Source organism: Globicephala melas, chromosome 15 (assembly GCF_963455315.2).
Source record: "Globicephala melas chromosome 15, mGloMel1.2, whole genome shotgun sequence".
NCBI classification, from domain to species: Eukaryota; Metazoa; Chordata; class Mammalia; order Artiodactyla; family Delphinidae; genus Globicephala; species Globicephala melas.
This window is the reverse complement of record NC_083328.1, coordinates 64,461,431-64,595,754: the sequence shown is the minus strand read 5'-3', so window position 1 is coordinate 64,595,754 and position 134,324 is coordinate 64,461,431. Positions and strand designations below refer to the sequence as shown.

Below are 134,324 nucleotides of genomic sequence, written 5' to 3'. Positions count from 1 at the left end.
GCATAATACCTGTAAATCATTCATCATCATTAATGGACAGCAAACACTTATTGACCACCGATGGTATACACAGTTTGAGCTGGGCCTGGAAAGCCAAGAGGGATAATTTCCCAACCCAAAACACCCAGCAGATGACAGATGTGATTGATGTCAACATGGTAGAGATGGCGAACACCAGCTGTATACAGTTCTGTATCTCTGGAAACCTCCTCTCCCCTCCTTCCCCCGACCTGGGTCAAAGCCACAACTGAGGGCAGGATGGAGCATGGGAGGCGAGGCCTGGCCCGCCACAACTGGCAGCAAACCTGTGGCGAGAGCTTTCTCGTGCCACGGGATCAGGGGCACCGCCTGCGCCTCACCCAGGGCCCTGGTGGCTCTGGCTCCCACCCACCCTGAGCCCAGCTCATCCTTGGAAAGCAGCTGGAAAGCTGACCCTTCACAGGCAGTCAGTGGGAAATTCCAGACCAGCCCTGTCATTCCCCAGATGGTTTGCTGTGAGTTGTCTATTCGAAGAACTGGGCTCAGGGTTACAGGATAAGGTGAAAAAGTGGGCAGGCTCTGGCTTGAGGCTGTGGAGTGGGCTTGGCACCTCTCATGGCACCGCACTTTACAGTTTACACAGAGATGCCCAGTGCCTCAGCCTGATCTGGCCCTTGCCAACCGCTCAGGCTTCGCTTGCGAGCCCTGGTCCCCTTCCCTCCTAGTCAAGCCTGCTTCCCTGCTGTCACTCCATCACAGAAGCTTATTCCGCCCTGAGGCCCTCTGCACTGGTCCCCCTGTCTGGAATGCTCTCCACCCACCAGCCCCTGGCTAAGCCTTACTCTTCCTTCCTCTGGTCAGTCAATATTTACTGAGCATCTACCACGTGCTAGGGTCTGTGCTATATGCTAGGGATACAGCAGTGAACAAACCAGATCTGGTGTCTGCCTTGGAGTTGCTCACAGCCTGGAGGGGCAGGGAAGACTGACAGTGTGCTAGGCACAGGCATCGGGGGCTGGTGGGGCCCGGAGGAAGGGGTTCTAACTCAGCACGTGTGTTGGCGAAGGGGGGCTGCTGAAAGAAGGAGTCATCTATGGCGAGTATAGAAGCCGGAGGAAGCAATTGCAGGTGAAAATGGAACAAAAGAGAAGGTGTTCTGGGCGGGGGGACAGCATAAGCAAAGACACAGAGGCCAAAAACACGCTGTGTTTGGAACCACGTGATGGGCGGGCTGGGGTGAGGGAAGGGAGGCTGGGGGGAGCTCTGAAGATCCTTGAATGCCAGGCTTGGCTTCTGTCCTGGAGGCAGTGGGGAGCCATGGAGGGTTGTAAACAGAGAAGGGCCTGGGGAGAGGTGCTGTCACTGAGTGGGGGGCAGATTGAGGGGCAGTGAGGAGCAGTCTGGAAGCCTCTGGGCTGATGGCAACCACAGCTGAGGACCAGCAGAGGTCGAGCCCCCGGCTTACATCGGTGTGTGTGCATGAGCACCTACCTGCGACCCAAGGAGCGAGGCCAAACTGGCCCAAAGGCCTAAGACACAGGACGCTAGGGAAGCGTCCCCAGCCCCACGAGAGTCGAAAGGAGCTGGGAGCAAATGAGCATGTGCTTCCTCAGAGGCCGGCCTCCGGCAGGGGTGGTCAGCCACCAGCAGGTTCCTCCAGCATCCTTCCACCTCCAGGGAAAGGATGGAGACAGTGGGCACCTAAGCAGGTGGAACCCAAGTGATGACAAACAAATGACGGTGTTGACCTCTGAGTGCCGCCACACACACTCACCTTCTGGGGCTGTACGGCCAATTCACAGACGGGAAATGTGCTGTTCAAACGTATTTCTCAGCTTGGAGTCTGGAGACAAAACAGGGGGGTGTCACAGGAGGAAAAGCCCTGTCCACGTGAAAATGGGGAAGACACCTGGCTACCCCCCCAAGAAACTCAGCCCTTCATCACATCACTCCCCTCAGGCCACAGTAGAGGCCCAGAGAGGGACAGACACTCTCCCAAGGTCACACAGAGAGTCACCGGCAAGCAGAGCCAGCCCCCCTCCAGCCCAGGCCTCCTTCCGCCATATCTCAGAATGTTTGTGAGAAAGGATAAAAGGAGCCAGGGCCCTTGATCTGCCAGGCCTGGCAGGAGGGCAGAGGGCAGGGCGGAAATCTGCAGCCAGAGCTGTGACCCTACAGATCAGAGGGGGTTAGAAACCTGCTGAGCAGAGAGGAGACAAGTCTGCAACAGGAGGTCTTCGAAGAATGCTTGTAAAAATAATCATCGTCACAACAGCCCACAGTCACCGTGTGCAGAGCTTCCTGGGCAGGGCCCCGTTCTGGGGTCCATGTGCAGCAAGGAGTTTGTTCTTCACAGCACTACAATGTAGGAGCTATTGCTATCCCCATTGTACAGATGGAGAAAACCCAGGCTCAGCAAGACTATGTGCCACGGCAAGGGAGGGCAGGACCTCAGTTTCAAGCCTTCCTGAGTCTGGAGCTCAGGCTCTGCGGTCCTGTCCTGCCCAGACCTTGGATGTCTTTCACATTCAACAGGGAGAGGCAAGACCCACAGAGCCTGACCCAACCTCTGATCCCTCCCACCCTGAGCCTCTGCTTCCACCTCATGGAATGTCTCCATCTCCCACATTTCCCAGGCCTGTTGGGGAGATGGAATGTAGCAATGTTTTGTGGGAGTACTTGAAAAGTAGATACTAAAGAAGAAAAAAATGCTCATACTATACTCGCTGTCACGGAGGGGTGCATAACTCCCGGCTCCTTAGGTGTGGGCTGCTCACAGCGACTTTCTTCCTTCCCAAGAGGACAGCATGGGTGGGTGGAGGGGTAACTTTACCTTGGAGAGACCTGACAAACACTGCCTCCACCAGGTGGTCAAGGTCGACATCAACAGGGATAAGTCACTGTGATAATATGTACCCTTGATATGATGTGGTGAGCGTAGCACTTCACCTCTGTTGTCTTCCTCCCCAGAACCCATAATCACAGTGTAATCACGAGAAAAACATCAGACACATTCCAGGAGAAAGATACTCTACAGAATAGCTGAACAGTTCTCCTCAAAACTGTCAAGGTCATCGAAAACAAGGAAAGTCTGAGAAATTATCATAACCAAGAGGAGCCTAAGGATACACGATGGTTAAATGTAACGTGGCATCCTGGGTGGGATCCTGGAACACAAGAAGGACATTAGGGGAAAACTAAGGAACTCTGAATAAAGTATGGACATTAGTTAATAATAATACATCGATATTGGTTCATTAGTTGTAACAAATGAACCATATTGATGTAAGAAGTTAGTTATAGGGGAAATTGGTTGGGGGGTATACGCCGTATCATGTTCTAGAGCAAAGGACAGAATTTTAAGACAGACAGGAAGCCAAGAGAGCTGTTGCTAAACATTTCCTTTTTTTTCAATTAATTAATTTTTTTTTTTTTTTTTTTTTTTTGGCTGCGTCGGGTCTTAGTTGCAGCACGCGGGATCTTTCGTTGTGGTGTGCGGGCTTCTGTCTAGTTGTGATGTTCAGGATTCTCTCTACTTGTGGCATGTGAGTATTTTCTTCTCCAGTTGTGACACGAGCTCTCCAGAGTGCATGGGCTGTATAGTTTGCAGCACACGGGCTCTCTATTTGAGGTGCGAGGGCTCAGTAGTTGTGGCGCGTGGGCTTAGTTGCCCCACGGCATGTGGGATCTTAGTTCCCCGGCCAGGGATTGAACCCGCGTCCCCTGCATTGGAAAGCTGATTCTTAACCACTGGCCCACCAGGAAAGTCCCTAAACATTTCTTTTTAAAGCTTGGGAAACTGAGGACTGGGGAATGAAGAGATTCGCCTAAGGTCATATGCAAGTTTATGACAGCCTCAACTAGGATCAAGGGTTCTCAATGTCACAAGTATTTGTCAAATGCCTGCTGTATACAAGACACCAGTCTAGGTCCTCATCATGGTGAAGGCAGGTTGAGAGGTTCAAAGATTTGTCCATGGGTCAGTACCTCCCCCTGAGCCCAGTGTCCAGGGACACAGACCCTGCCCACTGGGGGCTCTCAAACCAGAAGGGGAAACAGGTGCTGAAACACCCTGAGCAGGAGAGCCAGAGAGCTATGAGCTTCCATGTCCAGAAGATGCAGCCCCACCATCTGCAACCCCTGTGATCTCGCTAAGCCTCACGCTGCTGCTGGATGAAAAGGAGCTGGTGACGGAACCTTCTCTCGGCGATGCTGAGAGAATCCAATAAGGCGTCAGGGCTGTGAGGCATCCAGCACAGTGCCTTGGTCACTGTAAGCACTCAATAAACAATGATTCTTTTTTTTAGTTTTAAGGGCAGTCTGAGTGCTGGAGAGCTCAGAGAGGGAGCAATTTGTCAATCCGCTTTGGTGGGGATTTCTTGGGGGGCTTCCTAGATGAAGGACATTTGGGTTGGGTCTTGAAGGATGGAAAGGCGTTTGTTTGCCAGGCTGAGAGGATGTGGAAGCTGCAGCCTCGGCCTCCAGAGTTCACCAGCTGGTCTGGCAGAGAAGGAGATGCATCGGGTCGCTCTCCCTGGGCATTCCCACGCCAGGGGACATCCCCATTTTCTTAGCCTTGATGCCTCCTTCCCAGCCTCCCTGGGCTTTGGGGTTCACCATTGCCTGAGTCAAGGACAGAGGCAGCAGGGGATGGGCAAGGGCGGGGGTGGGCACCGGAGCCGAACAACTCCAGGACTGTCTGGAAATGAAACCCAGCCCTGCCTCCCACTCACCAGCTGAGTGTCGCTTATACAACTTCCTCCTTCTGTTCCTGTTCAGGAATTACCCGGGCAGGGCTCCGTGCTGGTTGGGGGACTGCCCCAGATGCTGGGCCTGGAGCCTCCTGGGGTCTGCTCTGGTCTCTCAAAGACTCATAGACACTTGGTCTCGTGTCCCATTCCTGCCCTCCAACGTACACTTTCTCCTTCCCCGCTCCGTACATCTGCCCTTGCAGTATCGCCCACCATCTCCCCTCAGCTTGTGCAAACCCCGCTTGCCCTCCTCGGCCCATCCGCCACTCCTCCCGGAAGCCTTCCGCAGAGACCCCTCTTGGTCCTTGTATCCTCTCTACTCATTCATGCCTCCTGCATGACAGGCCCTGTGCCAGGGTCGGGGACGGATGTAGCAGCGAGCAAGACCGAAACGGACCCTGTCCTTTGGAGCTGGGGCCTCTACCCTCTATGTCCTGTGCATCCTGCCTGCTTTGTCCGCCCCCTGGGTGGGGAATCGGAAGTCTGGTGCAGCCTCTACACGGTGTGGTCTTGGGCAAGTCCCTTCCCCTCCCTGGCCAGCGTTGTTTCCATAGCTGCTGAGGGAAGAGGTTCAATGTCATGTCCAGGGAGCCTTAAGGGACAAGCAGGAGGGATGGAAAGGATCGCCCCCACCCACCCTGCCGACTCCAATACAAAGCTTCCCTCTAAGTGGAACAGGCGAAAGCATACACAGGACTTCAATTCATCAGAATATCTGGGTGGAAACGAACATGGGGGCCCAGGAAAGGGGGCTTACCAGGTGGCCAAACATCATGGTTAAGAGCAACAATGGAGACAGGGCTTTGAATCCTGCCTGGATAGCTCTGTGGCCTTTGGCAAGGCACTTGACCCCTCTTACCCTCACTGGTCTATCTGTAAACTGGGGATAACTGTACACATCTCCTTTGGTTGCTCAGTGATCAGCGTGACACACACATGCTAGACACTCAGTAAATGGATATTGTTGTTGTTATTATTATTATTATTATTTCTGGTGTAGCCAACCTAAGGTTCCATTAGAAAAGCGGAAAACTGTGACAGTCTTAAAATTAACAATGTACATCTATATGTTTTGCCCTGGAAAGAGTTCATGCTATACTAGTAAATTTAAATGTTATAGTATTAACAGTGTAATCCCATTTCTGTTTTTAAAAAAATGTGGGAGTAGGAAAAACAAAAGGAATAAACACTACCATGTTTCTAGCAGTTTCTAGCATCCCCCGGGGATGGGGGGAGGGGGAGACTCACAGATGAGCTTAATAGTTTTTTCTTTTGTGCTTGTCTTTATTTTTTAAGTTTTTGAAAATGAGGTCATGATACAGGAGCAATAGAAAGGGATAGAGATTATTTGTGACTCTGATCTGCTCCCTAACTGCTCTGGAGGCCCAATGCAAGGCCTGGTCATAGACTCCACAGCTCAGGGCTCCCGGGGAGCCAAAGTCCACGAGGGTGAGCTGGCCATGCACTTGGCCGCCAACCGTCACCCCACCCCCTGCCCCAGGTGCCTCTGCCTGGGATCCTGGCCCTGCCTGATGAGAAAGAGAGAGACTCCCAGGGGAAGTGCCCACTTCTCTTCCATGACATCCTGGGGCTCTGCTCTTCCCCTTTCCCTCAACCTTGGCTCACCCTGTTTACATCCGCACACCCTTCCAGGATGGGGCAGAGGCAGGTAATGAGGAGGGGGGCTCCTCTGCCCAGGGCCTGGCTTTGGGGCCGAAGACACAGCCAGTAGTAGCCCAGGAGGAGCCCACAGTCTGGTGGCTCCCGCTCGACTTTATCTTTGTTGGGTTCTCCCAAAGACAGACCTGAGACCTGAAACCAGTACTCATTAGGGAAGTGAGCCCAGAAGCTGCAGTGAGGGGACAGGAAGAGACAGGGAAGGAGAGAGGCCAATAAAGGAGGCTTATCCAGGTCACTGCCAGAGGCAACGGGAGCTCCATTCCTCCGGAACCTCAAATGAGTTTCAACATGCTTCCCACAGGTGCCCATCCTATGGGGCCTTTGTCCCCAACTCCTGACCCTCTTTGGCTTCGGGATGCCCGCAGGGCTGTTGACTCCCTCACATTCCATAACCAAGCCTGCTCCCTGCCCCCACAGAGCCAGAGGGAGATGATCTGAGAAGGGACCACCCACCCAGCCTCACCCCAGTCCCCCTCCCAGGGCCCGGCCTCTCTCTAGAGCTCGGGGTCCATCTGTCTGTCATCCTCCAGACCTTTCCCCAGGACACTCTCCCAACCCCCATTCTGACATCCTGGGTACTCTACTTACCCTAAGCAGAGCACGCCCTCTGTTCCCTGAGGCCGGCCCCCATCCTGGGTCCCCAGCTTAGGAATAGCTCTTCCACCTTCTCAGAAACGCAGCACCCTCAGCCTCCCCAGACACCCACACACCCAAGACCGATGGCCTCTACCACGCCCTCCTTAACCGCCCCCTCCGTGGGCCCCTCCGCCATGCTCAGGTGGGGCCTGGTGCATCCAGACACCAGCCTGGCCTCCTCCTGATCTCCCGGCGTCTGGTCTCCCCACCCCTGACTCATCCGCTAACAGCCTTCATGTTCCTCTTTCCAGGACACAGCTCTGGTCCTTCAGGGGCTCCCCTGTGGCCTCAGGCCAAAGCCCATAAAGAAGGCCACAGAGGGCGGGACAGCCTCTCCACTGCTGTCTGCATCTTCCCCCAGGGCTGAATTCCTGGTCACTGCCCACCAGCAGCACTGTCTCACCTTTGCTCTTTGCTCCACCTGGGATGTACCTCTCCCCACCTCTCCTCCCTGGTTAATCCTGTACATTCTTTGGCCCCTCCCCTGACCCCCCCACCCCTCAGTCTGGGTCAAAGCTTCATGGACGCCCTCTGCACTTCTCACAAGGAACGTCGATTTTACCCATCTATTTCCCCCACTGCAGGCCAAGAACTCCAAGGGGGTGTAGTTTGGACCTGGGTCATCCTTGTGCCACAGCACTGCCCCCACCAGGGCTTGACGCTGAATAAGCTCCATGCTTGTTGGGACAGGAATCTCAGGCCTGGATTCCACAGGTCCACTGGAACAGTGCAAGGCCAGTCCCAGCCCCTGCCTGAGGCGAGCACATTCAATCAGTCTTCCAGAACAAGAACTGAGCCAGCCACCCTGCCCCAGGACACAGCCTGCGTCTGGCCTCACCATCTCCCCACACCCCTGCCGGCTCAGGGAGGGACTCAGGGGGTTTGAGATCCTAGCAGGAGCCAGGAAGGAAGCCAGCCCCTGTGCTGGCCCAGGCCTCAGCGCCCCCTGGGACCATGGTCCCTGGCTGAGACCTCTCTCATCCAGATGGTTGGATCTGGGGAAGTCACCTCCCCCCAACCCCAATTTGAACCAGGCCTCTTGCGATTTGTGGTCTATCCTCGACTTCCACCACAGCTACCTCCTAAAAATTAAACATATTTAATCATCCAATAGGTAAACGAGCTCCCTGGCCCTTGAGCTAGCTCCCCTGCCATCTTCCCATTCCTGGAGGTTCTGGCATCTGTGTTTCCAGGACCTTGGTGCAGGGCCATTTGACTCAGTTCAACTCAGCAAACACTGTGGAGCACTGTCTGCAGCAGGTGATAGGGCCAGCCTCCCTCCCACCTGCACCTTGGGCCGGGGTGAGGGGGAGGAGTCCATCACCAGCCAGGCCCCTCTACCTGCCAGGCACAGGAAACTCAAGGCCCAGGGAGGGTGAGAAACTTCCCCAAGGTCACAGAGCCCAGGGGTGGAGACCTGGTTAAGGTCTTGGGAGTTGATGAAATATTTACCATCTTGTGGGTACACACTGGCTGATAAAATACACACAGCTCCCACCTTCGTGAAGTTCACAGGTTGGTGTGAGGGGTGGTGGATAAACCAGAGAACAAACCTGTTGATTCAGAAAGGCAGACTGTGCTACCTGCTAGGATGGGAGGAAGCCCGGGATGTGATGGGGAAGAGTGGGGACCACTGAGGACAGGAGGTCAGGGAGGGCTTCTCGGAGGAGATGAATTTTAGCTGAAGTTTGAAGGATAAAAAGAGAGGCCATACAAGGATCTGGGGGGAAGAGCTTTCAGGCAAAAGCCCTGTGGTGAGAACGGGCTTGTCTAGGTGGAACCGTGGTACAGTGGGGGCAGTGGCGGGAGAGAATAGTGGGAGGTGAAGCTGGAGCCTGGAGCAGGGCCTGGAGCCTCCTGGGCTGTTGTGAGAGCCTTGAACTTTACTTAAACGCACTGGGAAGCCTGTAGATGTTAAGCAAGAGGGGTGACAAGATTTGATGTATGTTTTTGAAATATCCCTCTGGCAGCTGCCTGGAGGGGGATTAAAGGGGGGCAGGTGGAAGCAGGGAGGTCAGCAAGGAGGCTAGGACACCTCCAGGAGGGGGTGAAGGAGGCTTAGCCCCGGCAGGGAAGGTGGCGGAGAGAGCATGATTCAAGTGCATTTGAAGGAAGCACCCACCGTCCTTGCTTGGATCGGGAGCGTGGGAGCACACAGAGGGCGGAATCGAGATTAATTCCCAGGCTTTTGGTTTGAGTGGAGGGAGTTGCCATTTGCTGAGATGGGTAGGAGCCCGCTGAGGGCAAAAAGTCATGAGTTCAGTTTTGGCTGAATTATATTGGAGAAACCTTTTAGGTATCCATGGTAATGTTGAAAAAATTAATACTTCAGCCAATACTTATTTAACACAGTCTGCATCAGACACATTTAATCCCTCCATCAACCCCTCAGAATAGGTGCCATTATTATGCCCATTTCACTGATGAGGAAACTGAGGCTTGGAGTAGGATGTTGTATATAGGATGAGAAGAAAGCCAGGGAGAGCCCCAAGCAGTGCTCACATCTAAAAGACTGCAGGAGGAGGCCCAGAAAAGGAGTTCTGGGCTTCCTGGAAGGGGGTTCTCCTGGGTCAGCCTGATGTCACCAGGGGTCACATAAGAGAAGGCAGGGACAACAGAGTCTCCAGGGTATTGAGCCACAGAGCGGCTAGAGCTGCCCCTGGGCAGCACGGTGGCCGAGGAGTCGGGTGGGGGATGGTGGGATCACGAGGTCAGGAAGGAATGGGAGGGGAGGAGGTGGACAGAGCAAGTGTCCCCACACTTTCCAGCACCTAAGCCTGGCTGGGAAGGGCAGAGAGAGACGGGAGCAGCTAACAGGGATCTGAGGGTCCTGGGATGCTGCCCTGGTCATCTGGGTTCAGGGACTCCAGCCATTTGCCAGAGAGATGGAGACCTCAGAATACCTTCCTTTTTGATATCATCCGGCCAGCAGTGTGCCTCAGTCCTGTGTTAGCACGGAGAGCTCTCTCCCGCCTGCAGCAATTCTCCAGTGGACTGAGGACAGGGCATGGGGTCAGGAGAGGCAAGAGTGACTCACTTTCACCTCTCTCAACCCCGGCCGTTCTCACACAAACCAGGACTTGGTCGGAGCCGAGAGGTCTGTAGGGCGTGGCGCCCTGATGCTCCCTGGGGGCTGTGGGCCTGTAGGAGACCAGGAGGGCCAAGGCCCCAAATGCCAGAACAAGAAGTCTCTCCTGGCTGCTGGACTAGGTGCCCTCCATGCTCAGAAACTAACATCAACACTTTCCCCACCTCAGAAGTCCAGAGTGGGGTGACCACGACCCTCAGCTGAGTTAGCCATCCCCCGCGAGTGTGCTCTGGGGAGACTTAGGCCCACAGTGGGGAAGGGGCTTGCCTAATGCCTCATTCCGTTCGTCATCTCCTCCTTCATCAGTGCCACCAGATGTTAATCCTCTGGCATTGTCACCTCCCCCTGGAAGCCTTCCTTGACTCTCCTCCATCCCCAAAGCCCCTCAGGCATAACATCACCAGGTTTGCCACAGTCTATCGGATTGTCTGTGTGTCATCTGGCCCCACAGATTGAAGACAGAGGCCACATCTGATCCATCTTGGTGTCCCCAGTGCCCAGCTCAGGGTCTGGACAGAGCGAAGGTGTGGGTGTGTTTGTTGAATGGATCTCATCTGAACTGAACTGAACTGACTGTTGGACAGGCCTTGATCCTTCTCTGGCTCCCGGGTAGAGAACTACATTTCAGGTTAAGCATCTCTACCAAGCGGCTGTGTAGATGCACGGTGCCCCTGAATGATAGGAAACCAAAAGGGACATCAGGCTTCCCATCCTCATTTTCCAGAGGAGGAAGCTGAAGTTCAGAGCAATGGAGGCACAGACCACGGGCTGGTGATCAGAGCGGATGAATCACACTCAGATGGCCTTGGCCCTGTTCCACGGCTCCCCTCCCGGAAATGTTAAAGCTTAGGTTTCCTCGTCTGCAAAACCAGGCTGGACACAGCAGTCTCTGAAAGTTCAGCCACGGTCCAGTTCTATGAACTCACAGGCCCCAGGCGCCACAGTGGGGGGAGGAGGGATCACTTAAGAGGCTGTTTATCGTCTTGTTGTACCCCCTTGAGCTCTTGGAGCAAAACATTCCCAAGAAGCAGGGTGATTCATTCACGGCACCATTTGCCAGGTCCAGAGAAAAGGCAGACCATGAAATACATTCTGCAACTTTTAAAGAGGAGACAAAGAAATTTCAAGATGAAGTTTCTCTTTAGTGGACAGAAAACAAGCTGGGACATATATATTTTTCCTCCCAGAGATTCAAGTTTTGGGGGGAGCAAACTATCATGGGTTGAGCCAAATTCTCCCAAAATGCAAGGTGGTATCCTTAACGAACACCAGGGACAACATTGCTTCATAAACAGCGCGATGGACTGAACCTGACAACAGCCGATTGGCTGTTTTTGTTGTTCTTGGTGCTAATCCTTTCCAGAACTCTGACTGTCAAGGGGAAGATGAGAAACTCATGCTTGCTCCTCTTAAATTAAGCAGAGGATGCTGCATGTGTTGGAGAGGTTGGACATCGTGCAACCCAAGAAGACATGGAGGGAGGTAACAGGTGAGTCTGGTAAGGGGACCTAGGGGGGAGCAGGGTTTAACTGCAGGGAGAGTGAATAGTGAGCTTCCACCACTCACAGAAAACCACGGGAACTACTCCAGCAGTGCAAAGACAGATGGAGAACTCAATCTCTCACTTTGAAGTCACAGGATCTCTATGCCCTGAGTGTGGGTCTCTCACAATATGAATGTTATACTCAACTCTTTAAAAATTGTACTTTTCGCTCCCAAGCCCTCGCTGGGCAGAAGTGGGAATGAACTTGACCACTTTGCCCAAGTGAGGATGCGTGACGCACTAAGAAAGTTCCAGAAATTTGGGTTCTCATTTGATTCTGATGCCAAAGAGCTAAGTCTCCTCTCTGGGACTCAGTTTCCCCATCTGTAAAATCATGGGGCAGAGAATGGGTAGAGGGAGAAGAGGAGACCCCAGAGGCATGGGCTTTGGGGTCATACTACCTGGGTTCTAATCTCATTTTTCTAGCTGTGTGTTCTGAGGCAGTTACTTAAACTTCCTGAGCCTCAATTTTCTCATCTGTAAAGCAGAGACAATAACATCTACCTATGGGAATTGCTGACACGTTAAATAACATGTGTACAAAGCACATAGCTTAGTGCTAGGCCCACAGGAAAATTTTTTATTAAGGTGTGATTTACACATAGTGAAATGCTCAGATCTTAAGCATTCAATTTTGATGATTGCATATCAAGATACAGGACACTTCAATCACCCCAGAAAGTTTTCTCATACCCCTTCCTAGGCAATCTCTCTCCCAGAAACATCCACTGATCTGATCTCTATCACCACAGGTTAGTTTTGTCTGTTTTAGAATTCCATATGAATAGAACCAGACAGTAGATATTGTATTTGTGTGTTTGTGGGTATGTCTGGCTTCTTTCCCTCAACACAACAGTTTTGAGATTCATTCATATTATCGTGTGTATGAGTAGGATGCGGCCTTTATGGTGTGCGGTATTTCATCGTATAAACGCACTACAGCTTATCCACTCTACTGTTGATGAGCATCTGGGCTATGTCCAGTTTTTGCCTATTGTGAGGAAAACTGCTATGAACCTTCTAGCTAGAATTTAGTCAAGACTTTCAAGGACAAATACTTTCTTTTCTCTTGGGTAAATACCTAGGAGTGGAATGCTGGGTCATAGGGTAGATACATATTGTACTTTTTAAAGAAACTCCCAAATGGTCTTCTAAAGTGGTGGTACCATTTTACACTTCCACCAGCAATGTATGAGCATTCCAGTCACTCCATACCCTGCGCAACATTTGGTGTGGTCAGTCTTTTCAATTTTAGTCATTCTAGTATCACACTGTGGTATTAATTTGCATTGCCCATGACTAATGAACTCCTGTCATGTGCTTACTTAGAAGTTTTTAAAGGTCCTCTCCCCTTCATTGCCATGGAGCTTTCAACCTCCATGATTTGAAGGACTGTTGAACATATAAGGAAGGGAAAAACTGATGACAAAATCTACTAGAAATGTAAAGAGCTCTACAAATACAAAACCAAACGTGAGCTCAGCCCTGGAACCCTCCCGTTGACTTGGGTTTCCCAGGACTGGGGAGCTAAGGACTCGTTTTGTCTTCCAACGAACGAGTTGGGGGGCCAGATCATGGCTGACTTGAGGTCAGAATGTTTTAATGATAAACTTGACCCTGATTGAATAATCATTTTCACTGCTGCCATTTACATAAACTGCCTGCTATGCTCCAGGTACCTTATATACACACAGTATATATATTTTTACAATAGCCCTGCAAGGTTGTTGTATGATCTCTATTTGGTGGACTCTGAACATCAAAGATGTGAATTCTTTTGCCTAACACCACACAGCTACATCTCCTTGAGATCCAGATTCAAAATGAGACTGTCTGGATCCAAAATTTCCTTCAAGTTGCCTTTGATTCAGCTATGAAAAGGAACGAAGTGCTGATACACGCTACAACATGGAGGCACCTCAGAAGCATCATGCTAAGTGAAAGAAGTCAGACGTAAAGGGTCATGTACTGTGTGATGCGTTATACCAAATATCCGGAGCAGGTAAACCTCCCTAGAGACAGGTAGTGAATTGGTGGTTGCCTGGGGCTGTGGGGAGAGGGGAACGAGGAGAAACTGCTTAACGGGCATGGGGTTTTATCTTGGGGTGACAAAAATGGTTTGGAACTAGATGGAGATGGTGGTTGCACAACACTAATAAATGTTTTAAATGCCACTGAATTGTATACTTTAACATGGTTAATTTTATTCATGTGAATTTCACCTCAATAAGATTAGAAAGCAAACACTTCACCCTGCAGTCTCTTCCTCATTAATGAGCATAATTTTACCATGAATGATTTAGTCCTCTGGTTAGTAAAGCCCCCAGCACGGGGGCCCAATTTCTTCTTTCCCAGAGAACTCCCTCCCCGCTTGAGAATTCCAGGGAGGAAAGAGCAGCATGAGCTAGAGTGGGCCCTGGAGTCAGCCTGCCTGAGTTCAATTCCAGGCACCCCATGTCCTCATCCTCAAATGTGGGTGCTAATGCTACAACCTCGTGGAGTTGTGAGGATGTACCGATATCAGACGTGTAAAGTGTCTGGGCACACGTAATGTTTATTCTCTAAGCTGTATTGTCAGGGCAGGCCGGCTTCTCCTACTATCACCTGTGCTGCAAATAGTTACTGAGCACTGCTATGTGCCAGGCAATTTTCTAGACTCGGGGATTCATCTATAAGCAAGAACAGCAATAAAATTCCTTTCTTCTTGGAGCTAACATTCCAATTGGGGTAGAAGACAATAAATAAAGTAAGTAAAATACATGTGTTAAATGGTGGTAAATACTAAGGAGAAAAAATAAAGGGTGAGGGATGAGAAGTTTGGGGGAAAGTTTAGAATTTTATTTAGTTATTTTTTTAAAGATTTATTTATTTGGCCGTGCCGGGTCTTAGTTGCGGCATGCGGGATTTTTTTAGTTGTCGCATGCGAACTCTTAGTTGCCGCGTGTGGGATCTAGTCGCCTGACCAGGGATCAAACCCGGGCCCCCTGCACTGGGAGCGGACCACCAGACCACCAGGGAAGTCCCGAAAGGTTAGAATGTCAAATTAGGTGGCCAGAGAAGGTTTCCCTGAGTGATGTTTTCATTTCCTCTTGCTGCTGTAGCGAATTACCGCAAACTTGGAGGCTTAAAACAACACAAATGTAGTATTTCACGTTTCTTGAGGTCAGGAGTCCAAAATGGGTCTCACTGGGCTGAAATCAAGGTGTTGGCGGAGCCGCGTCCTTCTGGAGGCTCCAGGGGAGAGCTCATGCCTTGCCTTTGCCGCTTCTAGACGCTGCCCACATTCCTCGGCTCATGGACCCACATCATTCCAACCTCTGCCTCCCTTATCACATCTCCTTCTCTTTGACTTTCCTCCCTCGCTCTTTTCCTTATAAAGACCCTTGAGATTATGCTGGGCCCACCTGGATAATCCAAAATACTCTCCCCATCTCAAAATCCATAATCACACCTGCAAAGTCCCTTTTGCCATGTAAGGTGACACAGTCACAGGTCCTGCGGATTAGGATGCGGACATCTTTGAGGAAGCCATTGTTCTGTCCACCACATAAGGCACAGTATCTAAAGGACAGCAAGCTCAAAGGCCCTAAGGCAGGGCTTGCCAGACTTGCTTGAGGAAGATGGAGATCAATGAGGATGCAATAGAGCGGGCAAGGGGGGAAGTGGTCTCTCACGAAATCAGACAGGTAAAGAAGGTAAAATGGCTCTTACAGGTCCTTATGGGTCCCAGTGAAGACTGACCTTTACCTGAGTGAGATGGGATCAGGTGAGGGATGTGAGCTTATGGGTTTTAAGGATGCCCCTGGCTGCTGTGTCTAGAACAGACTAACCATGAGCAGGCTGCTGCAATATCCCTGAGACGATGGTGGCTGGACCATGGTAGTAGAGAGAAGTGGTAAGATGGGTCTCATTCTGGATTTTGAAGGTCAAGTTGCAAGGAACCACTTAAGGATCAAAAGTGGAGTGTCACAGAAAGAGGGGAGTCAAGGATGGCTCCAAGGCTTTTGGCCTGAACAACTGAAAGGATTAAGATGCCCTTTAAGAAGGGGAAGAACTGGGACGTCCCTGGTGGCACAGTGGTTAAGAATCCGCCTACCAATGAAGAGGACATGAGTTCAATCCCTGGTCTGGGAAGATCTCACATGCCGCGGAGCAACTAAGCCCATGCACCACAACTACTGAGCCTGCACTCTAGAGCCCACGTGCCACAACCACTGAAGCTAGCATGCCTAGAGCCCATGCTCCGCAACAAGAGAAGCCACCGTAATGAGAAGCCTGCGCACCACAACGAAGAGTAGCCTCCACTCGCTGCAACTAAGAGAAAAGCTCACGTGCAGCCACGAAGACCTAATGCAGCCAAAAATAAATAAATAAAATAAATTTTTTTAAAAAGAAGGGGAAGACCACAAAAATCAGACTTGGGGCTGCTGGTGTCAGGACTTTACTTTGAGATGCCTGTTGGGTATCCAAGTGGAGATACCGAGTAGGAGGTCAGATATATATGAGTCTGGAGTTTAGGAGAGGGGTCTGGTGGGATTTCTTTGGGAGACATAGGCATGTTGGTGGTATTTAAAGCCATGAGCCTGGATGAGATCTCCCAGGGAGTGCGGGCAGAGATCAAGGACTGAGACCTGGGCCCCCTTTGATGAGGAGGAACCAGTGATGTAGAAGGAAAACCAGGTGAGGGTGGGGTCCTGGAAGCCAGGAGCGCCAAATGCTGCAAGCTCTGTCCAAAGCAAGTGTGGAGTAAGGGGTTGGTGGAGCAGAGGGTGACCACCTTTACTTTCCTAGGGCTGTTCTCTGGCAAACAGCCTCTACAGGAGACAATTTAAGGGAGTCAGACCTACCAAGGCGGCCCTGCTCCTGTGATTCCAGAGCTGTCTCCCCTCCCGTTAGCTGGACAGGTCTGCTCTAGAGGTCTGGCCCTACTCTCCCAGCATAATTCCCCTCCGGTCTCAACTCCAGCTGGGCCCTTAAGACTCAGCTCAGTTACTCTACTCTGCCAGGCAGCTGTGCTGCCTGCCTCAAGGCCAAGCTGGGGGCCCCCACCCAGATCCCACAGCACCCACTGCTCCCTCGCTGGACAGCTCTCCACACCCAGGCTGTGTACACGTCTCAGTCTCCCACTGGTCCAGGCTCACTCTGGGCTTCTGGGAGGCCTCCTTATTTCTGCATCCCCTGCCCTAGCGTGGCATAAGACATCTAAGAGACTGAGTAAACGTCTGTGAACAGAAACACTCAGCAGAAGCCACTTCCGCTAGGATCTGGCTGTGCCTGGCCCTTTGTTGTGCAGGCACTCCAGTCCCCAGGCTCCTCCTAAAACCTGGGGTGCTGGGATCCTGCCAGGCCCTCCGTGGCAGGCTGGCCCATCACAGCACCAGCCTGCTGACACTCACTGAGTATTTGTTAAATGTTGAAAAAAGGGCCAAGGACTGGGCCCAAGTCCGAGTTCTGGCATTCTCAAGTCATCAGGACTTCAGTCTCCTGTCTCTAAAAGGGAGATGACACATGCTCATCCCTTAAGTTCCACCTCATCAGTTGTGACAACATTTGGGAAAGTGTTCGGCAAACTGTAAACCAGCCAGGCGTTCAGAGGGACCACAGATCGAGGCTTCTCCTTGGTGGCTGATTCAGGGCACGTGACAGGACCTGTGTGACCCACCCCATGCCACGTAAGGCCTCCAACTCAGTTTTCCTCAAGCTGCTTTGAAGACAAGCAGCGTCTTCCTCAGGCAGCGGGAACCAGGGACTGAGAGGAGCCCGGCCCCGGTGGAAACTCTGACACACGCACGGACGTTCACCGCATTTCCAGTGACTAAGGGCCACACGAAGCAGTTGGCTGGACCCTTCCTAAAATTCGTCCTGGAGCTGCTCTGACCAGACGGACCCCGCTCCGGCCATCCCCGGCCCCACTGTCCCGCTTCTCTGGGGGTGCGCCCTTCCCGCACCCCGCAGGGGAGGGACCAGCACTCCCCATCAGTACAGGCGACACACAGGCAGCTCAGCGTGTGGGGCCGTTTATTAACGTTTACTTCCCCAAATGACTTTTCCTCACCGGTCAGGGCCTGAAAGAACTGGGGGTGTGGGAGGGGGCACAGACAGAAGCCAAAAGGTGCACGTTGAATGTGCTATGATGGGCTGAAAAGAGGGGGGTCTGAGATTGACAAGCCCTCCCCCATTTCAGATGCTCAGGAAGTCTGGGCCCAAGAAAACACGCTCATTCAGCCAAATCCCTTCAATGCGCTGGAGGAGGATGGGGCATCACCCTGGCTGGGTCTTCCACTGGCTCTCACTCCAGGCATCTTTCAGGCCTGGCTGTTGTACTAGTGGGACCCCTAGCACTGCAGTGGCTTTGGCGCCTTGACCTAAACAAACAGGGGAGGCCTGGCCCAGCTCCATCTGCACAAGCAGAGACAAAGGTGACTGATTAGCAGATCTGATCTGCGGGGCACAGATAATGGGAGATGGGCGGGGCTTGTCAGCATCAGATAATGACTCGAAAATGCAGTGTAAATCTACAACGTGGGTGACTAAAGGCAGGACACGAGGATTCAGTAGGAAAATGCAACTCTGTGAGCTGACCCAATTTCTGAAGAGACTTCCAAGACAGTCTCTGCTCACAGAGTGTTTTAGTCCCCTTGGCCCTAAACCATCATGGAAGCAGAAGAAAGAGGAAGTGGTGGTCTGCCCACCGGGCCCTGGGAACTATCGTGACTGTCCAGGTCTCTGTGGTCAGAGGGCGTCCCAGCCACCTCAGACCCTGAGCCCGGGATAAAGTGAGGGAACAGAACGTTGAGCCCCGGGAGGGCTGCCCCCAAGGCCCTTGCCCGCCCACCGGGCTCCACAGGCCGCCTCTTCTACCGCTTCTTCTTGGCCTCCTTCTTGGGTCTCTTGTTTGCAGAAGGAGCAGTGGCCTTGGGCTTCCTCGTCACCTCCGCACTTCGGGGCTCAGATGGTTCTGCCTCCTGTGTGGTGACAGAAAGGAGAGTCCTGCTTAGACAAATCAAGCCTGACACCAGCAAAATGAGATCATGTCTGAGGGGACTTTGCAAACGGAAGCGTGCCGCAGAGACACAAGGGATGGAAACCGTCACTGCCAGGCCCCAGGATCCACATGTTTTGGGACTGTCCCCGGGGAGCAGGTGAAGGATAAGGGAGGAGGCCCGAGGGGAGGAGGCAGCCTTTGGAGTCTCACAGTCCTGGGGGAATCGAGGCTCCCCCAGTTCCAGTCAAGTGACCTCGTGGGCAACGCCCTTCCCCTTTCTAAGTCTTGGCTTACCCACCTGTGATATGGAAACAGTGGTGCACAACTTGGAGGGCTGATGTGAGGAGGCAAAAATGCATGGAAAGCCCCCAGTAAGTGCAAATGCACCCTGCGGCCGGCGGGCCATGGTGGGCAGGGACTGGGCAGAATGCGGGCGGGGAGCCGGCTCTGGGCAGACCTACTGTGGCTTGCTCTCCTGCTGGCCCTGCTACTCTCCTCCGCCCATTCAAGCACAGATGCTGGGGCAGGGAAGGGTGGAAAGCGCGGCCGGGCGGCCACCACACAGAGTTCTGCGGCGCCTGGCAGAGGTGCCCTGTGGGAAAGGGGAGAGGGCAGCCTCAGGGCAGAACTCCAGACCCTCCCTACATCTGGGACAGCCCTGGTTTTTATCTGTCATGTACATTGTGATTTGTTCCCTGTAAGATTTGGTTTAAACAAAGGTTCTGCTGCTGAAAAAAGGTTCAAAACCACAGAGCCAGCCCTGGCCTTCACTGAGCTGATAAAGAAAGTGGACTCTGGGGAAGGGACTCGGCCTGTCACAGCCTCACAGGCTCATGTCACAGGAGACTCTGGAGTGGCCTCAGTCCCGTCGGGTGTCCCCTCCTCCCTGGGTGATAAATCACACTGTGCCACGGCCAGGCAGGATGTTAACAGAGTCCCATCGAGCCCAGAGAGCACGAACCACAGTCCACAGGCCTCGTCCGGCCCACAGGCAGACTTCACTTGGCCTGCAGTGTTTATTTTTAAGAATTTGAGCCAACTGGGAGATTTCCCATTCGATCTGGAGTCCTTGCTTTCCTTGAAAACTTTAAACATCCAGTGACACTGGCCCTGAACCCCCTCATGGAAGAAACGGGCTGAGCAGTGGCTGCCCCTTTATTCAGGTGCCCTGGCCCCCACCCCCGCTGTCCCCAGCACTAATAGTAAGGAAATGTTTTCGGTACTTGTGTTCTTTTATTAAAAATGGGAAAACAAATAGCACACTAAGAATACGAGGAGGGAGCACGCTGTTTCTAGAAAAGTATTTCTTCGTGTTTAATTGGCCAGCTCCGAGCTGCCAGCTTGCCTTACTCTCTGTCCTTCCCTGCTCACCGTCAGCCCCTGGCCCCAGCCTCGAGTCTCCGTCAGACAGAAGAGGCAGGACCATGGCTGTGGCGGGGCGGTCCCTACCTAAGGCCCAGTCCAAAGGTCTGTCAGCTCCCTCTTATCGGCCATCATTGTCTGCTCTCCACCTTGCCTGCCTACCAGCTGAGACACCAGGTGTAAAGGCCCAGCCCAGTCCCAGGCACCCATGGGGGATCTTCCCAAGATAACCAGGGGACCGGCCCCTCCCCTGGCCAGGTCTCTGATTGCGCTCTGGACTTCCCCAGCCTGTCCCCTTGTGCTGATACTGTTTTTGTAACTTGGCAAAAGAAAAAAAGAAAGAAAAGTAAAAAGCCCATTAGAAAAACAAACAGACAAAACAAAACCTCAGAGGAGCCAGTGTGTCAAATGCACAGGCTGATGGCTGCAGAGCCCAGCAGGAAGGCTACTGTTTAAGGCAAACCCCACAGGGCACAATGCCTTTGCAGACTTTGGGAGCTGGAAACCATCCCCAGAGCAGTACCTGTGCGGCCAGTGGAAACCAGTCAGTCCCTGCATGCCCTGGGCAAACAGCGCCTGATTAGACAAAGCGTTTATACACAGGGAACTTGCCGAGGCCCACCAGGATCTCCAGGGATGGAGCACCCCTCTGAGCTCAAGCTGGGCGCCTCCTCTGGTTTCAGTGGGGCCAGTTCAGAATCCAGAGATGAGGACGCGCAGCTGTGTCCCCAGTGCTTCCCTTACTTTCCTTACGCCACAGACCTTCTCTCATTCACCTCATCCTTTCTGTCACCTCCCAGACCTCTCTCCTGACCCAGCTGTCTGTTAGATGACTGGAAGTGGCACCTCCCAGGCACCTACAACTCAACTGTCCCAGACAGAGCATGGCCCCATCTCCATCTGGCCTGGCCTTCCTCCCCACCCATGGTCATAGCAACCAGGGTCCTGGCAACCCCACCCTCCCCCTCCTCCCCTCCGTCCAATCAGTCACCAAGTCCTGCTGATTAGACCTCCTCCACCTTGACCTGGCCACTCTCTTGAGCATCAAAGGCCCTACTTCACTTCCCCCACTGCCAACCAGCCTCCCTGCTCTCTCTATGCCATGCCTTGTGCACCTGCCAAAAGAATTTTTCTAAAATGCAGATCCCCCCACCTTACACCTTCCAGTGGCTTCCATCACCCACAGTCTCATGTCCTGCTTCTGGGATGGCAGCTTAAGGAGACCACCTCTCCAGCCTCCCCTGAGCTCTCCTCCACCCCTCACACTGGGCCAGGCCCCAGGACTTCTGCTGCTCACCCCTAAACAAGAGGAGCACCCTCCTTTCCTTGGCCACCCAGTAAACCTTTCCCCATGGGTTGGCCCAGCCAGCCCAAGGGCTGCTACTCACTGTCTAGCCTTCCTCCTCTGCTCCTCTTCCTCCAGCAGGTGCATCCCCTCCTCCACCCCTACGCCCCAGGCACCCAGGAACCTTACAATGCCACTCATTTAGCACTAAGCTACATGTGCTCATGATGGTCTCCCCTACTAGTCCTTGGACAGCTTCAATTGTTCCTGAATGAATGAATGAAATGAAAGAAAACACAAGATCTCCCATAAGCATGGGAACGTCACTGCTGTTCATCATCATGAAGATGTAGCACTTTAGACTAAGCCTCACTTTTCCCGTAAGTAGAGAGGACACAAGCAGATTTCGAACCCAATATTCATATCCTAAAGCATGGCTAGATATAGCCACCAATAAGAATACTAATAATAACAGCCACAACAGCTGCTAGTATTATTTACAACATGCCAGGCCCTGTGTTCTGAGGCCTGGATATATCTTATTTTTGCCTCACAAAGGGCCATAACGAGCCCCATTTGATAGATGAAAGAAGAGACACTCAGAGAGGTTATGTGACCTGCCTAAGGTCTCAGCTGGCGAGCGGCAGGGCCAGGATGAACCTAAACTCTCAGTGGCTGTATGGTATAGCCTCTCCCGGGTTTCCTAGGGACCTCGGCGCTGATGGCAACCAAGAATTAGAGTTAACTGTGACATCTACTTTCTCCCTAATTGCAGCGCCTAGAAGCACAGGTGACTGTGGAATGACAATAACAGTTTGTTCCGGATCCTGCCGATGGGTCATTCAGAACCCCCTTGCTTGTGGCAGGAGTCAGGGAAGTGGGTTAGCACTCCTCGAGTCAGGCTTTGCTCCTACAGTTGAGAGCAGCTCTCTGTGGGCGCGTGGACAGAGTACAGTCACTGAGTCATCTGAGCACATTATCTGTCTCCTCCTCAACCCAGACCTCCTCCTCTCTCCCCCAGCTCAGTTTCTGGCATCGTCACCCACCCAGTTACCCAAGCTAGACACCGCCGAGCCATCTCTGAGTTCTCGCCATTCCCTGTGTGCCTCCACATCCGATCTGTCCCCGTGGCCGGTCCACTCTGCTTTCCATGCGGCTCTCAACTCCGCCCGGTCCCCCTCTGGACACACACTACTGAGCCGGTTCAGAGCCCCCAGTCTCCTGCCTCCCCCCCCCAAGGTTTTCCTCACCACCCACCACACTGCTTTCAGAGCCTATTCTTCTAAGACGACCGTCCTGACCAGTCTGTTTTCTCCTTTAAACATGTTGCTGGTTCCCTCTTGGTATAAGACAGATTCCAAGAGCCTCCAGGTGTCCCTATTTGTATAAATCAGATTCCAAGAACCCCCGAGTGGCCTCGAGAGCCATTCCACTGCAGCCTTGGCCTTGTCCCCGGGCATGCCCTCTCATGCAGCCCACCCTGTCACTTCTGGGCTACTGGCCAGCCAGTATCTCCCAGATGCTCTGTTCTCTTTCATGCTCTGCACAGGTGCTCAGCACCTGTCACCAATCTATCTGTGCCCAGTGCATGCAGCCTCTGTGCCGGGCAGTGCAGGGTGATGAAGAAAAGGATGCACACTACATGATCTGCACCACGTGGGTGCTTCACAAACATCAGCTGCTCAGCCTCCCATCACCCTGATAAGCCCATCTCCGTGAGCCCCATTTTACAGGGAAGGAAACTGAGGCTCACCAAGACATCCCAACTAACCCAGTGGGGCACATCCGCCTTCCCCCCAAGGGACAGGGAAGCAAAGGCAGCGGTTACACATGTGATTCGGATGCTGAGGTCCTAGCCACACAGAGGTGTAGCTCCTAATTCTTAGCTGGTAAGAATGACTCAATAAATGGCTGACTTAATTTCTCTTCAAATGCACGCTGCTGGTACAAGCCAGGCAGACGGCAGACCCTGAACACTACGGCCCCACCTTTCAGTCGCGCTTCCTCTGAAGCAAATTTTCAGTTCCCTCAGCAATCTCACTTTGGGGAGTAAAAGAAACCACCCCCCACTCCCCAGCCCACCTGGGTCTGCGGAGGTGCTCTCTGTGACACAGGCCTCATCAATAATGAAGCAGCTCCACAGCCACTTACAAGGCCAGAAAATTGCTGCTATTCATCAGATTCAAAGAATCGAATATGTGCCACAATGCACCAAATCTCCTCCAGCAGGGAAAGCACACAGAATTTTATGATTTCCACTATACAGCTCAGTGTGTATTTAGTCCAATAAATCAGGACAAAATGTCATTCTACACAGACTGAAACTCTTCTTTCCTCTAAAATGGTCCAGGGAAAGAAGACCACTGTGCTATGCTCAGGTAGCCTCACGCACCTTGCCTCACTTGATCCTCAAGAATGGCGTGGGCTGGGCATGAATGCCCTCCTATTCCAGCTTGGGACACGGGCTCAGGGAGGGGAAGGCGCCCAGTGCTGAAGCTCTGGCTCGTCCTGCTGCACGCTCTTGCCCAAGGCCCTGGGCAGGGTGGGGGCTGGGCGACCTTGCGGGGCTGGGACTAGCACTGGCCTTGAGAGGAGGACAGGACTAGCTGAAACCAAGCGGGGGAGGCCGTCCATGTGGGTTCCACAAGGCGAACGGAGACAGAGTCCAGGATACGCTTGGCAGGCGAGGAGAACTGTGATTAGAGAGAACAGCCCGGGGAGCTCATTCCAGACACGATTCAGCACTACCGCAGGCCCTGCCCACCGGCTGGTCTGCGGCTCCATGTGTATTCCTCAGTCTCTCCCATGAGCCGGTACACATCTCGAGACCATGTTTAGACCTTTGCCCTGCCCACCGCACAGCAGTCTCTCAAGAACTGCTTGTTAAGCAAAAAACACCCTGCCGCCCAATGCAACTGCAAGCGCCTCCCAAGCTTAAAAAAAAAAAACAGGGCAGAACTGAAAAGTTGGTTCTGCGAGACTGTCTCCTGAGGTGTTGAGAATGGGTGTACACCTGCCCAAGTTAATTATTTACTACGGCAGCCTTCGCTGGCAATCAGGGATCTAGTTTAAAATCAAGACCCCCTGAACATCTAGGTCACTGCCCCGCTGCCCCCGGGAAGGCTCCATCCCTTTCAGGGCTCCAAACACTGCAGGGCTTTCTGGTTGACAGTGAAGTCTATGTGGGCATCACATAGAAAGCCACCACTCCTGTCATCAATTCTGGTGAGCTCTCCTCTGCCGGATCACAGTGCTGGGCATCAGCTGTCTTTGTCTGCCCAGCACCCACTCTCCATCGGGGCCATGCCCTGTCCCATGTGGTTCTGGGGGACTCTGAGTCACTGTGACCACAGGAGTGGCCAGTTTAATGTGGTCTGGCCAGAAATGGACCCAATGCCCCTTCCCACCTATGGGGCAAAGTACAGACATGTGGCCAAGCCAGAGCCAAGCAGAGGCTTTCCATGAGATCTGGAAAGTGAGCATAGGCAGAGAAATGGCTTCTCTTGCTTGTAAATCATGAGCGATAAGGACACAGACTGGGGCTGCTGTATCCTCCTGACACGTGGCAAGAGCCTCAGAATGAACCCAACACTCCTAGAGAGCCAGGAGATGGAGAGACCGAGCCCTGAAGACCTTGCGACCTTCTGAACCCAGGTGTGCCTTGAAATTCCCAGTTCTAAGAGCCAAAACAGTCTCTTTCTAAGGAAACTGATGGAACCCAGTTTCTGAGCTTTCAACAGAAGAGACTGAGGCAATCACGCAAAGACGGCAGGGTGGAAGTGAAGGTTCCTGCCCAGGGGCTGGCATCTGGCTGGGCAGATGTGACATAAACATATGAAGACATGAGAATAGTCAGCATTTAAACTACTAGGAACGACTAATTGCCCGATGAACTAACACTACCTGCTACGTGAGTCACTGCACTAAAAGTCAACACCCGCTTGCTTAGCGTTGACTGGATCAACATTCTGGGCAGAAAAAGATACAAAAGAGGCTTGGGAGGAAGCTCAGGCAGGCTGTGGGGAAGGGGTAGAAGGGCTCCCGACCTTTACTTCCTCACTACCTACTCTTTCACTCCTGGAATTTGGCTCCCACCTCATTAAAATTGCTGCTTTCCACTTTGAGAAAAGCAATAGACTATCCTCCCAGAAAATATGCCTAAGCATGAAAACATCACATTTTTGCACACAACTGCAGGGAGCTCACAGACTTCTGCAGTCTTTATCTAGGGATGCCCTAGGGATGCCCTAGGGATCTGGGAACTCCCTGGTAAGAATTTAGTTCTCCTGAAACCAAACTTTGAAGAAGAGCAGCCTGAATACAGCATCATTGTCACATTGAGCAGCCTTTCCTCCATCACTCAGCCGTTGTTGCCCAATCTCTGTGCCCTCCTTGAACCACTTGGGGGTTTTCAGGGAGACCACAGTCTCCTAGCCCTCTGCCCACTAGTCTGCCCACCTCCAAGAGAGCTAAAGGAATGGAGACCCCCAGCTTTGTCTGCACAGCACTCCTGTTCCTTTGGGAAATGACCTTCCCCTCCACCCCTAGAGGTCACACCACAGGATGCTCCCCTCCCTCACACTGGCCAGAGCAGTCCCAAGCTGGGTCAGCTATAGTTCCTTCTCTAGGGAATTTGGAACGGGGACCAAGCAGAAAGGCAGCCTCCAGATGCTGCAGCTGAAAGATGTAAACTTTGGGAGCTGTTAGTGGCCATGTTTCATCTTACCCCAGGGACAGTGAGCAGAGGAAGCAGGGCAAGAGAAGTGAGAGACAGGAGATGAACAGAAGGGGAGGCAGAGGGGATGCAGACAGTGAGTGATGGGGCCCCTGGTGCCCACTCCTTCCAGAGGCCCAGTTGCATCCCTGCTCTGGGAGAGCACCCGCATCTTTTCAGTACCTCTACACTGCACAGAAACTACCTCAAGGTTGGCCATGCCCCAAGTTCAGGCCTTCCCTGTATCTTCATTTCCCTTGAAAAGCTTAGCAACTCATTCTTAGGGTTTCAAGAAATAATACTATGTTGGTTAAAATAATTCCCAGGTCTCCCTCCCCAAATTCTCACTGGCTCTTTCTTTCCCATTTGGATGTCATGCTATTATTACAAACTTAACACACGTAGAACTGAACACCTCCTGTCCTCCCCAAATTGGTTTGTGCTTCAGGGAAACGGTCTAAGGACCAGAACAGTGGCTACATAACAGAATCACCTGGGCACTTTAAGAAAACACTGATCCAAGGCTTCAGAGAACAACTGAATCAGAATCTCTATAGGTACAGCCCAGGCCTTTGAAAATTCCCCAGGTGGGTGCAGCCAGATAGAGAAACATGCACCAGCCCAAGGACAGGCAATTCACGCTACCACTCCCCAGTCCCTTGCTCAAGGCGGACATCAATGAATAATTTGTTTACTCTGGAGCCTAGAAGCAGCCCCAGAATCCTTTCCACCATGGCCACCATACAAACAATCAGACTGGGCATGAGAGATGAAACACAGCTGCATCCTGGAATAGACAGAAACAGTACAAGGATCTACCTTCTTATATTTTAGAACCCAGCCTACAGGAAAATGCTTGGATTAAGTGTGACCCAGGCCTCAATCAGGCCCAAACAAATGTTTTTCTCGGGTTTTAGTTTAATGAGGCGTCAATGAGAAAACGTTCTCATTTGGCTTAGGATTCTAGGGACTTTGGTTTTAATTTTATGAATTAGTTCTTGCTCCTACTATGGAAAAGAAAGGGGGTGGGGTGGGAAGCATTTCTATGTGTTCCTTTTTTTCCTCCCTGATTACCCCCAAAAGAGCTTTCAAATAATCTGCTAAGTATTGAAATACTGAAGTCATAAACTAGTTGCAAAAAATCAGCTCACTAGAACAACAGGAAAGACATTCTTTTGCTTTTCAAAGCCTTTCCCATCATCTGGAGCCAAAAATATTATCTTCTGACCCAAAAAGCCACTAATAAACCTTGCTTCTATAGGCTAAGCAAGAGGGGTGATTTTGCCCTAAGTGAAGTGACAGAGAGCAAGATTGTTCTCTGGGTCCACCTCCTCCCACCTCCTTGCCACCTTCCACTTTCAGGGACCTCCCTCCTGCCCTAAGGCTGCCTAGAGTCCCCACAGCTGTCCCCCTCTGCCAGAAGAGCTCCCCAGCCCCAAGTTAAAATCCCTTTCTTTTTCCCTCCCCATCCAAATTCCAAATCCCAGCTTGCTACTAAGCACAACCTCTAAGCACAGTCTTAGCACTCACCCTCTCTTTGTAAGATTGTTTATACACACAGAATACTGTTTTTCCTTTCCATTTATTTAATAGTTCGGGGAGTAAGAAAAGGGGGCATGCAGAGGAAAGCTGGCAGTAGAATCCCTGAATAATTGAGGACCATTTGCTGGCATGGTGCATCAATAAAAAGTTAAATTAATGGTACTATATTTTTTGTTACTGATCCATTGAAAAACTAGCAAACAAAAACAGAAACAAAAACAAAAAAATGTAATACAGTAACCTTCAGTTACAAAGACAATTCACTTGTGTGAGCCTTACTCCTCTAAACTTCAAGATAAATGAAAATGAGATAGTCTGTACCACACTTATATTTTAAAAGATGAGGTTGTTGATACCAAAACCAGACAAAGATATCACAAATAAAGAAAATTACAGGCCTATATCACTGATGAATATAGATGCAAAAATCCTCAACAAAATATTAGCAAACCGAATCCAACAATACATTAAAAGCATCATACACCACGATCAAGTGGGATTTATCCCAGGGATGCAAGGATTTTTCAATATCTGTAAATCAATCAATGTGATAACCCATATTAACAAATTGAAGGAGAAAAACCATATGATCATCTCAATAGATGCAGAGAAAGCTTTTGACAAAATTCAACATCCATATATGACAAAAAACTCTCCAGAAAGTGGGCACAGAGGGAACATAACTCAACCTCATAAAGGCCATATATGACAAACCCACAGCTAATGTCATACTCAATGGTGAAAAGCTGAAAGCATTTCCTCTAAGATCAGGAACAAGACAAGGATGCCCACTCTCGCCACTTTTGTACAACAGTATTCCAACAGTATTGGAAGTCCTAGCCACAGCAATCAGACTAGAAAAAGAAATCAAAGGAATCCACATTGGAAAAGAAGTAAAACTGTCACTGTTTGCAGATGACATGATACTATAGATAGAAAAATCCTAAAGACACCACCAGAAAACTGCTAGAGCTCATCAATGAATCTGATAAAGTTGCAGATACAAAATTAATACACAGAAATCTGTTGTATTTCTATACACTAACAATGAACTATCAGAAAGAGAAATTAAGGATTGTTATCCCATTTCCCATCACATCGAAAAGAATAAAGTATCTAAGAATAAACCTACCTAAGGAGGTAAAAGACCTGTACTTGGAAAACTATAAGACACTGATAAAAGAGATGGAAGATGACTGAAACTGATGGAAAGATATCCCATGCTCTTGGATTGGAAGAATTAATATTGTTAAAATGATCATATTACCCAAGGCAATCTACAGAATCAATGAAATCAAACTACCAAGGGCATTTTTCACAGAACTAGAACAAATAATTTTAAAACTTGCATGGCAACACAAAAGACCCCAAATAGCCAAAATAATCTTGAGAAAAAAGAACAGAGCTGGAGGAATCACACTCCCTGACTTCAGACTATACTACAAAATTGCAGTAATCAAAACAGTATGGGGGCTTCCCTGGTGGCCCAGTGGTTGAGAGTCTGCCTGCCAATGCAGGGGACACGGGTTCATGCCCTGGTCTGGGAAGATCCCACATGCCGCGGAGCGGCTAGGCCCGTGAGCCATGGCCACTGAGCCTGCGCGTCCGGAGCCTGTGCTCCACAATGGGAGAGGCCACAACAGTGAGAGGCCCACATACCGCAAAAAAAAACCCAACAAAACACAGTACCGTAATGGCACAAAAAGAGCCACACAGATCAATGGAACAGAACAGACAACCTAGAAATATACCCACACTCTTACGGTCAATTAATTTACGACAAAAGAGGCAAGAATATATACAGGAGACAAGACAATTTCTTCAATAAATGCTGCTGGGAAAACTGGGCAGCTACATGTAAAAGAATGAAATTAGAGCATTCTCTAACTCCATATACAAAAATAAACTAAAAATGGCTGAAAGACCTAAATGTAACATTGGAAACCGTAAAACTTCTAGAGGAAAACGCAGACAGAACATTCTTTGACATAAATTATAGCAATATTTTTTTACATCTGTCTCCTAAAGCAAAGGAAATAAAAGCAAAAATAAACAAATGAGACCTAATTAAACTTAAAAGCTTTTGCACAGCAAAGGAAACCATCAACAAAATGAAAAGACAACCTACTGAATGGGAGAAAATATTTGCAAATGATATAACCAATAAGGGGTTAATATCCAAAATATATAAACAGCTCATACAACTCAACATCAACAAAATAAAGAACCCGATTAAAAAATGGGCACGTTTTTCCAAAGAGGACATGCAGATGGCTAACAGACACATTAAAAGATGTTCAACATCACTAATCACAGAAATGTAAATCAAAACCGCAGTGAGGGGCTTCCCTGGTGGCACAGTGGTTGAGAGTCCGCCTGCCGATGCAGGGGATACGGGTTTGTGCCCTGGTCCGGGAAGATCACACATGCCGCAGAGCGGCTGGGCCCGTGAGCCATGGCCGCTGAGCCTGCGTGTCCAGAGCCTGTGCTCCGCAACGGGAGAGGCCAAAAACAGTGAGAGGCCCGCATACCGCAAAAAAAAAAAAAAAACTGCAATGAGATATCACCTCACACCTGTCAGAATGGCTATCATCAAAAAGAACACACACACAAAGAAGAAAAAAAAAAGGACACAAATGACAAATGTTGGCAAGGATATGGACAAATGGGAACACTTGTACACTCTTTATGGAAATGTAAATTGGCCACTGTGGAAAACAGTATGGAGGTTTTCTCAAGAAAATGAAAACAGAACTACCATACAACCCAGCAATGCCACTCCTGGGTATATATCCAAAAAAAAACCAACCAAAAAAACATTAATTTGAAAAGATACATGCACCCCAGTATTCAAAGTAATATTATTTACAATTGCCAACATATGGAAGCAACCTAACTGTCCATCAATAGATGAATGGATAACGATGTGGTATATAAAATATATATGATGGAATACTACTCAGCCATGAGAAAGAATGAAATTTTGCCATTCACAACAACATGCACAGACCTGGAGGGTATTTCGCTAAATGAAATACGTCAGACAGAGAAAGACAAATACTATATGATATCACTTATATATGGAATCTAAAAAATAAAACAAACTAGTGAATATAACAGAAAAGAAGCAGACCCACAGATATGGAGAACAAACTAGCAGTTACCAGTAGGAAGAGGGAAGAAGGGAGGGGCAAGTTAGGGGTAGCGGATTAAGAAGTACAAACTATTATGTATAAAATAAATAAGCTACAAGGATATATTGTACAACACAGGGAATATAGCCAACATTTTATAATAACTATAAATGGAGTATAACCTCTAAACACTGTGAATCACTATGTTGTACCCTTGTAACTTATATAATATTGTACATCAACTATATTTCAATAAAAAAGTAATAATAAAAAAATTATAAAAGATGAGGTTGTTGTCCAAAATTAACCTCTAAATGTCTAAACGGCAGGGTTGGCTGGGGGGGGAGGGGGGGAAGCATACTGTGGAGCCCTTTGTCAACCCCCTGCCTTGAAAGACCTTGACCTAAGATGTCACTAAAATCCTCAGAGATCAGTAAAGGGCACCTCTTTTTCTGAAAGTTTGATAAATGGACCTGGGCCTCTATGGCTAGCCTCAAAGGGTTAAGAATACAACAGGAGGTGAGCTGTGGCTCTCCGTAAGGCCACACACCTCTGACTACATCTCTGCCTGTAAAACAAGAACATTCACCACCTCCCTCCCTCGGGACTCTTGGCAGGCTTCATCAGTGGCCAATGACGATAAAAATGTTTGTTATTTATAATGCCCAGCAGCACGCTGCATCTGTGAGGACAGAGCCACAGGGCACAAGGATTACGTCTTTAGAGTGTGATACAATTGTGGGCAGAAAAACTCCAATCATGACCTCCTTCTCAAAACCCCAAAATAAGAAATGCAGATGAACAGAACAATCCAGAGCCCACGTGCCTATCTATGTTCACCAAGGTTTTCCCCACCTTTGCTGGCTGTTCCTCCCTGCTGGTTCCCTGAATGCTGGAGCTCCTCAAGGCTCTCCCCATCTTATTCCGCATTCCCTTTTAAGAGACCTCATCCTCTCTCACGGCTTTAATTACAGCTTATTGACTCTCAAATGTTGATCAACACTCAGCACAGAGCCTCCTCCTGATACAGACCGGCAGATGCAACTACCTACTTGACAGAATCACCTGGACATCTTAAAGGCACCTGTTTAAAACTGAACCCAGCATGCTCCTTCCCCATCCCCACCCCAAGCTTGCCCCTTTGCCAGGGTTCCTCTCAGTTACACCAGCTGGATCTCTGGGCCATAGTCATCTCCAAGATAGGTATCTTTAGAATATACTGTATATCGTTAAGTAAAAAAAGAAACATGTAAAACTGTGTTTAGTAGGATGCTATCTTTTGTGCATCAAAGGGAGAAAATAAATGAATAAATAAATATCAGGCACACATATCCATTTGCATACTTCTTCAAAAAGAAACAAAGGAGGGGGCTTCCCTGGTGGCGCAGTGGTTGGGAGCCTGCCTGCCAATGCAGGGGACACGGGTTCGAGCCCTGGTCTGGGAGGATCCCACATGCCGCGGAGCAACTGGCCCCATGAGCCACAATTACTGAGCCTGCGCGTCTGGAGCCTGTGCTCCTCAACAAGAGAGGCCGCAATAGTGAGAGGCCCGCCCACCATTATAAGGAGTGGCCCCCACTTGCCTCAACTAGAGAAAGCCCTCACACAGAAACGAAGACCCAACACAGCCATAAATAAATAAATAAATAAATAAATAAATAAAAAAGAAACAAAGGAGGGATAAATCAAAATAAAAATGGTTGCCTATCAAGGGAGAAAGGGAAAAGGGTGGAAGATATGAGATTAAAGGAAACCTCTGTGACTCTATCCTGTTATGTAGTTTTAACTTTGGGAAATGTTGTATATAAAAGTTTTATATAATTTTTAAATTAAATCAAAAAGAAAAACCTCTAAAAATTAAAAACAAATTGAGGCAAATTAATGTATGTGATGGTGGGAGTATACTTATGTGAAGAAAAGACTTTACTAAACATAGTACCCTGAATTATGGGACATATTTTGGGGCCCAAAAAGAACCACAAAGAAATCATAAATTTCACTCTGAGTCTTATTGTTAGTAGAGAAAAAAACACATAATTATTTGAAAACTATAATAAGTATGCTGTAGATGTGCAGAATAGAGATTACATTAAAAAAAAAAAGAAAGAAAGAAAGAAAAGAAAACGGCTATCCGTAGAAAAGCCAGCTTGCAAGGGTGGTCTTTGGCTGGCATCTGGGAAACTGGATTTTGGGTGGTTCCCACAATTCCCAGAACTGATAAGAATGGTTCACTATGGGACTTCCCCGGCAGTCCAGTGGTTAAGACTTCCCCTTCCAATGCAGGGGGTGTGGGTTCGATCCCTGGTCAGGGAGCTAAGATCCCACATGCCTTGTGGCCAAAAAACCGAAACATAAAACAGAAGCAAAACTGTAACAAATTCAATAAAGACTTTAAAAATGGTCCACATCAAAAAAAAAAAATCTAAAAAAAAAGAATGGCTCACTATGCCTAACCTGTTTGTGGAAACAATATGGTTTATGCTAAATCCTGCTTTCTTGCTGGAAGTCTTGAGTTTTGGTTTGTGCTACGCAGAGGGTGCTTATGTGACCTGTCCCCAATAAAACCCTAGGCAATGAGTCTCTAATGGGTTTCCTTGGTAGACAATATTTCATACAACTTGATGGGGTTCCCACTGAAAATCAAAGCTTTATTGGTCAAGATTGGAGGTTGCTAGAGCCCAAACTCACTATTCTGAACACTAATAAAGGGAAAGAACCAAGCATTTATCCTGCCTTTTACTACGAACAGCATTTCAGAGAAACCATATAGGGATGAGGAAAAGGTCTTCTTCATTGAAGAATTCCAGCTAATAAAGGCCAAAGGAAATAATGGATCTAAGCAACGATCAGTGGATGCTAAAACCATTTAGGCGAAAGAGTTATAAAATGAAGATTTTATAACAGAGGGATCAGCTATTATCACCTGAACCCAGATATCTTAGAATCTCTGTGTGACAACCAGACACCAAGTGCTGATTGATGACATGGAATAAGAAGTACACAGCACTAGCTATGAGGTGCTCTCACTAAATAACTTGATCTGAATCGAATCAAATTCTCAACTGAATTTCTTGTTGACAGGAGATATGCGGAACAAGGGAACATGTCAAATGACACCACAGAGAAGCAATCAGCCAAATCCTGGATGTGGATGTGGCACACGACAATGACCTGCTTTCTCCAGCAAACCAAGGTCGTGAGAAAATTGGGAGTGGGGTGGTGGAAGGAGGGTACAGAGCTACAGAATACAGAGACCTATAGAACAAGAGTCAAAACAAGAAGAAAGCCAATCTGATCGTGTCACTCTCTTCCTTAAAACCCCTGGGGACCCGCCACTCCTCTGGCTGTTCTCATCGTGTCCTTTCTGTGCTCTGGCCACAGTCACCTGCATTCAGTTCCTAGACCATTCCTTCATTCCTCGGGTCCTTACACATGCAGTTCCCTCTCCTTGGGGGAGGGCGGACAACCCAGCCCCTGCCCCAGTGTAAGATTAGGTCCTCCCCCCTTGTTATACACCCTCACAGTACTCTGTACTTCTCAGGGAAACATGTGTATTTGTTTCATATCTGCCCTTCTCCCAAAGACTAGAAGTTCCTTGAGGGCACACACCACATCTTTCAGCAGAGTCTGACACACAGTAAGTATGTGCTAAATAAAAATCTGCTTAACGCACATGTGAACAAATAAGGTATGAACCATATGGCCCAGTGCTACCAGGTGGGAATTGAGGGACACTCTAAATCAATAAAGCCCCGCGTAATCCCTGCTAGCCTTCATTGCTGTGATATCTATTTTCAGTACCTAGAACCCAGTCTGAGGAGCGGAGGCTCACAGGGAAGGACTCACCGCCTCGTGGGACTTGGGAATGGGTACAATGATGGCCAGTACACAGATGAGCTGGAAGATGGCCCCCAGGAAGAGTCCATATCGCAGCAGGTTCTCCAGGAATGTGGGTTCAGGCACCTCGGGAGGGGAGAAGTCCAGGTCGGAGGCCATGGCCCCAGCTGCCTGCTGCCTGAGGTCCCCTCCGATTCACCGCTCTCCAGAGCCAACTTCTAAATGCAAAGAGTTAATGTCATGTTTCTACAACTGACGTTTAAATGGTTTCACTTCCACCAACACACCCACATACATGCAAGAATATATAAAGCAACTGCGATGAAATGTTAACATGGAGAGTCATTGGACCATTCTTTCAACTTTTTTGTATGTTTGAAATTTTTCCAAAAATGAAGTTACAGGAGATAAATAAATAAATGCAAACATTTCAACAAAAATCTCAAATCAACATACATTTGCTGAAGGCCTGCTCTGTTTCAAGTTTTATTTATTTGTTCATTTATACATCCAGTCATTCATTCAACAAATACTTATTGAACACCAAGCACTGAAGAGTAAAACAGACAAATCCCTGCTCTCTCGGGGCAGAGGCGGACAAAGAACACATCCAGATAGGACATGCCATCTAGTGATAACTGTTTTGAAAAAAGCTTCAGAAGGGCATCATTTTACTTTGTATAGGGTGACAGGAAGGGCCTCTCTGAAGAAGAGACAGGAATGAAGTGACAGAGATAGGAAGTATGAGACTGAGCCAGTGGAGAATCTCAGGGAAGCATATTCCAGGCAGAGAGAAAAGCAAGTGTAGAGGCCTCAGGGCAGGGATATGAGTCCAAAATGGTCAGAGGGGCGTACAGGAGGGAGAGTAGAAGGTGAAATCAGAAGAAGTGGCGACTGACCTTGTAGGACCCTAACACTCCTGATTTGATTGAGCAAAATGTAAAGCCACAGAAGGGTTTTGGGCAAAAAAGTGACATAATCTGATTTACACTTTTTTTTGGGCCACACCACATGGCTTGTGGGATCTTAGTTCCCCGACCAGGGACTGAACCCGGGCCCCTGGCAGTGGAAGCAGAGTCCTAACCACTGGACCACCAGGGAATTCCCAGATTTACATTTTAAACGGGGTGGGGGGGTACAGAGTGGACATAGGGAGACCAGTGAGGGAGCTACTACCAGTAACCCAAATAAGAGATGCTCGGGACATGGACGACAGGGGCAGTGGTAGCAGGTCCGGTCTCAACCCACCTGTCTAGTCTCTCACTTCACCAGAGTCTCCCACTCCTAATACCCTGGTCGAGCTGAAAGACCTGCCTGTAATTCTCCAAGAGCACTGAGCTCTTTCAAATCCTGGGTCTCTACCCAAGTGGCACACTCTGCCAAGAATGCCCTTTCCCATTACGACTGCTTGGCGAAGCCCCTACTCTACCTCCAAGGCTGAGCTCGTGCCCCCGCTCCCCAGCATGTCTTTCTTACTGCCCTCTTCCTACCCTGGTAGGACTGAACTGCTCCCCCTCTACCACAGCACCCACGAGTGGCTTCCTTTGGCCCAGCCCAATGAGAAAGGGGAAAACTTACTTGGGAACCAGGCCCACCTGACTCCAAAGCCCTTTGTGTTTTCAGAGATCTGTGCCACAAGGCAACTTTCCACTAAATCTGAGCTGTCCAGTATGGTGGCCCTGAGCCCCATGTGGCTATGGAGAGTTGAAACACAGCTAGTCCAAACTGAGATGGCTGCTCAGTTAGGTCCACACTCAATTTAGAAGGTAGTATAAACATAAGAATGTATCAATAGGGCTTCCCTGGTGGCACAGTGGTTAAGAAGCCGCCTGACAATGCAAGGGAACGGATTCGAGCCCTGGACCGGGAAGATCCCACATGCCATGGAGCAACTAAGCCCGTGTGCCACAACTACTGAGCCTGCACTCTAGAGCCGCATGCCACAACTACTGAAGCCCACACGCCTAGAGCCCATGCTCTGCAAAAAGAGAAGCCACCGCAATGAGAAGCCTGTGCAGTGCAATGAAGAGTAGCCCCTGCTCGCCGCAAATACAGAAAGCCCGTGCATGGCAACAAAGACCCAATGCAGCCAAAAATAAATAAAAATAAAAATAAATTAATTTTTTAAAAAAGAACATATCAATAAAATATCTCATTAACAGTGTTTTATACTAACTGCATGTTGAAATAATATACTGGGTTAAATAAATTATTAATTTCATCTGATGCTGAAAAAGAACTAAGCTGGAGGATTCATTTTCTGATTTCAAAACTTAGTATAAAGCTACAATAATCAAAACAGTGTGATACTGGCATAAGGATCTAGGCCAATGGAACGGAATGAAGAGCCCAGAAGTAAATCCCCACATATATAGTCAACTGATTTCTGAACAAGGGTGCCAAGACCATCCAATGGGGAAGGATAGTCTTGTCAAGAAATAGTGCTGGGAAAATTGGATATCCACATGCAAAAGAATGAACTGAACCCTTATCTTACACCGTATACAAAAATTAATTCAAAATGGATCAAAGAACTAAAGAGCTAAAACTATTAAACTTATAGAAGAAAATATAGGAGAAGTCTTCACGACATTGAATTTGGCAATGACTTCTTAGATGTGACACCAAACCACAGGCAACAAAAGAAAAAATAAATTGGACTTCGTCAGAATTAAAAACTTTTGTGCATCAAAGGGCACTATCAAGAGAGTGAAAAGACATACTGGAAAACAGTTTGGCAATTTCTAAAAAAGTTAAACGTAGAATTACCATATGATCCAGCAATTCCACCCCTAGGTATATACCCAACAGAACTGAAAGCATGGACTCATATACTTGTACACCAATGTTCACAGCTACACTATTCACAATAGCCAGAAGATGGAAACAACCAAGAGTCTATCAACAGATGAATGGATAAACAAAATGTGGTATAGACAAAGGACAAAGGACATTCAGCTACTAAAATGAATGAAATTCTGATACATGCTATATGGATGAACCTTGAAAACATGCTAAATGAAATAAGCCTGACAGAAAAGGACAAGTGTTGTATGATCCCACTCATTAGGTACCTAGAATTGGTAAATTCGTAGAGACAGAAACTAGAATATAGGTTACAGGGGATGGAGGAGGGGCAATAGGGAGTCATTGTTTAATGAGTACAGAGTTTCAGTCTGGAATAATGAAAAAGTTCTGGAAACAGTGGTGATGGTTACACACACTGTACACTTAAAAATGGTTAAAATGGTAAATTTTATGTTATGGATATTTTACCACGCACACACACAAATTGTACCTGTTTCTTTTTACTTTCTAAATGTGGCTACTAGAAAGTTTTAAATTACACACACGGCCTGCGTTATATTCCTATGGATGGCTCTGGGTTAAGAGACTATCCTAAAACCTTCCTTCACTTCGGCTCTGCGGCTTCACTGCTTTGCAACATTTTCCCAACATGACAGAGGAGTGACTAAAGGATGACAGAAACAACCTTCCAAGTGAACAGACTGGGGTTTGTGCAAATGCGCATTTGTCTACCTTTCAACCTAGTCACTTAGGAAGGTGATGTGCCCGAGCTGACAAGGTGGCCACTGTTTCCCACCACTTCTGTCTCCTTTGTGAATGGCTTTCAAAGCCTGAGGCTCACTTTTTTTCCCCCCCCAAAATCCTCAGAGCTGGCAGATCTTCATCCTCCCAGGAAGGATGTGATTTCTGGAAGGAACCCAACAGCATCTGGATCCAAGTGTGGTGAATCAGGTGGAGCCTCAAGCCCAGGAATACCATTTTTGGTCAAATACAAGGTTATGACGCTCAGACCCTAGGCAGATTGTTTGCGGTGGCTCAGAAACTGGCCCTGAAGTGAATTCCAAGGCTGTTGCAAGAACAGCTTTACTGGAGGAAACGTACAGCGCAGACAGGACACTATATCCTTACACCATGTGAATAGCAAGGTATAAAAGAGTTCTCTCATTTCTTCACAGTTGCACCTCATAAATACATACTTTTTAAAAATGCCCTTGGCCCTAAACTTTACATTTAAGGCTGTAACAAGCCGAGTGGGCTTATCAATACTTAGATTTATTAGTGTTACTCACAGCAACATTGTTAAGAATATTTGTAGTACAATAAAAACATGGGGCCAACAGTGGGGGGGGGCACAAACCCTGCTTCTATCAGAAATTAGCTACACTTTGGGCCAATCTCTTGACCTCCTACAGACTTGATGTTCTCAGGAGCCAAACAACAACAATAATATCTATTCAAAGCTATAATGCATTTAGGCTTTTTTTTTTTAATGGCAATTAGGCAATATAACAAGAGCCATAAAAGTGATTATATCCTTTGACTGAATAACTCACTTCCTAGAATCTACAGTAAGGAAACAATTCAAAAGAAGAAAAAGGCTTCAGGTACAAAAAAAGTTCATGGCAGTGCTATTCATAATACTGAAAAGCAGGAAGGAACTAAAGTGTCCAACAATAAAGAAGCAGTTAACCCAATTATGATACATCACGGGATATTCCCTGTTGGCTAAAATGGCAAGTACATATGTGGTGTATCAGGTCAGCAGAAAAATCTTTGCAAAATTATATTAAATGAAAAAAGAAAATAATTACATAAACACTGACTTGCAGCCATGTATAAACTATGATCTCACTGGCTAAAGATCAGAAGAGGCCATAAGAAAATGTAAATAGCTGCTGTTAAAGTGAAGGGCTCATAAGTTTTAATTGTGGGGGGAATATCATTGAAAAAATTGAATACAATCTAAAAGAAAAATCCATGCCTATCTACTCCTCTCACAAGGCTTTTATAGGGTCTAATGAAATGCTGCCCAAGAGAACTTTCTGCAATGATGGAAATGTTCTCCAATATGGTAGCCACCAGCCCCATGTGGCTATTAAGCACTTAAATGAGGCTTAAGGAACTGAATTTTTCATTTTCATTTTACTTTATTTATAAATAGTTGCATGTGGCTAGAAGACTCCCACATTGGACAGCACAGGTACAACCAGAGGGTGGTTGTAATAAAGTTCTGGAAAACATAAAATGCTCTATACATCTTGTGTCTGCTTTAGAACTCCTGTCTAATTTTCTCTGTACCCCTATGCTTTACTTCCCAGTCTGCCTGCCAGGATTTCTGGGTTTTCCTTTCCTGAATACTGAAGTCACAAGAGTCCTACTCATCCTTCAGCTCCCAACAAGGAGGCTCTTATCCCTCAGACTCCTTGACAGGCTTTGCTCCTCCCACCCCACCCCCGACACTGTCACAGCAGTAGCGGTAAGCAAATCATTTGCCAGATGTGCACGGCACTTTACAGTCAGCATCTCATTCATTTCACAACCACTCTGGGAGGTGGGTATTACTAATGAGGATGAGGAAACCAAGGCTTGGGAGAGGTTACATGGCCTACCCTGGGATTACTTGGCTGAGAAGTGGCAAAGTTAGGATTCAAACTGGCTGGTGGGTACGACTGAAACTTAGCTGGTGGTCAATGGTTTTCAAACTGCAGGCTGTGGCCAATTTGTGAGCCATGGAAACCATTAAGGGGGCTGCAGCTGACATTTTTTCCTCTTTAATTTTATTAACCAGTACTTTAATTAATTAAGTAAATGACAATAGAAAATATCATATCAGTAAGGGTGAGTATTGTGTCCTGAAGCTTTTTTTTTTTTAACTAGTTATATCCATCTACATCCAAGCAAGGATGTTCTGGGTCAAAATTCAAAATGTATTTCTTATTGTTTGAGAAATACTACACAGTCTAATGTTTTTACTTGCTCCACTATAAGCTCCTGGACAGCAGGGACCCAGGGTCCATCTTGAGTTTCTTCCAGGGCCTGACTCAGATATTTGGTAACTGATGAAACCTATGGTTGTTTCCCACCTTTAAAGTAAGAGCAGATGCCTCAACCAACAGCCTCATTTAACAAGGAGGAGGGGGAGCAGAGAGGCACGCTGCTTGCTTAGGCTCTACCAGTGAGTCAGGGCAACGCTGAACATCCCGCTAGGTCTCTAACCCTGTGATGCTCCAGACTTGCTTAAGAGCAAAGGTTTTTACACATGGGGGGAAACTCATACCCTCACCAGAATTTCATAAAAAGTACAGAGCCATTTATTCTCAAACATGGCAAATAATTTCATAAGGTTATCAGACCCCTTGAGGCTCATCTGTGAATGCCAGATACCAGTGGTCTGAAGCATTCATTCACTGGACACATATTTACTGAGCATCATTCTAGGTCCTGCCATGGAGTTTTCATCCAATCGGAGGCACTCAAACACACACATATAGATATGTAATGGCAGCAGTATTATCAGAAATATAAATAGGGAGATAAGGGGTGCTATTTTATATGAGGCAGTCAGGGAAAGGCCTCTCTGAGAAGGTGTCATTTCAGCAGAGGCAAGAAAAAAGTGAAAGAACAAGTCAATTCAATTCCTGTTAGGTACCCCAAGGTGAAGAAACAGCAAAGGATAAGGTCCTGAGGCAGGAATGAACTTTATGACCAAGGAGAAGAGAGTAGAGTGAGCAGCTGTGTAGGATCAGTAGAACGCTGGGTCAAAGGGGAGCCACTGGAAGGTTCTTAGCAAAGAAATGACACGATCTGACTCATTTTTAAATGGTCCCTGTGGCTGCTGTGTTGAGAACAGAATGTAGAGGGGCAAGAGTGGAAATAGGGAAACCAGTTAAGAGGCTACTATATAATAGTCAAAAAGACACACTTGCACCAGGTAGCAGTAGAAGCGGTAAATTCTCAGGTTGTAGATGTATTTTGAAGAGAGGGCCAACAAGATTTCTGAGATGAAATCTGAAAGAGAGAAATTAAAAATAAGACCTGAAGGTGAAACTATTCTGTATGATACTGTAATGGTGAATACAAGACATTAAGCATTTGTCAAAACCCATAGAACTGGACTTCCCTGGGGTCCAGTGGTTAAGAATCTGCCTTCCAATGCAGGGGACGCGGGTTCGATCCCTGGTCGGGGAACTAAGATCCCACATGTCGCAGGGCAACTAAGCCTGCGCGCCACAACTAGAGAAGCCTGCGCCCTGCAACTAGAGAAGCCTGTACACCACAACGAACAGCCTGTGTGCTGCAACTAAGACCCAGCAAACTTTACAGCACAAAGAGTAAACTTTAATGTACATGAATTAAAAAAAAAATCATTTAGGTATCCAGGATGGAATGCAGAATGTGACATTCTGAATCTAAATGTATTAGAAATGGATGAAGCGATTTCACTGAAGGGGTAGGGGGAATCAGGTGCTGACCTCAGTAACTTTGGAAATGGATGGAGTTTGTAAGACTAAAGGCAAAAGGAACTGTATATGTCACTGTACTCTAGTTAATAAAGTTGTTTCCCACATGGGATATAGGTTACCAATTCTAAAACAACTATACATGTACACTGGAATTGAACAATTAAGTAAATGGATGGTAGATGGTGGGAGCTAGGTTTGTTACAGTTGGAGTAGAAGGTTACAGTTAAGACAGAGGAGGCTAGAATGATCCATGTGAAATGGAAGAGTGTTGCAGACATCAGTATAAACTCATATTTAGATTAATATAGATACAGAAGGCTACATATTTATATATATAAATGTGTGTGTGTGTGTGTGTGTGTGTGTGTGTGTGTGTGTGTATATATATATATGTAGAGAGGGAGAGGAGAAGAAGAGGGAGATTAGTCTACACACATACATCTCTTGCTCTTTTGCTGACAGAGCCCAGAAACAGGGCATACCAGCAGCAATGAGCACACCTAGCACCCAGATCTTGGTGTCTGATACCATTCTCCAATAAAAGGAACCAGGGCTCCTGGGAGAAATGGTTAACTCTAGGACTGAAGCAGGAAATACACAAGATAAACCTGTAACAGAAAGTAAGAAAGTGTTCAAAAAAACCCAAAACACATTGATCGGGGTATGTCAAAGGGATATAGAAGCCACTTCAAAGAGCTCCCAATCGCCAAAGCCAGAACAATTTGGACAACAAAATAAATTAAGTAGTGCTGGATTATAACCCAAAGTATGAAAAGAAATATCCAAGACTATACTGATATAAATGATTTAATAAATACACAAATTTCCCATGGAGAATTTCAAACAATTTATGTAGATCATCTGTCTTAAAGTATGACGTATAATTCCACACTCCTTAAGCATGGGCTGTGCATAATGACTTCCTTCCAAGAGTACAATATGGAAAAGTGGGGGAAGGGGAGTAACTTTACAGTGGAAGAACTTGACTACCTCAAGCTAGTGATCTGGGTTAACATCAACTGTGGTAACTTATATTGAAAGTATATACCCTTGATGTGATATGAGGAGAATGGCACTTTACCTCTGTGGTCTTCCTCCCCCAAACCTATAACTCCAATCTCATCATAAGAAAAACACCAAACAAATCCCAGCTGAGGGTCATTTTACAAGGTATCTGACCAGTAATACTCAAAACTGTCAAGTTTATCTCAACGAGATAAGTCTGAGGAACTATCACAGTCCTAGAAGCCCAAGGAGACACGACTAAATGTAATGTGGGATCCTGGAACAGACAAAGGACATTAGGAGAAAACTGAGCAAATCTGAAGAGCCCATTGACTTTAGTTAATAATAATTTACTGATATCAGTTCATTAATTGTGACAAAAGTATTATACTAATGTAAAATGTTAATAATAGGGAAAACTGTGTGGGAGATATATGGGAACTCACTGCAGCATCTTCACAATAATTTTGTAAATCTAAAATTGTTCTCGGGACTTCCCTGGTGGCACAGAGGTTAAGAATCCGCCTGCCAACGCAGGGAACATAGGTTCGAGCCCTGGTCCGGGAAGATCCCACATGCCGCGGAGCAACTAAGCCCGCGGGCCTAGAGCCCGTGCTCCACAACAAGAGAAGCCACCGCAATGAGATGCCCGCCCACCACAAAGAACAGTAGCCCCCACTCGCCGCAACTAGAGAAAGCCCACACGTACCCTCAACACAGCCCCCCCCAAAAAATAAAAATAAATAAATAATAAATAAATAAAATAGTTCTCAAATAAAAAGTTTATTAGAAAAAACAGTCACTATTTCAAAATAAATAAATAACCCCTGAGACATGTATAGCTGTCCAGACTTAGCAAATAGAAACTAAGTCTTCTCTTAGATTTAAAGAAACAGATTCCAAGGATGTTGGTAGGGGATCACTGGCTTCTAATGAAGTGATTCAAAAATTCTGTCCTGGGGCTTCCCTGGTGGCGCAGTGGTTGAGAGTCCGCCTGCCGATGCAGGGGACACGGGTTCGTGCCCCGGTCCAGGAAGATCCCACATGCCGTGGAGCGGCTGGGCCCGTGAGCCATGGCCGCTGAGCCTGTGCGTCCGGAGCCTGTGCTCCGCAACAGGAGAGGCCACAATAGTAAGAGGCCCGCGTACCACAAAAAAAAAAAAAATTCTGTCCTGAGAATTCAAAGGAAACAGACTGGGGTACAGAAAATCAGTGTCAGGAATTACTGCCTTACAGCCATGGGCTGTATACCCAGACCCGCCCCATTACAACAAATTCCCCAAAACTGCTCAAAACTGGGTTAGAATTTTGTCATATGAAAAGATAAGCCATCTCCTAGAGCAGTCAAAACTGGCAGCCAGTAGGCTGAAGCTGGTGGGCAGATGTCCTACAAAATGTAATTATTAAATCCGAATTTGTTGCCACCACTTAAAAAGTGAGGTTTCACATACTCATTTCCCACTTCCTTTAAAAAGAAATAAATCAGCGAACATGCGCCCATTTTACAGAGGAGGAAACTGAGAACCAGAGAGGCAACCAGAGCTCGTCCACGGTTACATAGGGTTAAATAGGGGTACACTCAGGGGTCAAGCCCCAGCCAGACTGACTCCAAGACTCTGGCTCCTCCTAAAGCTCCGTCAGTGGGAAGAAAGGCCAAGTCACAACTGTGAGGAGCACCGGGTTCTGGCCCTGCTCAGAACTAAAGCACTGAGGGACAGCAAGACAGGCTCTCCGCCCCACTGGGACTCAAAACTCCCCTCCCAAGTAACTTCCGAAAGAGCGACCCAGGAAGTTATTTTCGCCGCGCACGGAGTGGCCCCCGGGCCGGCAGAACAGCGCCGCCCGCGGCGCCCGAGCTTAAGCCCCTCTCCGTACCTCAGCATCTGCGACTCTACCCCGCCCTGAAGCCCGGGACCGGCCACGGCGTCACCGTACTCACCTCCAGCGCCGCCGCACCGCGCCCCCGGAAGTGGTTCCTTGCAACCTCGGTCCCGGAAGTGACGCTCCTGAGCAACCAGCGGGCTCAGCTCCGACCGCCCTCGTTGCTACGGTTGGTGGATCCGGGCCGCTGGGTTTTGTCAGACCTTTGTCCCAACCCAGTGGGTTTGAGCTGGACGGAGAGGACTACGGAAGTGAGATCCAGACACCGTCGATTCTTCAAGCCCCTTTATCACAGCCCATTTCAGCAAATGTTTATACACATTTATAGAAGCCTTTTTTTTTTTTTGAAGTAGATCTACAATGTTGTGTAAGTTTCAGGTGTACGGCAGAGATTCTGTTATATACATATACATATATACATATATATGTGTATATATATATTCTTTTTCAGATTCTTTTCCATTATAGGTTGTTATAAGATATTGAATATAGTTTCCTATGCTATACAGTAGGTCCTGTTGCTTATTTATTTTATATATAGTAGTGTGTATCAGTTGATCCCCAATTCCTAACTTATCCCTTCCCCTCTTCCCCTTTGGTAACCATAAATTTGTTTTCTATATCTGTGAGTCTATTTCTGTTTTGTAAGTAAGTTCATTTGTATCACTTTTTTAAATTCAACAAAGAGGTGATATCATATGATATTTGTCTTTCTCTGACTTACTTCACTTAGTATAATCTGTAGGTCCATCCATGTTGCTGCAAATGGCATTATTTTGTTCTTTTTTATGGCAGAGTAGATGGTATATATGTACCACATCTTCTTTATCCATTCATCTGTCAGTGGACATTTAGGCTGCTTTCATGTCTTGGTATTGTAAACAGTGCTGTTGTGAACATTGGAGTGCATGTGTCTTTTTGAATTAGAGTTTTCATCTTTTCTGGACATATGCCCAGGAGTGAGATTGTTGGATCATATGGTAACTGTGGTTTTTTAAGGAACCTCCATACTGTTCTCCATAGTGGCTGTATCAATTTACATTCCCACCAACAGCGCAGGAGGGTTCCCTTTTCTCCACACCCTCTCCAGCATTTATTATTTGTACACTTTTTGATGATAGCCATTCTGGCCAGTGTGAGGTGATGCCTCATTGTAGTTTTGATTTACGTTGTATAGAAGACTTAATTCTATGCCAGGCCCTGAGCTAAGAGCCTACAATGAAATGCAGAGAGGAGACAAACAAGCACAGTTTTGTAATTCAGACAGAAGCAAATTATTAAAATTCATTCAAAACATTCACCGAGTACCTACTCTATGGCTTGTGCTGGTTGTTGAACCAGACAGATGGAGTCTCTGCCTTTGTGGAGCTTAAGTTTGAACATATTATCATATAATGTGATAAGTGTTTGGATGGCAGTACAGAGTTCCTGACTGGGTATTGGTGGGGCAAGTAATGGGGAGAAAGGAGATCTAATAGGACTTGGTAATCAGCCTTCACTATGAACCTGAGTGATTCTTGACTCCTGGTATCCATGCCTTTGTATAGCCCCTTCCCACATTGAATAGGGCTGACAGATATAGTCAATAGGATATTGTGGAAATCATGGAGTATGAGTTCCAAGATGAAGACATAAAAAACATTGTTCTTCCTCATTGCTCTCTCTTGATCATTCATCAGGGATCCATGTTGTGAGGACACTCAGGCAGCCCTGGGGAGAGGCTTGCATGAATAATAACCAAGCCTCTTGCCAACAACCACCTCCAACTTGCCAGCCATGTGTGTGAGCCATCTTGGGAGTGGATCCTCCAGCCTCAGTCAAACCTTCAGGTAACTGCAGCCCTGGCCAAAATCTTGAATATAATCTCATGAGAGACCTTGAGCCAGAAACAGTCAACAAAATCACTCTTGAATTCCTGACCCATAGAAGTTGTGAAATAACAAATATTACTATTTTAAGCTCCTAAGTTTCAAGGTAATTTTTTTTCAGCATAGATAACTAGTACAGAGAAGATCAAGGAGGAGGGGTTGGATGCTAAAGATTCAAAACAGAATGAGACCTAGGGCTTCCCTGGTGGCGCAGTGGTTGAGAGACTGCCTGCTGATGCAGGGGACATGGGTTCGTGCCCCGGTCCGCGAAGATCCCACATGCCGCGGAGCGGCTGGGCCCGTGAGCCATGGCCGCTGAGCCTGCGCATCCAGAGCCTGTGCTCCGCAACAGGAGAGGCCACAACAGTGAGAGGCCCGCGTACCGCAAAAAAAAAACAAAAAAAAAAAGAATGAGACCTAATCTTATCCTCAAGGAGCTCACTCTCTCCTGGAGGACACAGACAGAAATAATTATAATTCACTCAACATCCACTAATCCCATACTATGTGAGATGATATGGAGGATCCAAAGATGTATTATTTATTCATTCATTCAACGAATATTTATGGAGTTTCTGTTCTGGATCATACACTATGGAGTCAGGAAGGCAATAGTGAGTAATTGGGTCCCTACCCTCACTGTGTTTACAGACCAGGGGTTATCTGACACCCTCATTAATCAATCACAAAGAAATGTATATTTATGAACCATGAGGTGTGTAGGGAGGAAATAAGAGGAAACCATGAGAGAATAAATAGCATGGGAGATACAATCAAGAAAAGGTGATCGGGGAAGGCCTCTCTGTGGAGGTAACATTTAAACTTAGAAACAAAGAATGAAGAGGAATTTGCCAGGCACAAAAGGAATAAGCACGGTGGGAGGTGGAAAGGCTGTTGGAAAGGCTTGGCACGTAAGACAGTGGGGAGAAGCTGAGGCCTGAGAGGTACGGATATTTAGGCAACTTCCCTGTCAGTCCAGTGGTTAGGACTCGGCGCTTTCACTGCTCTAGGCCCGGGCCCAGGTTCCATCCCTGGTTGGGGAACTGAGATCCCACAAGCTGCGCTCGCCACAGTCAAAAAAAGAAAGGAAGGAGGGAGGAAAGAGAGAGAGAGAGGAAGGAAGCAAGGGAGGGAGGGAGGGAGGAAGGAAGGAAGGGAAGGAAGGAAGGAAGGAAGGAAGGGAAGGAAGAAAAATAAAGAGAGAGAGACAGAGAAAGAAAGAAAGGAAGCAAGGAAAGAAGGGAGGCAGGGAGAGAGAAAGAAAGAAAGGAAGAAAGAAAAGGAAAGAAAGAAAAAAAGAAAGGAAGAGAGAGAGAAAGAAAAAAGGAAACAAGGAAGGGAGAAAGGGTGGGAGGGAGAGAGAGAGAAAGAAAGAAGGAAGGAAAGATACAGATATTTAGGACAAGACTTGGTACTTGTCCTGGAGGGGCTCACTGTGGGGTGTGAATGAGGAGGATCATAGGAGACAGAGATGTCTTATATGTTGAATTGTGTCCCCCCAAAAAGATTTGTTGGAGAACTAACCCCAGTACCTCAGAATGCGATCATGTATGGAGACAGGGTCTTTGCAGAGGTAGTCAAATTAAAATGAGGTTATTAGGATGGGCCCTAATCCAATATGACTGGTGTCTTCATTAAACAGGGAAATTTGGACACGATGCACACGTAAGGGAGAATGCCGTGTAAAAATGAAAGCAGAGCTCAGGGTGAGGCTTTTACAAGCCAGGGAAGCCAAAAATTGCAGCAAACCGCTGGAAGCTACGGGAGAGACATGGAACAGATTCCTCCCCACAGTCCTCAGCCTTGATTTCTGATTCCTAGCCTCCAGAACTGTGGGAAAATAATTTTCTGTTATTTAAGCCACCCAGTTTGTGGTACTGCGTTATGGCAGCCATAGCAAACTAATACAGATGTGCAGGTGCTTTGAAACCTGTTACTATCTGTATCCAAATGTGAAAAATCCCCAGCATGGCTGCTGCAAGCACAGCTACTTTCTTACTCTCTGGAAGCTTCTGGAGGGATCCAGCTGAGTCTTACTCATCTCTGTGCCCTGCATGGCTTCATTAGCACCACAGCATGGTGGAGCGCTCTGTGGCGTGCTTGTTCCTATCCATAATATCTGTGCGAGGCACACTGCTTGCACGATGAAAGAGAAAACGTTGAAAAAGGCATGGTGTCTCTCTGAGAAAATTTTCTAAACTAGATTAACACGACAGGGTGAACCAGTTTGAAATGATTAATTATAGCTGCCATCTATTGAGTATTCATCAGGTGCGCAGCACTTTACATATATCAATATCCTCCCCCCAGCAAACCTGTAAGGCAGGTATTATTCCCATCTACAGATGAAGAAACCTAGGGCCGGAGAAGTTAAGCAACTTCCCCAAGTCCCCACAGAGACTGCATGCATAACCACTGTACTACCCAGCTAAGCTGTTCAAGCCAGATGAACACTCCAGGCATGAGTGCTCTAGGATGAAGGGAAGCGTTAGCAGAGAATGAGGTATCTGGGAAGGCTTCATGAGGGAGGTGGCTCGATGTGGGTCCCGGATGATGGGCTGGATTTGGATATGGGCAAAGGAAAGTAGAGGCACAAGACTTGCTTTTTCACCTCCTAGCCTTTGCCTTTGTTGGTGTCTTTGTCTGGAATGCTGTCTTCTCCCAGCTCTTTACAAGACAGGCTCATTCTCATACCTCAGGGCTCTGCCCAAATACTACTTTTCAGAAAGGGCTTCTGTGATCGTCCTTTCTAGCTAATTGTTTTTTCTAGAAATGGCTCCAGCAGTATTGCCCATCCCACAGGGGCTCTTCTGCCCCATGACTGCTTGGACCCATAGCGTACAGTGGAAGAGATGTTGTGTCCGTTTCAGGCATGGCACTTAACTGGCCTGGAAGTCAGTTACCATGTAAGAAGTGCGACCAGCCTGAGACCACTGAGCTGGGAGGAGCCCAAGCCACGTGGGGAGGAAGGGAATCAGAGGAGCATCAGATACCAGACCCGGGAGTGAAGAAGCCATCTTGGAGAGGTGGAAAGATGGACAGGTGTGTGATAAAGCAAAGGTGGTAGAATGTTAAGTGTAGAATCTAGGTGGTAGGTATAGCATGTGCTGTATAATTCTTTCAACTTTTTTTGTATGTTTGAAATTTTTCACTACAAAGTTGTGGGCAAAAAAGAAACCATCTTGGAAGTGGACTCCGCAGCCCCAGACACCTCAGCTGATACCACATGGAACAGAGATGAACCTCCCAGCCCAGTCTTTCCCAAATACCTGACCCACAAAATCATGATCTAAATAAATGGGTATTTTAAGCCACTAAGTTTTGGGGTATAGATTACAGAAATTCTCTTTCTAAGTAGACCTTCCTTACTTTTTATCACAGCTTCCTGCCTGTTTCTTTTATAACATTATCACAATCTGTAATTGTCTTATTTGCCTATTTATCATCAGTTTCTCCCCCTCTAGAATGTAAACTCTATTTCCTTTGTTCACTCCTGCCTCTCAGCACCTAGCACACTGCCTGGTACATGTAGGCTCAAATGAATGTTTGTTGAGTGACTAACTGGGACCAGGAGATGGAGCCTTTCTGAAGAGTACTAGAAGACAACATGGAATTCACAGAATAGGGGAAAAGCTGGTATTTGTCACTTCGGCTGCCCGAAATCTGAACCCCCATTTGTGGGAATCCCAAGAGGTAGGAAGAGGCAGATGGATGGGATGCACACACCCTCTCCTCAGTCCCTGCTGGAGCAAAGATGCTGAACTTAACCACGACCCATCAGAAGCCCCCACCCCAGGCAGCAATGCCAGCTGCAAGGGTCAGCCAGAGACTGTGGTGAGTTCCGAGTCCAGGACCTTGTTCAGAGCAGGGATCTTGGCCACACCTGGCCTTGGGTGGGGTTCTTGCCTGAGCCCAGTTCTGCAGTGTTCCATCAACTCCTTCTCTGCCCTTAGGTTCAGCTCCAGGGAGAAACCAGGAATGCTGAGCATGGTACATCCTGATGAATCCAGAATGCAGGACCAAAACGAGGGGCCGCTTTCCTCCAAATGGTGAGGACATCTTCTACATGCCAGAAAGGCCAGCAATACATTCATTTCAGAACCAGCAGAGCCCAAACAACAGTGGAGGCTCACCGCATTCTGGACTCTTTTTCTGGGCCTCCAGGAGCCTTCCAGCAGATAACCGACTTTGATAGTTCAAGGCCTGTCCTCTTGCTTTCTACAAGGTGTGAACTAAGGGCTGGATTCCACACTTGGGTGTCTATAAACCCATGGTACCCAGGTCCTATTCCTGTGCTGTAGGATCTTCCAGGAGCAGGTCTGCTACAAAGGAGGTGCGGTTCACATTTCAATGCTGGGCTCGTTAAAGAGGTCATCAAACAGAATTTCCATCAGAAGGTAGATTACACGTCAACACCACAGAGGGTTTGCCCTTCCCAGGAAAATCCAAATGCTATAACTTGTTCTTGAGACCCAAGGTTTCCCACAGTTTTGAAATCTGAAAAGCTTTATCCAGCAGACATCCATTAAGTGCCAACTGTATGTCAGGGAAACACTGGAGACAGATCTTGGGCTCTGGTGGGAGAGACAGACATAGACACTAACACAGTAGGATATTTTGAGTTCTACAAAGGAAGTGTGTGCAGAATGACATAAGAACCCGGGAGAAGCATCAGACTCTGCCTTTGGCAATCAAGGAAGGCTTCCCAGAGTAGGTGACATTCAATCTATAGGAGGAGATTACAGCTGAAGCAAAGGTCCAGGCCGGAGCTCATACTTCCAAATCCCCCTGAGGAGTCCACAGTCCAGAACTTCATCTCCCTGCTTCAGCCATGGAAGCAGCAAAAGCTTCACATGCAACCAACATCTGGATGGTACTAATTACCTCCACGTTTATGAAGTGCCTCATTAAACTTGACTCAAACCAACAGCATAGTTGGCTCCCTGGGTTAAATCCACGCTAAATATTCAGTTACACACAGCACAAGCGAATCATATTTGGTGGGGTTCAGTTCACTTGTCCTGTGAAGGTGGTTTTCCAGCTGAATAATGATGCTGCCTTTTAATTGCGTGCTGTCTTCCTCCTGGGGGACTTTAGGTGGGACCATCTTCCCAGAGGGAGCCAGAAACTGGGTGTCGTCATCTCCATTTTATAGTTGCATGGACTCAGTAAAGAGATCTGGCCCCAGCCGCATAAACTGCAATCTTACTCCTCCCTCGGAGCCCAGCTCAAATTACCTCATCTTAAAAGGTCTTTTGGTTCCCCCATCAGAATTTCCCTGCCATACATGACCCTGGAAGAAGCTGAGAGAAACGGCTGAGCGCTCACTGTGTACAGAGCTCTGTGACGGGGAGTTGACAGCATTCACTCACTTGATCTAACAACACTGAGGGTGTGTTCCCATTTCACAGCTGAGGAGGCTCAGGCACAGAGAAGCTGAGTAATGGGTCTTGGATTACACAACTAATTAGTCAGGATTCAAACCCAGGCCTCTAAGCCCATTGTCTTAACCACACACAATCCTGGCACATTCATTCAACAAGTATTAATTGAGCACCTATGGTACACCCCGTGCTTGCCAGGAGTATAGTACTTGCTAGGGATGCAGTAGGGAAGGAAACATGATCTTTGCCCTAACAAAGATTATCGTCTAGCAGGGAAGACAGATGTGAAACACTTCCACAATCATTTAATTACACACCAGGCATCAGTCAATGTTAGCAGAATTTAACTGAACTAGCTAAGACATCAGCAGGGCAAGAAAAGAAATCAGGTCTCTGGATGGCTCTTTCTTGTCTGCAATTCAGGAGTCAGTCAACTCTTCCTTTTTTCTTAGATTCTGTAGCTAAGCAATGCCTACAGAGGCCCACAATTGCATTGGGAGTTTCCAGAAACCACTTCCCTCTCTGAATCACAGCTTTCCCAGCTGGAAAATGGGGATGAAAATAGCAAAAGACTGGCAGTAAGCCAAATATCCATCAACAGGGGGCCACTTAAAGAAGTGGTGGTACATCTACACCCTGGAATATGCAGCTATTAAAAAGCATGAGGCAACTCTAAATGCTGGACAAGGATCGCTAAGACCTAGACCCCAGGGAGTCGGGTGACTTACTTTTTTTTGTCTTTTTTTTTTTTTGGTCGCACCACATGTGGGTTCTTAGTTCCCTGACCAGGGATCGAACCCGTGGCCCCTGCATTGGAAGCATGGAGTCTGAACCACTGGACCACCAGGGAAGTCCAACTTACTCTTAATGTGTGCCATTTTGTACCTTTAGAATTTTGCACTCTGTGCATGTACCTTATCAAAACAAATTCAAGGACATTTTAATACAACATTTTGATGGGGATAAAAAAGCAGTCAAATAGCCAGGCTCACGTGGGCCCATTGGTGGTATTATTGTTAGTTTCAAAGGAGAGGTTAGATTTGGCAGCCCTTGGAAAATCTAAAACAATTAGAGCACATGTTGCTCCTAATGAGATGAGGGAGGAATAAGGGCCAAACGGAGAAGAAAGGAGGAGGAAATGAGGAGAAAAACGAAGAGGCCAGGCAGAGGCCAACAGAGAAAAAAATCCACAATTACTTTAGTGCCGCCGAGACCCCAAGGCAGCTGTGCTACCTGCTTCTTTCTAGCCAGCTGCCAGGTTGCCATGGTAATGTAATAGCCAGTGGTAAGCTTATTTATGATTCTGAAAACATTAAAAAAAAAAAAACCACCAGCAAGCTGCAGATATGCAGCAGTGAGCAGAGAAGGTACCTGCATGAGAGGAGGCGTCAAGGTGACCTTCCTGGAGCTTGAGGTCCCCCCTTGAAAACTGGTGGGGTCAGCCTAGAGCAGTGGGTTGCAAACCTGAGCGTGTAGCCAAATCATCTGGAAGGCCGGTTAAAATGCTCTACCCATCCCCGGAGATTCAGATTCAATAGGTCTGGACTGGGGCATTTCGAACAAGTTCCCAGGAGGTATGGAAACCGACGTTTGGGGACCACCACCCTAATGATCTCTAAAGGCCTCTCCAACTCAAGATTCCATGAGCTGTGGGCTCCAGCTCCCGCTCGCCCTGAAATGGATACTGCTTAAGTATTTAGGGGTAAAGCACATCCAGCCCCTCTATCAGCTCCTCTGTTAACTAAGTAGTTACAACATCCTGACGGAGGACCCACGTGGGTTGTAAGGTAGCCCAAAGCACCTGGTGGGCCAAGGGCTTAGAGGGCAGTTTCCAAAGCCGAAGCCAGCACCTCATACGAGCAATTGCTTGGGAAGATGGGCCAGCACTCCAGCTGTCTTTGCCAGAACTCTCTCATGGGGCCAGTTAACTGGGTGTGACGGCCAACAGGTGCCACTGAGCCAGAGGAAAGGCGTCTGTCAGTCAAGACTGTGGCTGAGCAAGGGCCAGAGCTGGTGGGAGAGGATTTGAAAATGACAGAAGCCAAATCTTCGGGCACTATAATTTACCGCAGTGGGATTCTGATTCCCCACAGAAATGGAGACAAATAGACAAATCCAAACACCCAACCCCATCCAACGCACACAGCATCCCAAGTGAGAAAGTTCACGGCTGGGGCAGGATGCAATACTTGTGACAAGTCCCTTCAAATTCAGGATTTCTTGTACATTCAACAAATATTTTTAGAGCACCAGTGTTGTGCCAGACACTCTGCTGGGCGCTGCACACATGGGCGGTGGGCAAGAGTGGCCCCTGCCCTCATGGAGCCTACATTTAAGTAAAAGGGAACAGACGGTTCAGAGAATCAGATGGTTTAATTGTGCTGCGGTTACAGAAGTGAATGATTTTGTACTTAGGAAATAATGCTTAAGTATATAAGGGTAAAGGGGCAAGATGTCTGCAACTTATTCTCAAGAAGCTCAGAAAAAAATAATCAATATATTATCTACATGTATGATTATATTTAACACACACACACACACACACAGAAAATGATACAGCAAATGTGACAAAATGTTAATTGTTGAATCTGGGCCAAAAAGTATATGGGAGGGAGTTCTTTGTATCATTCTTATTTTTCTGAAAGCTTGAAATTATTTCAAAATTAGAAATTTAAAAAAGGATCACATTCTGAAATTGCAACTTGTCCTTTCTCTTAGCATTACAGATTTTTCCAAAAGAACTTTTTTGTGTGGAATATTGATGTGTGGAAGTGAAGGAGCTGGTCTGCTGAACCAGGAGTAGTTTGAGTTACTGAACTGTCATTTTTGCACCTTTGAATACTTTGCAGGCTGGCTTTGTATAAACGTATCCTCTGTTTTCCTATATGTTGTAAATATTTAGACCATAATTTCATTATAAATAAGTGAATAAACAAAAAAATTTTTAAAGGCTCACATAAATACATGACAAATTATAAACAGTGAAGAGTGCTTTTTTTTTTTAAGTATGTAGTAGTGTAAGGACCTAAAGACAGAGTGGTTTGTCTTAGATAGGGAGGTCAAGGAGGGCTTCCTGGAGGCGGCAGGTTTGAACTGAGGTCTAAGTGAAAGTTGACCAGAGGAGGAGAGTTGCCTTCCAGGCAGAGGACACAGCTCCGGCAGAAGGTCTTCGTGGGAAAGAGCAGAGCACACTGGAGGAACCAAAGGAAAGAAATCAGGGCAGCTGGAGCTGAGCGCTACACATCCTCTCCTTCCCAGCAGAATGGCAAGGAGCTGGGTCGGGGGCAGGGTTTCTGGAAAGGGCTGCTATTCGGGCCCAGGATGAGGTCTGTTTTGTTTCTCCCCTACCCTTTCCGGCTCACGTTCTCATGTATCTTCCTTTGGCTCCCCTCTGACCCCAGGTCTTAAGATTCTGCTTGAATGCAGCTCCCCAGGCCAAGGTCCAGAATCCCAGCAACATATGGCAATGTGAGCTGACAGCTTCTCACTGGCCCCTTCCCTTTAGCTCCATCTCAGCCCCAAATCCCTGGTTGCCATCCATCAACCCCTTTACCTGCCATAAAAAAACCCACTGGGCTGTCATTTAAACTTATTTCTACAATTTGCTTCCTGGGTCTCAGGCAACCAGCTCCATCTGTGGATGGCTCTGTGCAGTTTCTGTCTGGTCTCCATCCACCGCTGGTTTCCTGAGAGCTCATATGGAGCTGCCTTTTGGATTTCCTCCTTGCAGCCAAGTGCAGCCCCAGGTGATTCTGGAGCACGAACCTGTATGATAAAAGCGTGGTGTCTCCATGGCATCCTTCATCTAGGTTAGCCAAGCATTTTGCAGACGTGAGGTAACATGGAACCAAACCCTGGTAACACTTTCTAAACTCCAGGGGATGAGCGCCATTTATTAGTTGTTCATTGAATCACAGAATTAAGAACTTAAAAGGCAATTTTGAGATCCTGGGGTCTAACGCTCTCATGATGCACATCAGCTCAGAGAGGTGAAGTAACTTGGCCAAGGTTACAGAGCAAGTTTGTAGAGGAGCTGGGCCTATAAACCAGGTTTCCTGAAGCTCAGTGGAAAGGCAGAGTCCAGTTAATGCACCAGGTAATAAACAACATACATGACCTCCCAGGAAGCTAACGTTCTTACAGCAGCAGCAAGACAGTCCTTATCTAAGAAGTGAGCGGTCTGGAGAGGCTAGGTGGGAAACCGGCCCAATGAATCTGTCTTCTTACGTTTAACAGCTACTTGTTGTGTTATTTTTATCCATTTGGTTTAACTTTAGACCCGGTTCCTATTTCACATTTAAGACTACAGGCCCTTGGGTGAGGAAAAGGAAGTCAGGAAGAAGATTCTTTTCGTTTGTATTCTGCAAACCTTTCCAGACTTTTTTTTTTTTTCCCTTTATAACATTTCCTTTCCAGGGCCCCCAAAACTTCTCAGATCTCCTGCATATCCAATCCCCTGTTCAGCCCTCACTGTAATTATCTTGGGAAAATTTAAATTCCTTATCGTGGCTTTGTGACAATACTGGCTCAGGATAAGCACATTCTGAGGTCTTGTCAAATTGCCCTCAGTAGGTTCACGTAATAGGAATTACCGTTAGATTTTTCTTTAAGTGTGATAATGGTATTGTGACGCTGTTAAAGAAAGAGCCCTTATCTTGTTGAGATACAGACTGAAATATTTATGGATTACGTGATATGAAGTCTGGGATTTGCTTCAAAATACTCTTGTGGGGAGAGGTCAAGAAAAACACGCTCCCTTAATACACTGTTCTCCACTGCCTTTCTCTCGCAAGTTGGTTTTTTGCTGCATATGCCCCTCCCCCAATCTATGAATCTGTTTATCTCATATCTGGGGATGGGATTTGCCTCCTGGGGTCGCAGCGGAGAAGAGAATATATAGGTGCTGGAGCCAAAGAGGCTTAGATTCAAATCCCAGCCCCACCCTGATGAGCGCAGGGACCAAGGACAAGGCATTTAAGTGTCTGTCTTAGTTCTAGTTTTTCCATCTGCAAAGTGGAGATAATACATTGACAACAAAGAGCCTACTTTTCTAATTTGTTCTTTTCCTCCACTTTTTCCAATTCTGCCTCCACCTGCCCTGAAAATGTGTCTTCTCTCCAGGAACCCCCCTTGGTGCTTAGCGGTTCCTCCCACCACCCCCACTGCCTCCTCTGTGCTGGCTCCCCGCACCCCCAGCCCAGATGGAGCTCCAGACTGGATCCAAGAGCCTGTTACCCACTTCCTCCTGGAGGCGCCTTGCGTCCGGAAAAACTCAACATTTGTAAATTGGAACTCATTGCTCTTCCTCCCAATCTGCCCCCCAAAGCATCCAATCAGCCCTCAAGGCCCCCAGCCCCTCCCCCTCCTCCCCCTCCCTCATCCCGTCTACCTCAGGCCCGTGGTCCCATCTTCCAGAGAGCCCTCTCAAATCTACCTCAGGTGCCCCACCCACCTCCTCGGTGGGCCTTGGCTCAGGCCCTCAGGCCCGCAGACCTGGCCAGCTCTAAAAGCTTCCTACCCGGGCTCCTTCCCCGGGGCCTCTCTGCTTTCAGTCCCCCATCCAGGCTGCTGGCAAGATGCTCCTTCCAAAACCACCACTCTTGGGCTTGAAGGCCTCCCATGGGCTCTCTCCGCTGAGAAGAGAAAAGGCCCAAATTCCTTAGCAAGGTATTTGACACCCTGCACAGCTTGGCCTCCACTTATGGTTCCAGAATCGTCCTCTGCATTCCCTGCAGAGGAAGCACTAGGCCTGGGTTTCTCAGACTGCCATCTCTCACCTCTGCACCATAATCATCTGGGGCCTTGGTGGAAAATGCAGAACCCTGGGCCCTACCCCAGATGACTGCATCGGGGGGTCTAGGCCCAAAGCACACAAAAGCTGAGCATCCCCACTCTAGCCACAGCAAGCTGCTTGCCTGGATCGTGCCTCCAGGCCTCTGTTCATGCTGTATCGATGCTTCCCGTCTCTCCAAGGCCTAGCCTAAATGTCATCTCCTCTGCAAAGCCTCTCCTCCTCCCCAGCAGAGTGAATTCCCCACCCACTCTGCTCCTATAGCACCAGGCACACACCTCTGTTGTAGACCGTGTGTATCACACTGTATGTAATTATGTGTTTGCTGCCTGCCTGCCTTCCCAGCTAGAATGAAATCTCCACCAAAGCAAGTCCCCAGAATGCCTGGAGCCCCCGACACAGTGAATGGCACCCAGCAGGCACTTGATAAATATTAATTAATTTAAATTGTATCTTACTATTTCTTGGCTCCTGGATCTCAAACATAATGCTTAGCTCCCGGCAAGGTTTTACTACAATGATGTCTGATGGATGAATTATCAAAGGCAAGAATGAGAGCCTGAAATGAATGATGAAATATGTAAATAAACTAATGATGAATTTTCATCATTGATTAGTATTCTGGAAAGCCTGTGTGTGCCTGAGACCATCTCTAACCTAAAGGACGTGTGAATCGGGTCCGATGTGAGCCCAGGACTTTTGGTTCCAGGTTCACTGCTGAAATCACCAAAGTTCTGATATTAATCAGAAATGTCACTGTCACCATGATGAGTGCCATGTGAAAAGTACAGGGCCATCTCCCGTCATAACTTCCCTGGCATCAGCCATAGGAAATCCTCACTTATCACACTTATCATTCCACCTCACAGGGTCCACAGAGAGCCTACTGATACTGCTCAAAGGAAATCTGATATCTGTCACGAGGAGCTGGCAGAAATCAGCCTTCAGATGCTGAGTCTGGAAAATTCCCTGGAGGTCCAGTGGTTAGGACTCTGCACTTTCACTGCCGAGGACCCGGATTCGATCCCTGGTCGGGGAACTAAGATTCCCACAAGCCACACAGCATGGTCCCAAAAAAATGCTGAGGCTGGGGTAGCCGGTAGCACTGCTGGAGCGAGGGCGGTAAGGCTTGTCTGGAGGGAGACGGGTGCCGCTTCTAGCCCTGGCTTCCCCATTTACTGTCTGTGTGAGGTTGGACAATTTACCCAATGGCTCCAAGCCCAATGGCTTCTTCCACCATAAAATGAGATCACTTTATGCTCCTAACCCTTAAGGTTATTGAAGATCATGTATGTTACATGACTAGCACATGGTAAGCATCAAGAGATGATACTCCTATGCTGCTGTGACCCAGGACAACTAGATTCCTGTAAACGATTGGGTGGCGCTGAGTGGGGCTGACCCAGAGGCTGGAATGACAGGACTTAGGAAGCCAAGTCTCCGCCATCCGTTAGGGATGGATTCCCAGGTTAGAGGAGAATTCCAGCTCCAAGGGTGATGCTGAGTGTGGATACAGATCTTCCTTCTGCTCTGTAGCCTGGATGTTCAAAGAAAAAATGATGCAGGATGAGGGAAGGCCAGGAGGATATGGCCAGATGGGGAGCTTTGGCCCCAGAGGGAAACCCCAGCAATTCTGCTTCCAGTCTGGAGTAAGGGCTCTTTGGCCAGGTTTGCTGCATCCACGGCTAATGGAGCTCCCTTAACTGCACTGTAACCACAGAGAGGAAGTGAAGCCATAACCCCGCCCCTGGCACTGGGCACCGATTTCAGATGGGAAACTGGAAACTAGAGTGCCAGGCGGGCCTTGGGTTTTTCCTATAGACACTCGACTTTCTCTCTCTGTGTCTGCAAGTCCTGTTGTCACTGAGATGCAACAACTCAGACTCCAAGTGAGAAGGGGCCTCCCAAAAGATGTCTTCGTCCTCACCCGGCCACGTTCTTGCCTGATGAGCCAGGCCCTAGGGAGGCTCCAAGGGCTGCGTTTTCTCCTTTGGGCTTCCTCCTGGGGATCCTGGGGCAGGGGCTGGGCTTGGGGATCACACAGCCTCTCCTAACTGGAAACACAGGTGAGAACCCAGGGCAGGAACTGGGCAGAGAAAGATGGGGAGCCTGGGTGGCTGAGGAGAGGATGGCCTGGTGGATGTAATTGACCTGGACCCCTCGGTGCTCCTAGGCTTTCAAAACGGACAAAGCCCTGGCTTTGGGGCCTCTGGCTTTCTTCGCAAAGCCCGACACGGCCAATGACTAGGGAAGAGCGACATCTCCTGGTTGCCTGCGGCCATGGCCCTCCTCCCTGGTTGGAGAACCCCAGGGCGTTCCGAGACCATCTTAGGTGCCCGATGCCTTTAGAATCCTGGAACAAAAGGGAATTTGGCCTCTGATTCAGTCGTCTAGGGTGGAGCCTAAGATTCTGCATTTCTAACAAGCTGCTGATACCCCTGGTCTAGGGACGGCACTTTGATTAGAAAGTTTTATATATGTCAACTATATCTCAATAAAGCTGGAAGAAATTAAAAGCTTTGGGGGGTTCAGATACGAATCAGATCTGGTCCCAGACATCCCAAGGGTCTCAGAGAAGGAGTTGCTTTACCACATAAAAAATCTATGAATCACAAGGCAAGACCAGTAGGGAATGTTTCTTGCAGAGGCGGGATCCAAAGGGTGCTTTGAAGGGTGGTCACATAGATCTTCACCAAGGAGAGTTTGCCTGAAGGATCAGCTGGGAACAGCCTTCCTGTGCCTCATGCCTGGCACCTGCACTGTGTCTACCAACCCAGAAAACCAGCCTGACTAACAGCCATAATAACTGACTTGGGGCAGGCCCCAAGATTCCAAGCAAGGTGACTGTTTAAAATACTCATGCGAGTAACATTTCTGAGCAACCCAGAGTCACTTAACTGATTTGCTAAGTATAATCGACTTTACCTCTTAAAAAGCACTCTTCTAATGACCTTCCCAAATGCAGACTTTTCCAGAAAGAGATGACCTTCTAACGGTGATTGGATCACCCTCCAATCACAGGCCCTTCTGCTTGGGTAGGACGTGAAGTAGGAGAAAGGACCCCACTGGCCCTGTTTCACAGAAGGGGAAACTGAGGCTCAGGGAAGTTGCGTCACGTTGCCTGAGGCCACCCAGCAAGGCCAACCACTAGCCCCTCACTCTGACACAGCATTCATGAGCACTCCTGTGCCATCTGCTGCCGCTGACTCCATAAAAACAGTCCCAGAAGGCGCGGAGTGGGGGGCAGGGGGCGTCAAGGGAATCTGGGAGTCTGGGGTCCAGGCCTTCCGTCCCTGCACGGTGGCCTCGGGCTGGGAACGCTGCCATCATCCAGGGAGGGCAATGAAAGCAGCTTTTACAAAGCAGGGTCTGAGGCCCTCGGACAGGCCCCCTTTGTCGACTTCCTCTGTCCTCCCCACCCCCAAGCCCCTCGCCTTCAGCATCACCCTCTTTGAATGGCTGGCTCCAGCACACTGCAAATTTGCAACACAAATGCACGGCTTGTCTCTCAGTGGAGCCTCACTGCCCCAGCCTTTTGGAGCCTTTTAAAGCCAGCCTTTCTCTGGGGCGCTTTCTTTCCACAGCTCAAGCCCCCAACCCTTACACACAGGCCCGATCTCGCTAATTAACGCTGGATGAAAACCCATCCTGGGAAGAGAGCCGGGTGGTGAGCGAGCTGTTCCCACCCCTCTCGGAGGATGAGGACGGAACTGGTGGAGGGAGCTGGGCTCTCAGTCTCAAGGCTCGTCCTGGCTTCCTCCCTTCAGCCTCTTCCTTGATGGGTTTAAGAATTTACAGCAAGTTAAGCTCATCACCCAGGATGGCTCCCAGCTCTCCCTGCCCGGCTTTCAGAGCTCAGCTCTGATCATAAGAACTACAGTAACAGCTGACACTGGCCAAGTGTACCAGACACTTTACAAGCATATTTCCGATCCTCACAACAACCTGGGGAGGCAGGTATTATGGTGCCCATTGTACAGATGTGGTAACTGAGGCTCAGAGCAATTAAACACTTAGTGTGTCCCTCTCTAGGTCTACCTGCCTGAGGAGATGGTGGCACAACTGGATAAACTTATGAAAACTCATTGAACCGTAGACTTCAAACAGATGACTTTTATGATGTGTGAATTGTACTTCAATAAAACCATTAAAGTTCTTTAAAAAAACAAAAAAGTAGGAAAATAAGAATTGGTGGACCATGAAACATTAGCTTGTTGTAGAGCACTGAATTTGCAAGTCAGAAATCTTTGAGTCCTGGCTCTACCACTGCCCAGCTGTGTGACTGTGGGAAAGTGGGCAGCTTCTTTGTGCCTGTTTCCTCATTTATAACAACAACAACGACAGCAGTGGTAAGAGCTAATTTATGAGACTTACTCTATTCCAGGCCTATACCTTATCCACTGTCACATTTAATCCTCACCCAACAGCCTCATGAGCTTCACTCCCACTTTACAGATTAGGAAACTGAGATCAAGCATGAAGTCTTTAGCTCAATCCCTGGCGCAGAGCTTCAGCTGGGGTTGAATTCTGAGTCCCATGGTTTCTTCAGCCAATTCTGTGTGTCCTATATCTGTCCCCTGGCCTTGTGTCCATTCTGGGCACCCAGCTCTCTGTGGTCCCCACTTTGTGCTGGCTGAGATAACCCCACACCTTCTGACTGTATGAGAGCCCATTGCCCTGGGGGCTCCCAACTCCTCCATCTACCACCTGCTGCTGTGACCTGTCAGCCTATTCTTAGTCCCTGGGGATCTGGCCTGACCTGACCACTTTGTGTCCAGGCCTTCAGGGCGACATGACACTCAGTCCCTGCTTCTCTGGGGAACAGCCCATGTTTGTCAAGAACATGGCTCAGTGCAAGCTAAGAAACTGGATCACAAATGTCACTGCTAGGAGGTTCCTTCAGACATTACTGGATCTAAATGTGAACCGTAGAGTTGTCCAGGGGCAGGCAAAGACAGTCTCCAGTCTCCATTCTTCGACCAGAGCAGCCCCGTTTAAAAAAAATCTCTTTTATATACTGCACTTTCATAGAAGATTTCCGAAGAAAATCCATGTTTCAAACTCTTTTAAAAGTTTGAAAGCTACTGCCCTCTGCTGTTTTGCTGGGGGTGCAAGTGGGAATTGACGGTATAGAAGCTGAGGCTAGAAGGGTAGAAGGGAGGGTAGAAGGAGGGTAGAAGTAGCTTGCTGAGGGTCACCGAGGTCGTGATGGACAGGCATAGGAGGGACAGCAGGTGTCTGGACTCTTACCTTAAGGCTATTTCCACTCCTCGACAACAGCCGTATGGGAAACCAGAGCTTCTGCCTCGCGCACTTTCATGCCGTTCTTGAAGAGTCTTTAGCTATAGGCTAGAGAAATCTGGAAACACCGCTGTCCCAAGATTTCCATCTCTTCCCTCTCACTTCACACACCTCTGAGGCAACTATCTACGTCTGGCTGCTCCGACACGCGACTATGCATGCCCCCCGGGCTAGCTGTCTACACCAGTCTGTGACCACAGTGGGTTAAGTCAAATAGAGGAAAATCCTGATAATTGGATAAGGGAAATCGCAAACAACTCTCCTCACTAAGGGGAGAAAAACACAAAACACTTAGTCTGTAAAGTTGACTGCCCTGAAGTGAAATAAAGTTGCACACGGACAAAACAAGGTTATATGAACTTTTAAAAAGGCTCATTTATCTCGGAGAGTAAATGAACCCTTGGTGTTTCACTGTGAGGAGTACTCCAATTATTAGAGGAGCAGTATTAGACTCTCTGTTCCTCTTGGAATAATATAACTTTCCGCTCTGTCTGTTCTATCAAAGATAAAGGGAAAGTTCATTACAAGCCTTAATTTGCAAGGGGCAAAACCTCTTTCCCCTATTAGGGTTCGTCAGTGTGATGCTAAAAATGATCCTTTGGTGGACTTGTGAGTAATTGATTCTCTGACGCTGACAACGCTGGGGAAAATGAAGGTATAAATGATGGGAGCGCCACGCAGCCGCTGGAGCAAACGCCGAGCGCGGGGGCCCGTGGAGCTGGAGCAACGTCTCAGAGCAGAGGGAGACCCACCACCTCGGAGGTGAGAGGGGGGCGGCCCCGGGGGCTGGGCTGGATGGGGGTGCGAAAGTTGAGAGCAACTCAGAGACACCACATCCAAGAGGCCACTGCCATCCTCTTTGCCCGTGGACTGGTGAGTACATTTTAGGCCCCTCGCTAGGGGCTCTGGAATATGCTTTTGACGGTGGGTGTCATTTTGAGGTTATCTCGAATGCGTGGACCTCAGTCCCTGGAGAGGTGGCAGCAGACACGTGCCAGGTGTCTGTCTGGGGCAGATGAGGTCTCAGTGCAGTGCTCCTTCGAGGGTGTGCAGGTGGGCTACTGGGGCAAGACATCACCTGGCTAGATTCTCCTGTCAAGCACGGGATTCTGCCATGGACCAGAAAGGAACCAAGTGGCTGTGCAAATCAATACCGCGCACCGATCGCTCAGAACCGATTCAGCATAATTGCCTGGAAATTGATAACGTTTTGCTTTCTTGCTCAATTGCAGCCGCGCTCCTTACTCTAGGTTTTAGACACAATTATCTACCCTTGGAGCACTCCATTACCCCCACGCTTGTCTCTCGACCCGGGCTTTAATTGTCCTGAAGTATTTGTATCTTTTACCATAAACCATCTCAAACCCTTTCTGGAAGGAGATGGGGTGTCACTCTTTTGAATGACCGTTCAAGATGCTTCCTCATGAAAAACTTAGATCTCCTTCGACTCGGAACCCTATCGGTGCAACAGTTTATAAACTGAATCAGGACGCCAATGCTTTGGGGTTCTTAAATTACACAGCGGAATATTTAAGAAAGGTAAAAGATTTTTTTCCAGGAGCTCAAACATGGCCTTGCTAGTTTGGCACTTGAGACCTGACCTCTGCTGTTAGCTGAAGGTTCATCTGCAGAATTCCTTTAGCAATCCTGGCATGAAGTCTGGCAAGAAGTGTCAACTGATGTAAATCAAATGCCCATTTATCCTGAGTCCAGACGACCTCAAATATATCTCATCACAGAATTAGTTTGTAAGCACTGCGCAGAGCTAACTGATACTCATCATGATAGATGATAAACCCTAAAATGCCTTCGGAGCCATCAAGGGGGTGTCAGTGGTGCTCTCGGACTCATGCTCGATTTAATTCAGTGAATTCTAGCTCCTTAGGCTGGCCAGGTGGAAGATGCCTGCCAACAGCTATTTCGGTCCTAGTGACACAACCTCTATTCTCATCATACCAGAAACTGGATAATTCTTGTTGCTTTCCCTCTTTGTCTAATGGGATTTTGCCACTCCATGGATTAGGTTCTCATACCCCAGAGTTTACAGTGGTGGCTTGACCCATCCCTGGGGCAAGCGGTTTATGGCAAATCTTGTGCCTCTTGGTTGACCAGATTATGCGGTTGCCCAGTCTCCTTCTGCATGACCACGGGTTACTGGATTACTGTGACTTGCCCCCCAAAGTCTGCCACTATCGGGTTATTTTCAACTCCCTAAAACCATCGGATGTGCACAGGGACACGCCAACCAAGCAGGTGTTCCTGTTTGTCCCCCTTGTTTCTTCCCCAGAGACCCAGTAACAAAGAGCAAAAGCTTTCAGTCTTCTCAGAACCGTTTCCCATGTGCAGGTGATGAATTCTGAAGCACCCCATGAATAGGGAGTCTTGTGAATAAGGGCTTGTTTCTGAGAGGCCGCCGTGCGGATCAGGAGGCCCGTTCTGAAGTGCCCAGTCCGAAACTAATTTGATGGAGGACCATGGAGAAAGGCCCTTCTCCTCTCTGGGCTCATTTCCTTGGCTGTAAAATTGGAGGTCGTGATACCTGCTCCCGAGGGCGAGTGTGAGGGTGGGCTGTGCGGGCCGGCTGGGCACAGGGGCTGGGAATCACTTGTGCCAGCCCTGGGAGAAGGGGCAGCGGGTGGGGAGGCTGACGTGGAGCTTAGGCCAAAAACAGGGGTTAGGGCTTCGCTCTGGAGGGGGTGAGGTGTCACGGGCTTCGGAGGGGTGAGTGAGGTGACTGGGGGCCTGGATGTGCTCAGGTCATTACAAGATCAGCAGGAAAGAACGTGAGAAATCCCAGGATGCAGCTGGGAGACAGAAGAACAGTGGTCATGTCAAGGAGACCCCTTTGCCTCCAAAGATCTCCTTACTTAGGAAACTCCAGCAGTGGACCAGGTCGGGAAAGGGGGGCCAGGTGTGATAGTGTGTGATGAGGACAGAAGACTGAAGATCCTTGGTCTGGGGGGTCAAGTTCTAAGTCAGATGCAAAACGCACCTAAAGGGCTTGTCGTGTTGATGAAGGCGCAGAAGGTCTGGGAGGCACGGCAGGTGGATGTCAAAGGGGCAGCCCGTGGGGCCGACACCGCGGTCTCATCTTTTCTCTAGCCCCAATCCTTAGCAGAATAGTAAACGCTTAACAAGTATTTGCAGGATAAGGGGACTTGGACTTGGTGCAACGAGAAAAACTTCCTAAAAGGAAGAGCTGCCTGGAAATAAGACAGACTGGCTTAGAGCTAGTGAGCTCCCTGTCACTCACCAGCAGCAAGTGTTTGCGCTGAAACTGGAGCATTGTCTTTGGACGGGGAGGATGAAGGGGTGCACGTCAAAGAGGGGCTGATGATTGAGGCCTGGCTGGCTGCTCCCTCCAGCCCTGGAGGTGCAGGGGTCTCGGGCAGCATTGAGCAGTCCCCAGGGTGCTTCCTGGAGTCTCAGGGCATCCCTGGGTTAGTCGAGACCCCAGTGTCTGGGAGAAGAGGGGTGATGCCCTGAGAGGGCAAGTGAGCCCGGGAAAGGAAGTGGATTCCCTCAGGGCTAGCCCTGCCTGCCGGAAACCCCTCCTCAGCAGGACCAGCTGGACATGGAGTGATGCGGGGAGGTGGTGGAACATGAGGGGTCCTGCCCTCCCAGGGGCTGGCTGAGCCTCCGGAGGGGTCTGTATCCCCATGGAGTGCACATCCTGCTGAGAGGGGGTGCCCCTGGGAGATGAGAAGACCCAAATCTGAGATGGCTGAGTCACTCCGAGGCCAGCCATTTCCACACCGTGGTCTGACAGTAGGGGCACCGCCCCAGCCGAGGCAGCTCTCTCCCTGTAGACTGTTCTTCCCCTAATTGCCGAGCACGGTGTCAGCAGGCCCCAATGAAGAACAATTACGTGATCTATGAGATGATTCTGCCTCACGGGCTCCCCAAGCTCCCTGGCCTCTTCCAGGGCAAAATCTAAGCATCTGGAGCAAGATGTATAGCCTTCCTCCCTTTCCTCCGACTCCTCACAAAATCAGGACAGCCTGCTCCCTGAGCATTAGGTCGTCGGAGCAGAGGTGTGTGGAGAATTGCCCACGTGCCAAGCGCTCACTTCAGGTGCCTCATCTCACCTCGTACTCACAAGGACCCTATGCAGTAGGTGTAGTTATTGACTCCATTTTATGGATAGAGAAACTGAGGTCCAGAAAGGAGAAGCCACTAGTCCTGGATGCACAGCTACTGATGGCAGAGCCCAGATGTGAACTCAGATTTGTCTGACTCAGAGCCTGAGCTGTTAGCCCTGTTCAATACCGTCAGTGCCACACTGGGCTGGTGGGTGACTTAGGTGACTAGGGGAAGGTGCTTGCTCCTCCCCTGTTCCTTGCTGAGGCCTGAATCCCATGTATAAGGCCTTACAAGGAGGGGCAGTTTCACCATTATCATTCATTTTATGTTCAACCCTGTGAGGTCAGCAGAGTAGCCTTATCATGCCCATTTTACAGATGGAAAAAATGAGGTCAGAGCTTGTGACTATCAGAGGCAGAACTTGAACCCGGGTGTGTCTGGGTTCCTTTTTCTACCCAACAGCTTCCAAAAGACAAGGGCCAAACTTGCATGGAGCCAAGCCCAGGGCTGGGCCCACCCAGCAAAAGACATCCCAGTGGCTATGGCTTCACCTGACCTTTTCTTCCTGTCATTCCCCAGGTGCCAGCACAGGGGTGAAGGATGCTGCTCTGGGTGTTCTTCCTCGTGACCCTCACCCTCAGCAGCGGCTCCCACGGCTCCCCACCCTCCCAGCCCCTCAGGTAAGCAGTCCTGACAACAGGGCCTGCTGTATTCCTGCCACCCCAAAGCCAGCCCTGCCAGGGTTGCTACTTAGGGGGTGCAGAATCAAGCCACCAGCTGGTCCCCAGCTATCTCCTCGGGCAGCCTCCACTACTCATCTCTGGGAGGGAGGCAGACTCTGAGCCCCAGAGAGGTCACTCAGCCCAGGTTCCAGCTCTCTCTGGGGACAGGCCACAGAAGGACCTTATAGAGACCCCGTGAGCACAGCCCTCCTGGGCCTCCCACCCTGCCTTTTGACCTCTGACTCCTTCCACTAGGATGCCGAGGTACGCAGACGCCATCTTCACCAACAGCTACCGGAAGGTGCTGGCCCAGCTGTCTGCCCGCAAGCTTCTCCAGGACATCATGAGCAGGCAGCAGGGGTGAGCTGACGTTCTCGTGACTTCTTCCCATACCCCAAGTGCATCGCGGTTTGGAGGGACCAAGTTTGGTCTCTCCCCTTGCACAGCATCTGTCATTTCTGGACTCGCCATAGCAGAAGGGCTCCAATGTCAAACCTCAGCTTACGCTTAACTAATAAATGATCACTGAGCACCCACTATGTGCTTGTCCCTGTGATGTGCTCCAACAGTGACAACACCAGTGGTAGTCACCACTTGACTGTGGCTCTGCCAGAAACAAAGACTTTACCCTGGGACATTTGCACACACCCAGCACAGTGCTGGGCACAGAGTAAGCCCTTGGCAGTGTTAGCCATTATTCTTAGTTTCTTTTGATTTTTCTTTTAGTATTTATTTATTTATTTGGCTGTGCCGGGTCTCAGTTGCAGCACACGAGATCTTTAGCTGTGGCAAGAAAACCCTTAGTTGCGGTATGTGGGAATCTTTTAGTTGCAGCATGTGGGATCTTATAGTTGCAGCATGCGGGATCTAGTTCCCTGACCAGGGATCGAACTCAGGGCCCCCTGCATTAGGAGCGTGAAGTCTTAACCACTGGACCACCAGGGAAGTCCCTATTCTTAGCTTCTTATGTGCTCTTTCCAACAACTCTACAAAGCAGGTTCTCTTACCCCCATCGTACAGAAGCTACATTAATAGCTTCTAAAGGACACACACAAAAGAGTGGCAGAGTTAGCATTCAAACAGCCTGACTCTACAGCCTGAACACTTTTTAGTTTTTTGTTTGTTTTTTAAAATTTTATTAATTTATTTATTTTTGGCTGTGTTGGGTCTTCATTGCTGCGCATGGGCTTCCTCTAGTTGTGATGAGTGGGGGCTACTCTTCGTTGCGGTGCATGGGCTTCTCATTGCGGTGGCTTCTCTTGTTGCAGAGCATGGGCTCTAGGTGCGCGGGCTTCAGTAGTTGTGGCTCGCGGGCTCTGTAGCGCAGGCTCAGTAGCTGTGGCGCATGAGCTTAGTTGCTCCGTGGCATGTGGGATCTTCTCGGACCAGGACTCAAACCCATGTTCCCTGCATTGGCAGGTGGATTCTTAACCACTGTGCCACCAGGGAAGCCCCACTTTCTAGTTTTTATTTTGAAAAAATTCCAAACTTACAGAGAAGTTGCAGCAATAGTACAAAGGGCTTTCACATTCCCTTCCCTGTAGTTAACAGTTCCTAATATTTTTATTATATTTGCTTACTTTGTATCTAGACATACACACACAAACCCAAATAATAATACATATTATTATTATTTTGCTGAGCCATTTGAGAGTGGATTGCAGTCATCATGACCCTTTATCCTTAACTACTTCTGTGTGTCTCCTAGTATCTAATTAAAGGACACTCTCTTACATAATCACAGTATAATTATCACTTAGAGTCCATATTCAAATTTCACCAGTTGTCCCCAACTAGATGTTCCTCATCCAGGACCCAATCCAGCATCACAGGTGGCATCATAGTTGTCATGTCTCTTTAGTTTCTTTCAATCTGGACCAGTTCTTCAGTCTTTTGTGACATTGCCATTTTTGATTAGTAAAGGCCAGTTCTTTATAGAATGTCCCTCATATTGGACTTGCCTGGTGCTTTCTCATGATTACATTCATGTTATGCAAAAGAAGTGATGTTACGTCCTTCTCAGTGCATCCTATCAGGAGGCACGTGATGTCAATTTGTCCCATTGGTGATGGTAACTTTGATCACTTGGTTAGCATGATGTTTGCCAGGTTTCTCCTCTGTAAAGTTAACATTTTCTCCTTTGTAATTAATAAGTCGTCTGTAGGAAGATATGTGTTTCATAGTCTATTGTCTTCACTCCTATAGATACTGTCTTCTTAAATGTCACTGAGTCTAATTCAGTTGGGTGCAAGAGTCTATGCCAGATATTGGAATAGGCAGAGGGACGCACCCTGCTCTGTTAACTTTGCCCTGGCCTTTCGCAGGCCTCTCTGCGTCCTATTCAAGTAGCAACCTCAGTTTTTTCTCTTTTTCTAATCGAATAGAGAGAGAAACCAGGAGCAAGGAGCAAAGGTACGGCTTGGCCGTCAGGTGGACAGCATGTGGGCAGACCAAAAGCAGATGGCATTGGAGAACATCCTGGTGACCCTGCTGCAGGAGCACAGGTGGGAATACGTGTGTATGTGTGTGTGTGTGCGTGCATGTGCATGTGTGCATGTGTGTGTGTGTGTGTTTAGGGACCTCAGAGGTTTCTTTCCCAGAGCATGGGCTGGAAAAGGAAAGAAACTCCTCATCTCCAAAGGTGTGGGGCTCTACCAAGCAAACTGGGAATGGGGTCCCTCCTTCCACACATCAAGAACCGGAAGAAGGGGAGAAAATGTGCGACAGAGACTGGTCTTGTCCATTGCTGCATCTCCAGTGTGTAGCCAGAGGCCAGGCTCGGTGTCTGTGTCCAGAAACGTTACTCAACAGTTCTGGGATAGGATCCAGGAATCTAAATCATCTTAACAAGGGTCCCAGGGGACTCTGATGCTGATGTAGTAGGAGGCGTGCCCTGGATCCCTTACCAAGTTCATAAAACTGTAAAGCCAAAGGAAGACCAACCCCTCCCAACACCCTCGGGTGGACAAGTGTGAGCAGCGCTCGTGAGAGGGAGAGACGGGAGTGACAGTCAGTTCCCCTCTCCCTGACCCCCACAATCCCAGTAGGAGTCAGGGGAGATCAGGAATGAGTTTTCCCATTTTACAGAGGAGGAAAACTGAGGCAAAGAAGGGGCAGCATCTGGCCCCAAGTCAGGGACCAGGCAGGCCCAAGACCTGCCTTTCTTCCCTGGAGCGCTTCACATGAACTCCACTTCGCAGACAGTTTCCCCAAATGACACTACTGTTTGGGGAAACTGCTATATTTTAGAGCCTGACTTTGAACTGTGAGCACAAACGTGTCCCAGCACGACTCTGCCAGGCACTTCTGGACCAAACTATTAAGCAAATTCAGTTCCCAGCAGAGCTCTCCGTGTGCCCCCTCACCTTCTTCCCAGCCTAATTAAACACCAAGAGCTCAGAGATCTCACCAAGTACAGTCCTGGGGAGATGCAAGCAGCAGCAGGGTGACAGGAAGAGTGCAGGAGGGGCAGGAACCAGCCTGGGAGGCAGGATGGACACCTGAGGCCCAGGTCTGGTTCTGCTGCCAACTCTCCGCACAGAGCAAGTCAGCTTCCCAGTTCCCTCCTCTGTGAAGGGAGTGGGTTCGCTCCAATCACCGCCAAGGTCCCGAAGGCCAGAATTCTTTTAAAAAATGCCCCTAAGAATAATGCCTCCCCTGTGCCTCTCACGCTGGGATTAGGTCATCATTCACCAGCTTTATGACTCCCACCAGGCCCCAGTGGGGCAGAATGGCCCTAAGGAGGGCCGAGTCCTAAGAATGCAGGCTTTGTTCCTGCAGGTTAAAAGCCAGAGGCTTCACAGAGCTCGAAGTCATAGAGCAGCAGGAAGGGGCCTGGGGGCTGCTCCAGCCATTGTTCCCCCTCCAGCTCAACTGCTGCAAATACCAGGACATCACAGTGGGCCTGAGAAAACATAACAGCAGAATGAGTTCTTACACCCTAAGAGTGCAGAGTAGAATGATTTGGCAGATGGCATCCTTTTGCACTAACCACACTTTGTGTCCACGTAACAGTCCTATAAGGAAACAAGTTCAGATTTATCCACCTTCCCATCCCTTAAAAATCATCCAAAGATGGCCAGCCTCTGGGCTGGGGGGACAGCAGTGGATGAGACAGCCGTGGTCTCTGCTCACATGGAATTTATAACACACTGAGGCAGACAGAAATTAATTACTTGTACGGTGGATTATTTAATGTGTGATAAATGGTAAGAGATGTAAAGGGTGTGGTGAATGTGTATGCTGGAAAGAATAACCTAATCTAACCCTGTCTGGGGATTAGAAGCAGCTTCTACACAGGCAAGTGACTGCCCAGGATCTCACTGGGAGTAGGTTGGGAGAACTGGGGCTAAGACTGAGGTCCTTTTGGGACCCAGATAGTCAGTCTTAACACCGGAGTCTCCATCACCCTTATTCCGGCTGTCCTGTCCCGTCTTGCCTTTACTCCAGTGCCCCCAGACTGAGATTTATCTTCCTTTCTGCGACAGGAATTCCCAAGGATGAAGGTTCTGCATATGTTTCCTGCTCCCTGCAGCTGAGACACAACAGCATCCGATTAATCCTATTTCATTTCTGACCTACCTTTTCCTTTATAAATACAATAAAATTCCCCCATACTGGTCTGCATTTCCATTTTTCTTTTATCTTCAACCTAATTTTTCATGTTTTACATAGTTACATTTCCCAAAGTGGTATTACAAGATATTAAAAAAAAAAAAAGCTAACACTTACCAAACACTCAGTGTCAGCCGGGCAGCTTCACGTGTAGAATCCCATGCGCTCCTCACACAGCCTAATGGGAGGTATTGGCATCCTTTGCATCTCACAGACGAGGAACTGAGGCACAGAAGGGTGAACTGAATTGCCATGGTCACCGCTGGCAAGGAGAGAGCTGGGATTCAAACCCAGGGGGTCCAGCCCAGAACCGGGCTCTTAGCCATATTTGTCTACTCTGGGCGAAAGTCATCCTTCATCCACTGGTGACTTTGTTCACCTATGAGCAATACCATTGATTCATTCAACAAATATTTCTAGAGCTCCCACTATGTGCCAAGTGCTGTTCTAGGCACTGGGAATACAGTTGTGAGCAAACAAAGTCCCTGACCTCATAGAGCTTATATTGTAGAACACAGGGAGGGGGAAGGGTAAGCTGGGACGAAGTGAGAGAGTAGCACTGACATATATACACTACCAAACGTAAAATAGACAGCTAGTGGGAAGCAGCCGCATAGCACAGGGAGATCAGCTTGGTGTTTTGTGACCACCTAGAGCGTTGGGATAGGGAGGGTGGGAAAGAGATGCAAGAGGGAGGGGATAGGGGGAATATATGTATATGTATAGCTGATTCACTCTGTTATAAAGCAGAAACTAACACAATATTGTAAAGCAATTATACTCCAATAAAGATGTTAAAAAAAAAAAGGGAAAGTATAATAAAAACAAGTAAATACAGTAAGTTCCCTGCATACGAAAGAGTTCCGTTCTGAGAGCGCATTCGTAAGCCCCATTTGTTCATGTCCAACAAAGTTAGCCTATAGAGCTATAGAGTACTGTACTGTAATAGGTTTATAATACTTTTCACACAAATAATACGTAAAGAACAAACAAACACAAAAAAATAAAGAAAACGTTTAAAATTTTACACTACAATACCTTGAAACGTACAGTAGTACAGTACCACAGCTGGTGCTTCTTAGCCGTACCCGCTACATCACCGCTGCTTTTATGCTTGCTTCCGGACATCCTGCGTTTGAAATAAAGATACTGAACTACTGTACGCTATACAGTACTGCACAGCAAAGTACACAAAAGCACAACCGGACTTCCCTGGTGGCGCAGTGGTTGAGAGTCCGCCTGCCGATGCAGGGGACACGGGTTCGTGCCCCGGTCCGGGAAGATCCCACATGCCGCGGAGCGGCTGGGCCCGTGAGCCATGGCCGCTGAGCCTGCGCGTCCGGAGCCTGTGCTCCGCAACAGGAGAGGCCACAACAATGAGAGGCCCGTGTACCGCAAAAAAAAAAAAAAAAAAAAAAGCAACCACTTATAGAGGATGCACACACGTGACAATGTACGCCAGACACTTGAACTAGCTTATGTGACTGGACATACAAACGCATGTTCACATATTTGAAAGCTCACGACTTGAAGGTTCGTATGTATAGAATATGTAAGATGGTGGCGATTGCAAAGGGAAAAAATTAATGGGATGGGAGTGTGGGAGGGGATTATTTTATCTCTAGTGAATATGCGGTGTGGTGGTTAGGGAAGGCCTCTCTGATGAGGGACATTTGAGTAAAGTCCCTCAAGAGCTGGCCTTGACAATATGTGGGTGAAGAACATTCCAAGCAGAGCGAAAACCCAACACAAAGCCCCTGAGGCAAGAGTGTGAAGGGAGGAGGAGCAGAAGGTCAGTGCGGCTAGAGCACAGCGAGGCTGTGGGTGAAGGAAAGGAGGCCAAGAGGGAGCGGGAAGCCAGCTCATCTGACCCTTGGAGGCCATGGTAAGGACTTAAAAATCTCACCCTTGGTGAGATGGGAGCCATCGCAGAGTTTAAGCAGAACGACGTGATCTGACTTGTATTTAATGGTAACTCTTTTTTTTTTTTTTTTTTTTTTTTGCGGTACACTGGCCCCTCACTGTTGTGGCCTCTCCCGTTGCGGAGCACAGGCTCCGGACGCACAGGCTCAGCGGCCATGGCTCACGGGCCCAGCCGTTCCGCGGCATGTGGGATCTTCCCGGACCGGGGCACGAACCCGCGTCCCCTGCATCGGCAGGCGGACTCTCAACCACTGCGCCACCAGGGAAGCCCCTGACTTGTATTTAATGTCACTCTGAGAAAGGGTCAGATTCTGGATACATTCTTAGGATAGAACTCATTTGCTGATGGATACGGTGTGGGGATTGGAGAGGAGTCAAGAATGACTCCAAAGTTTTTGGCCTGAGCAACTGGAAGGATGGAGTTGCCATTTACGAGCTTTGGCGGTGGGGGGCGCGGGTATTAGGAGTTTGGGTTTAGACATACTGAGTCTGAGACGCCCCTTAAAGGCTCCAGTGAGGATGTTGAGTAGGCACGTGGGTGTACAAGTCTGGAGCCAGGAGAGAGGTCTGGTCAGCCGGTTTGGTTTGGTAGCTGTCACCCTTTAGATGGTCATTAAAGTGAGGAGAGTGGGTTAGATCACTAAGGAAGAGGAACAGAAAGAGCAGATGTCCAAGGACTACCCAGGGGCACCCCACATTGAAAGCTTGGAGGAAAGATGAGGAACCAGCAAAGGAGACTGAGAAGGAACAGGCAGTGAGATGACAGGAAAACTACAAGAGAGAAATTCCGGAAGCCAACCGGAGAAAGCGTTTTGAGAAGGGAATGATCTACGGTACCAAATGCCGCTGATGGGTCAAGTCAGTTGAGAACTGAACATGAAAGTGACCATGGAAACCACTGATGACCTTGGCAAGAACAAATTGGGTCGATGGTGGAGGCAAAAGTCTGACTCGAGTGGGTTCCAGAGCAAATGGTAGGGGAATTCCCTGGCGGTCCAGTGGTTAAGACTTCGCCTTCCAATGCAGGGGGTGCAGGTTTGATCCCTGGTCGGAGAGCTAAGATCCCACATGTGCCTCATGGCCAAAAAGCCAAAACATAAAACAGAAGCAATATTGTAACAAATTCAATAAAGACTTTGAAAAAATGGTTCACATCCAAAAAATCTTAAAAAAAAAAAAAGAGAGAAAATGGCGGGAGAGGAGTCAGAGCTGGTGAGTATAGACCTGGCTGCCCAATATGGTGGCCACTGAACACATGGCTGCTGAACACTTGAAAGGTGGCTAATATCAACTGAGATGTGCTTTAAGTGGATTTCAAAGACAGTATGAAAAAAGAATACAAAATATCTCAGCAATGTTTTTTGTATTGATTACATGTTAAAATAATATTTTGAATAGATTGGGTTAAATAAAATATATTAAAATTGAATTTCACCTGTTTCTTACTTATTTGTTATGGTTACTAGAAAATTCTAAATCACCTATGGGGCTTGCATTACATTTCTATTGGACAGCACTGGTAGAGACAATTCTTTGAAGAAGTTTTGCTATAAAGGGAAGCAGAGAGCTGAAGCCACTGACCAGATGTACCTATGTCAGTGATTACCCAACTTTTTCTATTCATGAACAGTTTTACCTGGGCCAGATACCCACACACATCACCTACACCACCACACAGCACCCCACACATAGCCTCTTCTTAGACTCTGAACTTTCCGAGAGGGGATCAAAACATTCCATATTTTGACTTGGGTAATGGTTACACTAGCGTAGTTAGATGTAAAATTTCATTGAGCTATACACTTAAGATTTGTGCATCTTACTATAAGTAGATTAAATCTAAAAAAAGAAAAAAAAGTGAAACGTCTGGATGATGGGATGTGTGTTTGGATTAAAAGTACGAGAAGATCTGTAGCATCTCAGAGTTGATGGGGACCCAGAGGTGAGCAGTCCCATCTCCGGCCTTTTCCGACCTGGCACACACAGTGCTGGACCCGCATCCCGTGGGCCCGTCTCCCACACCAGGGCTGTAAAGCCAGCTCGGGGCTTCACCCGGTTCAGACCACCTGCTCTGGGAGCCCCCAGTTTGCCCTCCAAGAAAGAATGTGAAGCGTGGGAAACGCTCTGCGGGGGGCCACCATGGCTCCGTGGAGGAGACAATACCAACAATGGGCAACAAAAGCCCCCTTCAGAAGAGAAGGCTGGCCTTTGAGGGCCGCGGTCCACTTCAACCAAGCTGAGCGGGCTGGCCGAGAACCTGCCAAGGAAGGAGAACAAAGGAGGAGGCTGCTGAATGGTGGTTTCGCCAGGCCAGCCTGAGCCCCCCCTTCCTTCCCCCAGACCCACCTGCTCATCTCTTTCCTCCGCCTGTCCCAACAAAAGCAAAGACTGAGGGCTCTCTCAACTTCCAATGAGTTTTTCAAATGAAATAACGAGCACTGGGCCCCGCTGCTACTTGTGGTTTTCGAGGTGAATGCCGTTATAAAGGAAAAGACCGTGATGGCAACAATTCCGATGCTTTATCTCCATTAAGTATGACACTAATGGCAGTTTACAGGACTTAAACCCTCCCCACAGAGGGACTGGGAGCTTCCCATTCCTTTGGGGGGTCCCACTTAAGATGGAGTGCTATTATTTTTTTTCCCCTAAAGAAATGCTCTAATCAATGGGGAACTTGTTGCTTATGATAATCCCTTATGTTTATATTAAAATTCACAAAGGGGTTTCCCATCCATTGCTTCATGTGCTCCCTACCACAGCCCTTGGGGGAGGGCAGAGCAGAGGTAAGAGGTCCTACAGCCCGGAGGGGGCAAAGCTCCTAACAGACTCCTGATTCCAGGACAGTGCTCCTGTATTGTTTCAAGCCTCCAGGCCCTCCAGGAAATGACAGCTGGGGAAGCAAGTGAATTCGACCAACAAAGAAACGTGGCCCTGGTACAAACTGCTTACTGGGCTCCTGCCAACGACACACAGGAAATAACAATGGTAATATCTATACTAATCCAAGAAAACTCTGAGTCAATGTCAGTGCCAGGCACTGTAGTCTGTGTTTTGGATGTGACCTCATTTAATCCTTATAAAGCCCTCAGAGGTATTATCCCATTTTTACCGATAAGAAACTAAGGCTCAGGGGGTTGAAGAAAGGTCAGTTGGACTCTGACCTGCTGTGCTAAGTACTCTTTATAGAGAAAGCAAGGCCCAGGCACTACTGTGGTGTCAAATGAAAACCAGAGCTGCACAGCAGTTAAAGAGGTAAAAACAGATTTTATTCAGGACTTCTGCAACAGGGGGAAAGAGACCTCATATAGAAGTGGGCTCAATTCTGAATACAGCATGGTCTAGTGGGAACTGACAGCCAAGGAGCAGGGTGGGGAACAGTGGATGGAAACTTACCAAGAAGATACATCAGGGGTAAGGGGATTCTAGTTAAGCTGACCTAACAGGATTCTGGCTGAAGACAGGCCAGGAAGATCAGACATCACCTGGGAGATGGTGGAGGGTGAGGAATCTGACCACATATCAGGGTGATCAGACATGGAGGTGGGAGGGTCTGGTTAAACTGCTTAGCAGGGTTCTTGCTAAAACTAGATTTTAAAAGAAAGCGTACAGATGGGCGTAGGAGAAATTTCAGGATCCTGACTAAAGTTTGGTCAAGCAAAGCATCTTTGCTAGTAGCAAATAATTTGAGCAACAAATCCAGTGGATTTCATTAGGCCTGTTCTCAACTGCAGCCTCCCCAGACCTACCACGAGGCTACAAGCAGGCGGACTCTCTCCTGCAGCCTTCAAGAGGCTTCTCCCAGTGGGAAGGGCCAGAAAGACAGCATACGAGCTGTTTCTGCCTCTGCTGTATCTCAGCATAAAATTCAAGTTCCCTTAATTTGCTGTCAGTCTGAAAATAAAATCTATCCCCTTTACCATGGCCCTTAAAATCCGTATTTGTTATGGCTTCCAAGGATACTCTCTTCCTTGCTAGCTCCGCCCTAGTTACTCTGGCCTGCTTTCAGTTCAGATTCGCCAAGCTCTTGCCTCAAGAACCTTTGCGTGTGTTGCTGCTCTGCCTAGAATGTTCCTTCCCAGCTCTGCAAAGACTGCCTCTTTCCTTTCGATTGTCAGCTTAGCCTTCCCAACCCCTCTGGATAAATATTCCTTTTCAGATTTGTGATTACTCTGCTCCCTTTCCCTTGTCCCCTCTGGGATATAAGTGAACCAAGGGCAGGGAACAATCTGTCTTGCTCACTGCCACAGCTGGACCAAGCACAGAGCCTGGCACGTAGCAAATGTCTGCTGTGCTTTATTCTCCAGCTCCTCTAGGTCTGCAGGCCAGCCCTGAACCAGCCATGGCGCCCCGAGCCCTGCCAGCCCCTTCTCTAGGAAGCTGTTTCCTGATCTCCTGCCCTCCAGCCACTGCACTTCTATGCTCAGGCCCTACTGTCCCTTCTCTACACCTCTGTCCAGCAGGCCTCAACCAGTCTGTTTTCCAGAACTATACAGGTCTGGTTACAGGTGCGACAGTATCAGGTGGGTGGGTCTCCTGTTCTCCTCCGTTCCTCCGTGCTGAGGTCCCAGCACCCATAAGCAGGGACACTAGGAGCCACCCAACAGCAGTTGGAGACCAACATCACCTTTTCCCATCAGGGCGGGATAAGAAGCTAAAATTTAAAAGCAAGGCTTTCAGTCATACGTCTACAGGAGCCAGGCAGGTACCAATCGCGAGAAGTTGGTGGGAGGACCGATGCCAGAGTAGGCGGAACCCGTGGGGGCGGGACTGTGGCAGACTGGAGAGTGCAGGCCCAACCCAAAGGCAGCAGATGCTATTCAGCTTCAGCTGATTGTTGTCATACAGGAATCAGGCCCAATGTTGCCGGCTCTGATTTTCTTTTTCCAGAGAATCCCAAACCCCCAATTGGATTTTTTTAAAATAAATTTATTTACTTATTTTTATAAATTTATTTATCTTTGGCTGCACTGGGTCTTCGTGGCTGCACACAGGCTTTCTCTAGTTGCGACGAGCGGGGGCTAATCTTTGCTGCAGTGCGTGGGCTACTCATTGCGGTGGCTTCTCTTGTTGAGGAGCATGGGCTCTAGGTGTGCGGGCTTCAGTGGTTGTGGCCTGCGGGCTCAGTAGTTGTGGCTCGCGGGCTTAGCTGCTCCGTGGCATGTGGGATCCTCCCGGACCAGGGCTCAAACCCGTGTCCCCTGCACTGGCAGGCGGATTCTTAACCACTGTGCCACCAGGGAAGTCCCCAAATTGGATTTTTATATGAATTTTCTCAATTTGTAAATGTTAGCAACTAACTCAATTAAAAAAAACCAAAGAACACTATGGATCAAATAAAACATGGGCCACCGGTTTGCAACCTCTGGGAAAGGTGAGGTCTCCTTCCTATCTTAGAGGCACCCCTGTTATTGCCCGTATCAACCGCTCCCCTGCGGAGTCCCATTCAGAACCAGCCAAAGTTCCAGAATCTCCTTTCCTCTTTCCCCAGTTAAAATCCCCATTTTGAAGGGGCAAGTCCAGCTACGCTGGAAAGCAATCTGATTAAAATAATTTCTACCCCCCAAACTCAATAAATACTCCTAGGATTACCTGCATTTCAAAAGTTATCTACTATTATGTTTCAATTAATAGAAGTAGAGGCAATGAGCCAAAGTACATAACTATGGGCCAATTAGGACAGATGCCAAGCACTGAGCCAAGCACTTCAGATTCATGAAACTCTTTCAGCCATATGAGGAGGCACAGTATTATCTTCTACGGAAGAAAAAAAAGGAGGCTTAGAGACATTAAGCCACTTGCCCAAAGTCCTTCAGCGTGTAAGTGGTAACAGTAGGCTTGCCCAACACTGAAGTCTGCACACATAAACACACTGCTCAATATTACTTCTCTAAGTGATATCGTATAACCTCCACGTAATGGTCATCCCGGGCACAACTTCCAAAGGGGCATTCTTGAGATGCATGTGTCCCTCTAAGAACCTAAGATAGCTCATGGGCTCAGCTTTCTTTTAAGATAATCCCTTCCCTTCCCCACTGCACACCAAGACCAAACTTTCAAGGCAAAAGCAGGGGGGTCTTCAGATATCGACAGGACATAGTTGGTACCCAGTGCTGGAGAGGAAGAAAGGATGCTGGCTTCTCCAGGTAATCCTCAGCTCTGCTAAGAAAGAGGTGACAGGGGGCATGAGTCCGATCCCTGGTCGGGGAACTAAGCTCTCACATGCTATGCTATGCGGCAAAAAAAAAAAAAAAAAGAAAGAAAGAGGTGAGAAGGACCAACGTAAAACGTCCTGGAGAAACACCCCGGCCACTGTGTCAAGCATACTTCCCAACGAAGGCCTCATGTTATGTGCCCTGGGAATCCAATCAGCCCCAAAGTACCGGAAGAAACTCTCAGGTCTTCATTCCTATTATTCTCTTTATTCCGTAACAGATTAATTACAGATTTCAACTTTTCAATGCAACATGTGGGTAAGTTAGAATATTCACAGCATCTTGCTAGGGCACCATGCCACAGAAACAGAGTATCTGGGCTCACAGGTACCTGCTCTGTGTTGGGGAAATAGAAAAACAAGCAAAACGATTTTGACTTTTTTCTTTTTAAATAAAGGGTTTTTTTCATTCCTCTTCTCAAACTATGAATTATTCTTGACTCCTTCTCTTGATATTCGCTTAAGCTTTCAGAATCTCCTTCTTTTTCCTGGAACTAATGTGCTGTTCTGAAAGAAAATGGAGACAAACACAAAATTATTGAATATTTCAATTCAGGGTTGCAGCTCCTAACTGGTGACAACAGAGAGACCAAGGTACTAGGAGATCCCATTTATAAGGGAACAATCATTCATCTATTTTTTTCATTCATCTATTAATTCTATTTATTTATGCCCCATCTCATTTCACAAAAGAATATAAGACAGATAGCTCGAACTGAAGCTGACAACATCTTAAATAAACAATGAAACACACCTGATGATACCTAAGTAAGTGTGGTATGTGAAAACACAAGATGAGGTAATTCCAGGCACACCTCTCACAGTACAAGGCCAAAAAGACACTGTACATTTCAACTAGATGAATAGAAGAACGCTCGTCTTCAATTTCCCGGACTCCAGGTCTGCCAAACAACACATGCCCTCACGTAGCTTGGAAGATGACATTCTGACCTTTCGGTACAGAAATCTGCACCATATTCCTATCGTGTGGTCATGTTCTTGTCAGTGATCAGACTCGATGTCTAAACTTAAGAAAGAATGATTCTCAGAAACTGGACTCAGCTCACAGAAAAAGTTTGAGGGGATAAACACTAACTCTCTTTATTCCTTCTTTCTCCACAGCTGCCCCCCCTAGACTCCAGGAAGTGACGGGGAAACACAAGAAGGGAAGTGACTGTCTGGACAGACACTGTGCAGCCAGAGGATGACAGCACCAAGTAAGTGATTCAGATGGTTCTGGTGAGCAGAAGCAAGGTGCTCACACACAGGCCGTCCTCAGCAGGCAGCTGTCCCCAGTGGTGAGGGCTGATGTGATGACAAGGCGGTCTTGCAGAATGGCAGGCTCCAAACCAATTAATCAACAGTTCCAAGGGGCACACATGCACAGGCATGGAACTCATCCTGAGGGCCAAAGTGAGTGCCCCTAATTCTCTGTCAGCGTTCAGAGGTTCCCAGGTGTGTGTTCCAGGAATTCCCTGGCGGTCCAGTAGTTAGGACTCCGAGCTTCCACTGCAGGGGGCACAGGTTCGATCCCTGGTCAGGGAACTAAGATCCCACAAGCCACGTGGGGCGGCCAAAAAAGAAAAAAAAAGTATGTGTGTTTCGAAACGTTCATGCAGAGAGGACAGCGTTAATTATGAAATAAGAACAGCAGAAAGGGTGGTGACCCACAAGCCTCCATCTTAGCTAAGAAATTAGCCCTCTGTTACGCCTGATCAAATCAATACCTGTTCTCAGATCAAAAACACTTGGCTACTAGGGACTTTCCTCTAAAAGACAAGGTCCCAACCTCAGGAAGTCCCAAATGTCCAAATGATCAAGTGACTTTCCTCTTTCTCAAGCAGTATGGTTTGGGGGTAGCGGGGGGGCAGACTATCTAAAAATCAAGAAAAACAAAACGAATCCAGTTAGTTTTAAAGAATTAAAGAGCTCAATACTTAGCAGAAAGGACTAGTTCTGAAAACAAATCTCAGCGAGAGCAACTGTAATTCAGGACAAAACCAAATGGATAAGGCTAAGGAATGGCGGGTGGGGAGAAGGGACAGACCACAAAGAGACATAGGAGCTCACTGGAGTGTGGAAATAAGTTTGTACCTTGGCTGAGGTAGTGTCTACTACATCTTTCAAGATTCACAGAATTGTACACTAACAAGGGTGAATTTTACTGTATATGAATTAATCCTGAAAAAACAAAACCAAAACAAATGTAGTCGCTTTCTGAGCAAGTCGTCTCTGAGCAAGCCTGTGTTGAGAACTAGATGTTCCAGCTTATGTTCACACATCAGTGAAAAAGGCTCTACATTCTATGCTTTTGTTGATTTCTCCTATTTTCAGAGGAGTGAAAATTAGACGGCTTTGTTGCTTTGGCAGGGAAAGCCATTTCCATGGCAAAGGACGAGCGGGAACATGACTTGAAAACTCAAATACCTCCCTCCTCTTTGTTGGTCTAGTACAGGGGTCAACAAACTGTGCCCCACGGGCCAGATGCAGCCCACCACCTGCTTCTGTAAACAAAGTTTCATTGGAACATGGCCATGCGGGTTTGTTTACGTGGTCTATGGCTGCTCTCACATTATAGTGGCAGAGTTGAGTAGTTGTAACAGAGACCGTATGGCCTGCAAAGCCTAAGTACTATCTGGCTCTTTCTAGAAAACTTCTGCCAATCCTTGGTCTAAAGGAGCTGATCAGTGAAGCATCAGACACTCTCTTCTCCTTCCCTCCCTTCACCTTCCTCCACTCCCATCCTCATCCTAGGACTGACACAATGGAGAACGGGTGATATTTCACTTGACATTTTAGTCACACAGGGAGCTGCCCTGAACCATATATCCTGAGCTCTAGGAACCTGGGTTTTGATGATGCTGGCTTTGATATGTGGCCATCAGTCTTCAAAATTTAGCGTCTCACCAAACCACACTGTTTGGCCCAATCAGAGGTTAATATTACAAAAAGGCCTAGAACAGTGACAAGGTGTGCCAGGATTTGCCATGGGACCATCATTTAATGAATTTAGATGTCCTGAATGGGGGGGGTGTCCCCTTTCAAGAAGTCCAAGGTTGAATCTGTCTATCCTCAACTCTGTTCTCCTCTGAACACAGAGAGGGGCTGTGTCTATAAAGTACCCCGTGGGACACACGGGAGGATGGAGCCTTACAGTCGAAGCCAGGTCAGAGCTGCTCTGCTGCAGTTACCATCAGCTGGGCTAACTCAGGGGGCTTTGGCTTTTGCCCTGGTCCAGTTACAGCTTGGTCCAGGAAGTGGGGAAATGGCCTCAGAATTCAGCTTCGGCTTAGGGAGGGATGGGGAGGAACAAGTGTGCTGAAAATCAGATAAATAACTGACATGCATGAGGTGGGCAAGATGGAAAGGGGCCCTGCTCCTGGGATGAGTCGCCCTTCATCTTTACCGTAGTGTCCTATATTTTGCCAATCTACTGCTCTGCTCTGCAGCGATCCTGCCAAAGGAAAGAGGGTTTGAGAGTCAAGAAAGGACAGTAAGAAGAGAAATAAGCTGAGGAAAGAAATGGCAAACACCCGACCAGAGCTTCTGTTAGAGTCATCGTTTTCCCCAGGGGCAGAGCTTGCTCTAGGACTCAGGAAGACAGCAACAGAGTGGGCTGTGACTTTCTATATAGAATGGAGGGTGGGATGAGAACCATGGTCTTCCTCCCCAGAAAGTGTACACAATGTTAGCCTTCCAGACTAGGAACTCCCGCTGAGCAGGACCTAAATCAAACGGTTTCCACTCCCGTCTCTCCTTAATCTTGTTCATCTTGTGTGGGCAACTTCCAGAAAAGAGTGAACTCAGCAGAGGACAGCCTTTTGGCTCCCTGGGGCCTGGACGGGCTGCTCTGAGGGAACAGGGCTCTGCTCAGAGAAAACAGCTGAGTCCTGGCTCTTTCTCAGATGCAGTGCAGAGCCACCAAGTTCAGGCTGCTGGAGGGGCAGAGAAGTGAGCCAGTGGCCACTGCTGGTGCTAAGGGAAGCTCTAGCGGAATCTGGACGGCCACAGGCGGGGCAGGGAGCATGCTGGGGCCGGTATCCACGGTGAGGCACTCAGAGAGCTCTATGGAGTCTCAGGCAGGGAGGAGACGTGGGACTCTCCCGCCCATAACAGTCTCTGAGCAAGTCTCTCTCTGATCTGACCAACTTAACTGGCAGCCGCACGGGGGGGGGGGGGGGGGGGGCTAACACTATTGTGTTACATTCTTCCACCAAAAGTCCTGGAGAGGAGAAAGTAGAGCACGTCTGAAATTGTGAACTTCCAAAGGTAAAAGCAATTCTGACCTTTTCTTATTGACCTTTATGTGGCTGAAATCACCCAAGTTCTAATAAAGTTAAATCAATGAGAAATACCTACGTGACATTTAAATTTGCTTCTAAGCCAGGTTCTAAAGTCAAGCTGCCAGCAAGCTGCCATTGCGGGGGGACCTGACCATTTGTGTGAACCTAAGTTTGTCTGGTTCTTGGGGACGTGATGCGGGCCACTGAGCAGTGCTCCCTGCTGGGGGCCTCTGTAAAGCCCGACGTGGTTTCTGGGGGGAAGATCATGGACCTCATACTTAGGAGGAAGAGCTCCGGGAGGCTGTGGTGGTTACAGAAGAGTCCTCCGTGGGGGTGCGGGAGGAGGGCAGAAAAGGGTTTTCTGCGGCAGCAGAGGAGAAAACTGTTATACAGCCAGCACACTAACAACAACCTTCTGCCACCTGTCCTAACCCATTTTAATCTTCATAAAGCAATTATTTTCTTCTCTTGTTTCAATGTGCCGGGGCATAAACTGTTGTGGTTTTAACGTATTTAAAACTTATCACCAAGGCTCTTTTCTGATTTAAAAGGCTTCTGTATCAGGCTGGATTAAGGTGTCACACTGGCCCCTAAGGACATGAATCATTTTGCCACATACCGCTGTTCAAAGAGCTGGGTGGACAGAGCTGACAACAGTATTTCTAATCCCACTCTGGGTCCCTGGCCCGCCCCCAACCTTACCTCTTGATTGCCTGCTGGGCCAGCATGCGATTGCCAGCCAGAAACGTCACACTGCCCAAGATGGCCAGGTACTTCAGGGTCTGGAACATGTTGAGTTGCGTCCAGTAGACATACATGAGCCCCAGCATAGCTACGAGAACAGGCGTCATGATAGCCAATTAAGTCAAACAGTGACATTGCCCTGGGCAGAGGACAGTTAGAAGCCAGTAACTGCAGATCCTAAGAGGTCTGTATTTATAGACAGCATGTTTTATTCCCTTTATCTGATGCCAGAAAATAAACAGCTCAATATACTTGCTTCTCAGCCCTGGCTACCAAGAAATCCACAGGTAAAAACCAGATCTCAGCAACTTGGTTCCATATTCCAGCTCGCATCTTTGTTCTTTAACGCAGGTTTTGTTGTTGTTTGTTTTTTAAGTTATGTCATGTTATATTTGGGATTCAGTGATTTTTTAAATTCTGGATGAAAGCCCATAGGATTAAAGAAATGAATCATTTTTCTTTTCATTAAAAAAATTTTTAGGGCTAATTTGCCACTGTGACTAGGAAGGAAGCAAGGAGGACAGAGGAGGAAGGTTTAGTCAATAGGGCTCAGGTCTGGGCACTGAGGACCCTGGGTTCTGGCCCAGGCTCTGCCCTTCACAGCCACTTAATTTCTCTGAGCCTAAATTCTCTCACCCATCAAACAAGGAGCATAATTCCTACCCTGGTCACCCCCATCAGGGTTGTGATGAGAATCAAATGAGGGAATGTACACAAAAAGCACTCTGGCAAAAAAAGTCATGGCTCTAAACAAATTTATATTCAGGTTTTGTTCTCAGCCTGACCTGGGAGGGCCATCACTCAAATTCAGTTAACTGGGCTGGAGAGAAAGGTCTTCCTGTCAATTCTGCCCAAAAGGATGACAGATGAACTACAGCAGGGGTTCTTAGCCCTTTCTGAGGTCATGGACCACTGTCAGACTTTTGATCAAAGTTACAGACTCTCTCTTTCCCCAGGAAAACAGAGATACAAATTTGCCTAGAGTTTCAAGGGATTCGTCTGTGGACCCCTACAGAATCAGCACACTATGGACACAAAGAGGGTGACTCCTGAAAGAGTCAAAGAAATCAGAAAAGAATATTAATGTCTCAGTGAAATGCAAGGGTCACCAATTCAATAGTATCGAAAGTTTCTGAAACGCCTAACTGATTTGTGAATTTACTGTCTTGTAACAGTTAGGTCCTAAGTTTTCAAGAGAACAATGCAGGACAGCATGTCTGACTGTGGAAGGGACTGTTTTCTACTACAGTCCAGACACAGCCGCTAGCAAATGTGAAGATCAATACGTTGGGGGAAGATAACCGTTGGAAACTGCATTAATGCTGTTCACTCAGGAAGATGGCTCAATGTAAAGATACAATAAGTGAGTAATCTCTGGAAATGAACAGAGCTATTAAATGAAGGTAAAACGGCCTGCCAACGGCAGCCTAGTACAATGAAACCCAATATAATGACAGCTGTTCTAAGTTGATGGGCCAAACAGGTTTATCATCATATTAACTGTCGTAAAAGGCCACGAGGAAGAGGGAAATGTTCTGCTATTAAGTCATTATAGTTAATAGGCTGTGGGTCTACTTAACAGGGCTTTTGCGTGGGCAGGCAAAATGTCAAAGGAGGTTAAATGGAATTAGCAGCCTGGGGCGCTTACCAGCATGTCCCAGGTGAAAGATAATCGTGCTAGGAGCAAAAGTGAAGTTGGAGACATTGGCACCAATCCGGATCCACTGAACGATGGGGAGAAATAAATTAAAAAGACATTAGAACTTGAAAGGGAGGCAACACATGCCATGCCAATGCTAATCCAATAAACAGCCCTAAGGGCTTAAAAGTTCATGCGTACCTGAAGAACAGGGAATTTTTCCAAGTGACGACCACCCTATTATAAGTCCTCAGAAAAAACTGTTCTCTTTTTTCTTTAGAAAGGCATTCCAACACCTGCTCTCAAATGCGCTTGGGTAACTCAAACCTGAACATCATTTTTAATGACAGCAAACTTTTCTATTTTAAAACAGGTGAAACCATGAGGCTGAAAGGTCAGAACCTGTATTTGTGATGAAGTAACTGGCACCCCTGCTAATTTCTCTAAGTATTGGTGAGATAAACCCACCAGCAGTCGGGAGGATGCACACGCTCTTGCTGTGGGTTCCATGCTTTTTGAAATTCTGATCACTCAAAAGAACAGGTGCCCATATCCTAGGTCTGGTTTCTGAAAGCTTGTGGCATGCCTTCCAGATTTAGATTGACCAATAATGCTTTTATTAAAATCAATGAATGAATTATGAACACAAGCAACTTTCCAAAAATAAGATCCAATGAGTTTTCCATACAGTTCTCAAAATTCTCTGAACTTTGAGGATTTACATCTATGTTTATAATTTTTTAAAAAGAGACAAGGGAGGGCTTCCCTGGTGGCGCAGTGGTTGAGAGTCCGCCTGCCGATGCAGGGGACGCGGGTTCGTGCCCCGGTCCGGGAGGATCCCACGTGCCGCGGAGCGGCTGGGCCCGTGAGCCATGGCCACTGAGCCTGTGCGTCCGGAGCCTGTGCTCCGCAATGGGAGAGGCCACAACAGTGAGAGGCCCACGTACCGCAAAAAAAAAAAAAAAAAAAAAATTCAAACTGTACATTAAAGTATAAGAGGTAAAAATGTCCTTCTTCTATACTCCCTAAAAGGCCCCCTCCTTAGAGGCGACCAACACTAATAGATGATGCCTTTTTAAGGTTTTTAAACAAAGAGCACTGTACTAAACATACTATCCTATCCCTTGCCTTCTTCACTCAATAGAACATCTTGGCAACCTCGTCGTATCAGTTGACAAGTACATAAATCTATCCATTCTTTTTTTTTTTTTTTGCGGTACGCGGGCCTCCCACTGTCGTGGTCTCTCCCGTTGCGGAGCACAGGCTCCGGATGCGCAGGCTCAGCGGCCATGGCTCACGGGCCCAGCCACTCCGCGGCATGTGGGATCCTCCCGGACCGGGGCACGAACCCGTGTCCCGTGCATTGGCAGGTGGACTCTCAACCACTGCGCCACCAGGGAAGCCCTATCCATTCTTTTAATGAGCTGCATATTATTCCATTGTATGGATGTACATAATTTATTTAACACTTGCTTTTATGAGGACTTTAGGTTGTTTATGGTTTTATGCTCCAAACAGTGCTGAAATGCACAGCCTCTGTACTCACTTTCTCTATAGCTATTAGCATCCGGTCTTGCTTTTTTCACACTTGACCTCATCTGAACGTTCCTACAGAGCATCCCCGTCTATACACTTTTACCATTTTTAACGGCTACTGGGTACTTTCTCATGCCCCTTGATAATGGATCAGTTTTTCTGGCTGCTCCCCCATAATGGGGAATTTTAGTTATTCTAAAATTTTTTGACCATCGGTTTGGGTCACAGCTGCTGGACCCCTCTGGAGCTGTGCTGAGGCCAGAGCACAAAGCCTCCTTTGGAACAGCTACATCTGCTGAGTCTGGCGCCAGACACACGCTGCCCATGCTAATTACAGCTACTCACCAGAGCAAAGAGCAGGAGCAAGGGCGAGAGGATCAGGGCGGTGAATGTATTGGACACCACCGTGGGGGGCCTCTTCTCCGGCTCGCGGAACAGGTGCTGCCAAAAGAAGACAGGCCAGGAATATTTTAAAACGTGCTCTTCCCAGCGGGGGCAGCCATGTATATGTACTAGGAACCAAACGCCAATGACAGTCAAGAAGAGGAAATGCCTCCCAGAGGCTGAAACTTCCTGGCCGTGAGTGGCCACTTAGCCTTTCGCCTCTTCTCAACAGGGGCTTCTGCTTCCAGAGGCCTGCTTCCAAAGACACTACACCAGTTCACTACTCCTGACCAACCTTCTTTTTCCCTCTAAGACATATTGCCATTTAGAGGTTGGAGAATGCAACCTATCAAGCAGCATTTGCCTAGTATCGAAGATGGTGCCCGGCTATCTGGATGGCTGGGGTGACACACCCAAGGCAGGACTCTGGATTTCATAATGCTTCTGGGTTCCTAGGATAGCACTATCATATTTTGCTAACCAACTTAAATTAGCTAACTGGCGTATAATAATTTAAAATTTTCTTGCTTGCCAGTGTCCAGCCAACCCAGCTCCATAACAAGGCAGCTCCTCCACCTGAGACTCCTGTTCCCAACTTTTTAACCTCAGCTCCTCTTTGCTGCCACTGTCATGAAGGGACTTCTAACATTGCCTGTGGCAGTCACTGCTGCCTACTCCAACCCTATAAATCAGTCAGCACCCTCTGTCATCATGCTTATACCTTCCACTATTTAACTGCATTTGACATTCTTAAACGATGCTATAGCAACATTAGGAGGATTTTAAAAAAGAAATCCTACTACTCTAGCTTTTGGGCCCTTGTCCTTTTTCTAACAGTGAAATAAGAGTAAGTGGTCTGCTTGGAACACTTCAACATTAATTCAAATGGGGATTTCCCTGTTACTGCAGTATGATCATTTCTCACGATTGCAAACAGTCCACCAAGTGGCTCTACCTCAGTTTCTTTAACCAGTGCTCAAACTGTTTAATAATTATTGTTTATTTTGTGAACTGCTTCAGAAACTTTTCAAAGCTTTTCTTTTCTTATCTGTGAACTATTTTGATCCTCACAACAGTCCTATGGGCTGGGCTGGGCAGGGATTGCTAATATTTGTATGCAAAGAAAGTGAGTTCCAGGAGAGAGGAAGGGCTAGCCTAGGGGAGAAAAGCCCTGTTCTCCAGTTGAGTTGTCCACCTGTGGGCCCCTGGTCTATGCAGGAGCAGAGAGGAACAAAGCCAAATCCATGTGTGCTGTAGTATCAAGCAGTGATCTGAGGGCTAAACCTCCTGCATGTTTAGGAAAAACAGATTCAGGTTCTGATTTTGTCTCCAACTATCTGTTTTCTGGGAGCTGGTCAGTGGGCAGCTTGAGCCTGTTTTTTAAGCACTAGGATGGGGCTGATATTTGCCCTGACTGATCCACAAGATGGCAAAGACCAAACTATAAAACATCATATAAACAGGTTAAAGAAGGGACCAGAGCCAGTGTCCAGGGGTCTGCTGCCCTCTCTCACTGTGTCCACTTCACATTTCTCTTCAATGTTTAGTGAAGAACTCTTTTGGGATCTACCTGAATTTCCTGTTTGGGGGTGAAAAGGTTCTTGGACAGGACAGTCGACGGAGCATCTTCTTCAGGGAACCTGATGACCACATCAGCCTAAAAAAATAAATGCAGCCATTAAAGGCACAGGGGCAGAGAAGGAGGCGAAACTCATCAGCAGGACAGTATCTCCTAACTCACGTCCAGGACCATAACTGAAAAAAGCTCCAAGCAGTCCAATCACTTCTGATCCATTAGCCGACAAACTGAGGCAGTAAAAATTTCAAGAACAAAATAAGTATTTGTTGAAAATCCTTTTTAGACCAAGAGTTCCAATTTTCTACTGGTCTGGTGAGCCCCACAGAGCTGCCTAATACAAAAATCCCAGCTGGTACTCAGGCTGTTACAGTTGCAATCAGAAACTGCTCCATGTCCCTAGGAAGTGTAATTTAGTCTCAGACGCCCCCCCCCCAAAAAAAAGAAATGAAAATGTGCTGTCATACAAAAAGCAGCCCAAAGTCCAAGAGAAGAAAAGGAGCTTTGAATACAACATAAGAAAATGCAGCTGCCCCTTTGTCTTGCAAAGGGAGCCAACCACTCAAGGCCTGCAGTTTGGCCTCTGCTACCTTTCCAACCTCACCGCCTACTGCTCTGGACCAGATTCAGGTGCTCCAGCAAAATGGACCCAACTCATATCTCACTGAAAGCACCTCAAGCTTTTCTGGAGGCTGTTCCCCCAGCAATCAATCTATAGTCCCCCAGATACTATTCTGATAAACCCCTGCAATTCTTCCCTAGTTCAAATGCCATGTCTTTCAAGCTTTCTCTTAACACACCAGTCAAAAGTGAGTTATGTAAGTGAAACACACTATGTAAACTATTAATACACCTTGTAGTTGTTGGTTATTAGTTAATTAGCATTTTGCATATCCCACAATTCACTGTCCCACACCATCCTGAATTGGAATTGGATTTCAAATCTTAGGCCCCTCCCTGGCCCACACTGTGAGGCCAAGCCATATCTCAAAGCCTTTATCTGATATCTATGTACCCCCCCCATAGTGCTTTGCTGTATTATGAAAACCTTCTTCTACTACAACTTTTATAGAAATTTGCTAGAACCCATGAGGGCAAATCTATGCATCAATCATTCCCTCAATCACTATTTATTAAACCCCTAAGACGTGCCAGGCCATGTGCATGCCCCTAAGACTACTAATGGGGACAGCACACAGCCCCTCACCTCACAATGCGTGCGCCCTGGGTGGCAGGGCGAGGCCAGGGTAGGGAGCCCATGCCCTGGAGAGGAGCTGTCTGTGTCTGACTGCAGCACAGCCACTCTTGCCTGGGTCAAGATACATGGAGGCACATACCACATTCCACAGGATTGGGTTCTTCAAAGTAGCATCTCCGATGATCAAGTAGAGAGTGTAGGTGCCGGACGCAGAGTCAAATTCGAGCTTTCTCTCAGAGGTATCCAGTTCAAACTTGTACACGTTCTTGCTGTCCGGCTCCGCAACAAATACCACCTCCTGGCCAGTCTTCTGGTTATGGAGTCGGACAAATGTCTGGATAGAACAATAACGCAACCCTTCATCTGATAATTTCAAAACTCCCTCCGGGCCCAACATCAAATCAACAAGGCAGCAGGCTGTCAGTTCTTTCATCGCAGTGGGAGGTCTGGGATCTGCCAGGCCTGCCCGAGAAAGCAGGAGGAGTGGCCGTCCCACCCTGCTTACTAGCTCAGAGATCAGAGATCACTTTTTGCTAGTATAAGAAATTTAACTTAGGGGTCCAGCCAATTCTCAACGACTTGTAGGCCGAATGCCCAGTTTGTGGATGATTTAAGCCCTTTGCTGTTGCTGTAATTTCTTCTTTCTGCCAGCCTTTTGGCCACTTTGCTGCCCAATTAACTTCTTCACCAGAGGGTGAAAAGAAGGGAAATGAGGTGGAACTTTAAGAAGCTCATTTTCAATTTCCTAGTGCCTCCAGCTAAAGATTTAGGAGAGAAGGCTTGGGGATTGATAGCAAGGCAGAGTTCTAATCGAGCAAAGCAGCCCAGTGTCAGAGAGAGCCTAGCTTGAAGACAAACAGATTTGGTTACACTACTAATTGGCTGAGCAGGTAACTTAACCTCCTTGAGCCTTGATTTCTGCATCTTTAAGATAGAAAGATTAACTTCTACATGTGGTATATCTATGTCAAGAGTCACAATAATGTAGGCAAAGCATTTAGCGTAGGACCCACTATATACTAGCTAGTCAACAAACATTTATCAATGATGGTATGAGTCTAATCACCTTATCCCCCCAATGGCCTAAGAAACTAAGGTTTCTGCAAATTAGAACTGCAGCAAAACTTAATATCCACTCGGCTTTTCTTTCAAGTGTTTCAAAATAAAGAATTCAACAAAGCAGGTAGATCGGTTCCATTTCACAGATCATGAGACACGGAGTTTAAATGAGTTGCCATGGTCACAGAGCTAGTGCTGGATCCACAGAAAAAACACAAATCTCATTTGTTACTTTACACCTGGGCAACGAAGAACCACCATCAAAGTATTTAGGGAAAGAGGCCCAGAGCTGTGAAGCCTCCTGACTCCAGCAGTCTTGGCCAAGAATGGGATTTAGAAGCCTGGATGCCTGATATTCCTCCTGTCACAGCCAAGCACAGGCAGCAGCCAGGCTCATCTACAAAATGTCATCTCTACCTAGGAGGTCTGTAAGCCAGGGTTTCCAAAACAGAATCTTGGATGAGATGAGGAGTATTCAGTTAAAGTTATACTTCCTCACTAACTCTTCCTGCCCTAACCCTAATCCCACCAATTTTGTCTTGTAATTACTTCTCTTCATATTCTGTCTTCCCTTGTGCTGTTTCACTGGCAGATGTCATTCTGAGAAGGAGGTGGGAAGTGCTAAGGGGCTGAAAAGTTAGTCGTGGCTAAGTGGCCTGACCGAGCTCTCTGGAGCTTGGGTGTAGAGGGAGGAGAAGCAGAGAAGGGCCGGGACGGCGGTGCTGGCGGCAGCCACTCTGGGCCTGGGCACAAGCACAGTAGCTGCAGCTACAAGAAACAGAAAGCAAAAAGGTTTCCAAGTTGAGTCCACTCCCCTCCATGGTCTGTTTTGAAGCTGCCCCTCAGCATGGACACAAGTCCGCTAGCTCTTGCTGAAGTACTGCTACAAAGCACCTAAACCAAGGCCACTAGGTCCCACGTTCTTTCCTATCTTTCCACATTCAAAGTACTTCTCTGAACTTCCCTTTACAATACAACCGTGGATGGGGCAGGGCTCAGAGCAGTTATTCTCAATCAAGTGGGATGACAGAGGCAGGAAAGGAGGTGTCTGAGAGGACAAGGGCCATATCAGACTCTCTGGGGAAAAGATACAGTTTGAAAATCTTTTAAATAATAATTATCATTATGTTATATATGGAAAACAGAAATGAAGCCTATTGGTTTCATAACACGAGGGAGGCACGAGTTAAAAAGTGCTAGTTTTCAGATTCCTACAAAATCTGCTTTGGCCAGAACAAAAGCATACTTTGGGCTCACTTCCTAGGTTTTCCTTTTTTCAAAATTATTTTAATATATGTTTTTTAGTCAGAAAGAAAAAAGCCTCAATTAAGTGCTAATCTTCCTTAAATATATCTTTTCTATGCCAGCTAATCTCTTTAAAAGAAGAGTGCATTCCAGGTTCAGGGTTACAACCAGTATAAGAGGGGCAGAGTGTCATGTGGGAGAACCCGATGGATTGTCAGGGTTCAGAGTGAAGATCTGAAAGCAGGAATTCGGAATTTTCTCGATTCAGTGTTATATACCACGGCAACAACTATCGTGTACATCAATGTTTCAGGCCAAGAGAACCGTCTGCGCTCTTTCCTGACCTGGTGAGGGGTGAGTTCAGCACCAGTGTTCACATCTACCAGCTGGAAGAATAAAGCAAAGTTCTGGTGGCTGTCTGCGATGAATGTGCCCTTGGCTTTGGCTGGGTAGGTCACCCTGAAAGAGACATTTATAAGGTAAGTTTTCAGAGAGGAGGATCTGCAGATCTCTGAGACAAGAGAGAAGAATACAAACTTCACTTCACTGCCTAATCCTCCCTCTCCCACTTGTAACACTTTTCTGTTGTGGACAGAGTGGAGAATTGTCTGTGGCCTGAGGGCAAATTGGATTGATAAAGCCAGGACTGAGAAAAGCACAGAATAAACTTTCATCAGGGTCTGGGGAAAATGCTATGCGCAGATGCTCCAGGCCTTCACTTCAAGGACCTAAGGATATCAACTCAACCAAGTCAGGCACCAATGGGGCTCACATGTCCCCATGCAAGCTCACAGGCGGACTGGAGGGCTCTGGCAAAACCACAAGGAGAAAAAAAAAATCACAGGATCGACGTTAGCAGCATATGTGAGCAGGGTCGGGAGACTAGGAGGTAGGAGACGCAAAGGACAGAAGGGTATGTACAGTTTTTTCTTTTTTTTAATGCTGCATTTTTTTTCCTGGACACCGTTTCAATTTATTTTTCTGCCTGAAATTGAGCTTTAAAAAGTCATTCTCTCAAAAGGCAGGCTTGATGAGAAAACTCTTCTTTTCACAGCTATCTCCTGGGACTTTAGATTAAAATGGCCAGGGGATACAAAACAAGCCAAGTGATTACAGAGCTCACAAGGGCCACATTTCATGTTTAGGCTTTATATTTACTTATGAGTAATGCCAACTCTTTATCTATGTAGAGTATTAAACTTTGCAAAGCACTCTTACAGACATTATTTCAGTGGATTCTCAACAGTGCTCTCATTTCCAATGTCACTATAAAAATATCCAAGCCAGAGGCAGAAAGCCTAGCCCTTCCACGTGACTTAAAAGGAATGAATGAATGCTTAGCTTCTAGTCTCTGGCTAATATCCCATCTTCAAAACAGCCTCGAAGGTTCCCCTACTTTCTCTGGCATCTATAGCCACCCCAGTTGAGTAAATTTGGGGTCTGAACTACACCCAGATGTCTAGATGCCCCCTCGCCCCCGCACCCAATGAGGATCTGGGAGAGAGCTGAGAAATGGCTTCATACAATGTTCTGGCCCAACTCTGATCAATTACTAATGGTTACCTAGAAGTCTGTGTTAAAAAACATTCTGAAATACTTCCCTGGAAGTCCAGGGGTTAAGACTCTGTGCTCCCAATGCAAGGGGCACGGGTTCGATCCCTGGTCGGGGAACTAAGATCCCACATGCCACATGGCGCGGCCAAAAAAAAAAAAAAAAAAAAGATTCTGAGTTCAGCAGGAACAAATGCTGTGACTGATCAGTGATGCCCTCCATGGACTTGAGAAAGGGACTCACAGCCCTAGCGCTGGGTATCTGCCATCTCACTTCTAAGGACCTGTGAGACGTACAACTGATTTCAGGCTCACTGTGGGCCAAAGAGAGTTGACATGAGGCCCCTAAAAGCAAGTTCAAGACTGTGAAGATAAAGAGATGACATCAGAAAATAAGTTAATACACTGCTTCCTCCATTAAGAAAGTCTTGTTTTAGGGAATTCCCCGGTGATCCAGTGGTTAAGACTCTGCACTTTCATTATCAAAGGTAAGGGTTAGATCCCTGGTTGGGGACCTAAGATCCCACAAGCCATGCAATGCGGCCAAAAAAAAAAAAAAAAACCCCAAAGAAAGTCTTGTTTTAAAAAGAATCGACATCTGAACTAAATAATGTGCTTGGTAACACAGCTGACTGACGCAGACTTACATTCTGAGGTAAGCTCCTTACCTCGCTGTGGACTGTTAATAAACAGTTGCTCAGGGACTGATCACTGATATAGACAACCCCCAAATTTGTCTGGATGCCAAGCAGCACCCTGATGCAGTGCCAGAGGAATGACAGCCTCTTTCATCTGGAGTACAAGCTGGGTCACTGCTGACACAGAAATGACATGTGAAGGGGCTCAGTGCCTAGGCATGCTCCTCCCAGCTCAAGCCTGGAATCTCCCTGTACCCAGGAGGCATCCCACCTACCGCGTGGTTTTGGGTGCAATGCTCTGATCCTTATCCACAGTGGAGAGATCGACATTTGTGATGCCAACTTCAGTGGAAATCTTGACTCTGAGCTAGGGTGAAACACAGAAGAAAATCGCCAAGTCAGCTGGTGAGTATACCAGGAATTAATATACATATCCAAATTTTTCTCTTACTTGTGAGTAAAGGCATGCAAATAATCCTAGGACAGGAGTCTTCAATGATTTTAGTAAAACTGACCCATCCCAGTAGTATTTCTACCTCTTCCATCTTGAGGCCTAAAAGTAACTCCTTGATTCTTATCCCTTCTTCCTTTCTTTGGCATTGAATGAATGGTATATATTAAAAAAGAAACAAAAAGAAAAAAAGTAGGTATCTTCATGTGTACTTTAAAATAAATAAGGGAGAAACTCCTTAAGTAGTAACCTTCAAATAATTTAAATCAACAAGTACTCAATTCTAATGACAGCTAATGTTTATTGAGTGTTTACTATGTGAAAGACACTGGCCTTCTAAAGATTATCTCATTTAATCCTCACCACAACTCTAATGTAGTGCTATTTCAGATGAGGAAATTAAAGATTAGAGCAATGAAGCCATTCACTCAAGTTCAGATAGCTAGTAAGGCAGAGCCAGGGTTCAGGCTCAGGCATCCTGACTTAGAGTCCACGTTCTTAGGCACCTTCCTGTCCAACTTCCCAGCCAACACTTAAGTTTGTGCCAAGCAGACTACAGGTCTGCCCAGGAAGATTTAAGAAGCTATGGCAGTCATCTCTGCCATCCACCAAGTACTTCTGCTTCTCCTTCTGAGCATGTGGCAGAAATGTACTTCCCTGCCCTCCTGGAGTCAGGTATGGCCATGTGACTGGCTCTGCCCAGAAGCGTGTCACTTCCAAGTGGAAGCTTAAGAGTCGGTTTGTGATTCTCTTCTCCTCTGACATGGACATAGACGACCTACAAAGGAGCTTGCTACTTCAGCCTGGGTCCTGGAGTAAGGGCAACGTGAAGCAGAGTCTCCAGCTGACACATTAAAGATACCTTGCATGGGCAAAAAAGAAACTTGTTTTAAGCCCCTGAGATTTGGAGTTTGTTACAAGCACAAACCAGTCCATCTTAACTCTTAGGTTGCTTTAATTCTATACGTTCCCTATAAACATTTTCACAAAGAGGGGCCAGCCAATGCTAGTAAACAAGAAAATTTTAAAAATTAGATTAAAATAAACATGAAATTCCAAAAGAGACAGAAAACATGCTAAAAGTCTACCTCAAGGGAAATTTTTTATTTAAATTTTTTATTTAAAATCTTAAGTTTGAATGTGCAAATTATGCAATCCCAAGGCACTTTTAATGTGTAAACATATCTGTGAGACTTCCAAATATTTGATAAGCTTGAATGTAATGCTTAAAGAGATCCTTGCCACATACACTGGTTTACAGTCTAAGTTAGGATCAAGGAATAGAGATAGAAGGCTGGGCAAATAATTGAAGGAGAGCTTCAGCATTTTTCTGAAGTGCACTATCAAGGTGTGAGAACCTCAAATCAAGGGCAAAGAAGAAAAATTTAAAAGAGATAAAGATAGCGATCAAGTAATTCCTTTTAACAGCCTCCATAATAACTATTTTGTGACAACAACCTCAATTATCAGGTTGAATAGGGGTGTTCTGTTTTGCTTTAAAAAAAAAAACAAAAACCCTAAATGTAAAAGACTACCAAAGGCTATAAGCATATTATTACCTCCTACTTTTGAATACACAGCTGCCTATTGGCAGAATTATATTTAACATCGCCTGTCACTGAGTCCAGGCAACTGGGTGAATTATGGCAGGGGAGTGGGGGGGTGAGGGGTGGGGGGAGGCCATCAAGTTGAATAGACCCCAAGGGGAAAGCTGGAAACCTCTACTTTGTAACAAAAGCAAAGAACACAACTCTTCATAGAAGGATTACTTTTGTGTAAATAAGAAAGGATATGCATACATTCAATGATATGGGCATCCTTCTTTTTCAAAGTATATACAGTTAACTGTTACTAATGGATTCCTCTAAGGCAGCGGGTCCCCAACCATTTGGCACCAGGGACCAGTTTCATGGAAGACAATTTTTCCACGGATGGGGGTGGGGGTGGGGGTGGGGGTGGGGGTGGGGGAGTGGGCGGGTGGATGGCGTGGCTCAGGCAGTAATGCGAACTATGGGGAGCGGCAGATGAAGCCTGGTTTGCTTGCTGGTCAGCCGCTCACCTCCTGCTGTGCGGCCTGGCTCCTAACAGGCCGCGGAGTGGTACTGGCGGCTGGGGACCCCTGCTCAAAGGAGAGGGACTGGACTGAAGGGATGAGAGAAGGCTCTAATGTTTCATTATATACCTTTTTGCAGTTTGAATTTTTTTAACTACATGCATATTTTACTCCTATTTTTTTTTAAATAGGGATTGGGACTTCCCAGGTGGCACAGTGGTTAAGAATCTGCCTGCCAATGCAGGGGACACAGGTTCAAGCCCTGGTCCGGGAAGATCCCACATGCCACGGAGCAACTAAGCCAGTGTGCCACAACTACTGAGCCTGTACTCTAGAGCCCGTGAGTCAAAACTACTGAAGCCTGAGCGCCTAGAGCCCATGCTCCACAAGAGAAGCCACTGCAATGAGAAGTCCACACACTGCAACAAAGAGTAGCCCCTGCTTGCCGCAACTAGAGAAAGCCCGCGCACAGCAGTGAAGACCCAACACAGCCAAAAAATAATAATAAATAAATAAATAAAAATAAAATAGGGATTATCTGAGCACTGGCATTGTGTGACAAATACTTTCTTCTTTATAAATGATTCTGTATTAAAAAGTACCACTCAGGGACTTCCCTTGTGGTCCAGCGGTTGAGACTCTAGGCTTCCAATGCTGGGGACACAGGTTCGATCCCCGGTGAGGGAACTAAGATCCCACATGCCATGCAGTACGGCCAAAAAAAAAAAGTACCACCCAATAAATATGATTTAAAAGACAATCACTCTCCCTTTCAACAGATGAATAAACACAAACATGTTTAAAGACTTGTGTAAGGCTCCTCAGTGTATCCTAATTATAGTGATAAGGAAGCCATCAACTTGTGGGTTTTTACTTAGAATCCTGACTATAAACTTACAATAATAACACGGTCACTAAAGCCTGCTAATCAAGATTCAACTGTGTTTGTTCTGAAGACATTGTAAGCATTCACAGTACAGACACATGGAATAATGAAAGGGCAAACTGCAGTGAACTCAAGTCATTTTGGGTTTGCTCTCAGCCCTAATTTTAAAAGGCCTCCTAAGTTACAGCTTTCTGTGTTGCACAGAAACACCGTAGGGCTGTTCTTAAATAAGGAACCATTTAAAACAAGTCCTTCCACTCCTAAAATCTTATTACAAATGGGTCTCTGGAAACACTGAAAAGAAAAGCATTTTTATGCTACTCTCTTAAAGCAAATTGAGGTTTTTTCAAAACCCTGTTGTAAAGAGTTCAGAGTAGGATCCCTGTTGGTTAGCTGCTTCTTCCTTCAAACTAACACTGCAGGATTAGTTTTTATAATAAGAAAGGGACTTGTTTAGCCACTTTAAATGCAGCTAAACCTGCTTTACAGTGCATCAACTAGTCCTTCTTTTGCCTGTACTGCACACCACATACACCTCAAAAAATGTTTTAACGCCAGGAAATGCAGTCTTTCTGCTGAGAGTAATAACCTCCCTGTTTAGCTCATTACTGTCAAAAATGATGGTGCATTAGGGGCAATTAATGCTAATGACAGCTTCTAAAACCCATGCTTCCCCTGACAGCAAGTCCAATGTCAATGAGTGCTATTACAGGCCCTCCACACCAAACCACCATTAATGCACTCTGACCAATGTCAAGCATCTCCCAGGAGAGTAAACAGGACCTGCTGACCCGCTCTGAGGCTCTAAGCATGACTATTACTGAAATTACAAAGTAAAGTTGCATATGTGACAGAGGTCAGAGCATGCACATGCACACAGGCAGGCACACACACATAAAGCTTAACATAATGAAGAGAGATCTTTAACGCTTACTCCATCACTGGGAAGGAAAAGGACAGCAATGGCCTCTATGGGAGCTTACTATCATTGCATGAGTAACAGCTATTAGCCATTTCTGTTACTTTGTACTTATTTAATTTTTCCAACGACCATAGAAACGCTTGTGCAAACACCAGATTTGGTGTAACAAAAAGCCAAGCTGTAACAATAATCAAGACAACATAGTACTGGTATAAGGATAAAAATATAGATTAATGGAATATAACTGCAACCATTTATGGTCACACTGATTTTTTTTTTTTTTTTTTTTGTAGCTGGCACGAAAATAGTTTATTGGGGGAGCCCCGGAAAGGGAAAGGGATCGGGGAGGAAAGGGCTGGAATGTGGGGACTCTGCCCTATTCTCTTCAGGAAATAGAGCAAATGGGGAGCTGTCAGACAGTACCTGGGGTGCCAAAACAAGTCAACAGGGAAAGAACAGTCTTTTTGACAAATGGTGCTGGGATAACTGCACATCCACATGTAAAAGGAGGAAGATGAACCCCTACCTCACACCACATACAAAAATTAACTTAAAATTGATCAGAAACCTAAATGTAAGAGCTAAAATTACAAAATTCTTATAAGAAAACTTAAGAGTAAATCTTCATGCTCTCAGATTAGGCAACGGTTTATTAGATACGGCACTTAAATCACAATTAATGAAAGAAAAATAAAGATATTGGACTTCATCAAAATTAAAACCTTTTGTGCTTCAGAAGACAACATCAAGAAAGGGAAAAGACAAGCTACAGACTGTCAGAAAATATCTGTGAATCATATATCTGATAAAGAACTTGTATTAAGAATATATACAAAAAAAAAAGAATATATACAGAACTCTTATAACTCAAGAACATAAAAAGACAAACAATGTAATAAGAAAAGGAAAAAAGAAGTATATAGATTAGGAAGGAAGAAATAAAGAGACAAAATAAAATATTTTTAATGGGGAAAAGACCTAAATAGATATTTCTCCAAAAAAGACATATAAATGACCAAATAGCACATAAAAAGATGCTCAATATCATTAGCCATCAGAGAAATGCAAATCAAATCACAATGAGATTCCATTTCACACCCATCTAGGATGGCCAAAATGAAACAGACAGATAATAAATAACAAGAGTTGGTAAGGATATAGAGAAATTGGAACCCTCACACGTTGCTGGTGGGGATGTAAAATGGTGCAGCTTCTTTGAGAAAGAGTTTGCCAGTTCCTCAAAAAGTTAAACATAGAGTTATCATATGACTCAGCAATTCCACGCCTAGGCATAAACCTGAAAGAACTGAAAACAGGTGTTCAAACAAAAACCTGTACATGAATGTAAATAACAGCATTATTTATAATACCCAAAACATGGAAATATCCCAAATGTCCATCAAGTGATGAATGAATAAACAAAATGAGGTATATCCACACAATGGAATACTAAATTATTTAGCCATAAAAAGGAATAAAGTACTGATACATGCTACAGCATGAATGAACCTTAAAAATATTATGCTAAGTTAAAAACACAAAAGGCTACATATTTTATTATTCCAGTTACATGAAATGTCCCAAATAGGCAAACCATAGAGACAAAAAGTAGGTTAGTAGTTGCCAGGACTGGGAGGAGGATATATTCCTATAGCATAAGGAGTGCCTACAAATAGACACAGGGTTGCTTTTTGGCGGTGGTAAAAATGCTCTGGAATTAGATGGTGGTAGTGGTTGTACAACTCTCATCTAAATATACTAAATATGTTGAGTTATATACTTTTACTGGGTAATTTTATGGTATGTGAATTACATATATCCTCAGTAAAGCTGTTATTTGAAAGAAAAAAGGAAGCTACTTTGTGTAGGGTAAAAGGCTCACCCCTAGAAGATGAATTACCATAGTTCTAAGGGCCTTGGAATGTGGGGAAACATCTTTAATGTTTAGACCACTCCATCCTTTTCTTCTTTTAAGTGGTCTGAGATGGAAGCTAAGCACTGAAAAAATAAGATTTGGTCTCTGCCCATAGGGAGCACCCAGCCCAGTGAAAGAGCAACACTTATAAGCAAACAATAGTAATACAATGCAGCAAGAACAATTATGGACAGGGTGTAAAATACTACAGCAACAAAAATAAACCAAGTAGACAAGCCCTAAATATACGGGGGAAAAAACTTTAAAACTGTTAGAAGACAATATTAGAGACTATCTTTTTTATCTTGGAGCAGCGTAGAATTTTTTAAAGACACAAAAAGTAAAATCTAGGGAAAAAAAGACTTTTAAATTAGGCTTCATTGAAATGAACTTCAGTGCATCGAAAGATGCCATAAAGCAACACTGAGGGACAATGTCTGATGCTTATAACTAGGGATTTACTAATATATATAGCTCCAGAATATATGTAGCTCCTAAAAATCAATAATTAAAAGACTAACAAACCAAAAGAAAAAGACAAAAGATACACGACAATTCACAGAAGAAGAAACCTAAATGGTCCATAGACACAAGAAAAGATGCTCTATCTCACTAGAAACCAAAGAAAAACATTGAAACAACAAGATAACCATTTCCTATCCATCAGATTATCCAAACTCATAATAGCAAATACTGGTACAAATATGAAGAAAAGAGCAATTTGGCAAAACCTAATAAAGCTGGAAGATGAACATACCCTACGATCCCACAACTTCATTCTAGATAAACAAAATGTGCATAAGCAAACGTACTAGGATATTCACAGCAGCATTGTCTGTAACAGTGAAAGTCTAAATGTCCAACAGAAAATGAATTAATAAATCTGATGCATTCATAAAAGGAAGACAATTTTATGAAAATTTTTCATATTTATCCATACAGCTCTAGTTCTACGTGCGTAAATATGGCTAGTTGTCTTTAATATTGAGTGAAAACAAGCAAATTGCGAGAGGATACATATAGTATAATGAAGCATATAAATTTTGGTAAGATGGAAATCAATGCAATAAATTGCTTAAAAATACATATGTAGCAGAAATATAAAAACTGGCATTGGAACATACACCTCAAATCTGGGGCAAGAGGAAGAAAAAGTGAGGAATACACAGAGAGCTTAAATTCAATCTACAGGGCTTTATTTCTTACCAAAATAAAACAAAGGAGAAAAACATAGCAAAATGTTAGGGCTTGAGGGAGATGAGTGGCCAGTAGGTATATGACAATCATTATATTATTCTTTGTTCTTTTCTGTATCTTTTAAATAGTCCAAAATAAAAAATAAAATAAATAAAATCCTATGGGAGCACAGATGAAGGAGCAATATTTGAACTAGACCTTACAGAATGAGTAGTTCAGCAAGGGAGGGGAAGAACATTCCCCATGGAAGAAACAAGAGAAGTCCAAAGGCTTTACGTGTACTGGGCACATAAAATGTATATGAGGATGAGTATGTGGTCAAGAGCAGCTAGAGCTGAGGGGATGGGGATGCAGCCACAATGAAGGATGCGCATGTGCTCTGTGGAGGACCTTCTAAAGCCACAATGAGGAGTCTAGACCTTATTCACAGGCAATAGAGAACCAAAGAAATGTTTAACTAGGGGAACACTGTGATTTTATAATTCTAGTGGTGTTTACGGTGCTTATTAAATGGAAGGGGCAGAGACTGAAGACAGTGAAACTGGCTGGAAACTACATATCTACCTACTTGGGATCTACCCAAGTAGGAAAACTTGGGCTGAAGAACAAAGGAATCATGCAACTTAAAGGAATCATTCCACTTAAAGGTGGAATCGACATGGCGACTGACCAGAAGTGGAAAGAAAGGAAGGGTTAAGAATGGCTGTGATGTATGGGTATGGCACTTATATTGGATATGTTGTTATCAAGATTGTATAGGTAGAAGGAAGGAGGTTTCAGGCCAAAAAAAAAAAAAAAAAAGTTTGCCTTTCAATGTGCTCAGTTGCAAATAAGGCCCCTTAATGCAGGAAACTAAAATTGAAAGAATCTGGATTTTCAAGGTTCAAGGTACACACTACAATCATTTCTATCCAAATCTTGTGTTAGTGAATGGAGTAGGATCAGATGTCTCCTGCCCAAAAAGGTCAGACATGAGGTAGAGAAAAGGCAGAGAGACTAGAGTTCCAGAAAATATCCTTTCTGCCAAACTTTTAATATAAATGTTTAATCTAACTATGTTAAGTAATGCCCCACTTTTGAAAAGGTCAAATTTTCTAGCTGCCTTGTCCTTTCAGTAAAAGAAAGTGACATAGGGGCCAACCTGAGGAGCTCTCCAAAGGCCAAATTTGGGATAATATGAGCAAAAAAAATAAAAGATGACAGTAATGGATTATAACCTACAGAGTAAAATAAGTATCCATGAATCCAAAGTATTATACGTAACTGAATAACTAAATGCAGGGGAAGGGGGACAGCTTTTTCTTACAGTAGAATTCCAATTAATAATGTAGAAAGAATGAAAGAGAAAATCACCTCTTGGCAAACACCACATTAATAACTCTTACAGGCAAGATCATCAGGATATTTGCAGAGTCTCAAAATATCACTCCACCAGACACTTAATTATAAAGCAGAAAAACAGCAACTTTACAATGGAGAAACCTAGCAGACACCACCTTAACCAAGTGATCAAGGTTACCATCACCAGCAATGAGACATATCAACAGCATATACTGCCTCATAGGATACACTGAGAAGGAGCATCACTTTTGGTGTATTCTCGCCAAAAATGCATGACCTGAATTTAATCATGAGGAAACATCAGACAAACCCAAAGTGAGGGACATTCTACAAAGTAACTGGCCAGTACTCTTCAAAAGTGTCAAGGTCACAAAAGACAAACTATCCTAAATTGGAGGAGAGTAAAAGGGCATGACAACTAAAGGAATATGTGATCCCAGGTTGAATCTGGGACCAGAAAAGGGACATCAGTAAGATACCTAGTGGAATTTGAATGAAGACTATATAGATTAATAGTATTGTATCATTATTAATTTCCTTGTATTGACAATAATATTACAGTTACATAAGATGTTAACATTTGGGGAAGCTGGGTAAAGGGTATACAGGAATTCTTCATATTATTTTTACAACTTAAGATCGAAATTGTTTCAAAATGAAAACGTTTCATTAAAAAAGAAAAGTGAGTGGAAAATGACATTTGAATAGTGAAGAAAATAGCTGTCACAAACAGCATATATTTAACTATTCGGGAAAGGCACTGTACTACTTCAAGTTCCCCTGACCCAACAGAATGCATGACAATGTGGTCAAGCAGGTGCAACAAAGACACAGTGGCAGAAACATTAAGATATGACAGCAGTAAGGACAAAGTAGTATTATAAATAGGCCAGGAGCTGGAGCTGCACACAGCTCTGCAGCCTCTAAGCTAGCTCAATATTCACTAGGGCACAGTGACTAAACCAGTATTGTGCAGGGGATCCACCCAAGCACAGACAAGCTGGAGGTTTTGGACAAGTTACTCTACCCCTCTGGGTCTCGTCTGTGAAATGAAGAGGACTCCACGCATCTGCTAGGATTGTTGTAAGAATAAAATAAGCAAAAGCACATAGAACTGTACTGTTCATGTCACAGGCTTTCAATGAAGGGTTCATACTTATGATCCTAAGCCAGAATAAGAAGAGGTTAAACCATATCCCATAGTTTAAAAAGTAGGAAAATACGTAATTCATCTTAAATAAACTTCTACCCAAAAAGGTTAAAATGAAAGCTACAGTGCCTGAAGGGGCAAACCTCAATTAGCTAGGAAAACCACTAATGTGAAATACCACATTCCCACAAAGCATCAGATAAGTGAGGCATAGCTTTCCATCCTTAAAGCCACGTGGATTGGGGCTTCCCTGGTGGCGCAGTGGTTGAGAATCTGCCTGCCAATGCAGGGGACACGGGTTCGAGCCCTGGTCCGGGAAGATCCCACATGCCGTGGAGCAACTAAGCCCGTGCGCCACAACTACTGAGCCTGTGCTCTAGATCCCGTGAGTCAAAACTACTGAGCCCACGTGCTGCAACTACTGAAGGCCACGCGCCTAGAGCCCGTGCTCTGCAACGAGAGAAGCCACTGCAATGAGAAGCCCGCACACTGCAACGAAGAGTAGCCCTCGCTCACCGCAACTAGAAAAAGCCCACGCGCAGCAGCGAAGACCCAACACAGCCAAAAATAAATAAATAAATTTTAAAAAACCACGTGGATCTTCAACAAAACTAGAGTCAGCTAAACATCTGAAACATAGTTCATTATGAAGGATTACCAATTTTCTTTTGTACTTTACCCAGACAGACTCACTATGGTGCTACAGGTCACTTGATGCTTTTGATCCCCTAATTAGCATCAAGCACTTTTCTAAATCTATCATGGGGAATAAAACAAAAAAAAAAATTTTTAATTAAAAATAAATAAATAAATCTATCAAGGCCAACCACAGAAAACATCTCAAGAATATTTATACCTCAGTGGAATTATGGGTGATTTTAATTTTTTCTACTTCCTAAATTTTATGTAAGATAGTAATGCTAAATTATAATGGAAAATGAACAATTTACAAATAAAAGAAAACTTGCTATGATCAAGTTCTTGGCTAAGTCTGTCAAACAGCACAGTTCAAACCTATCCCTCTCAACATATTCACGTTAACTTGGTCATAAGTGAAGTCAATATACCAGATGGTTAATGCTATGTGCCTGTTTGGTCATTTCCTTGTGTATATTATCATGGAGATGGGGACAACAAGAAAAGCACTTACCTCTACAGTATTTGCAATATAACGGTTGTCACCTTCAACTTTGACAGAGAAGTCATAATAGCCACTGGAAAATTTGACATTCACAAAGTTTAGCTCAAAAACATCCCTGTTAAGAATGACAGTGGGGTTAGCAAGAACTCACATAGGAAAGTCACAAATATAACAAACGGCCTACAAAGTGAGGCATTCCTTGAGATGGTCCAGGGCTGCACCACTTCTTCACTTTTCAACTTCCCACCCGCCTGGGCCACCTCCTGCTCAGTTACAGATTATAATGAGGGGCAAACTTCAAAACGATCTAAAATGACCTCCTTTTTCAAGTCTCGAAAGTCTTCTTTTCATTTTCCCCCCTCTCAGCTCCTAAAAATCCCACCTCCTTCGGGTAAGTCTTCCACAACTAAATGCAAAACAGCTAAGTCTACAGTAGGATACCAATTACGTTAAAAAAAACAAAAAAAAGTAGAAATGTTCAAAGAGGTTGGTGTAGGGTAGTATAATTGTAGGTAACTTTCTGCATTATTTCTACTTTCCTGTGCTTTGTGAATTTCCTAAAAAGGATACATCTTATTTTTAATTTAATTTTAAAATATTAATTTTTATTTTAAAGGGGAAAAAAAGGTAGAGAATTCTTAACTCTAACTACATGGCAAAACCCTCAATGTCATTTACCATTCTACTGATCATTCGTAAAAATGATTTTGCTTTTCAGCCGCATAGCACAGGGATATCAGCTCAGTGCTTTGTGACTGCCTGGAGGGGTGGGATAGGGAGGGTGGGAGGGAGGGAGACGCAAGAGGGAAGAGATATGGGAACAAATGTATATGTATAACTGATTCACTTTGTTATAAAGCAGAAACTAACACACCATTGTAAACCAATTATACCCCAATAAAGGTGTTAAAAAAAATGATTTTGCTTTTTAATTTCACATATTGCCTATGTATCTTTACAACTGTGTAAGAAATGCATTTTCTCTCTAAAACTCAGTTCCCAATCTCATTAACTTACTAATTTAATACTTAACGAAGTTTCATATAAAAACTGACCCTGGGCTTCCCTGGTGGCGCAGTGGTTGGGGGTCCGCCTGCCGATGCAGGGGACGCGGGTTCGTGCCCCGGTCTGGGAGGATCCCATGTGCCGCGGAGCGGCTGGGCCCGTGGGCCATGGCTCCTAAGCCTGCGCGTCCGGAGACTGTGCTCCGCAACGGGAGAGGCCGCAGCAGTGACAGGCCCACGTATCGCAAAAAAATAAAAAAAAAAAATAAAAAAAAAATTGACCCTTAATTTTTTAAAAAATTTACATAACAATAACACAGCCACTGAAGATAAGACTATAGAAGAATATTAATCCTATGGGGGAAATGTTCATGACATATTATTATAAATAAAGCATAATCCTAAATTTAGGTAAATTTGGTTTTATGATCTTGGTAATAACCACATAAATCTGGGTTATACTGGCTGCAGGCTAACTTTCCAAAACAAGTATATTGGCACCCTACAGAGATGTGCTCAGTTCTTACCCCACAGGGGTGAACGATGTCTTCTGGAGGACTGTGGCTCTGGAGGCAACGGATTTAGCGTGTTCTAGTTTAACAGTGGCCTGAGTCAGAGGCTGGGACAGAACATTGGTGACCTGCAACTGGAAATAAATTTTAAAATTGTCTGTAGCAACAAAAGCTGAGGGAGTACAGATTTTGCTTCTAGGGTGGGTGCTTCATCCACAGGGAGCAAGCTCTGCCAGGAAAGAACCATCTTGTTTTAGAAAACCATCACTGGCCTTTGGTCTACTATCTATGGGAAATCAAATACAGGAAAACACAATTAGTTTGGGAATGGGACAGATTACAGAATGTTAGAGGTGGGGAAGATCTTAAAGATGATCTTACCCAATGATCTCATTTTTCAGATGAGGAAACCAGAGCCCAGGGAAACGTAAGGACTGGCTCCAGATCACACAGTTAATGATCCCCTGATCTACCCACTCTACTTCACTACTACAGTATCTTTAAAAAACAAAATTATTAGCAAGAAAAATAGGAAGGTATGGGCAATGGGAAAACTGAAGTAATATGGATAACACAGTAATAACACTCATTTGTTTAAAGTCGAATATTTGCCAGATACCAGGCTAGGCTCTTATATATATCCTCCCACCGATCGTCTGAGACATAGCAGAATCTATCTTTATTTTACAGATGAAGAAACTGAGGCCACAAAGAGGTTACAAGACTGCCAAAGGCCACATGGCTAAGGACTCAAACCCCAGCCTACCTAGCTTCAAAAGCCAGTATTTTTTTCTACTTTGCTCTCTTAGCTCCCCCTAACTCATGGTGAACTATGCTAATCAGGTTAGTTCTCACCCCAGTCTTTGCTGAGGGGATGTGACTTGTAGGTAGGGAGAGAAGAGGCAACTTTGGAATACGGGGCACTTCTTCAGGAGAGTATCTGTAGGGTCCTCTGAAGCAGAAGAACTTATGGAACTGTCCTATGTGGAACCCGTGTGTTTAGACATAAATAAAATGCTAACTTTTTATAAAGATTTTAGCTTATTCCTGGTTTCCAAACAATAGCAACAAATGCCTCCTTATGACGAATGGAAAACTCTAAACGTGTGCATTTTGCTCTATTCAGAGTTAACACGCCAAAACAGTCCGTGCTTATTGCTGAGGGAGAGGCATGGCTATGTTCTGAAGAGGCAGAGAGATACACTGTCGGCTCCAAGAAGAAGAGACCTGATATTGATTTTAACAACTATAAGTACCAGAATTACCTGGGAATTTAAAACGCTGTCTTAAAATAATATATTTACAAAGTCTGGGTACTGGAAAATACATTTTAGAAGTAAGACTTCTCTATACATCTGTACTTACAAATCCAGAAATGCAATTTTCTAGCACTTAGTTTAGTTTAGTGAAAGCTATACTATTTAAAATACTCTGACGGTAATTCCCTGGCCGTCCAGAGGTAAGGACTCCACACTTTTGCTTGAAGGATTCTGTGACTAGTTCACCCAGTGGCCATCCCCATTTGCTCTTCATTTAAGGGGTCTGTCCTCACGGGGGTTACAATCAGCTGTGTACCAGTCTTTGGATTTCTGGAAGGCTTACACTGGAAACAGCAATCAGAGCAGAGCAGCGCATGTGGGGCATGGAAGTCATACCCGTAGGACAGCCTGTTCCTGAGTGTAGGAAGGAGAGCCCTCAGGCACAACCACAACAGGTACATGGAAGCGATTCTGGGAGAGTGCAGCGGCAGCAGAGGCCACACTGAAGGCTTCTGAGAGTGACTCAAAGTTCTTCTTGCTGAAGATGGCATTCATTAGCTGGATGACCTGATCCTGAAAGAAAAGGGAAATGCAGCAGTCAGACAGGTGGCCAGCCACCCCTCCCTCCCCACCTGGCTCAAGTCATTCCTTATCTTTTTCTAGGCGTTCACTTGGAAGGTCTTTTAGCCAGTAACCCAAATTGGTAGGGGTGGGGGAAGCACATATTCTGCATTTAAGCGTAAAACTTGAATTTGGTTGTTTTTTTCCATCTTCTAGTACAAACTGAAATTAATGCATTTATCTGTCAACCATTTATGGATGCTTACTATACAAATGCAAGGTACTTCTAGATAACTACTGAGATATGAAACTATATTATAAAACACCTATAGCAGTACCCATTTGTTCCATACCTATATGTGCCAGGCACTGTGACAGGTGCTTTACAAGCATTAACTCAAATCTTGACAAAAATCCTGAAAAGACTGATGTCAATCCTTTCCAAATAAGGAAACTGAGGCTAAAGGAAGTTAAGTTACTCCTACAAGTTACGATGGAAAGAAAAAAAGCAGGACCCAAATTCACATGTAGGTCTGTTTGTCTCCAAAGTCCTTCCACAATAAAATATGTCCTTTCTTGATTTCCCTCACCCTCCCACCCAAGCTCCCTTCCTTGCCAACCCACCTCTAAGCAGTATGCTGGGGCTAAGTTGGTGTTTACAAGACCAAACTTCACAGCCGAAGTGTACATTAGAAAGAAACTAAAATAACTCTCCATTAAGAACTAATGGGCTGCTTAGAGGGGAAAACGGAAAGCAATTTTTTAAAAAAGTAGAACCTAAAAGGCATTATTAAAATTCTAGAGGTTGTTTGCTTAAGAGGAAACATTTTCCACTTCAATCAGTTTCGTTTTTTAAAATCTACCGTCTAACAAAAGAGTTCCCTGTTCCCGAAAGTGTTATTCACAGTCGACATGAAATAATTTTCTTTAATTGTACCAATTACATTTTCCATCAGTAAGCTGTTGACATGTTAAAATGGGGGAGTGTTCACCAGAATCGTTATGTCAAAAGCAGTGACAGCAAAATTATCCCAGCCAAATACCTGGTTAGTAGCAGCTTGGGAATAAAGCAAGAAAAAGTTTCAGTTGTTTTATGTAGAATATCGCCAATTCATGTACTGTACTGTGTATAGGAGAATCCCGAAATGATTTGTACTATAAGACCCACATTCTTGCACTTTCACCCGTAACAGAAATTTAAATAGAGTGTGGTATCTCTAGGTCTCCTAAACTTAGGATGAAGGAAAAGACAACATAAAAAGGCCAATACATGAATAAATTATTAGATCATATCCTCCAGAGAAAATACAAAATTAATTCAAATTACTCAAGACAGGTAATTATTTACTGTTTACTTGAAACTCAGCACAGAACTCACAATGCATTCATAATTCACAAAAGAAGTGCAAGTTCTGACTTGGAACCCAAATCTTTCCTCCTAAAATTAAAACAGCAGCAGCTTGTATTTTAAGTCCTTTAGATCAAGGGTTGGTAACCTTACAAACAAGTGGTACAAAGAGGGTCCTACTCTCAAGACTTCCCACACACATTCCAACTAAAGGTTCTTTCAGGTTAACAAGCTCCTCTTGAAAGAAAGAAAAGAATTAACTCTTGGTGGATGTCTGGTAGACACACATGCCTCTCAGTGAACTATGTCAATCAGCACAGATTAGCTCAGACTTAGGCACTGCTGAGGGTCAGTGGGGAGAGAGCAGAACAGGCAATTCTGAAGTACAGGGCACTTCTCAAGAGAAAGAGGATTTGCACAGGCCACCAGCATGGAAAGCATTCATGAGACAAGCAGTAAGGAGCATCAGGAAGGAATGGGAGGTGGATCGAGAGTAATACACTTGGCCTTCTTGTCTCTACCTCATGATGTGTCCGTACGCCATTTAAAGCAAGTATAACAATTTCTTTACACGTCTATCCCACTGACAACCAGTTTCTCAGGAACAGGCTTTACATTTTTCTGTTTCTCATTCTCAATGCCTAACCCAAGACACCCCAAAGCTAACTGAATTGTCCTCTCTGAAAAAAGCTTCCCTTAGCAGATAAAGCCAACAACGCCTTTGGTTTTCACGCCCAAGAACTGTTATATAGACAGGCACCTCCTTAATGGATGGCTCGGTGCCCACGTGGTCCATGAGCTTGTAGGTGGCAGCCAAAAACAATGCCGTTGTTTCCAGTCCCTCTTCAAACTGAAGATACACACCTCCCAGTTCATCCAGGCGAGCAACAAGGTCCTGGCACAACAAAACAGAGGCAGAATGGAAGTCAAGTGATAACAGAGATGAGACGTACAAACCACTGTTACCCCAGTGCAGACGGTTTTGAGAAATCTCACTCTAAGTCTGCAGACCACTTCAGTCACTTAGTGCTTTCTCAAAACAGGTGCTTAGGCAGAGACTAACGTATATCATATAGGCATCTGAAGAGAACAGTATCTTCTGCAGCTCTCGGAGTGCTCCTTCCCTGACCCCTTCGACTCAAGCCCAAGCCCAGGAGTCATAGCACTGAAGGCACCAACTGCTCTGGGCAGAAGGCCAGTGGGCCCAGCCACAGTTCACCCTGGAAGCATCATGACACAGATGGATTCGATGGCCATCCATTTGGAAACAACCTCCAGAGCAGAGCATTTCTCTTTCTTATTCAATGCTCTAAAGGATGAAGAGAGACATACTGCTCTCCTGGGCAACGTGACGAGGCAGCTAATGTGCCTGTGGGGCATCCAGCGATGACACTGTCAGAGTGCCCGTCATCCCCGGCTCTGCGGTCCATGGAAGCAGTCTCTGAGCAGCAGGAGGTCGTGGGCAGTGGAAAGGGTAGTGGAATAACAAAAACCACAGTGACCACTTGCTGAGCACCAATTCTGTACTAGGCACTTTAGAACTTCGCTTGTTCCTAACCACCACCACGTAAGGAAAGTGAGGCTCAGACATTAATAATTTGCCTGAGATTACAAAGTAATAAGAAGTAGAAAAAAATTTGAAGTTCAGGTTTGTTAGGCTCTAAAATCTGTAGACTATGAGACTGTACCTACAAAACACTGAAGTAGTTTGTTGCCTAACTGATGGTGTAACTATACGAGCCTAACAAATATTCCCTAGGAAATATTGCTCTGATACGAAGAACAAAAGTGTGCCACGGATATGAAAAGAAAGGTAACTGGCCGCAACAAATCATTCTTGTCTATCTGCAAGACTCTTCTAAAGGGTTTCAAAGACAGAAGCTGGGAAATTCACTTGCCAAAATAAATTTGTACCTCAATCTCCTCCACGATGCTTCTCAGGTCAGCCTGCTGGGACAGGTAGGATGCCGTCTGTAGAGCCTGGACTGTTCTGAAAGGTAGAGAATAGAACCCCAATGAATGGCAAGTCTCCATTTCCCCTTCCTGTATTGGTATACCTACACATATATCCCGCTCTTGTTCTTTAGAACTATAAGACAGCCTCGGTCCCAAAGGAGCTTGTTTACAGTCTAGGGAAAGATGTAACAAAGATCATTACATTACAGGGAATTCCCTGGTGGTCCAGTGGTTAGGACTCTGCACTCTCATTGCCAGGGCCCCAGGTTCGATCCTTGGTCGGGCAGCTAACATTTTATAAGCCACGTGATGCAGCACCCACCCCACTCCCCACCAAAAAAAAGACCATTACATTACAAAGTTCACTACAGCTAGAGAGAAGGCAATCTGGGCAGCAGGATCCACATAAGTACTGAGGGCAGAGAGAAGAGAGGGTGCACCAGGTCACCCCCCTCTGAAAATCTGTTTGGTCCCTAATGGCATCACATATAGAACACCAGACTAAGACTTAATCAGATTTAGAAGAGATATACTTAGAGGGAGAAGAGGAGCCAATTCATCGAATGAAGGTATATTTGGCATCCCCATGTTGTAAGAGGAACTGTGCTGGGCAGAGGTTGGCTGCCTCTTTTCTACTTTTCCTACTCCAAAACCAAAGAAGTACTGTGGAATCTACATACGTAGGTTGTTGGGTAGAATTTGGAGCAACTTTTCTGAAACCAGATTAATGCAATATAAACAGGAAGCATTCGGTAAACACTCAGCTAACGCTTGTGCTGTCACCATCCTGCTCGGAGACCTGGAAGCCACCCGTCCTTTAGGCATTAAATAAGATGAAAGAAATAGAAGATCTGGTTCTCAAACCAGCGTCTATTCTTTTTTTCTTTTCCTACTATTTACTCCTGATTATAAAAGTACCTATTTGTCAAAACTTCAAATACATTACTAAAGGAGAAAGTTAAAATTCCTGTAATGCCTACCCCTAAAAGATAACTGTCCTGCAATTTATTTAGATTGTATAGATCTTTCCGTGAGGACATATAAATATATTTCATCCTTATTAACAACGACATAGCATTGCATTGCTTAGATGAACTGTAACTGTTCAATGCTGTAACTGTGAACCCTTATTCATGGCTGTATGTGTATATACACCTTTTAATTTATTGAAGTGAATTCACACAAAGTTAGCCATTTGAAAGTGAACAATTCAGTGACGTTTAGTATATTTCACAACGCTGTGCCATCACCACCTCTATCTAGTCCTAAAGCATTTCCATCAGTCCAAAATAAAACCCCATACCCATTAAACAGCTTCATTCCATTTCCCATCCCCTGCCCTGTCCCCTCCCCGCCAGCCCCTGGCAACCTGTGTTCTCTCTATGGATTTACCTATTCTGGATATTTCATATCAATGGAATCATACAAATGTGACCCTTTGTGTCTAGCTTCTTTCACTTAGCGTAACATTTTCAAGGCTCGCCATTCTGTAACATGTATCAGTACCTCATTCTTTTTTATGGTTTATTCATGTATTTTTATCCACTTATGAGTGTATTTCTGTAAGATAAACTTTTTAAGGCGGAATGTAGTAAGTATGTCCACATAAGATTTTTTATTACGTTCTATTCTCTTAATGTGGATAACTTGAAAAATACAAATGGTGCTTCTCGGGGTGGAAAAGAGAAAGCTGAGGACCCCTAGTGGTTAAGCCAACTGCTGGTCCACCCCAGAAAGGTTCCCAAATTCCCAAGGGATGACCGGGCCTTTGTGTAAAACCACCATTTATCAAGTCGGTGTGTTGGGGAATGTAGAGCGAGAATCTGTCCGCTTTCATCCCAATCGTAACAATTTAGATTCCCTCCATGGAAAACGAATTCCATTAAGATGGTAAGCTGGAAAACAGAGGAGTCACAATTCACAGAGAGGGAAGCCCCAGAGTGTTCAATGACCCCTCTGGGATGCTTGTTGTTAGAACAGACTTGAGAAAATGAAACCTGAATTTCCAAACAAGATAAAAATCCCACATCTGCCCGTGATAAATGCTGAGCCCAGAAAAGGCTGCTAGGAGAGCCTAGAAAGAACTTTTCAATTAAGATATCATTTTTCTCTTCTTTGGAACGAATAAGCGTCATGCTGGTAACAACCTCAGAAGTTTTTAGAATGAAATTAATCCACTTAGCTTTTGAAAAGTTTTGTCATTGGCTTTAATTACTTATACTCCAGCAGTTTCTCTCCCTCTGGAGCACTATATTCAAACGCTAAGAAAGCAGATCCTGTCTTGCTAATAAACAGCAGATGATTCAAAGAAATTGGGTTATGAGAGACCACAATAGCATCTTTTCAAATTGTTCATTCAAAGCTACTAATGTTTTTTACCATTCTAGACAAGTTTATGAACATTCGTTTCCTAGAATAAGTCCAGTTAAATGTAGAAGGCCCATTTAGAAGAGTCCTAATCTATATCAGATTTACTTAAATAGGGTAAATTAGTAGTAATATTATATAAGGCATGCTGCCAGTTTGATCTTCACAATAACCCTATGAGACAGATATCATTCTCCCTGTTTTACATATGGAAACACTGAGGTTTAGGGAGGTTAAACACCCTGCTCATGGCCACAGAGGTATTAAGTAGAAGAGTCTGGACACAGTTCTCTCTCACCCCAAGCGTGTGGTCTTTCTACCTGAAGCTTTTTGCAAGAGGATAGAATAGAAACACAAAAGTATAGTTTCAGCCTTCATTAACTCTTTCTTGGGCATCTGCCATGTGCCAGGCTCTCTGAGCACTATAAGTAAAGAAGCTTAAAATCTAATACAGAAAAAACAATACAACCAAGGAAGTAACCAGCTCCCTAAGAAAGGGACCTAAGAAGGAAATGCTCTAGAGGGCACAAACTCCATCTGTCCCATGCCCATTAAGACCAGGCACTGCACTAGGCTCATCATATGTATTATCTTACTTAATCTTGACATTTGTTCTATGATGTAAGGATTGTTGGTAATATTTTACAGATGAGGCTCAGAGAGGTTACTAACTTGCCCAAAGTCACACAGCAAGGAAGAAACAAAGCTGGTGTTCAAACCCAAGTCTAACTCACTCCATAATGGATGTACTTTCTTTGTACTTCTTTCTGTTCTGGGGTTTAGAGGAGGGAGATTTTCCTTTTTGCTCAGAGGGAAAGGGAAAGATTTTTCTGTAGAAGGTGGCATCAGAGTAAGGCACTGACCGTTATCTCATGACAGGAGATATGGTGGTGATTGCAGAGGCATTCCACAAGGGATTATGGGACGAGATCAAAGTAATGTAATCTGAAACAGGAGGACCACAGGGCCAAGCATTGGGCAATGGGTGCGGAAAATGTCATTCCTGAGAAACGTACCAGCCCCAAAGTCACTGATTACTGACCATGTGAATATGAATAGGGCGTGAGAGTGACAGGGAGAACGTCAACTGACTGTGAGCCCTGCCCTTAACAAAGCTTCAAGTTTAGAAACATTTTGGTTCTCAGCAAAAAAAAAAAAAAAAAAAAAAAAAACCCTGGGAAACAACTGGACTATTCTGCAGTACGGAACTGGTGTCACTAACATCTTGTTGAACAATGAATAGGAGTCCAGGTGCTCCAATCTGTCTCAGGGTTGCAATTAAATGGGGGACACACAGAAAACGAAAAATACATATACTGTGTTAAATGAGGAGTTTCAGTGTCAAAGGGAAAAAAAAAAACTACGTATACTATTACTTTTAACTTTAGTAAACATCCTTGAGTCAGTTGCAACATTTAAACGTATAGTTCCTTTCTATAAGGTGCTTCTCCTTCGCCTGAGCCTTTTGCAGAGGAGCAGGGTCTGATCCCTAGAATACTCCCCCCTCTGAGGCCCTACTTCCCCCACCTCTCCAAGGGAACCCGTGAGCCCTCCTCCAGGGCGGAGCCTCCAATGCCAACATCTCACCATGGCCTGGCCAAGCTGCAGTAAGAGATGCACATGGCTCTCTGGCCCCACTCTCCCTCGGTCACCCCTACCCTTGCTTCAGCCCCTAACCTCAAAGGCAGTCGTGTCTCTGTGGCAGTGTGTTTATGCTCGGACTCAGTATCTGCTTCTGCTGGAGCAGCTTGAGGGAGACCGTGTCTTGGCGAGCTGCACAAGGACACGGACCTTACCTGCCTTAGCACAATATGACATCTGCAGTGCCAGCAGAGCACCTGGCACATAGCAGGTGCCCAGACAATACTTGTGGAACCAGTGGATGAAGCCTCTCAGGATAGTAGCCTGAGAAGCGCTCAAGATGGTGACTTACGCGAGCACGGTCTCCTCCTTGCTGAGGCGAGAGGTAAGGGCACCGAGCACTTCTTGGGAAGCCAGAGGAAGGCCAAAGCCACTTAGGGCTGCAACTGCGTGGTAGATCTGGGCCACAGAGGAGTCTTCACTGACAGCTGCCAGAAGCAGATCTTTGGTCTCATTTGAAATAGAGATCTAAGAAAGGATGGGTAGACACAGAGTTTAGAACAGGTGCTGCCAGCCTGTGGAAGGCACGCCAAAGATGGCAGGCAGAGCAACTGCCGAGGTCACACCACCCGCCTGGTGTGCCTGTGATCACCCCTCTTCGACATCTCAGATGCGAGAATTAAATATCTGTAAAACCTCAGCATAACACTTTTAAAAAGATTCTGGCAAGTCGCTTGTCTACTGATATGGCTCTTCTCCTGTGTTCAAAAAAATGGATTTCTAGAAATCTGGCGTGGGGGCATTCTTCTTTTGCTTTAAACATTTTTAAATGTTAAAGGGAGACTGAAAGAAAAAAAATCAGACTTCCCAGAAGAGAGGCAACTATAGGAAAAAGTTATTTAAAATTCACGAAAAGTGAAAACTTGGGAAAAATAAAAAGTCTATTTCTTTAAGAAAAAAAAAATCACAAGAATGGAATTCCCACCCACACTTAATGGGGTCTCACTGCTAAAAAAAAAATATTCTGACATGACTTTCCCTTTTTAAAAATACACTTTACAGTTTAAAGTAAATGTAAATGTAAGAAGCTGGACTCACCTCACACCCTGAGAGGGCCTGGCTGGACTGGGCAGCATAGAAAAGGGAATCCACGTTGCTTGGATCAAGGTTTGATTTAATGAAGGTGCATGCTTGCTAAACGGGGGGAAAGTCAATGATAAGTGGTGAAATACACAGTGATTAGGAAAACTGCATGTGTTTTTATAATTCTCAGCAATCCATGATGGCTTAAAGTATGAGAGCTACACAGGATTTCATTTTTCAAGCAGATATTTTCCACAGAGCACTGTATCATCCCAAAATGCTAACTTCATAGAAAGAGCAAACCTGAAGGCACTCTCGTCCTTCTGAACCTAGAAAGGAACCACTTCCACTGATCACCTGCTCTGGCCATAACCTGTGTGGGGTGTTTATGATGCTCTTCCTTTTAATGAACATAAGGACCCTGTGGCAGATACTATCATCCCCATTTAACAGAATAAGAAACTGATGCTTGGAGTTGGTAAGTAATGTAATGAAGGTGACAAAGATAATAAATGGCAGTGTCTCCACTTCGATGTCTCCAAAGCTAAGTCAGGTTCAACACATCTAACATAAGCTAGAAACCTTCTATTTCTTCATCTGGACGTTCTGGCTCATATACGGGCATCACCATGCACCTACTACCTAAATCAGAAACCTAGGACTCATTCTCGACTTTTCCCTCACCCTCCAAGCCTATGGAGTCTCTCAAACCCGATCCCCACTCTCTGGCTTCCCTTCTTGCCTTATGTCACGCCCCTGCCATTTCTCATGGAGACTGTTACACTCATCTCCTAACTGGTCTCAAGTCATGCAATCCATTCTGCATACTGCTTCAAGAGTGATCTTTACGAGGTGCAAAAGTGTAATAGGGAAGAACCTTTTGTATCCTATTACAAGTTAATCACTAAAGGGATGCTGACTATAAGCTTAAATTATACATGATGACGCAACTCTGGGAATGACCTCCCAGGTTATGAGCATTAAGCTAAAATATCTTTGTTTAGCTCACAGGAAACATCCCGACCAGGCCCACCTGTGAATGACTGCAGGGAGGAAGAAATTAACACAACCCCTCTGGAGGCTGATGGGAACCGGGAAGTGTTTGACTTTATTCCCACCCCTTTTACTATAAAAGGAGCCTGAATTCTAACTCAGGCAAGATGGATCTTTGGGGCATGAGCCCATCTTCTCGGTCTGCTGGCTTTCTGAACAAAGTCTTTATTCCTTGCCCCAATACCTCATCTCTCGATTATTGGCCTGTCATGCGGCCAGCAGCACAAGCTTTGTCTTGGTGACAAGTGTATCCACCTTACTCTCCTATTAAAACCCTTGGGTGGTTCCTTATCCTTCTCAGAACAAGACTCAAAGTTTCTGATCTGGCATAAAATGCCCTCATGACTGGGACTTTCCTGGTGGCACAGTGGTTGAGAATCCGCTGGCCAATGCAGGGGACACAGGTTCGAGCCCTGGTTCAGGAAGATCCCACGTGACACAGAGCAACTAAGCCCAGGCACCACAACTACTGAGCCTGCACACCACAACTGCTGAAGTCCGCGTGCCTAGAGCCCATGCTCTGCAACAAGAGAAGCCACTGCAATGAGAAGCCCGTGCACCACAATGAAGAGCAGCCCCTGCTCGCCGCAACTAGAGAAAAGCCCGCATGCAGCAGCGAAGACCCAACACAGCCAAAAATAAATAAATAAATAAATAAATATATTTTTTAAAATGCCCTCATGACTGACCCTCACTCTCTGTGCCAGCTTCCTCACCACAGCCCCACCTCCAACTCCAAAATCTTACCCTCCACCCCACTGCAGCTTCCCAGACATAACATGCTCTCACCATTTATGTTCCTGACCCTGCTACCCCCCACCCCGTGCCAGGAGCACCTTTCCCTTGTCCTTCTTGCCTGCCAAACCAGGTCCCATCTTCACCTCTGCTCAGATGTCACCTTTTCCAGAGAACCTTCCCTGACATTCATCCAGGACAGGCCAGGTGCCTTCCCTCCCGAGCACTCCCCCAAAGCACTTACCACACTGTACTAACTACCTCCCCCCCCCAGGGACTAGTTACTTGAGAGCAGAGACTTTGAAAAATTCCCACCACAGTGCCTGGCACAGAGTAGGCACATAAGAAAACCCATGCTATTCCTACTATATTAAGAAATAACATTTAATAGCTAGTTATAGCACTAAATATTTTGGCTGAGGTAATATAAAATTCAGCTATTCAAAATTAAATGGTAATAAAAACAGTTAAAAGTGGATGCTTCCCAGGAGTAGGACAAGGTGGGCCACAGGATGGATGGTTGCTTTTCACTAATAGCTGTTCTGTATTATCTGGTATTTTACTGTATGCATGCGCTACTTCAACCAAAAAACTTTTGTTTTAAATTTTATGAATAATACTTAAATAAGAGTCTCAAACAAATGAGTTTCAACCAGAAGTCTGAAAGAATCCAAAAAGAAAAAGAAAAGAAACAAAATACTTCATACTGCACAAATTAGGGATCTGAAGAAAACAACCTACTCAAGGAATCCTTTCAGCAGAATGTGGGCAAGCTTAAGATGTGTGCTTTGTCGCCATCTGGTGCTTTAGCAATGGAACAACACCCAAGGCCCCAAACAATGATTATGGTCATTGTTACCAATTTTTGAGCACTTAAAATGTGTCAAGCACTGTTGACAAGTGCTGTATATGCATTTCTCATTTAATAGGGGGATCTATGCATTACGTCCTCCTATTACCTTAAGTTTACAGACAAGAAAACTGGGGCATTAGAGAGGAAACTGACTTGCCCAAGGTCACTCAGCTCTTAATGGAGGAGCTGGAATTCAGACCCAGGTAGCCTGGCTCCAGAGTCTGAGTTATACAATCTGTCTCTCTCTCTCAAGGGACTATTAAAAACGACCTGTTCCTGAATAAAACCAGCATCATGCCTACTCGTTTGCACAGACAGATCTAGGTAAACAGTACCAAGGGTCTGTGGCTTCAAAGCTCAAAATGTTGACAGCTTAGTTTTAATAGTGGCAAAAATGAGGGACCTCACAAAACATACTCTGGACCCTCAGGAAGCCCACCCAGATCTGAGGCTTCAGCTGGCCGCTTGCAGGGATCTGTAACTCCAACTCCTGCTGCCCTAGTTCCACACTCACCCTCACAAGTGAAGGCTGAAAATGGCCTCCTAAATGTCCATCCCCTATCTGTTCCCCTCCAACTTTCTGTGCCCAGCTACCTAAATATCCTCCTGAGTGAAGGACATGAGTGCTTTTCTCAGTCCATTCTTCCCTACAACTCCCCAGCCTGAATCAGCAACCAAGAAGACAGTAAATCTCTCTCTCTCATCTGCCCTTTCCTCTCCAGCAGCAGCCCCCAACTCCCGTCTCCTCTCAGTCTAGGCTTTGTAATCTTGCCAGGCTCTGTGCAGGCTACTGCGGCACACGCTGGCGACAGCCTCCATCCACACCAGGTCTTGGTAGCTGGGCCGGCTTTTTCCACATGCTCTCTGACCACCCCTCTGCTCCAGCCAACTCACGGCCCCCACAACACAACAAGCACTTCTAAGCCTCTAGGCTTAGTACGGGCTGTTCTCTCCATCAGGAAGCCCATCGATCTCGTCAGTTCAGCTTCTCCCTCTCCACTGGTAACTCCTAATGTATCAACAAAACTTAAGACTGATTTGAAAGTAAAACTTACCTTGATCCTTCTCTCCCCTCCAGCTGCTACCTTCTCTCTCTTCCCACCAATGACCTCCAAATTATGGAAGCCAAAGGACATTTTCCAATGCTCATGCCCTTAACCCTATATAGAACCTTCCTTGTTCTAAAACATTCCCTTCCCTTCGCTTCCGGGATTCCCCTGCCCTCCCCTGGCTCTCTTCCTCCTTCTCAGCTGCTCCTCAAGTTTCATCCTCTTCTGCCTGACCATTTAACACTGGAGTTTTTCAACTCCTAGGCCCACTTCTCATCCATCCCCTCTCTTCCTAGGCGATCTCAATCATGCCCACGGCTTCATCCAGAACCGCTATGCAGATATTTCTCAGATTTGTACCCCCAGCCCAGACTTCTCTCAAAGGCCACTTACATGATTCAAAGGCATTTTAAGCTCAACATCTTTAAGACCGAATTTATGATCTTTCCTGCACAAACCTAATTCTCTTCCTGTATTCCTATCCTAAGGAATCCCAACCATCCATTCATGTGGCAAAAGTCAGAAGTCCAGGTGTTATCTTTTGTACCCCACCAGCATTCAATCTTGTGCCATATTCCCCTGCGAAAGTCTGTCCTCCACAAGGCAGGACAGAAACCTTTCCAAAATGAAAACTAGATCCTGATACTTGCTGCTTAAAATCAACTTCTCTTTAGAGAAAAAGCAAAATCTTCCCTCTGACTACCAAGGCACGGAGGCTTGGCCCCGGCCTTCCTCTCTAGCTCTCTCGCATTCTCTGTTCTTACACAGCCTCCTTGCAGTCTCTCAAATGTAATCTGCTCCCTAACTGCACAGGTCCTTTGCACGTGCTACTTCCTCTGGCTAAAGTCTCTTCCCTCCCCATCTCCTGGTTAAATCCTACTTTCCTTTTAGAATTCAGACCCATCATACCTTCCTTCATTTAATAAACAGCTATTGAGTACTACCACCTGCCAGGTGCTCTCTAGATACTGGAAATACACAACAAATAAAATCAACAAAGTTCCTGCCCTCAAGGAGTTGTAATTTAGGGGTATACAGAGTGAGATTTAAGTTCAGAGATTTCTTTAGAAGTGCCTTCCCTGACCAGGTCAAAGTCCCCTATTTCACACCTATAACACCATACATCTCACCTTCATAAAACTTACCATTGTTATAAATATTCATGTATATATTTATTACACGACTAATGCTTGTCTCCACTATTAGAGTATACATTCCAAAAGGCAGACGTTCTCTTTGTTGTTCAATACTGAATCCCCGGTGCCCAGCATCATGCTCAGCACACAGCAGAAACTCACTAGACATCTGATGAATGACTAAAGGAATCGTGTAGCAGCCAGCGCAGATGGTAACTCCCCCTGTACAAGGTTGGAACTAAGAGTAAGTGTTCTCAGAAGACCGGGTGAGTGAGCAGCTCCCTCTTCTGGACTCCCCTGGCACTTTCCACGCACTACATGTTACATGTGTCTCTGTACTCACACCTGCTCTCTCTCTTATGGTTCCTGTCTCTCACTAGTTAATGAGCTCCTCTGCACTTAGCATAATACCTTGCACATAGCAGATGCTCCATAAAATGATTACTGCCTGAAGGAGTGCCTGCTTCTCTGCTATTCCCAGTAACTGGCTGAGTGCCTGGCCCTCAAAAAGCACTCAGCACTTGTTGAATGGATACAGATATACTTTACCTTACACTCACCATGTGCCAGATACTGAGCTAAGCACTTTACACTTATTATCACATTTAATTCTCACAACAACTCTATAAGGTAGATATTCTTATCCCCTTTCACAGATCAGGAAAGTGCCTGATTGACTGACAACCTGTGAACACTGTCTAATGTGTCCTGATTTCAGTCATTAGAATCTAATCTACCATCACAATTTTTGCATAGTATGTCTCCCATTTACTTAATATTTTCATTAAAACGAATACAAAATAACCCTCAATGTTCCTAAGTCTTATAAAAAGCTAAGCAATAATATCTATAGGGACTTCCCTGGTGGCACAGTGGTTAAGGATCCACCTGTGGGGATTCTTTTTTGTTTGTTTGTTTGTTCTTTTTTGCAGTACGCTGTGGCCTCTCCCGGCCTCAGGCTCCGGACGCGTAGGCTCAGTGGCCATGGCCCACAGGCACAGCCGCTCCGCGGCATGTGGGATCCTCCCAGACCGGGGCACGAACCCGCGTCCCCTGCATCGGCAGGAGGACTCTCAACCACTGCGCCACCAGGGAAGCCCAGCGTGTGGGGATTCTTAACCCCACAAGGTAACATAGGTTTGATCCCTGATCTGGGAAGATCCCACATGCCACGGAGCAACTAAGCCCGTGCACCACACCTACTGAGCCTGCACTCTAGAGCCCGAGAGCCACAACTGCTGGGCCTATGTGCCACAGCTGCTGAAGCCGTGTGCCTGGAGCCCATGCTCCACAACAGCGGAGGCCGCCGCAATGAGAGGCCAGCACACCGCAACGAAGAGTGGCCCCCACTCACAGCAGCTAGAGAGGGCCCGCATGCAGCAGCAAAGACCCAACATAGCCAAATAATAAATAAATAAAATAAATTTATTTTTTTAAAAAAATCTATAAAATCGCCATTCTCATGTGCTTATGTTTTTAAAATATACATACACAGTACTTGATACCAAAATGAAAGATGTTCAGTCTTCATAACACCTAAAATCAACTCTCATTCCACACTCCACTGTTCCCAGAGCTGCGCTCTACTCTCATATTCTTATTAAAACCCATTCCTCTCAGTTCTGCTGCTGAATCTCTTTCGACAAAATAACCAAAATCTCCCCTAATGATCTATCTGTGAGAACAACCAACTCAGTGCATCTAGCAGAACTGAGGGAGTTCTCTCTACTCAGCTGAAAGCAACAACAGCTGAGCAGGACACATCCCACTACATGGAAGTGACAGTAACAGAGACTCTCTCTCAATGGATTTCTTTAGTGTACACCTCTAATAAGGAAATTCACCAACTCCAAAATATCCATACAACTCCCTTCCTTCCACTGCTTACAATGTACACATCACACCATCACCACAGCACATTTCATAAGTGATTAAAATGAAGTACGTGATTAACTCATTTATTTTCCAATTAAGAGGCACATTCAGAGAACTTTCATTTCTATTAAGCTGAAGTTTACAATTCAACAAATATTTGTGGAACACCCTCTTCATTAGGCATTAAGCAATGGGGATGACAGTAGGAGAAAAAATAAAATGTCAATCAACATACATTTACTGCTACTACCATGTAATAGTACTACTAAGAGCTAATACTGATTACACCCATTACTACATGCCATCACCATGCCAACCAACCTACATCCATCACTTGTGAGCTGAGTACTATAACTATCTCCATCTTGCAGATGAGAAAATAAAGATTCTGAAAGGTTCGGTAAGCTGCACAGGTTACTCAGTGGTGTAGTTGTGAAGTCAAGATCTTGAAGCCAACCAATGTGACTTTAGAGTCTGTATTATGAATAAAAAGCCCACAGCTAATCACGCAATTACCCCCAAATCACACTGCACTGCAGCTGTCTGGATGGCTTCAGCCTATGTCTTCAGCCCTGACCAACGTGCCCTCAAACCCATTACATCAGCAGAGAAAACCTATAGGGGCATGAGTTCAACCTAAATCCACGTGCAGCTCTAAATCATGAGACAGATAAAAATGCATCATTTGAGGCTTCCCTGGTGGCACAGTGATTAAGAATCAGCCTGCCAATGCAGGGGACACGGGTTTAAGCCCTGGTCCGGGAAGATCCCACACACTGCGAAGCAACTAAGCCCGTGCGCCACAACTACTGAGCCTGTGCTCTAGAGCCAGCGAGCCACAACTACTGAGCCCGAGTACCACAACTACTGAAGCCCATGCGCCTAGAGCCCATGCTCTGCAACAAAAGAAGCCACTGCAATGAGAAGCCCATGCACCGCAACAGAGAGTAGCCCCCGCTCGCCGCAACTAGAGAAAGCCCGTATGCAGCAACGAAGACCCAGCGCAGCCAAAAATTAATTAATTAATTGATTGATAAATTAATTTTAAAAAGTATCATTTCAGTTAGAGTGAGAGTGCCTCACTCCTCACTCCTCCAGGAGGCCCCTAGATGGAATCCTATGGTCCCACAGAATTTTCAAACAGACCAGCAGAAAACTCTCATCCTGCATTCAGATCCGCCAAAATTTAACATTAGCCTAATATTCCAATTTTCTCTCCTACACCTTATGATACAAAACCTCTACTGGTCAAGACTGCTCCACCCTATGTCTCCCAATTGTCTGTTCTCTCTTTCCCAAGCCCTTTACAGACACTGTGGGCCTTCCATACAGTATCTGCGCCAGCATTGTCTGAACTCACCTGAATAAATTATAAATAGAAGCAAAACTTTTAAAATTATAATATAACAATTATTAAATAATTATAATATAATATTATATAATTATAATAATAGCTACCATTCAAAGGGCCTTTCGTGGGCCAGTCACTTACTAGGCATAATATGATTTCACTTTATCTTTACAATGATCCCATGAGGAAGGCATCACAACTCCCATTTTACAGAGAGATGGAGCCAGAATTAAAAACTTGGGCTAGCGACTCTGCTGCCTGTACTCTTTTCTCTTGAACAAAACTAATTTTATTAGGAGGTATATTGACCTGGAGGGTTTAAAACAACATGAGGGAAGTCTGTTTCATTAACAGTCACACACAGGAAGGAAATATTGGGCAGCAACAAGAGATAGCTGTCAGGAAGAAATCTGAATAAGCACAGCTCTCACATAGCAGGGATTAGCAAACTTTCTGTAAAGGGCCAGAGAGTAAATATTAGGCTTTGGGGGCCAGATAAGTCTCTTCCGTAATTACTGAACTCTACTGTTAAAGTGCAAAAGCAGCCATAGCAATATGTGAGTGAGGGGCGTGGCTGTGTTCCAGTAAACAAAAACAGGCTTCAAGCTGGATTTGAACCTGGGGGCCATTATGCAGATGATGGTTGGCAGACACCGGACAATTTTCTTAACCTTTCTGAGCTTGCGTTTCCTCCTCTATTACAGGATAATATTTCTGACCATATAGAATGAAGACAACTCAAGATAACATATCCAGGGTACCTGGCACATGAGACATTCAATAAATAATAACAGGGCTTCCCTGGTGGCACAGTGGTTGAGAGTCCACCTGCCGATGCAGGGGACACGGGTTCGTGCCCCGGTCCGGGAGGATCCTACATGCCGCGGAGCGGCTAGGCCTGTGGGCCATGATTGCTGGGCCTGCGCGTCTGGAGCCTGTGCTCCGCAACGGGAGGGGCTGTGGCAGTGAAAGGCCCACATACCGCAATAAAATAAAATAAATAAATAAATAAATAATAACAATTACTGATTCTAGTCTCGGCCAGAAAATATTTAAGCCAAGGACATCAGAAACTCTCAAAGACTACTGGATTACATAGAAACAAACAAAACACACACAGAGAGACATTCTGGCCCACTGGCAAAAACGGGACATTTTGAGCATCAAAAACAATAACAATTGCAAGGGATTGCAAGACATCAACAGAGACTACCAGTTCTGACCAGGACAGAAATAAACGTACTGAATTTACCAGCCTGTCATAAATAACTGTAAAACTGAACAAAATAGATGAAGCTGAGATGCTGGACAACAGACAGGACAAGGCCATGACCCTTGAAAGAATGTAAGCAGTATGACAATAGTACAAATGATGGGAGTTTAAAGAGAAATATATTGTTATAAGGTTCCTTCCTTATTCGTGATGTGGCAAAATAATAATTCAAAGTATACTGTGATAAGTTAAGATGCATATTACAATCTCTAGAGCAACCTCTAAAAAAATAAGTAAGCTAAAAAGCCAATATAAGAGATAAACTGGAATATTAAAAAAAAAAGATTCAATCTAAGACAGGAAAGGACGAGGAAAAAAATGGATAAATAGAAAACAAGATGGTAAACTTAAACCCAACAGTATAGTTACAAAAAAATATAAATGAACTAAATCTCCAATTAAAAGACAGAGATTGCCAGAATGGATAAAAAACAAGTCCCTACTATATACTGTGTACAGGAGATAGATTAGTATGACAACACCTGAATCCACTGATTCAACTTTATCATAACTAAAAATGAAACAATCAGATATTATGCATCCACTGATAGGAAGCACACAGCACTGCCTATGAACTATTTCTGCCAAGAAAACTGACCCTGATTATAATTAAGCCTCAAGAGCTAACTATCAGTTTATAGGAATTAAAGAGATAAGGAAATATGTTCAAAAACAGCATGAGGGGCTTGCCTGGTGGCGCAGTGGTTGAGAGTCCGCCTGCCAATGCAGGGGACGCGGGTTCGAGCCCTGGTCTGGGAGGATCCCACATGCTGCGGAGCGACTGGGCCCGTGAGCCACAATTACTGAGCCTGCGCGCCTGGAGCCTGTGCTCCGCAGCGAGAGAGGCCACAACAGTGAGAGGCCCGCGTACCGCAAAAAAAAAAAAAAAAAAAAAAAGTTTCTAAAGAATCTATGACTTGCTCTCCTTTATATTCTACTAAAACACCTGGCATGGTCCTAACATATATTGGGCATTCAAAAAACAACAAAAAAAAAGGATCTGTCAGACTGATATAAATATTTATTATATTGGGTCTGCCTTGGTTATCCTCAAATGAGCAAGGGTTAGTTTTGAAGTACACAAAAGGAACCCAGTGAAGGCATGAGGCCACCAAGACAAAAGTGGTCTTTACCTTTACATCTGGCACCTGGGCACCAAGGCTGCTGAGTCCCACGATGGAGTAGAAAGCAGATTCCAAACTTGTGAAAGGGCGATCCAGCGAGGCTTTCAGTCTCTCCACATCATGCCTAGTGAGGTAGTGAGTGGGCGTCAGAGCATGGGCGCTGGCTATGATTGTCAGGGCCAACAGGAAGACAGTGCTTGAACCTTGGGGGGAAACGACTATTAAATAAATACACTCCACACTATTCCAAAGTTCTACACAAAGTTCCAATGATGAGGCACACCAAGGTCTGGGAACCAAATTATGTGAGGAAGGGTGAGGGAACTGGGAGGTTCAACCTGGAGACACGCCTTGGGGAAGTGGTGGGCATGGTCTTCAACTCTCTGAACGACAGTCCTCCCAGCAGCTTCTGTGCCTCTAAAGCAAGGGACTCATCATGCCATTCCCATCTCAAGTACATTTGTAACTCGTATGCCTCGTAGGACAAACCCGATCCTGAATCCTTCCCTGTGGCCTTGCCCGTCCCAACCAGATCTCCTCCCCCACTCTTTCATCTGTTGCTCTCTGCCCTCCTCTCTGCTCCTCTAAGTAGTCGTGTTCTTTCCCACACAGCTCTTTTACATGCCTTCTCCTGCTTAATTTCGACTTTCAGATTTCGAGTATCTCTTCCTTAAGAAGCCTCCCAACAGCCCTCCTTTGGATGAGGTCCCAGTACTATAAAGTAGCAAACAACGAGGTTTCTGGGGCCAGGTTTAAATCCTAGCTCTGTCACTTCTTAGCAAGGTGGCCATGGCAGTTACAATGTGACCAGCTGTGTCTCAGTTTTCTCAAGTGTAAAGTGGGATAATAACAGTATCTACCTCAGGGTTGTTAGGATTACATGCGTTAATACAGAAAATGTTAGTGACTGGCACATATATAGGTAAGTGCTATATAAATGTTAGCTACTCCTTCTATTACATTATTGTTGTTGTTGTTCCTATATCTGCTCACAGCAACCTGCACTTCTATGCAGAATTTTTCACAACTAAAATTAGTAGTGTAATGTCTTATTCCTCTGCTAGACTGTAAGCTTCATGAGGACAGAGACCGTTGCTTTTATTCATCCCAGTAATTCCAGATCTTGCACAATGCTTGGCACATAGCAGTACTGAATTAATATTTGCTGAATAAATGGAAAGAAAAATCAATCCTCATCCATTATGCCCCAGGGGACAGAGAGAAATCACAGAAGTGGAACATTTCTACTTTTCATTTGGAAAAAAACACATTCAGATGGGCAGCTTCATGAACAGTCTACCTTCCAAGTAACAGTAATCACAAGGTTAACATTAATGATTACTGCTCCTTTGCCTATAGCGTCAAATTTAGTTTGAACTAGAAATACCTTAAATACCTTAAAAAAGGTATTTTACAAATAAGAAAACCAAGGACCAGAACAGCTTGGAGACAGCCAATCTTGGACTCAAACCCAGGTCTATCTATGGAGTTCGCACTCCACTATTTTTTAGAGAATGTTGTAGAAGGGATGCCTACACTAGGGGCATGAGTGTTAGTGTTATTTAAGTCCTCGTGTGTGTTAAATAACCTAAAGAATGCAAAAGCTCTTGAAAAAAACTAGAAAGAGATCTATAATGTGGATCATCATTCATCAAATATTTATTAAGTACCTACTATGTACCAAGCACTATTTTTGGTATTAAAAATACAACAGGAAACAGAAAAAAACCCCTAACCTCATGGAGCTTACATTCTAGTTGGAAAAGAAAGACATTACACAAAATAATTATGAAACATTATTTATCATCTTAGAAGGTGAAAAGTGCTATGGAGAAAAATAAAGCACAGAAGGAATATCAGGAAGAGCTGTAATTTTAAATATGGTAGCCTGTGAAGCCCTAAGAAATAAAGATATTGTGTGTAAACCTGAAGGAAAAGGAGCAAGTCATAAAGAAATTTGGAGGGAAACTATCCCAAGAAAAGCAAGGGCAAATACCCTGAATCAGGAGTGCAGATGGTGTTTTTCGCATTAGCAAAGAGAACAATATGGCTGGAGAGGATTAAGCGAGGGTTTAGAAGTAGGGACAAGGTAATAGACATAGCAGAGGTCAAATCCAGAGGGCATTATAGGGACTTTGGCTTTTATAAAGTGAGATGGGAGCCACGGGAAAATCTTGAGCAGAGGAGTGACTCGACATACATTTTAACAGGAACTTTGTGTTGAGAATAAACAATACTGTGTTGAGATTATAGAGAAGTAAGGATAGAAGACGACTGCCATAACCCAGGAAAAAAGATGCTGGTGGTCTAACCCAGGGTGACAGCAATGGAGGTACTGAGAAGTGGTTGAAGTCTGGCTAGAATTCAAAGTTAAAGCCAGAATTGATAATGGATTGAAAGATGTAAAAGAGGAATCAAGATACTATGCTGGGCTTCCCTGGTGGCGCAGTGGTTGAGAGTCTGCCTGCCGACGCAAGGCACGTGGTTCGTGCCCCGGTCCGGGAAGATCCCACATGCCACGGAGCGGCTAGACCCGTGAGCCATGGCTGCTGGGCCTGCACGTCCAGAGCCTGTGCTCCACAACGGGAGAAGCCACAACAGTGAGAGGCCCGTATGCACGCACTCAATACCTTAAGATCTAGTGAGTAACTATGACTAGCTTTTGCCAGGTCGACTGTAAGTTCCCCTAACACAGCATCTGTGCCAGAATCCTGATATTCCCCCCTCATATTAATCATAACAACTGCGGGGTCTAAAATTTGAGCACTTAACATGTGTACGGTATGCCCACACTATGCTAAGTAGTTTGCATCCATTTAGTCATTAAATCCTCTCAACATCCAAGTGAGTGCGGTTTACAGACCATGAAATTGAGTCTCAGAAATAGTTACCTGCCCTAAGACACGTAACTAGGTGAGAACCAAACTGCAGGAGCTCTATTATCCTCAACCTCTCAAATAATGGAGCAGTGAGCTCACTGACTTATTCACTTTTACCTGGGGCAAGTTACTTCCCTTCTCTGATATTCCGTCTGTCAAATGGAAATAATAACAGCACACATTTCCCAAGTTGTTGTGAGACTACACGAGGTTCCATCCTGCACAGTGCCCACTCAATACCTAGCAATATAGTTAAGCTTACTGAGCGCTTACTTAGTGGCGCACTGTTCCACGCTACGCAAGGAGATTATCTGATTTAACACTCACTGTAATTCATGAGGTAGATAACTTTACTAACCTATTTTACAGATGAGAAACTGAGGGGCAGAGAAATTAAGTAACTTGCACAGGGTCACATTAACGAATACGTGGCAGACTCCAAGTCTGTACCGGAGACTCTAACTTCAGGACTCATGCTCTAAGCTCCCAAAGAAAGATGACTGACTGTCTTGCCCCTTTCATTAAAAAGGAAACCATGGTCCAAAAACAGGACGAGGGACTTCCCTGGTGGCGCAGTGGTTAAGACTCTGTGCTCCCAAAGCAGGGGGCCCGGGTTCGCTCCCTGGTCAGAGAACTAGATCCCACATGCATGCCGCAACTAAGAGTTCGCATGCCATAACTCAGGACCCTACCTAACGCAACCAAGACCTTGTGCAACCAAATAAATAAGTAAATAAATATTTTTTAAAAAACAGGACGATTTGGCCAAAAGCTCACTCTTACGCCTCCTGGCCCGGAAGCCCGCGCAAGTCAAATGAATGAGTTAAGTCAGCCCGAGCGTTATCCGCGGCCGCGGTCCCTGGCTGGGCCTCGGGGGGACCCGCAGCTCCGCGCCGCACCCGTACCCAACCCCTCCTCCGCGGCAATCCCACCCGCTGGCCAGCCCTTCGTCAGACCCTCGACCCCAAAAGCCCGAGCCCGAGCCCATGCCCAGGCCCATGCCCCTGCCCCGCAGGGTAAGGGGATCCCGCCTAGCCAGCTCCTGCGTGGCGAGCACTAGTATCCTGCGGGCGAGGGCCCACTCGCCAAGGCCTGCGGGCCGCGGGACCCCGTTGTCGAGCCATGCGCAACGCCTCACCCGGCGGAGCCATTCCTCCTAGCAGGTCCCACCAGGGCCCGAGACACAGGCGGACTTCCGCTCGGGTAAGTGGCTCCAAGACTGCGCCGGAGGGGACGCCAGGGATTCGCGGCAGACCCCGCGTGCTAGGATGGGCTCTAGGCACAGGTCAGTCCCCCGCCGTCCCGCTGGGCCGGGTCACTCCCAGCAGCTGCGGCCGGAATTCCAGTCCTCGCGCGCAGAGTGCGCTGCAGTCCTCGAGTACAGGCTCGCTTCACCCCCGCACCCTGGCCCACTTGGAACCGACCGCCTCGCAACCATCCCATTCCGGGCGCTGCCGGCACGCGGTTGGACGAGGCCTTGGGGCGGGCCTTATACGCGTCCTCCTGTGATTGGCCTATTGCGCTGTCACTCAGTCGTCTCTCTGCAGCCCGGCCGATTTTAAAGGAATAGGAAGGGTCCGGTGGGGAAGGGCCAGCAATGTTCGAGGGGTTTCGGGTTTTGTTAGAAAATTAAAAATTATGGCAACTTTCTCCAAAGATTGTTTCGGTTCTTAATAACTGACCTACGAGTGATTTTTTAACTGATTTGCACAGCATTTGCATCAGGAGAATATTAGCCCAATTTTACAGACGAAGTAACAGGCTCAAAAAAGGAAGTGACTTATCTAAGAACTCAGTAATAGCTAACTCCGATTATTGGGAGTTTA

General features: G+C 46.3%; 3 protein-coding genes and 1 long non-coding RNA gene across 10 annotated transcripts; 2 read left to right on the top strand and 2 right to left on the bottom strand.

Moving 5' to 3' along the window:
• Positions 1-12,247: 12,247 nt before the first annotated feature.
• On the bottom strand, positions 12,248-44,800 carry MANBAL (mannosidase beta like). Of its 6 annotated transcripts, none has more exons than XM_060285371.1 (4): positions 44,752-44,788; positions 41,267-41,352; positions 34,546-34,754; positions 12,248-18,642 (listed from the first exon to the last, which is right to left on the bottom strand). In XM_060285371.1, exons 3-4 carry the CDS (start codon positions 34,693-34,695, stop codon positions 18,535-18,537), a joined length of 258 nt encoding a protein of 85 aa, XP_060141354.1. In that variant the 5' UTR covers positions 34,696-34,754; positions 41,267-41,352; positions 44,752-44,788; the 3' UTR covers positions 12,248-18,534. The 6 variants fall into 6 exon arrangements, with proteins under 6 accessions (XP_060141354.1, XP_030686502.1, XP_060141355.1 ...); XM_030830642.2 differs by lacking the exon at positions 44,752-44,788 and adding an exon at positions 44,688-44,745; XM_060285372.1 differs by lacking the exon at positions 41,267-41,352 and having other exon boundaries at positions 44,752-44,800.
• A 56-nt stretch (positions 44,801-44,856) lies between these two features.
• Positions 44,857-53,275, top strand: LOC115839257 (uncharacterized). Its single transcript, XR_009559145.1, has 5 exons — positions 44,857-45,060; positions 46,373-46,522; positions 49,432-49,603; positions 50,066-50,395; positions 50,515-53,275. It is a non-coding gene; the product is annotated as an uncharacterized lncRNA (long non-coding RNA).
• Positions 53,276-63,687: 10,412 nt separating this feature from the next.
• Positions 63,688-72,453, top strand: GHRH (growth hormone releasing hormone). Its single transcript, XM_030830585.2, has 5 exons — positions 63,688-63,799; positions 67,700-67,800; positions 68,098-68,202; positions 70,227-70,346; positions 72,330-72,453. Exons 2-5 carry the CDS (start codon positions 67,721-67,723, stop codon positions 72,343-72,345), a joined length of 321 nt encoding a protein of 106 aa, XP_030686445.1. The 5' UTR covers positions 63,688-63,799; positions 67,700-67,720; the 3' UTR covers positions 72,346-72,453.
• An 8,325-nt stretch (positions 72,454-80,778) lies between these two features.
• RPN2 (ribophorin II) lies at positions 80,779-133,889 on the bottom strand. 2 transcript variants are annotated; one of them, XM_030830651.3, is made up of 18 exons: positions 133,637-133,889; positions 129,629-129,822; positions 119,186-119,281; positions 118,440-118,615; positions 114,098-114,173; positions 112,944-113,078; positions 110,671-110,847; positions 109,031-109,149; positions 107,509-107,614; positions 96,719-96,810; positions 94,599-94,713; positions 92,090-92,284; positions 90,747-90,833; positions 89,138-89,233; positions 87,266-87,341; positions 85,576-85,705; positions 83,997-84,044; positions 80,779-81,097 (listed from the first exon to the last, which is right to left on the bottom strand). In XM_030830651.3, the coding sequence occupies exons 1-18, from the start codon at positions 133,647-133,649 to the stop codon at positions 81,085-81,087; spliced, it is 1,944 nt and encodes a 647-aa protein (XP_030686511.1). In that variant the 5' UTR covers positions 133,650-133,889; the 3' UTR covers positions 80,779-81,084. The 2 variants fall into 2 exon arrangements, with proteins under 2 accessions (XP_030686511.1, XP_030686512.1); XM_030830652.3 differs by lacking the exon at positions 83,997-84,044 and having other exon boundaries at positions 133,637-133,888.
• Between the last annotated feature and the right edge of the window lie 435 nt (positions 133,890-134,324).

Excerpts from the sequence above, each read along its gene's own strand:
- MANBAL (XM_060285372.1), bottom strand. The coding sequence starts at position 34,695 with ATGGCCTCCGACCTGGACTTCTCCCCTCCCGAGGTGCCTGAACCCACA. Across the intron at positions 18,643-34,545 it reads TTCCCAAGTCCCACGAGGCG|GAGGCAGAACCATCTGAGCC; the intron begins GTGAGTCCTTCC and ends GTCACCACACAG.
- GHRH (XM_030830585.2), top strand. The coding sequence starts at position 67,721 with ATGCTGCTCTGGGTGTTCTTCCTCGTGACCCTCACCCTCAGCAGCGGC. Across the intron at positions 67,801-68,097 it reads CCACCCTCCCAGCCCCTCAG|GATGCCGAGGTACGCAGACG; the intron begins GTAAGCAGTCCT and ends TCCTTCCACTAG. Across the intron at positions 68,203-70,226 it reads ATCATGAGCAGGCAGCAGGG|AGAGAGAAACCAGGAGCAAG; the intron begins GTGAGCTGACGT and ends CTAATCGAATAG.
- RPN2 (XM_030830651.3), bottom strand. Across the intron at positions 94,714-96,718 it reads ATTGCACCCAAAACCACGCG|GGTGACCTACCCAGCCAAAG; the intron begins GTAGGTGGGATG and ends TGTCTCTTTCAG. Across the intron at positions 87,342-89,137 it reads TGCTCCTGCTCTTTGCTCTG|TGGATCCGGATTGGTGCCAA; the intron begins GTGAGTAGCTGT and ends CCCATCGTTCAG.